General features: G+C 42.5%; 2 protein-coding genes across 6 annotated transcripts; one reads left to right on the top strand and one right to left on the bottom strand.

The window, feature by feature from the left end:
* Window positions 1–6,370: 6,370 nt before the first annotated feature.
* On the top strand, window positions 6,371–43,267 carry LOC139416256 (protein arginine N-methyltransferase 8-B). 3 transcript variants are annotated; one of them, XM_071164713.1, is made up of 10 exons: window positions 6,371–6,454; window positions 8,251–8,484; window positions 10,372–10,527; window positions 20,725–20,788; window positions 27,048–27,190; window positions 27,489–27,576; window positions 29,074–29,189; window positions 36,703–36,853; window positions 41,518–41,639; window positions 43,167–43,267. In XM_071164713.1, the coding sequence occupies exons 1-10, from the start codon at window positions 6,386–6,388 to the stop codon at window positions 43,248–43,250; spliced, it is 1,227 nt and encodes a 408-aa protein (XP_071020814.1). In that variant the 5' UTR covers window positions 6,371–6,385; the 3' UTR covers window positions 43,251–43,267. The 3 variants fall into 3 exon arrangements, with proteins under 3 accessions (XP_071020814.1, XP_071020823.1, XP_071020805.1); XM_071164722.1 differs by having other exon boundaries at window positions 6,374–6,454; window positions 8,260–8,484; XM_071164704.1 differs by having other exon boundaries at window positions 6,386–6,454; window positions 8,263–8,484.
* Window positions 43,268–48,520: 5,253 nt separating this feature from the next.
* Window positions 48,521–77,851, bottom strand: LOC139407230 (calcium release activated channel regulator 2Aa). 3 transcript variants are annotated; one of them, XM_071150832.1, is made up of 18 exons: window positions 77,708–77,851; window positions 71,568–71,853; window positions 67,611–67,722; window positions 67,178–67,379; window positions 65,826–65,972; window positions 64,542–64,632; window positions 64,332–64,427; window positions 63,014–63,201; window positions 62,825–62,896; window positions 62,504–62,552; window positions 62,240–62,328; window positions 61,448–61,805; window positions 58,119–58,248; window positions 52,146–52,227; window positions 51,724–51,838; window positions 51,219–51,320; window positions 50,641–50,717; window positions 48,521–50,095 (listed from the first exon to the last, which is right to left on the bottom strand). In XM_071150832.1, the coding sequence occupies exons 2-18, from the start codon at window positions 71,781–71,783 to the stop codon at window positions 50,008–50,010; spliced, it is 2,214 nt and encodes a 737-aa protein (XP_071006933.1). In that variant the 5' UTR covers window positions 71,784–71,853; window positions 77,708–77,851; the 3' UTR covers window positions 48,521–50,007. The 3 variants fall into 3 exon arrangements, 2 of the variants coding, with proteins under 2 accessions (XP_071006933.1, XP_071006924.1); XM_071150823.1 differs by having other exon boundaries at window positions 64,332–64,632; window positions 77,708–77,842; XR_011634078.1 differs by lacking the exons at window positions 48,521–50,095; window positions 50,641–50,717; window positions 51,219–51,320; window positions 51,724–51,838 and adding an exon at window positions 52,402–52,514 and having other exon boundaries at window positions 52,206–52,227; window positions 77,708–77,842.
* Between the last annotated feature and the right edge of the window lie 66,328 nt (window positions 77,852–144,179).

The following is a 144,179-nucleotide window of genomic DNA, read 5'->3' on the forward strand; positions in this document are numbered from 1 at the left end:
GCAGCCTCAGGATATGTGGTTTCCAGTTTACATAGTCCGATGAAGTTTTTTCAGGGCCGTCAATGTGTCTGCTTGTGGGGGGGAATATACACGATTGTGATTATGATCGAAGAGAATTCTCTTGGTAGATAATGCATTTGATTGTGAGGAATTCTAAGTCAGGTGAACAAAAGGACTTAAGTTCCTGTCTGTTGTTATGATCACACCACGTCTCGTTAATCATAAGGCATACACCCCCGCCCTTCTTCTTACCAGAGAGATGCTTGTTTCTGTCGGCGCGATGCATGAAGAAACCAGGTGGCTGTTCAGACTCAGATAGCGTGTCTTGAGTGAGCCATGTTTCCGTGAAACAAAGAACGTTACAGTCTCGGATGTCTCTCTGGAATGCTACCATGCTTGGATTTCGTCTACCTTGATGTCAAGAGACTGGACATTGGCAAGTAGTATGCTCGAGAGCGGTGCGCGATGTGCCCGTCTACGGAGCCTAACCAGAAGACCGCTCCGTCTGCCGCCTCTTCTACAGCGTCGTTGTTTTGGGTCGCCGGCTGGGATCTGATCCATTGTCCTGGGTGGTAGGCCAAACAGAGGATCCGCTTCGGGAAAGTCGTATTCCTGGTCGTAATGATGGTGAGTTGACGTTGCTCTTATATCCAATAGTTCCTCCCGACTCTATGTAATGAAACCTAAGATTTCCTGGGGTAACAATGTAATAAATAACACGTAAAAAAACAAAATACTGCATAGTTTCCTAGGAACTCGAAGCGAGGCGGCCATCTCTGTTGGCGCCGGAAGTAACTTCCGACTTCAACTGTATCTTTTAATGCAGTCGTCTCGGTTATCATTTGCTTGTTTGTAACAATTCAAAAGACATTGGCAATTTTGTTCTGAAGTTATCAATAAATATCTTGATTCTATATTTAGCGGCTATCTTCTGGGAAGGGCAAAAAAAACATCTAAGGCACACACAGCTGTTCTAGAGTGGTCTGAGGCAGTCCAAATCAAATCAAATCAAATACATTTTTATTTGTCACATACACATGGTTAGCAGATGTTAATGTGAGTGTAGCGAAATGCTTGTGCTTCTAGTTCCGACCATGCAGTAATATCTAACAAGTAATCTAACAATCTCACAACAACTATCTTATTCACACAAGTGTAAAGGAAACTTTGGTAACGATGGTTTTGGGAAGCTGCTCTGACATTTAATGATGCTCCTACAAAGGTTCTAACGATGAACATAGCCTTAAAATGCTTTTGGGAAACCGGGCTCAGATAGCTATGTAGCAAGTAAACAGTAATAGTCTTTACACAGGAATCGTATTTCTCTTTCTTTGCCAGAGGTAGCCTACTCAAGGCTTTACCAATCACTAAGAGTGCTATCTGTATTATTAAGGCCAGGTTTCAATCCATTTCAATTGAATTTCCCGATTGAGACAACATCTGCTGAGTTTTCCCGTGAATGCAAACTCCTTGAACATGGTAACATTGCCTTTAAAAGCTGTATTTCCAACAACCCCTGACCGGATTGAATCCCGGCCTTACACTGGCTGCTATAAATGGCTAGGCAATGCTTGACACCGGAACTAGATAAGTGTTTGCTCTCAGTAAAACTAGCCATCTAGGACATGACAAAACAAAAGCTTGTATGAAAACTTAGCTAGCTACCAAATTAAACTGGATTCTGTGGGCAGGTAAGCATACATGGCTACAATAGCCAGGACAACTATATACTGTAGACTATATGCACGTTTCTTTTGTGAAACTATTACTGTGTGCGAAATGGCCCCTAGCCTCTCTCGGGACTGTTTTCCACTGAGGCATAATAAAACTGGACACTGCGTCCAAGATGTCTGCCTGTTGTTTTCAAGGTCATCTACTTACGTTCGCAATGGAGATTGATTCATGGACTGTCTACAGTGCCTTCGGAAAGTTTTCAGACCCTTGACGTTTTTGACAATTTGTTACGTTACAACCGTATTCTAAAATTGCTTAAATTATTTTTCCTCTTCATCAATCCACACACAACACCACATAATGACAAAGGGAAAACATGTTTTTCAATTTTTTTGCAAATGTATTAAAAATAAACAGAAAAAACTTATTTACATGATATTTCAGACCCTTCGCTATGAGACTCAGGTGCATCATGTTTCCATTGATCATCCTTGAGATGTTTCTACAACTTGATTGGAGTCCACCAGGGGTAAATTCAATTGATTGGACATGATTTGGAAAGGCACACACCTGTCTATATAAGGTCCCACAGTTGACAGTGCATGACAGAGCAAATACCAGGCCATGAGATTGAAGGAATTGTCCGTAGAGCTCCGAGACAGGATTGTGTTGAGGCACAGATCTGGAGAAGGGTACCAAAAATGTCTGCAGCATTGAAGGTCCCCAAGAACCAGGGGCCTCCATTCTTATATGGAAGAAGTTTGAAACCACCAAGACTCTTCCTAGAACTGGCCACCCGGCCAAACTGAGCAATTGGGTGAGAAGGGCCTTGGTCAGGAAGGTGACCAAATACCCAATGGTCACTCTGACAGACTTACAGACTTCCTCTGTGGAGATGGGAGAAACTTCCAGAAGGACAACCATCTCTGCAGCACTCCAGCAATCAGGCCTTTATGGTAGAGTGGCCAGACAGAAGCCACTCCTCAGTAAAAGGCACATGACAGCCCGCTTGGAGTTTGCCAAAAGGCACCTAAAGACTCAGACCATGAGAAACAAGATTATCTGGTCTGATTTGACAAAGAATGAACTCTTCGGCCTGAATGCCAAGCGTCACGTCTGGAGGAAACCTGGCACCATCCCAACGGTGAACCATGGTGGTGTCAGCATCATGCTGTGGGGATGTTTTTCAGCGGCAGGGACTGGGAGACTAGTCAGGATCGAGGGAAAGATGAATGGAGCAAAGTATGATGAAAACCTGTTCCAGTGCGCTCAGGACCTCAGACTGGGGTTCACCTTCCAACAGGACAACGTCCCTAAGCACACAGCCAAGACAACGCAGGAGTGGCTTTGGTACTAGTCTCTGAATGTCCTTGAGTAGCCGAACCAAAGACCAGACTTGAACTAGATCAAACATCTCTAGAGAGAACTGAAAATAGCTGTGCAGCGACGCTCCCCATCCAACCTGACAGAGCTTGAGAGGATTTGCGGAGAAGAATGGGAGAAACTCCCCAAATACAGGTGTGCCAGGCTTGTAGCATCATACCCAAGAAAACTCAAGGCTGTAATTGCTGCCAAAGGTGCTTCAACAAAGTACTCAGTAAAGGGTCTGAATACTAATGTAAATGTGCATTTTTTTACTTTTTTTTAATACATTTCCCAAAATTTCTAAAAACCTGTTTTTGCTTAGTCATTATGGGTTATTGTGTGATGAGGGATTTAAAAAAAAATAATTTAGAATTAAGGCTGTAAAAATGTGGAAAAAGTCAATGGGTCTGAATTCTTGTAGCGCGAGCAGCGACGACGTCATCCAAAAACATGGCAGATATTGGATGAATATAAAATGTTAATATCTTCAGCTATGAGTGATGAAAAAAAGGGCCTCAGCAACAATTATTTGAATAATTAAATGGATTTTTTTTGTGCACAAAGCTGATGACTAAAGTGTCTTATTGGGAATTTTCAAATTTGACTTCTCTATGTGGCCATATATGGAAATAAAAAACATGTCACACCCCAGCCCAATCCCTCAAAGCTGATTAGTCATGGTTTTAGGTAGGTGTGAGATTGAAAGTACATTGGATGTGGGCCATCTACTCTATGGCACATAATCATTCACCTCAAATCACTGCAGACAAACACAACTGTGTTCTATGAGCAACCATTTTGTTTTAGATCATAGCATCTCATAAAAAATGATTTATCACCAAACTCCAAATTAGGTTGCATATCATTATCAGGCCTAAAAAATGTATAGCCTTAGAGCCAGGCCAAAGAAGTGCTGTGTAGGTCAATTCACAGTTCACTGAGCTGGAATGAACTCGCTCACAATCCTCTCTGTTTAAACAGAGTAGACTAAAGCCAGCCTGGGTCAAGCCAGCCAAACAGAGGAAGAACAGAGCAGGTAAAGAAACAGAGCGAGAGAGTGATAGTGAGATGAGAGAGAGGGACGAGAGAGAGGTGAATGACTACATTTGAATCCTCTTTTCAATATCTGTTCAATAGAATGTATGCTTTACTATAGGCCTGCACCTGTTTTGCTTACTCACAAGATAACAAGAATAATGTATTACACTATACAGAATCATCTCAAAATACAAATATTAATAAAATATATAAAAAATGGACACATCTATCTATAGATCTGCAAGGTGCAATCAGTGACTGTATGCCAATTGTTTTTTTGGGGGGGGTTCCACAATCGTTGATGTCGTGCAGCATGTGGATTTGCACAAAATGTCAGTGAGCATTACAGAAATATCCCCCTGCTGTACTCTCCTACACGGGTACTCCCACTCCCTCCTGTGAGAGTGCAATGTTCTGGGACTACCACGCAAATGTGGAATATTTTGGAAATATCTCTAGGGACTAGGGGGAGGTGCTCTAAATTTCAGACTAAAAGTTTCACTGTTAAATGGGAGGGAACACTTCTCCAATCAGAACACCCTGCAGAGGTAACTGTGAGACAACAGCAGGAGTCAATAGACAGCTCTGAGCAGCGTCAGTAAAAAAAGAGGCTAATCATACCAACTCATTGTATTTCATCATTGTCATTCCTTGTTACTTTGCTTTTTTATCAGACGATACGATAGGATATTTTCAGTAGCAGTCGTTTGCTAATGAAAAGGCGGGTATATAGATCAGGGGAAAGCAGACGAGGTAATTGAAGCAATTTCAGCGCATCACTTTTAATGTAGCCTCTTATGGGGAGAATGGAGTACAGCTGACACAATGAGACTGTCTGTCCTCTGCTGAGAACTGTGTTCAGAGAAATAGAGAGTCAGATGGACAAGACACTGATGTAGCAGCAGATCTGAGGAGCAATAAGACTTAAGCCAACGGCGTGTCCACCATTTGAACACAATCTGTCCCCACCAATCTGTTCGATAGTCAAACATTTTTCAAGGACCTCCAGTGTGTGGGTGTGCATGCATAATTGCAGTATCTGGGTGTCAGGGTGTTTGTGCAGGCTTTAGTACACCATTTCTGTACTCAATGCATGGTGTGTGCAGGGGCCGTGAGTGGTTTTGGTGGCAGAGGTAGGTAATTGCCTGAAAAGAAACACAGCTTTTACTCAGTCAAATTGCACACCAAAAAAAAACAGGAAAGCTCAGTCTTGAGCAGCACCACAATATATACTTGCAAAGGAATGGAATAGCTGAATAAAAATGAAAGAAGTAGCTAAATAAAAAATTGACATGGGCAAGCTAAAATTGTCATCCCTTACTTGCAGGGGAGGGGGGGTTTAGGGATGCTGTCTCTTTTAATCTCAGTTGTGGGGAGGGAGAGGGAGCAGGAGAACCTCACTGACTTAACACCTATCCTCTCTCTGAGGGGTTTGAACTCATCTCAAAGGACAGGATCAGCTGAGAAGGTGAAAAACCAAACCCGCGAGCAGCATGCACTGATTTCACATGCGCACTGAGTTGGTGGTGCCTTCTGTTTCAAGTAGCAAGGCTTTGAGCATCCTGTCATATCTTCACATTCAAGCTGAGAGTAAAGTTGAACTTTCCATATGAGGCTGCCTAGCAATTCGACAAAGTGGAAATTAGATCAAGCAAAGCGTGAGCCCTTCTATGTTTTGGAGCTGCCTGCGCTGAAATGGACTCTTCTACAGTAGTTATTGCGTTATTCATAGGCTTAAATAGGCAATGCTTGCAGTATAATCTCGTGGAAAATAAAATGGCATGAACATCTGTAAGGAGTGATCAAGAGTGAGACAACCCAAAGCTTTAAGGAAATAACATGTTGCCTGCTTTTCTCCAAGACATCACAGCAATAGGGACATGGGTCTCTATTTTTAGACACCAATGTTCCGACCATAAATGAACAACTTGCTCCTAAATGTGATCTGATAGTGTGCGTTGCACCTGATCTGGAGTAGCCTACATCGCTGGAGAACATGGAACGCCGTTTACCTTATTCATTTTCCTCAAGGGTTGCAAAGTGATGAGAGGTTTCCGGAAAATTTCCTAGAAAGCGACATGGGAAACATATAACTTTTGCACAATGGAATCCAGAACACTTTTATCTGCTAATAGAGGTCGCTACTCCTGTGAGACTTTGTGTCGTTTTTTTGTCTTTGAAATATAATTTCACAGCAATTGTGTCTGTAAATTACAAGTTGAGGAAAAGTGTGGACAAAAATAACTCCGACTAAATCCTTTCAAAAATAATAATTTCATCCTATCGAGACCAAATCTCCTGGGCTTTTATGGGAATTAAACACTCCTCCCGCTGTATGCTGCTCAGGGGGAAAATGGCGGAGTCTGAGAGCACTGAGGTAGGTGTGCAATCTTCGATTAATTCATAGGCAACGCTTCACAACAACGTGAGTGATGAATAGTCTACTGCGCTGTTACTGTCAGGTTAATTTCTCATTTCAAGCTTGGAAAGCACATTGCGCACAAGTGCATGCTGGTACCTCTGCAATATATGTGTTGGTACGCTTTGGGTCCACGTTATGTGTTGGTACTCTTTGGGTCCACTTTTGTGCAACATAGACTATGCCCTGTAAAATGTCTATACCAATTGGCACGCTCCACTCATACAACATTTTTATCCTAAACATACAGTGACTTCAAACTGTTCATTGACCATTAGTTGAGTTCCGTAAACGTAATTGATTCGTGTGACACTCTGTTTAATAGGAGCTACCCTAATGATAGCCTACTCGTGTCTGCCACTAATTATTTTGGCGTGTTGGTAATCCAGAGAAAGGTTGCACTCGGTCAGTCACAGGTCAATATTCAGAGAAACGTGATTTAAGGCGCAAGCCCGCGTTTATAGCTCGTGCGCTGTCCTTGGTCCTGTAGCAACCTCAAACTGGAACGGCTATTTTGGCTTGCTCCCGGAGTGGACCATCCGGCGAAACCCATAGCCGCGGTTTGTAGGGGTGCTGAGGGTGCTGCAGCACCCCCTGATAAATCACAATAAAAAAACGAATTTATATACATATGAAACATTCCACCAAATTACTGCACTAGGCCTTTATTACTCCCTGCATGAGCAGAGAGAGGAGAACAATTCTCAACAGCAGAGCAGGGAGTTTACTTTAGATGTGGTTAACATGAGAATTGTAGCATTCTATGCTTGTGAGTAAAAGTTTGAGGAACAGAAGATAGGTGGTGAAAAAAAGATGACTGTGGTACCCATATAGTTTTGATACACTTGTTTTTCTTGTCTCTGTCTGTTTTTGCCCATCCTGTTTGTCCATCAGTGAAAGTAATGTTTGTTGCCATGTATCTTCCTGCTTACCCAGTATGTGAATAGAACAGGTTATTCTGTGTGAATGGAGCCAGTGTTTGGAGCTGCCTGTTGCTCCACCCCCTGTTGACAGACCATCCCCATTACTCAGCAAAACAAGGACAAAGACAAAGCTGCACAGTCAGAGTGGCTGCCGAGCACAAGACTGAGGAGAAGGACTGACTATCTTTAACAAGGCCAGATCAATATCACTGATAGCCATGAGAGTGAAATCTAAATCTTAAGATATATGTGCACCAGGGAACAGAAGATGACATGGGTTGAGTTGAATGCTCAAATGAGTTTTCCCCCTTTTTCCTCTCTTGATAATATGTCTGGAAGGGAAGGAAATCCTGGATCCTTTTTCTTCCGCTGAGCTATGGGCTGATCAGACAGGCTTCTGTCTGTACACTCCCAGCAGGCATTACAGGTGACAATCAGAGTTTTACAGGCACACCTTCTGTGTAGAATTCTGCATCTTCTGCTTTCCTCAGACAGACTTACAGACATACATCCTGTCAATACTGTTAGTGTTGTCTCTAGACAAATACGCTTGGTCCACTCACCTCTGCTGCTCCATGGGAAAGCCAATGACTGTTGAAAGAACAAATGAGATAGGAAAATAGCAAAGAATATAAACTGCTGCAAGATCTGTTCTTCCCGCAGATTGGGAGCAGAATGCAGAGTGTTGTGCTAACACAAAATCAATTCATTGGCTTTTACAGTTTTATCATCCATCACCCACTGTTTCTCTGTAGAAGACCTGACTTTTAGAAATCTGCTCCGGCCCCATGATGTCTTTATTGTGTGTTACCATTCTCTAAAAACCCTTAGCAACAGCAGCAGCCACAGCCAATCCGCATCATCCAATCTCAGCGCGTGCAGCCCACCTCGCTGCCCAAGCCTGTGCCCTCTGTCCACCATGTCCCGCGGCCGCTTCATACTCCCCATGCTGCCTCCCTGCCTAGCTGCCCTGGCCGGGGGAAGATGGCCAAGTTCCTCAACCCTGAGGAGATGACCTCCAGGGACTACTACTTTGACTCCTACGCCCACTTTGGAATCCATGAGGTAGGGCTGCCCAGGGGCTGTATGCATCAAGCTTCTCAAACTTAAAGTAGTAATGCTGATCTAGGATCAGCATAAGATTAGACGGGGAGTCTTGATTTTAGATGAGCCCTCATACTATTTTTTATTATTATTAATATCATTATTATTATTGTTATTATTATTAGTATCATTATTATTACTGTAGGTATTAGTATTCTTAGTATCATTATTATTATTAGTAGTAGTAGCAGTAGTATCATTATTATTATTATTATTAGGAGTAGTAGTATTATTCGCATCATTATTATTTTTAATTTTTTTATTATTATTAGAATTATTAGTATCAGTAGTAGTATTATTATTAGTATCATTCTTCTTCTTATTATTAGTATTATCATTCTTCTTATTATTATTAGTATTATTACTATTATTAGTATATTATTATTAGTAGTAGTATCATCATTATTATTATTAGTATCATTAGTTTGTATTATTATTAGTATTATTAGTATCATTATTATTATTAGTAGTAGTATCATAATTATTATTATTATTATTATTAGTAGTAGTAGTAGTAGTATCATTATAATTATTATTATTATTATTATTAGTAGTAGTATTATTAGTATCATTATTTTATTATTATTATTAGTAGTAGTATTATTAAAATTATAATTATTATTAGTATCATTGTTATTATTAGTATCATTATTCTTATTATTATTCTTATTATTAGTATTAGCATAATCATTATTATTATCATTATTATTATTATTAGTAGTATCATTATTATTATTATCAGTATCATTATTATTAGTATCATTATTATTAGTATCATTATTATTATTATTCTACTTTAAGATGCTTTGTAAATATATTCTCAGTTCTTACCAACTGTGTTCTTACATGACTCTATGTAAAGTTAGTTCCACTAAAGGCCAGCCCACATTAGACCACTTCACAGAACTGCAGCTCCTCCCCAGAGATGTACTGTGTTCCAGCTAGTTCCACTAAAGACCAGCCAACCAGCCTAACACTTCAGAGAACTGCAGCTCCTCCCCAGAGATGTATTGTGTTCCAGCTAGTTCCACTATTGACCAGCCAACCAGCCTAACACTTCACAGAACTGCAGCTCCTCCCCAGAGATGTACTGTGTTCCAGCTAGTTCCACTAAAGACCAGCCAACCAGCCTAACATTTCACAGAACTGCAGCTCCTCCCCAGAGATGTACTGTGTTCCAGCTAGTTCCACTAAAGACCAGCCAACCAGCCTAAAACTTCACAGAACTACAGCTCCTCCCCAGAGATGTGCTGTGTTCCAGCTAGTTCCACTAAAGACCAGCCAACCAGCCTAACACTTTACAGAACCGCAGCTCCTCCCCAGAGATGTACTGTGTTCCAGCTAGTTCCACTAAAGACCAGCCAACCAGCCTAACACTTCACAGAACTGCAGCTACTCCCCAGAGATGTCCAACTGTTCCAGGGTATATGGGAGGAGGGTGTCAGAAGGGTAGAGAGCATATTTCAAGTAAGACCTGTGAGATGGGGTTTGTTCTGTGCCATTTTATGAATTCACTAGGTCAGATTGGTTTTTATACTTTCTGCTCTGTGAATGTTCCTGACAGACAGAGAATGGTTGATTTGACTTAAGAGAGATATGCAGTAACCCCCCACTGTTTTTCAATGTGGACCAGTGTGTCTGAAATGGAACGGTGGGATTACATTGACTGGCGGATTCATGTTTAATATACTGTATTTCATCCACTCACACTACACTCAGTCTACGTTCATATTGTCAGGGAAGTTAATATGGCTTTGGTTGAAAAACACCTTTTTTTTCACCTGGATACAGTGTTAGAAGTGGTTTTGACATCTCCCACCCTGACACCAATCATTTGTCACTGAACAGGAGATGCTGAAGGACGAAGTGAGGACGCTGACCTACAGGAACGCCATGTACCACAACAAGCACGCTTTCAAGGACAAGATCGTCCTTGACGTCGGCAGCGGGACCGGCATCCTGTCCATGTTTGCAGCCAAGGCGGGAGCCAAGCACGTGTACGGGGTACGAGAAGCTGTCTCACTCCTTGCTCCCTGTCTGGCTTCGGACTAGAATGTTATCAGGCAAAACCATCATAACCAACAGCGTCAGGAAATGCTGTGAAGCCTAGCCTGACAAGCCGCTTGCTCTCCCCAGACCGTGTGCGTGCGTGCTTCGCGTGAGTGAGTGTGTGTGCGTGCGAGTGTGTGTCTGTGTACTTGCATCGTTACATGTGTATACTATGCATATGTACATATATGTGTTTATGAATGTATGAGTTTGTCACGGTGTAGACTTGGTTTACCTCAGGTGGTTATTTGCTGTCTGCTTGTCAGGCAGGTTGTCTGGATAAGCTCTCTCTATTTTAGAGCTCTCAGGTGCTGAGTTGTGCATTGTGGAGTAGAAGTAATTTCCACTCTAGGCAAATCTGAAAATGCATGCTGGATTTGGGCCAGTAGCTTGTTGACACCCCTGGGGTTCTCATTTAGTACATTGGTCTTGGACAGGATTTTTTGTCCGTTTGTGTAACTGTGTGTGTGCGTGTGCGCATGCGTGTGCGTGCATGTATATATTTATTGTTCTGGCAATAATCACAAAAAAATGTCATTGGGAGGAAGGGTGTTTGACATGCTTTTCACATTTGTATCACAGGTGATATTTTTTGAAAATAATGACAATTGGCATTTTTAGACCTACAGTGCCTTCGGAAAGTATTCAGACCCCTTGACTTTTTCCACATTTTGTTATGTTACAGCCTTATTCTAAAATGTATTAAATCGTTTTTTTCCCACCTCATCAATCTACACACAATACCCAATAATAACAAAGCAAAAACAGGTTTTAGAATTTTTGCTAATTTATTACAAATAAAAAACTGATATTACATTTACATAAATATTCAGACCCTTTACTCAGTACTTTGTTGAAAGACCTTTGGCAGCAATTACAGCCTTGAGTCTTCTTGGGTATGACACTACAAGCTTGGCACACCTTTATTTGGGGAGTTTCTCCCATTCTTCTCTGCAAATCCTCTCAAGCTCCGCCAGGTTGGATGGCGGGCGTTACTGTACAGTTGTTTTCAGGTCTCTCCGAAGATGTTAGATCGGGTTCAAGTACGGGCTCTGGCTGGGCCACTCATGGACATTCAGAGACTTGTCCTAAAGCCAATCCTGTGTTGTCTTTGCTGTGTGCTTAGAACCGTTGTCCTGTTGGAAGGTAAAACTTTGCCCCAGTCTGAGGTCCTGAGCGTTCTTGAGCAGGTTTTTATTGAGGTTCTCTCTGTACTTTGCTTCGTTCATCTTTCCCTCCATCCTGACTAGTCTCCCAGTCCCTACCGCTGAAAAACATCCCCACATCATGATGCTTCCACCACCATGCTTCACCGTAGGGATGGTGCCGGGTTTCCTCCAGACGTGACGCTTGGCATTCAGACTAAATAGTTCAATCTTGGTTTCATCAGACCAGAGAATCTTGTTTCTCAGAGTTTCTTGAGTCTTTAGGTGCCTTCTGGCAAACTCCAAGTTGGCTGTCATGTGCATTTTACTGAGGAATGGTTTCTGTCTGGCCACTCTACGACCATAAAGGCCTGATTGGTGGAGTGCTGCAGAGATTGTTGTCCTTCTGGAAGTTTCTCCCATCTCCACAGAGGAACTCTAGAGCTCTGTCAGAGTGATCAGCGGGTTCTTGGTCACCTCCCTGACCAAGGACCTTCTCCCCAGATTGCTCAGTTTGGCCAGGCGGCCAGCTCTTGGAAGAGTCTTGGTGTTTCCAAACTTCTTCCATATAAGAATGATGGAAGCCACTGTGTTCTTGGGGAGCTTCAATGCTGCAGACATTTACAGTGCCTTGCGAAAGTATTCGGCCCCCTTGAACTTTGCGACCTTTTGCCACATTTCAGGCTTCAAACATAAAGATATAAAACTGTATTTTTTTGTGAAGAATCAACAACAAGTGGGACACAATCATGAAGTGGAACGACATTTATTGGATATTTCAAACTTTTTTAACAAATCCAAAACTGAAATATTGGACGTGCAAAATTATTCAGCCCCCTTAAGTTAATACTTTGTAGCGCCACCTTTTGCTGCGATTACAGCTGTAAGTCGCTTGGGGTATGTCTCTATCAGTTTTGCACATCGAGAGACTGAATTTTTTTCCCATTCCTCCTTGCAAAACAGCTCGAGCTCAGTGAGGTTGGATGGAGAGCATTTGTGAACAGCAGTTTTCAGTTCTTTCCACAGATTCTCGATTGGATTCAGGTCTGGACTTTGACTTGGCCATTCTAACACCTGGATATGTTTATTTTTGAACCATTCCATTGTAGATTTTGCTTTATGTTTTGGATTATTGTCTTGTTGGAAGACAAATCTCCGTCCCAGTCGCAGGTCTTTTGCAGACTCCATCAGGTTTTCTTCCAGAATGGTCCTGTATTTGGCTCCATCCATCTTCCCATCAATTTTAACCATCTTCCCTGTCCCTGCTGAAGAAAAGCAGGCCCAAACCATGATGCTGCCACCACCATGTTTGACAGTGGGGATGGTGTGTTCAGGGTGATGAGCTGTGTTGCTTTTACGCCAAACATAACGTCAACATTGTTGCCAAAAAGTTCAATTTTGGTTTCATCTGACCAGAGCACCTTCTTCCACATGTTTGGTGTGTCTCCCAGGTGGCTTGTGGCAAACACTTTTTATGGATATCTTTAAGAAATGGCTTTCTTGCCACTCTTCCATAAAGGACAGATTTGTGCAATATACAACTGATTGTTGTCCTATGGACAGAGTCTCCCACCTCAGCTGTAGATCTCTGCAGTTCATCCAGAGTGATCATGGGCCTCTTGGCTGCATCTCTGATCAGTCTTCTCCTTGTATGAGCTGAAAGTTTAGAGGGACGGCCAGGTCTTGGTAGATTTGCAGTGGTCTGATACTCCTTCCATTTCAATATTATCGCTTGCACAGTGCTCCTTGGGATGTTTAAAGCTTGGGAAATCTTTTTGTATCCAAATCCGGCTTTAAACTTCTTCACAACAGTATCTCGGACCTGCCTGGTGTGTTCCTTGTTCTTCATGATGCTCTCTGCGCTTTTAATGGACCTCTGAGACTATCACAGGGCAGGTGCATTTATACGGAGACTTGATTACACACAGGTGGATTGTATTTATCATCATTAGTCATTTAGGTCAACATTGGATCATTCTAAAATCCTCACTGAACTTCTGGAGAGAGTTTGCTGCACTGAAAGTAAAGGGGCTGAATAATTTTGCACGCCCAATTTTTCAGTTTTTGATTTGTTAAAAAAGTTTGAAATATCCAATAAATGTCGTTCCACTTCATGATTGTGTCCCACTTGTTGTTGATTCTTCACAAAAAAATACAGTTTTATATCTTTATGTTTGAAGCCTGAAATGTGGCAAAAGGTCGCAAAGTTCAAGGGGGCCGAATACTTTCGCAAGGCACTGTATTGGTACCCTTCCCCAGTACCCTTCCCCAGTAACCTTCCCCAGTCTCGGAGCTCTACGGAACATTCCTTCGACCTCATGGTTTGGTTTTTGCTCTGACATGTTCCGTCAACTGTGGGACCTTATATAGACAGGTGTGTGCCTTTCCGAATCATGTCCAAACAATGGAATTTACCACAGGTGGACTCAAATCAAGACGTAGAAACACCTCAAGGATGATCAATGGAAACAGGATACGCCTGAGCTCAATTTCGAGTCTCATAGCAAAGGATACTGAATACTTATGTAAATAAGGTATTTCTGCTTTTTATTTTTAACACATTTGCAAACATTTCTAAAAACCTGTTTGCGTTTTGTCATTATGTGTTGTTGTGTGTATATTGCTGAGGATTTTTTTCCCAATGTAATCCATTTCAGAATAAGGCTGTAACGTAACAAAATGTGGAAAAAGTCAAGGGATCTGAATACTTTCAGAAGGCACTGTGTATATGCCTCGTGTAAGATCTTATGATCTGTGAACGGTACATTATGCAGACAAAATCTTATTGCCGTTATGTCCCTTATAGTGTGTTCTAACATATGGAGTATGTCTAGTTTATAACCATTTTCACAAATGTATTCAACATTACAAATATGAATATGAATCTCAGAAGTGCCCTTTTCATTATAAGAGCTATTGTTTGGAACAATATGCTGCACAAGTACATCACATTTCCAGAGTGGGCTCTCTGTTAATTCTGAAGGTCTGATACATTTTATGAGCACCATGGTAAATGGATTCAATGGATTTGATCTCATGGATGGTCATTCCTTGCAGGGTTTTTCTTGATCAAAATGGGGCTTACAGTACCTACAGAAAGTACAGTGCCTTGAGAAAGTATTCACACCCCTTGACTTTTTCCACATTTTTTTGTGTAACAGCCAGAATTTACATTTTATTCAATTGAGATTTTGTGTCACTGGCCTGCACACACTACCCCGTAATGTCAAAGTGGAATTATGTTTTTAAACATTTTTGCAAAAAAAATAAGTCAATAACCACTCAATCCCTTTGTTACGGCAAGTCTAAATAAATTCAGGAGTAAACATGTGCATAACAAGTCACATAATAGGTTTTATTGACTCACTCTGTTAACATAATTTTTGAATGACTACCTCATCTCTGTACCCCACACATACAATTTTCTGTAAGGTCCTTCAGTCGAGCAGAGCATTTCAAACACAGATTCAACCTCAAAGACCAGGGAGGTTTTCCAATCCCTCGCAAAGAAGGGCACCTATTGGTAGATGGGTAAAAAATGTAAAAAAGCAGGCATTGAATATCCGTTTGAGCATGGTGAAGTTATTAATTAGACTTTGGATGGTGTATCAATACACCCAGTCACTACAAAGATACAGGCGTCCTTCCTAACTCAGCTGTTGGAGAGGATTTCACCATGAGGCCAATGGTGACTTTAAAGCAGTTAAAGAGTTTAATGGCTGTGATAGGAGATAACTGAGGATGGATCAACAACATTGTAGTTACTCCACAATACTAACATAAATGACAGAATGAAAAGAAGGACGCCTGTACAGAATAAAAATATTCCAAAACATGCATCTTGTTTGCAATAAGGCACTAAAGTAAAAAAAATGAAATTCACTTTATGTTCTGAATACAAAGCAAATCCAACACAACACATCACTGAGTACCACTCTTCATATTTTCAAGCATGGTGGTGGCTGCATCATGTTATGGGTATGCTTGTCATCGGCAAGGACTAGGGAGTTTTTGAGATAAAAATAAATGAAATAGAGCTAAGCACAGGCAAAACCCTAGAAGAAAACATGGTTCAGTCTGCTTCCCAACAAATACTGGGAGATAAATTCACCTTTCCACAGTACAATAACTTTAAACACTAAGCCAAATATGCACTGGAGTTGCTTAGCAAGATGACATTGAATATTCCTGAGTGGCCTTGTTACAGTTTTGACTTTAATCGGTTTGAAAATCTATGGCAAGACTTGAAAATGGCTGTCTAGCAATGATCAATAACCAACTTGACAAAGTTTGAAGAATATTTTAAAGAATAGTGTGCAAATATTGTACAATCCAGGTGTGCAAAGCTCTTAGAGACTTACCCAGAAAGACTGCCAAAGTTATTATAATATTGACTCAGGGGTGTGAATACTTATATAAATGAGATGTTTCTGTATTTCATTTCTATAAAATTGCAAATCATTTTAAAAACATGTTTTCACTTTGTCATTATGGGGGATTGTGTGTAGATGGGTGAGAATTCTTTAAATATTTAATCCATTTTGAATTCAGGCTGTAACACAACAAATGTGGAATAAGTCAACGGGTATGAATACTTTCTGAAGGCACTGTATCTAGGTAAGACAACCACATATCAGCATCAAATATATAGGATACCAACATTCAATTTCAGGTAAATAATTAATAAATAGCATTTTGCAAGAAAATCATTATAATTCATATCTGAAATCTATGAATAAAACGTCTGAGAACAGTGATGTTTTACACAACATGAAGGTACCAGAAGCAATCATTTCTGATGACAAAGCACAAATGTGAAAATTTGGTCGATATAGCGTTTTGGAAATAAACTCTTCAAATGTAAAAAGCATGTCAAACATCCTTCCTCCCAATGAAGTTTCTACGCTGGCGTGGAATCGCCCAGTGGTACAACTAGGCTATGTGCAATTACACTGTGTACAAAATATTAGGAACACCTGCTCTTTCCATGACATAGACTGACCAGATGAAAGTTATCATCCCTTCTCACCTTCACCTTGAATCCACTTCAATCAGTGTAGATGGGGAGAAGACAAGTTAAAGACAATTTTAAACCCCTGAGACAATTGAGACATGCATTGTGTATTTGTTCCATTCAGAGGGTGAATGGGCAAGACAAGAGATTTGAGTACCTCTGAACAGGGTATGGCAGTAGGTGCCAGGCGCACAATGCCTTGTATGTCAGGAATGGTCCACTTCCCAAAGGACATCCAGCCAACTTGACACCACTGTGGGAAGCATTGGAGTCAATGGAACGCATTGGAACGTTTTTGACACCAGAGTACATGCACCTGATGAATTGAGGCTGCTCTGCGGCTGTGTGTGTGTGTGTGTGTGTGTGTGTGTGTGTGTGTGTGTGTGTGTGTGTGTGTGTGTGTGTGTGTGTGTGTGTGGATCATCTGGTCAAATTACTGTTCTTCCAATACCGATACTGTGCAGCACTTAGTTGAACAGTCTGTATGCAGATATGTGCCTGCCTTTAAGCCAACCTTGTGGAATTTATTCCTTAGAGGTAGCTATGTGACAATTGGAGACTGTCTCCAGGGAGAAGGAGCTGTGTGACTGCATGTGGGTGAGAGACAGTTTGATGCCTTCTGGCATCATTGGGAGCTGGGAGGCAATGTGAGGGACATTCAGATCTCTGTGGGTGAGAGCGCCCACTCAGGCATGGCACTGAAGGTAGGTTCTGGATCTGTCACTGTCTTCGGCAAAGGGAGAAATCAGTACCAATTAGTGTGAGCTGACACACACACGCGCGCACACACACACACTCACAGGCTACACATTATCGATGACATTCTCTCCTCTACATGCCATTTTACAGCAGGCCAGGCCTGGGGGAACAGATGTGTGTGGCCAGTGGTGGCAGGCTGGCAGCTGACTGATTACCATGGGCACTGCTACTAATGGGCTGTAGAGGTCCAGCTGTGCCCAGGTTGACAGCTCCAGAACAGCAATGCAAAGAGAAGGCAGGCCACAGCTGGGTCCTTCTACCCCGGCATTACCAGCTTCACCCTGTCCTCTCTGTTTTCCAGAGAATAAATGGGTGGTCTAGAGCATGAATCACCTCGTACAGCTCAGAGATACTTGCAGGGTTGGGGAGTAACTGATTACATGTCTTCGATTACAATTTTTTTTTAATAAATTACATTACCCGCAAAAATATTGTAATCAGATTAGAGATACTTTGAAAAACAAGATGATTACTTCTTGGGTCACTTTTAAATTCAGAAAGGATGTTTGCAAAAAGTACATTATGACAACTTTCTGTTTTCTCAATGACATTCAATTCATAATTGAAAAAAAGGCACAAGTTTAAGTTTGTTCCACCTGAGCGAGTCTGACCACATGTCAGAGATAACTATGATGACACACCGAATGCGTTTGATGGATCCTTTTTGTCTTCTTGTAATGGCTCTTAAGGGGATAGTAATCAAAAAAGTAACTGAAAGTAATTAGATTACATTACTGAGTTTCAGTAATCCAAAGTTACGTTGCTGATAAAAATTTGGACAGGTAACTGTAAGAGATTACATTTAGAAAGTAACCTACCTTACCCTGGATACAAGCCCATAGTGGGAGTTATTTAGCGTACATGGGAGTAGAAGTCTATACCTGCAGAATCCTGACATTTTCAAGGTTTAATATTGATCGCTATATAATTATTATTATTATTTTTCAACCTTATTTAGCCAAGTAAGCTAGTTGAGAACAAGTTCTCATTTACAACTGCGACCTGGCCTAGATAAAGCAAAGCAGTGTGTCACAAACAACAACACAGAGTTACACATGGAGTAAACAAACATACAGTCAATAACACAGTAGAAAAATACTATATACAGAGTGTGCAAATGAGGTAGGATAAGAGAAGTAAGGCAATGAATAGGCCACAGTGGCGAAATAATTACAATATGGAAATTAAACACTGGAGTGATAGATGTGCAGAAGATGAATGTGCAAGTAGAGATAATGGGGTGCAAAGGAGCAAAATAAATATAATAAGTAACAGTATGGGGATGAGGTAGTTAAATGGGATATTTACAGATGGGCTATGTACAGGTGCAGTGATCTGTGAGCTGCTCTGACAGCTGGCGCTTAAAGTTATCGAGGGAGATATGAGTCTCCAGCTTCAGCGATTTTTGCAGTTCGTTCCAGTCATTGGCAGCAGAAAGGTAAGACGGCCAAAGGAGGAATTGGCTTTGGGGGTGACCAGTGAAATATACATGCTGGAGTGTGTGCTACGGGTGGGTGATGCTATGGTGACCAGTGAGCTGTGTCATTTTGTAAATGAAATAGGAGGCCGATTCTAGATTGAATTTTGGATTGGAGATGCTTAATGTGAGTCTGGAAGGAGAGTTTACAGTCTAACCAGACACCTAGGTATTTGTAGTTGTCCACATATTCTAAGTCAGAACCGTCATGAGTAGTGATGCTGGACGGGCGGGCAGGTGTGGGCAGCGATCGGTTGAAGAGCATGCATTTAGTTTTACTTGCATTTAAGAGCAGTTGGAAGCCACGGAAGGAGAGTTGTATGGCATTGAAGCTCGTCTGGAGGTTAGTTAACACAGTGTCCAAAGAGGGGCCAGAAGTGTACAGAACGGTGTCATCTGCGTAGAGGTGGATCAGAGAATCACCACCAGCAAGAGTGACATCCATTGTTACAGAGAAAAGTGTCGGCCCGAGAATTGGGGTTGGCACCCCCATAGAGACTGCCAGAGGTCCGGACAACAGGCCCTCCGATTTGACACACTGAACTCTATCTGAGACGTAGTTGGGCCAGATCAATTAGAAAGGCCTGCTTGCTGAAGTGTTTTAGGGAGCGTTTGACAGTGATGAGGGCTTGTCGTTTGACCGCGGACCCAGTGCGCACGGCATGACTGTGTCCCTGCTTTATTCATGTGAAGGCTTTCAATTGAATTCTCTAAAGTTGATAGAGGAGAGCCTTTATTATATAAAAACTTCTTTATTGTATAAAAACTCCATTTTTGTCAGTTCAATAAATCAATCACATTGGAAGTGCAGTGGGCGCAGTTGGGCGTCCCTGGGGGGCTTCCAGTCTATGTGCCTCGGGCCCCTAAAGTGTGGCCATTGTGAAATCCAGACAGGTCGGCAGAGTACCACTGACATGGGGTGAGCTGCTTTTTTTATGCAGACAGAGATCAAGCTGTGCTAATGTGCTCTGTGTGTGTGTGCTCGTGTCAGTGTGCCTTGTGAGTGTGTCTGTGTTAAAGGGGGAGAGAGAGAGAGAGAGCGAGAGAGAGAGAGAGAGAGAGAGAGAGAGAGAGAGAGAGAGAGAGAGAGAGAGAGAGAGAGAAATAAAAGAGAGAGATATATAGAGAGAGAGAGAGAGAGAGAGAGAGAGAGAGAGAGAGAGAGAGAGAGAGAGAGAAATAAAAGAGAGAGAGAGCGAGAGAGAGAGAGAGAGCGTGAGAGAGAGAGAGAGAGAGAGAGAGAGAGAGAGAGAGAGAGAGAAATAAAAGAGAGAGAGAGAGAGAGAGAGAGAGAGAGAGAGCGAGAGAGAGAGAGAGAGAGAGAGAGAGCGAGAGAAATAAAAGAGAGAGAGAGTGAGTGGGTGAGAGGTTCTTCGGGTCCTGCTTCCATTGGTAGGACTGCGGGCAGGCGACTTGTGAGTAACCTGTACTTGGCCCATTACCTGAAGTACGCAGCTTTGACAGCTGGACACAGGAAAGGACAGACTGATATATTATTTGTTTCTTTAACTTTACTTAAGAGCACTTCAGGTTCTGGTCTCCCAGTGCTAACTACCATCTCAGACCCCACCTGGTTGGACATAGTTAGAGAGTGGCATATCCCACCATTATGATCCAAACATTCTCCACGTGCGATGCACAGTGATAACTTAAGCCTTTTTCAGTCTCGTAATGAGTTCAAGCATCTCTTTACTTTGGTGATCACTGGTTTTAGTGGCAAAACGTTTGAAATTATTTATGTTTTGCTTTTTCCCCAGATTGAATGTTCCAGTATTTCGGAATACTCTGAGAAAATCATCAAGTCTAACCACCTGGACAGTGGTAAGAGCTGAAGATCTTTCTTATTCACTGTGCCTATTCACTATTCTCCGCAGAGATGCAGTACAACAGGGATGTGTGGCAGAGTGTCTGAAAGGGGAGGATAGACCAAGAACATGGGAAGTTGTGTGCGATAGGTTAATTTAAAACATAATATGAAGGTAACCTCTATTCTCACTTATCTGTAGTACGGTCATATTTTATAGGGGAACAACAACACATTCATGGAAAATGGTCACTCAGCTATCAAATCAAATCAAATGTATTTATAAAGCCCTTCTTACGTCAGCTGATGTCACAAAGTGCTGTACAGAAACCCAGCCTAAAACCCCAAACAGCAAGCAATGTAGGTGTAGAAGCACGGTGGCTAGGAAAAACTCCCTAGAAAGGCCAGAACTTAGGAAGAAACCTAGAGAGGAACTAGGCTATGAGGGGTGGCCAGTCCTCTTCTGGCCGTGCCGGGTGAAGACTATAACAGAACATGGCCAAGATGTTCAAATGTTCATAGATGACCAGCAGGGTCAAATAATAATAATCACTGTGGTTATAGAGGGTGCAACAGGTCAGCGCCTCAGGAGTAAATGTCAGTTGGCTTTTCATAGCCGATCATTCAGAGTATCTCTACCACTCCTGGTGTCTCTAGAGAGTTGAAAACAGCAGGTCTGGGACAGGTAGCACGTCCGGTGAACAGGTCAAGGTTCCATAGCCGCAGGCAGAACAGTTGAAAATGGAGCAGCAGCACAACCAGGTGGACTGGGGACAACAAGGAGTCATCAGGTCAGGTAGTCCTGAGGCATGGTCGTAGGGCTCAGGTCCTCCGAGAGACAGAAAGAGAGAAATAAAGAAAGAAAGAAAGAAAGAAAGAAAGAAAGAAAGAGAGAGAGAGAGAGAGAAAAATAATTTGAGAGAACATACTTAAATTCACACAGGACACCGGATAAGACAGGAGAAATACTCCAGATAACAGACTGACCCTAGTCCAATACTGGAGGCTGAGACAGGAGGGGTCGGGAGACACTATGGCCCCGTCCGACAATACCCCCGGACAGGGCCAAACAGGCAGGATATAACCCCACCCACTTTGCCAAAGCACAGCCCACACACCACTAGAGGGATATCTTCAACCACCAACTTACAAGGCCGAGTATAGCCCACAAATATCTCCCCCACAGCTCAAACTCAAGGGGGGGAGCCAACAGCTAACAGCTTAGCCAAGTTGAGATTTAAGCCCTAACAAAATAATAGCAGCATAAACGAAGTGGCACCAGCAAAATAGATCTAAATAAATATGGATGGGGTAATTGAGTGGACCAGCTCATTTGTAACCTCCAGTGTGTTTTGGAAAGCTTTTGGCAAGCCAAGGACAGAGTGCAAACTGGGATCAATCCTGTGGGGGGGGGGGGGGGGGGGGGGGGGGGGGGCTAAGTGTTAATTTCATGCTGACAAATACTTCCTTTCCTGGAGAAACTGTATTCAATAACTTCCATTAGGAGGACAAAAGCGATTGTCGCCAACTCATTTCTGCCAGAGTGAGATTTGTTTTCTTTAACCTCCAGCTGATCTGGTTTACATGAGAACACTAAGGGCTGGCTCTACATAGGGAAAGGTGGCACTGGGATACCATAATATGGTATATGACGTAATGAGTGCTCACCACTAAAAGTCTGAGATCTTTTGTGTTCGTATGTGACAAAATGGCGTCACGGCCCAATAATAGAGTGACACATCGGTAACACTTTACCTAAAGGGGGTATACATAAGACATTCATAACATCTTTATGAAACCAGTCATAACACCTTCGAGTGTGGCAGTATCATTCATTATAATGTGGTGCTTACTGTATGTGTAGACAGGGTGCATAATGACTGGAAAGGGGACTTCAAATGTGAAAAAAAAATCTAATTTCAAGAAGAGGAAACAATATTCCCAGTGCAATAAGGTGCAGTATATTTGAACTTCATTTTGTTTGTCTCGGAGGAGTTTTGCTTCAGAGACCAGTCTTCAAGTCATCATTGTAGCCAAAAAGTCTGATTTGATCTGAATGACAGAAATAGCTTGTTGTGTAAAGAGAATAGAGATGTTTAATCTCTGTGCTGTAGCCAGGGTCACCTAGTTTCCCGTTATACACTAAACTCCTTGCCATCATTGCATTACACAATTTTGGTCTCTACCAGACATCAAATACACTGAGAAAGTCAAAGCGTACCCAAAAGCACTTCAGCCCAACTTGAACAAAAAGGGGACTTGATAATCCTGAAAAAGCTTTCCTAACCACAGGATACTTCAACAGGTGACTATGCCAGCAGCATACCACCCTGTATCCCACTGATGGCTTGCCTCTGAAACAAAGCAGGGTAGGTCCTGGTCAGTCCCTGGATGGGAGACCAGATGCTGCTGTAAATGGTGTTGAAATTCCAATCCCAATCCCAATAAAAAAAAAATCCCCTTGTGCTTATCGTAAAAGTAAGGGTGTCATCCCCGGTGTCCTGGCTAAATTCCCAACCTGGCCACATTATCATCCCCCTCATTCCTAATTGGAATATATCACTCCTCACCTGATAGATGATGTGTAGTGAGCCTTCTGGTGCAAATTGGTTGCCATGCACCACCCAAGTGGGTGCTACACATTGGAGGTGGATGAGGTGTGCTTCCTCCTTAATTTTTCAAAGTGTTTGGGTGTCTCAAAATCGCTATACATGTCCAATTAATTAATTATCCCAGAGAAAAGAAAATGAGCTCTGCATAGATCTGTGTGTATTTAAACAGAAAGGCTTGCATTTCAGTAAGAGGCTTTCATGAGAGAACGATAGAGTCGTTGCTTTGATCAGAGCTAACAAGGTTGTGTTTATGTCATTTGCAAGGACAAGCACACTTACTGTACGGATTCTTTCAGGTAAACGTGAAAAAAGACAGATGGTTCTTTTGCTGTTTGTCAACTGTTGCGATACATTTTGGACAGTGCGCTAGAGTTGTTTGTCTCGGTGTGAGAATGATTTGGGGTGTAGGGTTAGGGTTAGAGGGTAGAGGGTAAGGGTCAGCTGGTATGATTAGAAGGTTTTGGGTAAAGGGTTAGAGCAGAGTTTTCTACACAGCTGATTCTAATGATCAAAGCTTGATGATTAGTTGATTATTTGAATCAGCTGTGTAGTGCTAGGGCAAAAAAACAAAATGTGCACCCCCTGGGGTCCCGAGGACCGAGTTTAGGAAACCCTGGATTAGAGTTATGGTTGGTTCAATTCAGCCAATTCAGGAAGTAAACTTTTTTCTCATTGCCAACAATGAGAAAAAAAATCAGAATTGGAATTTCAGTGTACTTCCTACATTGAAATGGAATTGGGTTAGGTTTAGGGTTAAGGTTTAGGGTTAAGGTTTAGGGTTAAGGGTTAAGGTTTAGGGTTAGGGCTAGGGTTAGGGTTAGAGGGTTAGGGTTTAGAAGAGACCGGTATAGCTCCCCCTGCAGGAGCAATTCACATGGGTGTTCCTGCTGGCCCACTGACCTTCATGTCTTAAAATAGTGATGGACTGCCATTTCTCTTTGCTTATTTGAGCTGTTCTTGCCATAATATGGACTTGGTCTTTTACCAAATAGGGCTATATTCTGCATACCAACCCTACCGTTTCACAACACAACTGATTGGCTGAAACACATTAAGAAGGAAAGAACTTCCACAAATTAACTTTTAACAAGGCACACCTGTTAATTTAAATGCATTCCAGGTGACTACCTCATGACGCTGGTTGAGAGAATGCCAAGAGTGTACAAAGCTGTCATCAAGGCAAAGGGTTGCTACTTTGAAGAATCTCAAATAAAACACTTTTTTGATGACAACATGATTCCATATGTGTTATTTCGTTGTTTTGATGTCTGCATTATTATTCTACAATGCAGAAAATCATGAATGTGATGTGTGATAAATGGCAAAAAAGGGTCATGACACCAAAAAAGTGTCAGTTAGTCAATCGGTCATTCATATAGATGATTTGTTGTGCAGTTTCCCTTACCTTGATCTCAAGCTGCAGCTGTGCTTTTCTGGCCTTGGCCTTCTCTTCCTCCTTCCTGGCTTCCTCCTGAGGCTTCTCCCTTCCCTTACTGGCAGCTTCATTAAATAGTACCCACAAAACACAAGTCTCAACGTCAACAGTGAAGAGGCGACTCCGGGATGCTGGACTTCTAGGCAGAGTTCCTCTGTCCAGTGTCTGTTTTACTTTGCCCATCTTAATCTTTTATTTTTATTGGCCAGTCAGAGATATGGCTTTTTCTTTGCAACTCTGCCTAGAAGGCCAGCATCCTGGAGTCGCCTCTTCACTGTTAACGTTGAAGCTGCCAGTTGAGGGCTTGTGACGCGTCTGTTTCTCAAACTAGACACTAATGTACTTGTCCTCTTGCTCAGTTGTGCGCCGGGGCCTCCCACTCTACTTCTATTCTGGTTAGAGCCAGTTTGCACTGTTCTGTGAAGGAAGTAGTACACAGCGTTGTACGAGATATTCCGTTTCTTGGCAATTTTTCACATGGAATAGCCTTCATTTCTCAGAACAAGAATAGACTGACGAGTTTCAGAAGAAAGGCCTTTGTTTCTGGCCATTTTGAGCGTGTAATCAAACCCAAAAATGCTGATGCTCCAGATATTCAACTAGTCTAAAGAAGGCCAGTTTTATTGCTTCTTTAATCAGTACAACCGTTTTCAGCTGTGCTAACATAATTGTGAAAGGGTTTTCTAATGATCAATTAGCCTTTTAAAATTATAAACTTGGATTAGCTAACACAACGTGCCATTGGAACACAGGAGTGATGGTTGCTGATAATTGGCCTCTGTACACCTATGTAGATATTCCATTAAAAAATCTGCCGTTTCCAGCTATAATAGTCATTTACAACATGTCTACACTGTATTTCCGATCAATTTGATGTTATTTTAAGGGACCAAAAAATTGTTTTTTCTTTCAAAAGCAAAGACATTTCAAAGTGACCCCAAACTTTTGAACGGTAGTGTACTTAATGAGTATATACTGCATACTATATACTATTAGTTAATTTTTGTATACTGTAAACGAACGGTAGGTATCCTTTCAGTTGAGAGTACTAGCGCATGTCTACTGGAAGTTGATGCTGTTGCTATGCAACTTTATGCTAGCTTGTTAGCGTAAGAAATTACTAGCTAGATATCTTACGACTTCATTAGCAATGTCCATTGATAATGCACCACGACTATACCACTTAGCTAAGCTAAGAATGACGTGATTAATCAAATCAATAAATGTTTTCCTCCATCTGTATTTGATATTTCATTATTTGTGTCCGTTCCTATGTTTAACCCTAAATGGCTCATCGGCACGAGATGCACTGTATGTGGCTCGAGACAGACATACCACACACAACTATGTAATAGTTAATATACTGGCAAGTTTGATGTATTAGTATCCACCTAACATTAGGGAGCTATACATACATACAAGCATCTGCTGTAATGATATGCTACGCAGTTTAAGGCTAGTAGTGTAGCTAACAAATAATCAGCCAACATAACATGTAACATAATATATTTGAAAAGCAATTACTTTTTTATTTAATTGCTCAACACTTTCTTAACATTTGTAATAATTAGTTAAAGCAATTAATATTTACATTTTGTATTTACATTTGAAAATTTACATCTGCAAATGTTGCGAAGCCATGTCCATTTTCTTGAAGAATTGCATTATGGGCCCTGAAAGCACAGCAATAGTGTCCACTGCTTGTATATTTCGAAATTTGGCGAATTTAGTATGACATCCGGGAACTTTTGGCATGCTAACTATATCCATACTATGACCAATAGTACTCAATACATTTTTATAAGAACAGTCTAACTTTACACGCATAAAAACTGTGGATGGAAACGTGCTTAATGATTAGAATCTTTCTGTATGAATGTATCTTCCCAGCTAGCAAATCATTTTCTGAGAACCGTGTTTCTTACAGCTTGGGTAGAACATGTGGTTCTTTGCTTATTTTGCATATAACCTTCCCACAACTTTCTGGATTAAAATAAAATAGTAATTGGTAATGTTCTAGGAATGTTCTCCAACTGGTTTGACATTGAGAATGGTCTCAAATTGTTCACAACACTTTAAGAAAGTAAGTTGAGATCCCGACTGAGTTAGAAGCAGAGCCTAAGTGATTGTGTTCTGTGCTGTGGTGTTGACCTCCTATGTACAGTACTCTTCACATAGACCTAATATGATTGGCTCCATGGTAATGGTGTGTTATGGTATGTCTTGCAGTTATCACTATCTTCAGGGGCAAGGTGGAGGAGGTGGAGCTGCCAGTGGAGAAGGTTGACATCATCATCTCAGAGTGGATGGGCTACTGTCTCTTCTACGAGTCCATGCTCAATACCGTCATATTTGCAAGGGACAAGTGGCTGGTAGGCATGTTTGTGTGTGAGTGTGTGTGTGTGTGTGTGTGTGTGTGTGTGTGTGTGTGTGTGTGTGTGTGTGTGTGTGTGTGTGTGTGTGTGTGTGTACATATGTGTGCGTGCACATGCATTAACCAGACATGCTAGCAGAACGAACAACGCTCAAACCTCACAGACTTAACCAGGGATGAAAACCATAACCTGGCTCGATGTTTGGTTCTTCTCACATGCAGCACAGCTGATAAATGACATGTCTTGTGTGCAGGATTGATTGCAGGGTGTTTTTTCCTCCCCATATTTTACACAGAAACCCGGCGGTCTGATGTTTCCCGACCGTGCTGCACTGTATGTGGTGGCCATCGAGGACAGGCAGTACAAGGACTTCAAAATCCACTGTGAGTGTGTTTGTGTGTGTGTATGTTTAGTTGGCCCTGGGCCCTCACATAAGTCCTGCTGCCCGTAACTCGCTCTCTATTCCCAGGGTGGATCTTACCTGGCTTATGTTTCTGCTTCGCTAATAGACCGTGAATGTAGAACAACCATAGCAGCACATGCAAAAAAAAGACACACACACACACACACAGACACACATACACACACACACATTAGTGTTGGTGCATTTGAACTTTTCAAAGGCATAAGTGGTGATTGATCTGATATTACAGGTCAACAAACCTCTCCATCTCTATGCTAGCCCACACTAAAGCTCTCCTGGAGGATTTGGTGGAATTGTTCGTCTTCATTTCAGCACAGAGACCAGAGACAAGAGCCATGGCAGCAGAACAGAGGACAAGAAGCAGAAGCAATACACACACCCATCCCACATACACACCGCCACAACTAGGGAATTACACACCATGAGACAGAGCTCCTTAGGCTTACAGAAACCCAGGCCACATGACTGAGCACTGAAGAGAAGTCCAGCTAGTGCTGTTTCGCTCTCTGCGTGTGCAGAGGGATGTTTTAGGGAAAGGAAAGCTTTGAGAAGAGATAGAAGACGATTGGGGCACATTGTCCATGTTGGTCCCAGTCTGGTTCCAACAAACAGATGCTTATACTATAGATGCCTTTTGGGAAGGGATGGCATGCTGGATCACTTAGTGCTCTAAAATAATGTTCTGTCTTCATGAGAGAAGGGCTGTATTTATTAGGGTATACCATAGCAAAACATTTTGCAACAGAAAATGGAAATTAGCATTTCTTATCGGAGAAAATCAGATAGTGCCTTCCTGTTTCAGTCCATTTTCTTATGTTTAATGCTTAAGGAATATGACCTAGGACTAGACTATTTCAGTTTTAGGGCATGAGAATGCACATCAACAGCTGAGGTGCGACCTGCTCATTATTCCTTCCTCCTCCTATCATTAAACTTAAGTGGTTCCACTTTAATGGGACACAATAGAGATGCTTACACACACACACTATCCTATCTTAAAGATGCACTTCGGGATCTAAAATTATACAAACATTTGACAGTCCATCTTTAAGTACTGTGGCCATGCATAATCTATGATCAGTTAGCCTGAGGAGAAAATATATTAGGGAAGAGAAGGAGAATCTCTCTGTTTACTGCCATGCACTGCACTGCAGTGATGGTTAGCTGGAAAAGTGCAACAGAGTCTAAGGAAGCTGTCTACCCGACCCTATAGAAGGGCAATGAAATACTGTAAATCCGACCTAGTGAGGGATGAATACAACGCCTGTTTCTGAAATGGCCCTCAATTCCCTGTTTAGTCCACTACTTTTGACCAGAGTCCTTGGGCCCTGGTCAACTACATAGGGATTAGGGTGCCATATCGGATAGACACAATGTATTCCTCCCTCTCTAGGGAGGACTTATGTAATATCCCTTCTTCCACAAAGGTGTTCCATAATGAGCTGTGTTTCCACAGGGTGGGAGAATGTGTATGGCTTTGACATGACCTGCATCCGTAACGTGGCCATGAAGGAGCCCCTGGTGGACATAGTGGACCCCAAACATGTGGTCACCAACTCTTGCCTGATCAAGGTCAGATATGTCTTCACTTCACTTACCTGGATTTCTGCATAAATGAGTCCTAAGATTTGATCTGATCTTCATCTTAGTCACAACGATAGACAAACAAAGTGTGCTTAAACTAATAACACACAAACTATTGTATTTTTATTGTCTATGTTGAATACATTAATAACATTAATTAAACATTCACAGTGTAGGTTGGAAAAAATAGGTGAACCCTTGGATTGTCCACCCGGCATCCAGCGAACTGTCGTACAGTCCTGAACAGAACTACAGAGCTCACTCTGCTTCGACCCGGCATCCGGCGAACTGTCGTACAGTCCTGAACAGAACTACAGAGCTCACACTGCTTCCACTCGCTCTGGAAGATGTTACCTTGAAGATAGGCTATCCAGTGTAGTCGATGGTTCTCAGTTGTGATGAGAGTAGTAGAATACGTTGGTTTGAAGAGTAGTAGAATGGTCCCTCTTAAATTCTCTTTTCTAGATACTTTACTTAGGACAGCTAATCAGCCATACCAGTGATTGTTCGGGAGTTGACGTTATTGTCTCTACCTCGTGTTGAGATTTCAAACCATTTTGGACGTGATTTGCAGCTAAAACGTCTCTCTGGTCTGATATGTTCATTCTTAACCCACCGTTTTATGCAGTTCATTCAAAAGTGGCGGTTCGTGAGGCTCAAACGCTCTCTGACCTCACTCAAGGGGCGGTGACTACTCACTTGTACAAAGTTATAGAAACAATTTCCTCTTATAGTTTCTAAGATCACATCCCTCTCTTAAAAAAAACACTTTCATAATTTTTCATATTTCATACACAACGTAAAGGATGGAGACTTCGTACATATAGTGTATTTACTTTTCAAGTTACAGTATCTCCTTAATAACATTTTGAATGACATCACAAAACAACAACCGAAATGACATTATTATTCTTTTGGTCGCCTCTGACCATTCCCCGGCGGGAAACATCTGTGGATAAAAGGCACATTTCTGTGTGAATTTGGAGAGGGAGATAGCTTAAAAGTTCTAATCCTTGATTTACAACAGGGTGTGAACTGTCAACCCCCCACCCTCCCCACGAAGGAGAGGGGTCATCCACTGCAAAGCTGATCCGACCCATCTGGATCCTCACAGGACAGTCATGACACTGTCATAGACACTATTATATGCATATACATACAGTAACAGTCAAACGTTTGGACACATCTACAGTTGAAGTCGGAAGTTTACATACAGATTAGCCAAATACATTTAAACTCAGTTTTCACAATTCCTGATATTTAATCCACGTAAAAATTCCCTGTCACAGGTCAGTTAGGAACACCACTTTATTTTAAGAATGTGATATGTCAGAATAATAATAGAGACAATTATTTATTTCAGCTTTTATTTCTTTCATCACATTCCCAGTGGGCAAGAAGTTGACATACACTCAATTAGTATTTGGTAGCATTGCCTTTAAATTGTTTAATTTGGGTCAAACATTTCTATAGTCTTCCACAAGCTTCCCACAATAAGTCGGGTGAATTTTGGCCCATTACTCCTGACAGTGCTGGTGTAACTGAGTCAGGTTTGTAGGCAGCTCCTTGCTCGCACACACTTTTTCAGTTCTGCCTACAAAGTTTCTATAGGATTGAGATCAGGGCTTTGTGATGGCCACTCCAATTCCTTGACTTTGTTGTCCTTAAGCCATTTTGCCACATCTTTGGCAGTATGCTTGGGGTCATTGTCCATTTGAAAGACCCATTTGCGACCAAGCTTTAACTTCCTGACTGATGTCTTGAGATGTTGCTTCAATATATCCACATAATTTTACATCCTCATGATGCTATCTATATTGTGAAGTGCACCAGTCCCTCCTGCAGAAAAGTACCCCCACAACATGATGCTGCCACCCCCGTGCTTCACGGTTGGGATGGTGTTCTTCAGCTTGCAAGCGTCCCCATTTTTTCTCCAAACATAACGATGGTCATTATGGCCAAAAAGTTATATTTTCGTTTCGTCAGACCAGAGGACATTTCTCCAAAAAGTATGATCTTTGTCCCCATGTGCAGTTGCAAACCGTAGTCTGGCTTTTTTATGGCGGTTTTGGAGCAGTGGCTTCTTCCTTGCTGGTTTCAGGTTATGTCGATATAGGACTCATTTTACTGTGTATATAGATACTTTTGTACCTGTTTTCTCCAGCATCAAGGTCCTTTGCTGTTGTTCTGGGATTCATTTACACTTTTCACACCAAAGTACGTTCATCTCTAGGAGACAGAACGCGTCTCTTTCTTGAGAGGTATGATGGCTGCGTGGTCACATGGTGTTTATACTTGCGTGCTATTGTTTGTACAGATGAACGTGGTACCTTCAGGCGTTTAGAAATTGCTCCCAAGGATGAACCAGACTTGTGGAGGTCTACAATGTTTTTTTCTGAGGTCTTGGCTGATTTCTTTTTATTTTCCCATGATGTCAAGCAAAGAGGCACTGAGTTTGAAGGTAAGCCTTGAAATACATTCACAGTCACCTCCAATTGACTCAAATGATGTCAATTAGCCTATCAGAAGCTTCTATAGCCATGACATAATTTTCTGGAATTTTCCAAGCTGTTTAAAGGTAGAGTCAACTTAGTGTATGTAAACTTCTGACCCACTGGAGTTAAAGACACAGTGAATTATAAGTGAAATAATCTGTCTATTAACAATATTTGGAAAAATTACTTGTGTCATGCGCAAAGTAGATGTCCTAACTGACTTGCCAAAACTATAGTATGTTAACAAGAAATTTGGTTGAAAAACTAGTTTTAATAACTCCAACCTAAGTGTATGTAAACTTCCGAATTCAACTGTACTCATTCAAGGGTTTTTCTTTATTTTTAATATATTCTACATTGTATAATAATAGTGAAGACATCAAAACTATGAAATAACACATATACTCATGTAGTAAGCAAAAAAAGTGTTTAACTAATCCAAATATATTTTAGATATTAGATTCTTCAAAGTAGCCACCCTTTGCCTTGATGACAGCTTTGCACATTCTTGTCATTCTCTCAACCAGCTTCATGAGGAATGCTTTGCCAACAGTCTTGAAGGAGTTCCCACATATGCTGAGCACTTGTTGGCTGCTTTTCCTTCACTCTGCGGTCCAACTCATCTCAAACTATCTCAATTGGGTTGAGGTCGGGTGATTGTGGAGGCCAGGTCATCTGATGCAGCACTCCATCTCTCTCTTTCTTAGACAAATAGCCCTTACACAGCCTGGAGTTGTGTGTTGGGTCATTGTCCTGTTGAAAAACAAATGATAGAACAGATTTCCAACAGTCTAATGTCCATTGCTTGTATGTTTTGGCCCAAGCAAGTCTCTTCTTCTTATTGGTGTCCTAGTAGTGGTTTCTTTGCAGCAATTCAACCATGAAGGCCTGATTCACGTAGTCTCCTCTGAACAGTTGATGTTGAGCTGTGTCTATTACTTGAACTCTGTGAAGCATTTATTTGGGCTGCAATCTGAGGTGCAGTTAACTCTAATGAACTTATCCTCTGCAGCAGAGGTAACTCTGGGTCTTCATTTCCTGTGGGGTCCTCATGAGAGCCAGTTTCATCATAGCTCTTGATGGTTTTTGCGACTGCATTTGAAGAAACGTTCAAGTTTTTTAAATGTTCTGTATTGACTGACCTTCATGTCTTAAAGTAACATTTCTCTTTACTTATTTGAGCTGTTTTTTGTGACTGCACTTGAAGAAAGATTGACTGACCTTTATGTCTTAAAGTAATGATGCACTGTCGCTTATTTGAGCTGTTATTTTCATAATATGGACTTGGTCATTTACCAAATAGGGCTATCTTCTGCATACCAACCCTACATTGTCACAACACAACAGATTGGCTGAAACGCATTATGAAGGAAAGAAATTCCACAAATGAACTTTTAACAAGACACACCTGTTAATCTGTACATCTGCACATCTACCATTCCAGTGTTTAAATTGCTATATTGTAATTACTTCGCCACCATGACCTATTTATTGCCTTAACTCCCTAATCTTACCTCATTTACACTCACTGTATATAGACTTTTTGTTATATTTTGTTCTACTGTATTATTGACTATGTTTTGTTTATTCCATGTGTAACTCTGTGTTGTTGTATGTGTCGAATTGCTATGCTTTATCTTGGCCAGGTCGCAGTTGCAAATGAGAACTTCTTAACTAGCCTACCTGGTTAAATAAAGGTGATGAAAAAAATGAAATGCATTCCAGGTGACTACCTCATGAAGCAGGTTGAGAGAATGCCAGGAGTGTGCAAAGCTGTCATCAAGGCAAAGGGTAGCTACTTAAAGAATCTCAAATATAAAATCATTTGGCTTTGTTGAACAGTTTTTTGGTTACTACACGATTCCATATGTGTTTTTTCATAGTTTTGATGTCCTCACTATTATTCTACAATGTAGAAAATAGTAAAATTAGTAGGTGTGTTCAAACATTTGACTGGAATTGTATTTATATTCCGGACTGACATGGTTCGTTCTGATATTTTTGTATTTGTGTGTATTGTTAGATATTACTGCACTGTTGGAGCTAGAAACATAAACATTTCACTGCACCTGCGATAACATCTACAAAATTTGTGAACCCGACCAATAAAATGTGATTTGATTTGTATATGTGGGTAGGATTTGTTGAGGCCCCGCAGTGTTAAAGCCTACAGTTTAATCAGAAAGCACTGACTCAGCGTTGTCTCTGGGCTCATGCAGAGTGGGATTTACATAACCATCTACCCCTCAGAATAAATAAAAAAACATGACTTTAAAAACATAAACTCATTCAACATTAACCTATTAAAAAACATTCTGTATCAATGAGGTTTGCAGTAGGCTATAGGCTGAATACATTATAATTGCATATTGGCTACACTTGAATTGCCCTGCCAATGTTATTAACCTCACACCAATTTTAAAAGTATATTTCAATACGTGATGTACTGGTAATAGATCATTTGTTGTATTACTTCTTGTGAGGCATAAATGTAAATCATTAGCGTATTTTTTTATTTTAGTGGTGACTGATGGTGCCTATATGTGATGGTCAGTCTCAGCGGATGGAAAGTGGGAGGGAGATGGAGTGTGTGTGAGAGTGAGAAGCCCCTTAAATTGAAATTGAAAGAGAGCAGCTGATAGGCTGCCTCTCACCGTCCCTCAGCTCTTCCTCCCTCTGACTGACCACAAAAGGGACACCGTCTTCCATCTGATGGCGAAGTTCGAGGAACACGTTATTTCTGACTCACGCACAAATTCATGTTGTTACTCGTATGACCAGGGAACGTGAAATCCTCCTCGATATTGGAAAGACACATGTCGCTAATAACAACGCAAGTCTATCGATACACTTTGTAACGCGAGTGGATGGGGAGCGCGTTTTATATCTTATAAAAGTGTTGAATAAAGTGACAGTGTTGAATACAATCTTAAACATGAAGTCAATCATAAAAACAGCAGATATTGCTGACCTCGTTGACAGTCTCTCTCTAGTTATGGTTTTTAAAGTTTCGAAATCAAATCTCACACGTTAGAGTCGACTATCAACTTCGCTGTGGGCTCGTGGAAGCTGCAGACAAAGTGATTTGATCTCATTGGTCAGCCGTAGACTATTTGCACTTGATTTGCTCTCCGGGCCCGCCGGGTAGGCGGAGTTTGTACCTTCAGACATTAAATTGTTGAAAATGGGAACACTTCGAGTACCTGGCTCGCAAGGCAGCTGAATCAAGTACAAATACAATAACAAATGGTGCTTTTTGTTTGGTGATTGACTGACTAGGAAAGCCATGGAGATCGCGATCGAACGGTTGGTGATCACTGGGTTACAGTAAAGGGACAGTAAACAATCCACATACCAATCACAATTCAGAGTTGTATGACCTCAGCTGTAACTAGACCATATGTTACCGTAACGTGATCCTTCACATGCTGGCCATCCTTCACTACTAGGTACAGGGATTGTTCCATGCATGATGCTATGCAACTATTCCCATGTCTAGACCGCTAATTGTGTAGTTTGTCCGAGGTGCCCTTCTTATCTCGTTTATTGATTGGATTGTTCTGCCCTTTTCTCAGTTCAGATGTTACATAACTAAAATGTGTTTCTATTGTTCTAAAGCCATTCGACTGTAATAAGAGGAAGCAGGGAAATAATCTTTGAAACAGTCAGTGTTTTATATTCAAGATTTTGACACTGGTGCCTTATTTGTCCTTCGCGCCTGTAAAATGAAACCCCTTTGAAAATAACAACCCACTCACAAGCTGTTGCATGTCTTCTAAATGGATTACAGGATGAATCGTGTCATTAATCTTGTACACAGACAGTGTGCAAAAAGGAGTTTAGGCTGTTAAAAAGATGAAATGAGTGCCTCATGTTCAGAACTTTACCTTTACTGTGAGTGAGATAGAGAGAGCTGAATTTAATTGTTGTCCTGCACTATAAAAATATGACTTTCAGGAGTTTGTGGTGCATGACCAAAATAAACCGTTTTTACTCTTATGGAAGCTGGGATTTGTTAGGGAAAAATAGCAGGGGAGCGACTTTGTATTGCGCACTTTTGTTGTTTGTTTTTTTACTGCTGATCGCGCAATACATAAAAGTTATTTTTCCACTGCAACTATGTGGGTCTCACCAGAACAGAGAGCTGTGTTCCACTACCATATGCTCTCCTCTCTCTCCTCTCACTGCAGAATCACGAGGCATCAGATACCCTGTTAAAATGTGGGATATGAACCAGGGGAGGTCTATAAAGGAGCAGGACACCAGTACAACAGTACCCTGACAATAGTTACTGCCTTGGTTCTCCAGCCAAATGACCCCATCTTCTCCTCGTTCTCCCCCCTATAGTGGGGTTTCCTTGGCTGGTCCCTCTGGGGGGAGGGGGTACTGGGGTTTGGTTTCAGCTGCGTGAACCTTGAACCCAAAGGGAGAGGTTGGAGCAGAGTAGCAGAAAGCAGAGGCTTCAACCTTGACAGAGAGAATAAGGGACTCGGGATAATACAGGACACAGTGCTCAGAGGCACCGCCACATAGATCATATGACACGCATATAAGACCTGCACCTGGACACACTCACACCTCTCATCTCCTTACAATACTTACTGTAAGACTTGACCAGCCTCCCATGGCACACTGCTTAATGGCCACCCACAGAGGAAGAGTTAGGCCTACCGATGTAGAATCTTAATTTGACCTGTATTTTCGCAGCAAAACAAATCCTGCAGCAACATAATTTTGCTTGATCAGTGGTTAGGCTATTAGCTGGTCCAAATGAGGGTACATGAAAAGTGGAAGACTGTTTATATAACTGTGATTAGTACGGGTTTTCAGTGAATTTATGTAAGTCACAAAATTCTCAGCAACAAAAGAGTGATAAAAATATAATCCTACATCTGTACATGTACATGTACAGAACCCCAATCACTATGGATTCTGTATGTGATAAGCATTAACAATGCTAGATGTAGATGTAACAGAGCAGTGTGGTTATTCTCTCTCTTCAACAGGAGGTGGATATCTACACAGTGAAGACTGAGGACTTGTCCTTCACTTCAGCCTTCTGCCTTCAGATCCAGAGGAACGACTACATCCATGCCCTGGTCACCTACTTCAACATTGAGTTCACCAAGTGTCACAAGAAAACTGGCTTCTCCACCGGTATGTCCTCAACTCTCTTTCTCTTCTCAGTCTTGTTCTCTCTCTCTCTCTCTCTCTGATTTTTCACACAGGCTTCTATAATATATTATGAACTGGGTGCTTTGATCCCTGAACGCTGATTGGTTGAAAGCCGTGGTATATCAGACCGTATACCATGGGTATGACAAAACATTTTTTTTAATGCTCTAATTACGTTGGTAACCAGTTTATAATAGCAATAAGGCACCTCAGGGGTTTGTGGTATATGGCCAATATACCACGGCTAAGGGCTGTATCCAGGCACTCCGCGTTGCGTCGTACATAAGAACAGCCCTTAGCCGTGGTATATTGGCCATATACCACAACCCTTCAGGCCTTATTGCTTAAGTATACTACGGTATAAATACTATAGTATTTACTGTACTGCTTTTGCTGATTTTACTGTAGTATTCATTGTAGTGGTTTTGCGGACGAGAGTCAGCAAAAACACTACAGCGAATACTGTAGTTTTACCGTAGTATACTGTATTTTTTACAGTTAACTATAGTAGAAATACTATAGTAAAAGAACTGTAGTAAATACTATAGTAATTAATATAGTGTTGTTGTGGATTATAGTATACTGTAGTATTTACTGTAGAGTTTTTGTTTAATTATCTTTGACATAGAAGTGGAGTCTTTCTCCTTGAGGAAATGTACTGGAGAAATACTAAAATACAAATTGTTCACAACTTGTAGGTAGGTAATTCTGGGGTCTGAATGGATAGTTCAGCACTCCACTATTTTCTATAACCTGTATGGAACACAATATGATCTATACTTGGCATGTATGTTTCTCACTTATGGGTGGCACAAACTGAGATATGGGGAAGGGCAAAGGGCAGGGTACTGTATATGCAAATTAAATACTGAAGTATTTACAATAGTTAAACTGTAGTGTTTTTGCAGACTGTTGTGTTTTTGCGGACATTACTGTAGTATTTACAGTAATGTATTTACAGTGTTTTTACAGTAATATTTACAGTGTTTTTTGTGTGAATAATGCTGTAGTTTTTACTATGGTATTCTACAACATTCTATAGTAAATACTATACATGATCAAGGGATACTACAGTGTGTAGTGCATTATTCTACAGTATACAATAGAATTCTATAGTAAGTACTGTAGTATTTTTTTCATGTGGGAGGCCAAGCTCCCTGTGTGTAACAGTGATAACGCCAAGTAAAACTGAAATGATAACTTAAAAACACACAATATAAATATTCATTAACAAACTCATCCTCCCTGTGGGTTCCATCCCATATATACTAGGCGGTGCCAGAGGAAAGCCCCAAAAATGGTCAAAGACTCCAGTCGCCCAAGTCATAGACTATTCTCTCTGCTACCGCATGGCACGCGAGAGAGGAACCAGGCTATGAGGGGTGGCCAGTCCTCTTCTGGCTGTGCCGGGTGGAGATTATAACAGAACATGGCCAAGATGTTCAAATGTTCATAAATGACCAGCATGGTCAAATTATAATAGGTCTGGGACAGGTAGCACGTCCGGTGAACAGGTCAGGATTCCATAGCCGCAGGCAGAACAGTTGAAACTGGAGCAGCAGCACGGCCAGGTGGACTGGGGACAGCAAGGAGTCTGCTGACTGCTGAACAAGGAGTCATAAGACTGCTGAACAATTAATCAAATGGCCACCCGGACTATTACATTGACCCCCCCTTTGTTTTTTACACTACTGATACTCGCTGTTTATTATCTATGCATAGTTACTTCACCCCTACCTACATGTACAAATTACCTCGACTAACCTGTACCATTGACTTGGTACCCTGTGTATATAACCTCGTTATTGTTATTTTGTTGTGTTACTTTTTTATATTTTTTTACTTTAGTACCAGAGCGCCAACTCTTTCTTGAACTGCACTGTTGGTTAAGGGCTTGTAAGTAAGCATTTCACGGTATTCGGCGCACGTGACAAATAAAGTTTGATTTGTTTTGATTCATTAGCACTCTTTGTACTGTAGTACTAGCATCTCTCCAGTTCACTGTGTCGTTATCAGACCAGCTCCTGACAGACCCAGGGTTTCATCCTTTTAATTGGCAGCAGCAGCAGCAGATTACAGGCTAGGAGAGTCCTGTTGCTCCCTGCCCACCATCCTCCCATCCTCCCTGTGGGTTCCATCCCGATCTGTATTCACAGACAAAGACCCTCCTTTAATGAGCTCTTTGATGAGTCAGAAAGGCCTGGAGTACAACAGCAAACACTGATACCACTGGAAATTAGAAGACCTTTGAGTCCCCAGTTGATTTGCATGATCCAGAGAAGTTGTGTTATGAGCTGAGTTCATTCGGCAAGAATCGTGTTTGGATTTGTCAGTGAGCGACCTCTAGTGGTGGTATGACGTAATCGCTCCTATGTGATTATATGCATAATGTCTACAGTAGTTCGCCTTCATCAGAGTTTGTGATGCAAATAGGAGACTTTAAACTGTGATTTTCTGTGGCTTGCATTATGCAGAGGCAGTGGCTAGATGACCATGTGTTGTCACTCTTAAAAGTGGACAATGTCTTACTTTTGACCTCCAATCATATACAGCTCTTCCAGCTCTTCTTATATTGATTTGAGCCTGTCCATCAAACCAAATCCCCTGAGCCAATGCTAAACCCGGCTAGCCTCACTCAACCTCTGATACACATCTAAATGCGCACATGGAGGCCTAAGTCCTCTATGGCCATTGATTTCCTATATTCTCCTGTAGGACAGGTATTTCTAGTTTCAAGTTTATTCGCCACGTGCACAGGATACAGCAGGTGTAAAACAGTACAGTAAAATTCTTACTTGAGAGATCTTTCCCAACATTGCAGTGATTATATAGATAATAGAGCAACACAAGAAGTACAATATATTGAAGAAACACGAGAATGCAAATATATACAGGTATCTTATTCAATGTACAGGGGTACTGGAGTGGTTGAGGTGGGTTTATACTGTACATAAAACGTGACTGGTAGTAGGATATACTATACATGTAAACATGGATGAAAAGTGACTGGTAGTAGGAATATACTGTATAAATACTTATGGTAATACACTAATGGTAATATATACAGCACATGGAAAAAGAGCACACAGAGATACTCGGACATATGCTGTATGCTGCTGGAAAATATCACCCATTGAACCATCATAACAAACACAGCCTTATCTATTCCGTTCAGGTTCCCACTGAGTACAGCTTTCATAATCTGTGTGTTTATGCAGCATGATCAGCAACTCAATTTATCCATGAGCCCTCAAACGGCATGCCTTTAAAGTCTGGGGTACAAAGTTATCCCAGGACAGCCGGCTGAAATTCGATTAAAGTTGTATTGACCTTTGAGCCTTGGCCAAGCGGTAGTTTAACAGCGCAGGCACAGGTGGGCGTACGTTGTTTTGGGCGGGGGTATTGGCTATCAGCAGTATGCAGCTGGAGTGAAGCTGAGACACACAAATACAAACACACGCATGCGCGCATATCGTTTATAGACCCATACAAACACACATGTACAGTCAGGTTCAAAATGATTGGCACCGTTGATAAAGTTGAGCAAAATAATATTACAAATACTTAGCTATATTTTAGGCTCCAACATTTTTTATTATTATATTATTTTAGAATACAATTGATCAGAGAAAAAGATTTTGTTTAACAAGTCATATTTTATTTTCTCAAAAAGATAGGGGTCAAAATGATTGGCACCCCTGTTTTCAATGCATTCCAATACCTCACCTTGCGAGGATAACCGCACTGAGGCATTTTCTAAAATGTTTTATGAGGAGAACACATTGGGAGGGATCTTAGATCATTCCTCCATACAGATCCTCGATATCCTTCATCTGCTCTTATGGACTTCCCTCTTCAATTCAAACATCAGGTTTTCAATGGGGTTCAAGTCCGGAAACTGAGATGGCAATAGTAAAATGTTGATTTTGGGGTCAATTAACCATTTCTTTGTGGATTTTGATGTGTGCTTGGGGTCATTGTCTTGCTGGAAGATCCACATGAGCATATACACACAAGCACACATACTGTACACATGCACAAACACACACACACTTCAACTAGCAGAATGCATGTGGGCGAGGTAGTGGGAGAATGGAGATTGACAAGGACAAACGTCAGTAGGGAGGGTCAAGTCAATCAATTCCTCTTATCTGTCTATTATATCAATGTCATTTGATACCCTGATTTGAACCAGAATTTTAGCATGACCGATCCTCAGTGCTGTATCTACGCTTGTAAATAGCATGATGATCATATAGTGAATCACGTATATTCACAGTCAGAACCATGGGTAACATTTTTTCAGAACCAAGAGATTAAAAAAACGAAAAGAAAAAAACGTTGTCTAATGTTACAAAAGTTGTGTCTTCGTGACTAATAAGTGCATCAGAGGTCCAATGTCAAAGGTGAAAAGTTAAATTTATGTTAGTTTTTGTTGGGGGGCAAAACTTTGGCTAATGATTGTTTTGGTTTTAAGGGTCAGGGGTCATGTCCACTCTAAGAGCCAAATGAACTCTGCGCACTTCACTTGAGTTTCTGAACAAATCTCCCATTGACAATAATGCATTATTTATGTGAAAATATGAATTAAACATTCAGATCTGAAGTTCAGATTTGGCCCTAACTGCAAGCCTGTCTTCCTACAGCCCCTGATGCTCCGTTCACACACTGGAAACAGACAGTCTTCTACCTGGAGGACTACCTGACCGTAAAGAGGGGCGAGGAGATCATTGGCAGTATTAACATGAAGCCCAACGAGAAGAACATAGTGAGTGTTCTGGAATCTATGACCAGTAAAAAGTCATTCAATTTGAGACACTTGTAGGGGCGGTTTCCAGTCTTGGACTAAAAAACAAGGTTCAATGGAGAATCTGCATTGAAAATGCTTTGTAGTGCAGGAATAGTTTTAATAGTGTTCGGTAAACTGCCCCATCTAAGGACCAGAGTCCTGGGGCCTCATTTATCAACCGTGCATACATTTCATACTAAATTCTGGCATATATGAGCATTACATCCCCGCCTAGAAATTGCCCTCTATTTACCTTTTATGGTAGCAGAAACGTCATAATTTACTGTATGATTTGGAAATGTTGGAACTGGGCCATGACCGTTTCGAAAAGAAACACAACGGCAAATTTTATGACATTTCTGTAAAGGTGTGAATAGAACGTTTTAATATTTTGCAGTGACTTTGTCAAACGAAAAATGCATGCTCCCAATAGCAAGTGCCAAACACTGGCCGCACATTCTGCAAGATTGATTGTCTATTCGAACGATTGTAAAGTAAATGCTACAGCCCACACTTCTATGCAAAATAAAAATTGTTCTTCAATAACTTGTTGATCAATAGATGATTGTATTTCTCCTGCCATGGTATAGGCTTTGAGATGAAATAGGCTATGATTTCACGCTCCTATCACACACCAATACTGTAGCCTACCCATACTGTCAAATAGTTTAAATAGGGTACCAGTCTATTTACTTTCAAGCATGCTTGGCTGTTGAATGAGTGAAGGATGAATGGCAGCCTAATATGTGTTGTGTAGCGAGAATAAACAGGTCATGTCAGAAAAGGAGATGTCCTGCAATGTGATTATGATTTAGTCCTATTTAATAAAATATGAAGAAACATAAGGCTACCTACATGCTGCTGTGTGATCTCCTTACCAACGGCAAATGCATCATTACGTTTGAATGTTCTTATTAGCCTACCAGTGTGCGTAAAACACAATTCCCCCCAATACAGTTGTCCAACCATTAGAAGTTATGTGTACGCATGGTCTGAGCTGTACGTGGAGATGCACACTTTTCCCATCAAGTTCAAAATGTATAAATACTAACCTTTGCGGGAAGACTGGCGCATGCAAGGTCGAGTTTATTTCGTGCACACGCACCTTTGATAAATGAGGCCCCTGGCCCCTACCTACTGTATGATAACTACAGACACAGGTAGAGGTCATACATACATTTGTACTTGTCTAACAAAATAAAGTCATAAGGTCAAATCAAGTCATTTCAGGCAGGCGAGGCATTTAAACCAACATTATATGGCTAGAAAGAAACCCAATTCCACTACTACCTCTCCACAATAGACTGCTTGTTTGACTTCAATCATCATCTTTTTGATAGAGGTCAAAGGAGAGAGAGCACTAATCACTCCCAGACCAAACAGCAGATGAGGATAGCAACAGCGTCAGTGCCCCACTCCTGATTGAACACTCACTTAGATTTCGCTCTCTTTTATTCCCCTGGTGAATTACCTCTCTCTCTCTCTCTCTCTCTCTCTCACACACAGCGTGACTTGGACTTCACCTTTGAGCTGGATTTCAAAGGACAGATATGCGAGGCAGCCATCTCCCACGACTACAAGATGCGCTAGCTAGGTGTCCAATAGGGAGAAGCCGGCGCGCTATGCCGCGCCTGCAGCCCCACAAATACACAGAGGGAAAGAAGAGGCACTCCTCTCGACAACAGACAATAATGAGGATGGGATGGAGGGAGGAGAGGGAGTGCATTGGAGGGATCAGAGAGGGTGGGATGGAGGGAGGAGAGAAGTTCGGATAGAGGTTGGAGATGAAGGGATGAGAGAGGGTGGGATGCAGGAATCAGAGAGGAGATAGAGAGAATAGATGAAGGGATGTGAGAGGATGGATGGAGAGAAATGGAGGGATAGGCTAGATCAGAGGAGGCAGGTTATGATGAGAGGAGCTCATCAGTACAGGGATGACACTCCAAGCAATATCAACATGCTTACATTGACACCTCTAACTGGCACATTACTGTTAGGCCAAATGTTCAGAGGACAACTTTGAATGTAACACCTTATGAATGCAAGAATGTTCTAGTCATTATGAATGTTATTGATTGATCTATACTGCATGTGAGAGGTGGCAACCAATGTTATCTTCTACAGCAAGTTTGGAGCCCATATGATCAATTACTGTATTTTTCAGGAACTTCACATTTATATTGCATATAATGATAATATATATATATCCTACAGTCAGTAGTTATGATTTTTCTTCAAATAGGCTTTTTAAATGACCCAATTTTGCATGTTTTTTAATCATCTTCATATCTGGTAAAAGTACAGTAATTGAATATATCAGAAATTCAGTACTGCATACTGTATTGTGTAAGGATGTGAATATATATATACACTGCTCAAAAAAGGGAACACTAAAATAACACATCCTAGATCTGAATGAATGAAATATTCTTATTAAATACTTTTTTCTTTACATAGTTGAATGTGCTGACAATATCACACAAACATTTTCAATGGAAATCAAATTTATCAACCCATGGAGGTCTGGATTTGGAGTCACACTCAAAATTAAAGTGGAAAACCACACTACAGGCTGATCCAACTTTGATGTAATGTCCTTAAAACAAGTCAAAATGAGGCTCAGCAGTGTGTGTGGCCTCCACGTGCCTGTATGACCTCCCTACAACGCCTGGGCATGCTCCTGATGAGGTGGCGGATGGTCTCCTGAGGGATCTCCTCCCAGACCTGGACTAAAGCATCCGCCAACTCCTGGACAGTCTGTGGTGCAACGTGGCGTTGTTGGATGGAGCGAGACATGATGTCCCAGATGTGCTCAATTGGATTCAGGTCTGGGGAACGGGCCAGTCCATAGCATCAATGCCTTCCTCTTGCAGGAACTGCTGACACACTCCAGCCACATGAGGTCTAGCATTGTCTTGCATTAGGAGGAACCCATGGCCAACTGCTCCAGCATATGGTCTCACAAGGGGTCTGCGGATCTCATCTCGGTACCTAATGGCAGTCAGGCTACATCTGGCGAGCACATGGAGGGCTGTGCGGCCCCCCAAAGAAATGCCACCCCACACCATGACTGACCCACCGCCAAACCGGTCATGCTGGAGGATGCTGCAGGCAGCAGAACGTTCTCCACGGCGTCTCCAGATTCTGTCACGTACTCAGTGTGAACCTGCTTTCATCTGTGAAGAGCACAAGGCGCCAGTGGCGAATTTGCCAATCTTGGTGTTCTCTGAAAAATGCCAAACGTCCTGCATGGTGTTGGGCTGTATAAGCACAACCCTCACCTGTGGACGTCGGGCCCTCATACCACCCTCATGGAGTGTGTTTCTGACCGTTTGAGCAGACACATGCACATTTGTGGCCTGCTGGAGGTCATTTTGCAGGGCTCTGGCAGTGCTCCTCCTGCTCCTCCTTGCACAAAGGCGGAGGTATCGGTCCTGCTGCTGGGTTGTTGCCCTCCTACGGCCTCCTCCACGTCTCCTGATGTACTGGCCTGTCTCCTGGTAGCGCCTCCATGCTCTGGACATTACGCTGACAGACACAGCAAACCTTCTTGCCACAGCTCGCATTGATGTGCCATCCTGGATGAGCTGCACTACCTGAGCCACTTGTGTGGGTTGTAGACTCCGTCTCATGCTACCACTAGAGTGAAAGCACCGCCAGCATTCAAAAGTGAACAAAACATCAGCCAGGAAGCATAGGAACTGAGAAGTGGTCTGTGGTCACCACCTGCAGAACCACTCCATTATTGAGGGTGTCTTGCTAATTGCCTATAATTTCCACCCGTTGTCAATTCCATTCGCACAACAGCATGTGAAATGTATTGTCAATCAGTGTTGCTTCCTAAGTGGACAGTTTGATTTCACAGAAGTGTGATTGACTTGGAGTTGCATTGTGTTGTTTAAGTGTTCCCTTTATTTTTTTGAGCAGTGTATATAAAATGTGTATTTGCAGTGGTACTGTAGCTTTTCAGGTGGGTGCAAAATAACAGTATGAGAGCTCACATTTGCACAGCTTGCACTCCAAAGTGGTGGTCTGTGGTTTCTGTTAGAGCTGTGATGTCAACATTGTAATCAGTATAGACCGGGGCCCTTGTCTAGATGCCTGCAAAAGCTCCTGGCTACAAAGCCTACATCTCTATAGTGCTGTATTTATCATACTATACACAGTGGGGCAAAAACGTATTTAGTCAGCCACCAATTGTGCAAGTTCTCCCACTTAAAAAGATGAGAGGCCTGTAATTTTCATCATAGGTACACTTCAACTATGACAAACAAAATGAGGAAAAAAAATCCAGAAAATCACATTGTAGGGTTTTTAATGAATTTATTTGCAAATGATGGTGGAAAATAAGTATTTGGTCAATAACAAAAGTTTATCTCAATACTTTGTTATATACCCTTTGTTGGCAAAGACAGAGGTCAAATGTTTTCTGTAAGTCTTCACAAGGTTTTCACACACTGTTGCTGGTATTGTGGCCCATTCCTCCATGCAGATCTCCTCTATATCAGTGATGTTTTGGGGATGTTGCTGGGCAACACGGACTTTCAACTCCCTCCAAAGATTTTCTATGGGGTTGAGATCTAGAGACTGGCTAGGCCACTCCAGGACCTTGAAATGCTTCTTACGAAGCCACTCCTTCGTTGCCCGGACGGTGTGTTTGGGATCATTGTCATGCTGAAAGACCCAGCCACGTTTCATCTTCAATGCCCTTGCTGATGGTAGGCTTTGTTACTTTGGTCCCAGCTCCCTGCAGGTCATTCACTAGGTCCCCCCGTGTGGTTCTGGGATTTTTGCTCACCGTTCTTGTGATCATTTTGACCCCACGGGGTGAGATCTTGCGTGGAGTCCCAGATCGAGGGAGATTATCAGTGATCTTGTATGTCTTCCCTTTCCTAATAATTGGTCCCACAGTTGATTTCTTCAAACCAAGCTGTCTTCCCAGCCTGGTGCAGGTCTACAATTTTGTTTCTGGTGTCCTTTGAAAGCTCTTTGGTCTTGGCCATAGTGGAGTTTGGAGTGTGACTGTTCGTGGTCGTGGACAGGTGTCTTTTATACTGATAACAAGTTCAAACAGGTGCCATTAATACAGAGGACAGAGGAGCCTCTTAAAGAAGAAGTTACAGGTCTGTGAGAGCCAGAAATCTTGCTTGTTTGTAGGTGACCAAATACTTATTTTCCACCATCATTTGCAAATAAATTCATTAAAAATCCTACAAATGTGATTTTCTGGATTATTTTCCTCATTTTGTCTGTCATAGTTGAAGTGTACCTATGATGAACATTATAGGCCTCTCATCTTTTTAAGTGGGAGAACTTGCACAATTGGTGGCTGACTAAATACTTTTTTGCCCCACTGTAATTAGGTAATCACAATTTTCAACAATAACCATGATCTCTTAAATTCTGTAAAATGGTTGATATGGAGACACTGAAGCCACACCAGGGGAAGATCTTAATTCCATAATTCTCATGTCTTCTTGCCTCGCCTCCTCAAAACCCATTGGATGAGAAAGCCAGAGGTCCCGTCCCTCTGACCAGCTCCACTGGGTTTTGAGATGCAGACGAGGAGAGAGGACGCGAGGATTATGCAATTGAGATCGCTCCCAGCATTCAGTGGGTGGGGCCTCACATCGTTACCATTATTTCCTCTGGCTCCACTGATCTCGGCTCTGCGACTGGCCTGTCCTCAGAGCCTCGCAGATCTCATCAGTTAGTCCCGTCCTTAGAATAGTAGCAAAGTGTTCATTCTGGCCTCTCTGCTCGGCACGTCAGTTGACAGCAGCTCCTTCCCTTGACCTGTGCTCTTACTAAGGTCGTCTCCAAGGCAACAACTGGAGGTGTCCTCCAGTCCAACTGTAGTACTGTTACACCAGAGGTGTCAAACTCTTTCCACAGAGGGCCGAGTGTCTGCAGGTTTTTGGTTTTTCCGTTCAATTAAGACCTAGACAACCAGGTGAGGGGAGTTCTCTACTAACTAGTGACCTTAATTCATCCCTCAAATAGAAAAGGTGGAGCGAAAACCGGCAGACGTCCGTGGAATGAGTTTGACACGTGCGTTTACACCATTCTTCCTTTACGCAGACAAGATCCTCACTCCCAGTCCCCTCGCTCTCCCATGCCTTTCTGTGAAGCTCATCAGCACAGCACTTATGACTGTTCAGAAGATATAGGACATGCCATGTTTGAATAGACCAGTGGCCAGTAATGAGTCACATTTGATGGATGTACAATCTGTTCAGTAAAGTGTCCGACTATGTTCAGTTTCATGTTGAGCGCTTACTTGTGAGAGCATAGATTTGTATAGTATTCTATTGTAGACGCTGTGCTATACACACAGTAGATGAATAATAAACTAAACCTGTAGATTAACAAGTTGATACTGGATCAAAAGCAAAAGTAGTTAGTCTTTCTAACTTCAATAGAATCCATTTAATCATTTTCAGTAGCATGCACTGTTGTCTTTGGAATTAAGTCAGTGATTTAAGCTAACTTTAAGGTTTGGCCTTTAGCAGATCTAACACGACTAGTGTTATTCCAGTTTACCCCTCATGGCATTCAGTTGGTTATTTACACCAAGTACTAAAACAACATGGTTGCCCATTTCATGTCAGCTACTGAAATTGTGCTGTGTGTGTTAATTTGGTATGACAATTCTGAGTTGAAAAATAGTTCTATTCAAGCTTTGTATTGTATTGTTAAATTTTACCTCCCGTCATGTAACAGTTAAATAAAAGTTATCGCTCAAGATCAACATTGTCCACTAGGTGGCATCTGAAATTCAAGTTTCACAATTGCATCCACTTTCCTACTTCAAGGAAGTGGTGTTTTAATTTGTTAGATTATTTCATTTAAAAGATCACTGAAATATACAATATCTGTTTATTATTCAGAGAAACCATACAACATTTTTTCTATTTACATTTTCACATACATTATTGTGCAAGAACACAGGCCCAGTAGCGTGGCGCAAATGCAACTGAATTGGTTCATTTAGAGTAGTCATGGCGCTATGGCACACTGTCAAATACATAAGGAATACTCTATACCGGAGGGCTCCAAATTACAATCTCAGTATCCTTCAACATCACAGAACATACATACAGTACAGTACGTATCTAAAGATACCTCCAGTCTCTCATACGCATCTATCGGTACTTTACAGGTACAGTGAAGGCATACATTGCAATGTGTTAGATTTCAAATGGAACATTTGTTCAAGGATACTTGGCACAATATACATTCTTATAGAATTATTAGAAGAACTGTTTTAGTGCACCCACAAACAAATACTTCTAAGAGAAGGCAAATCTCTTGGCAAAACTAAGCAAACTACAGTACAACAGAACTCATTCATAGAAATAACACTGTGCCAATTACATAAAAAAGCAAAATAGTGGTGACGGTTTATATGCAAACGCTTTGAGAGAGGTATAGTATGTCAGAGCTTTACTACCTTCCACTGTCAATGCAAAGTGTAAAACAAACATTTGTGTAAAAGGAGAAGCTGCCAATTAGACTTTCTAGACACGTACAGATGTAGGATCTTCACTTGATCACTGCTGTTGCTGAGAATTTCTGTGCCCCAGAATTGACAGATTCACTAAAAACTCACATTATATTAACAGTATTGCACTTTTCATGTAGCCTAATCATGTAGCCTAATCTAGCAACATTACGTCGGCAGAAAAGTTAATGGACTAAACGTTCAAATCCTGTTGCTGCAGGATTATTGTGCTGCGACAATACTGGTCAAATAGGATCCCACATCTGTAGTTGACTACTGGTAAATCGTCCCGACATTACATATACAACACAGTAAACCTTATTACATTTGAGGGATAGGCTAATCTATTCATCAAATTGATCTGAGATGATCTGACAAATGTTATAACCCTTCTCTACTATTGGAAAATGTTAAATTGGTCCTGAACGAAATTCAGATTTCACGAAACCTAACCCAACTATTAACAAGGTTTACTTTTATTTTTTCAGTACATTTGTCAGACAGTGTAAACTGTACTGAATTAAATATAAAAGTAGTATAGTTACTGGTTTTGACTTAGCTAGTTGAAAATACATTTTCATTAAAAATAAGTTGTCATTAGGAAAATCTATATTTTATTATTGTAGTGCAAGACTCTTTTTAAAAATGTCATTATCCATGTATGGCAGTGTCAGCACCTACCCTGGCCCTTTCATCGTGTGAAATGCTAAGACATGTTTATTTTTTATTTTTTTACCCCCTCAAAGACGTGTTTTTTTTTTAAAACCACAGATTCAAGAAACAGGTGTTCACCATCACCTTGTGTGTTGAGAAGATAGAAGCTAGCTAGTAGCCTTCTTGTTGCTAGCAGCAGGACCTCTTCTTATGTGAAGAGCCGTTTACCAGTTGGACCGTCTTCTCTTTCTCTCTGTCCTCCTGCTCTTTCAGAATTCTATGGGACACAGAAGAGATTTTACTCAAACATTAGCCAAAGTCACATACTGTAGGTTAATTGTTTATTACTGAGTGTGAGAACCCAACATAAATTACAGTGCAATAGACTTGACTAAAGAAATGTCACAACATTAGATTCCGATACTATTATTGAAGTTGGGAGCATTAACTGCTAGGATAAAGTTGTTTATTATGTGTGTATTTAGGAATGATACGGATTGGTCATTGTTTGCCTTTCTTTCCCTGTACTTGTTAATATCAACACAGAGTTTTTTGTACCTCCAGACACACCAACACATTTGGCCTAAAGTGAGTGTCAGATTTCACTGCAAACCACATAAAGCCTAGCTTGGATGAAGCCCAAGCAGAGACAGTTATTACATTTTTGGCCTGACAGTGTTTTAAGCTTGCTTTCCCTTCGTATAGCCTTGCTAATGGCCAACATTGAAATGACAAACAGTCGTGTTAAGACGTGGAAGTGGTAAGACGTATGTCCTGTTAAAACGCTGGGCAGAATCCCACACAGCGCTCAACTTAACTCACCTTGCCAAATGTACCAGAGAGTGTACAACGTTTTGTCCAGAGCAAGCACTGCACTCATAGAAAATCAACTGGCAGTCCTGCAAAGGAGATTTCATAACTGTCATTAGCAAATGAAAGACCGGGAAGTCAATGGGATGTACAGTAGAGTGCTCTGATTGGAACTGGCTGTAGTAGGTCGATCATGCTCTCCTCTTCCACACAGCCTCCTACTCAGGCCTGTTTAGTAACATTAAAGGTAATCATTGTCTGGACTAACGGCCATTGGCGCAAAATGAAAAATAAGAGCTGCTCGACTGATCTAAGGCACTTAGCAATTATCTATCACCATAGAAACTACAGACCCAAAGGGGAAAAAAATGGAATATACAAATATACAAAATTATTGAGGGATGATAGAAGTCAAAAAACAACTCCTAGATCTTTAAGGCCCACACACACACATTGTTAAAAAAAAATTAAAAAACGAATTGTGTTGCTTTTTCTTATTCAGTGAGAAGATGGCCTACTACTTTGTGGCTGTGGGCACTGAGAAGCCTGTGGGTTGAAGACAACGCCCAGGGAATTGCCGATAGACAGACCTTGGCCAATTTTTCGCCTACTCTCGTCTGAACCTCCCGCTCGCTCTCCTTGTCCGTTTTATTTCCCAGCAGCATGATGGGAATATCCTCGCCGGCCCCCTCCTGTTAAGAGAGATGGAGATGTTGGGCACTGATGCACTCCATTAGGGCTAGAACCTCAGCGGTCTCTTTCAGATACCCAGTGGGTGAGCAGCATTCAGCGTTGCAGGTTTTTAACATCAGTGTTACACTGAGAAAGGTCACGGACAAATAACGGTAGTACATGACACACAATCCGTAACGATAATGAATGGTAACTTGTATCGTGCCGCTTTACAAATATCCAGTAAGAATTACAATAATTAGTGCATTTGATCTGATATTGTATATAAAATGTTCTGTAAGCCTACATTGAATGTGCTATTGAGCAGAAGGAGGCTCTCCGTATGATCTACATTTCTCTGAGCTTGTATGTGTCGGCCTGCTATTTCAGAGGTGAGCAGTGAAGTGCTTGGGCTCGTCTTACCTGTACACTGGTCAGCCACTGTCTCACCGCAGTGAAGCTCTGCTCATCAGTGATGTCATACATGACTACCACACCGTCAGCCTTGCGGAAGAACTGCTTGGTGATGCTGCGATACCTGAAGGGGTGGTGAAGGAAAACTGAGAACTCCCCCATTTGTACCTTATCCTCAAGCATAACAAAATAATTATGGAATTTGATCTTATACTAAAAATGTTGTCTCATTAGATACTATTTTCAAGTGTCATGTGCAACATGGTCTCATTAGAAAATACTGTAAAAAAAAAGAAAAAGCACTGCAGTAATATTTCACTTCACTGACATCAGCAATGTGCCATACAGCATAACTGCATGTAGCAAAACAAAAGCTGCTGAGGTAAAAAGTTGAATGTGTTTAAATTCACTTATTATGGTCAAGCTCCCACCTCTCCTGTCCTGCTGTATCCCACATCTGCAGCGCCACCTGGCTGTTGTCCACCGTTATCGTTTTCACACTGTAGTCTATGCCTGTTGATGCAGGATGGACAAGATAATATTCCTCTGATTTAAGTCATCCAAGTAATTTACTAGATTTTTCCTTCCAATTATATTTTTTCTTGTCATTTTCTGTCAGTATTATTTGTAGAAGTGCTGGGTTTGTAGCAAAATAGAAAAGGTTGAACAATGATGAAAGGAACCAACAATTGATTTCCGGGCAAACTCTGGTAGAACAAGGAACTTCAAAAGGATATGTCCTTCTCTGAGTTTTTGAAATGTTACTCCCATCGATGGTTGCAATCAACAATATTTGTCCCCTGTGCTCAAATAGAAAAGGAGAAACATGTTTTTTTGTCAATGATTGCATCAATGAGAGTTGAGAGTATATTGCCCATTGTTCTAGAGCAGGGGTGTCAAAGTCAAATGGACGGAGGGCCAAATAAAAAAATCAGCTACAAGACGAGGGCCGGACTGTTCGAATGTTCATTGAAAAATTTTTAAATGACGCATATAGTCTAGTGAACCTAATTGAACCTACTGAAAACCTAACAAATATATTACAATATGATCAGATAAATAAAGCAATATTTTCTTATGGCTCTGTCAGTAATCTTTAATTTTCAACAGACACAAAAGACAAATTTCCTTTATATAAATATCCCCATAACATGAACATTAAATGAAAGAAACCGGTATTCAAGGCACCATCAGTAGACTATATTTTCTATTTTAGCAAAAGTGGGCTAAATTTACTTCAAAGAAAAAACAATAATAGCAATTTTCTATCATCCACTCAACTGAAATATTTTTAAAATATAATTGGATTGAAATACAAAAAAATAAAGTGCAAAAATCTATTAATCAAAAACAACACTTTGTTTAAGGAGAAGTAACATGCAGTGAAAACAAATATTAAATTTTAACTTTTAAACTTGAACTGAGTAAAAACTCTAAATATGTGATTGCACAGTAATGTTCACTTGTTTGAGGTTGAGGGTGATACTTGGTGGTGTCCCATCTTTTCCACAAGTTCATCAATGTTCGGGGTAAGGCTCTGAGCTGAAGAAATCCTCAGAATTGAGTGGAGGTGTTCAGCAGTAAGTCGACTTCTGTGTGATGTTTTGTTCAGGTTCATCAAAGAAAACAGTTGTTCACACAGGTATGTGCTGCCAAACATAGACAACGTTTGAGCAGCCTGGATGCGCAGCTGGGGCATTGTGCCGGGGAGGAAACGGGCGAACTCCGCAGCACCCACTGCCGCATATTTTGCCCTCAGTGCATCATTGCATTGGAGGTCAATCAACTCCATTTGGAGGTTTGGTGGTGAGCTTTCCACGTCAACAGCAAATGGGTTACCGAGCAGTTCCAACCTGCTTTTTTGTGCTTCAAAGTCAGCAAATCGGCGTCGAAAGTCAGCGGCAAGCATACCTATTTTATCAGCCAACTGTGTGCTCGGGAACGCACTGGTAGAGAGCTTCTCTTTCATGGTCTGGCAGCTGGGAAAGTGGCTCAAATTTTCTTTCCGCATCTGCGTCTCCCACAGAGTCAGTTTGGTTTTAAATGCCTTCACTGTACTGTACATATCAGAGATGACACGATCCCGACCCTGCAGCTGCAAGTTTATTGCATTCAGATGACTCGTAATGTCACACAGAAAAGCCATTTCACACAGAAACATTTCGTCTCGGAGTTGTGTTGTGTCTTTCCCTTTGCTGTCCAAGAACAGACAAATCTCCTCACGAAGCTCGAAACATCTTTGAAGCACCTTTCCCTGGCTTAGCCATCGCACCTCTGTGTGATAAGGCAAATCACCATGCTCCGTTTCTAACTCCGTCAGAAATGCCTTGAACTGGCGGTGATTCAAACCTTTGGCTCTGATAAAGTTAACTGTGCGCGTGATGATGCTCATTACATGCTCCATTTTCAAGGCTTTACCGCACAACGCTTCCTGGTGTATGATACAATGATAAGCTGTCAGCTCACCTGTCGCGTTTTCCTCTTGCATCTTTTCCCGTATCTTCGCCACCAGTCCGCTCCTGTGTCCACACATCGCAGGTGCTCCGTCGGTTGTCAAACCCACGAGTTTTTCCCAAGGCAGCTCCATCTCATTTACACATCTTGACACCTCTTCATACAAATCATGCCCCGTAGTTGTGCCATGCATAGGACGTAAAGCCAAAAACTCCTCTGTCACGCTTAGGTTGGAGTCCACTCCGCGGATGAAAATTGACAACTGGGCAATGTCAGAAATGTCGGTGCTCTCATCCACAGCCAAGGAATATGCAATAAAATCTTTTCCCTTTTTCACAAGCTGCTCTTTTAGATTGATGGACAACTGGTCTACTCTCTCGGCAATGGTGTTTCTGCTCAGACTCACATTTAAAAAGAGTTGCCTTTTTTCTGGGCAAACTTCGTCACAAACTTTAATCATGCAGTTTTTGATGAAATCCCCCTCCGTAAATGGCCGGGCTGATTTAGCGATCTCTTCTGCCAAAATAAAACTGGCCTTGACAGCAGCCTGGCCTTGTGATTTGGCTTTTTTGAACAGAGCCTGTCGAGATTTGAGGCCTCGTTTTAATTCCTCTGCCTTTTGTAGCCTTTGTTCCATGTCCATATTCTTGTTTTTGTCCGCGTGTTTCGTTTCATAATGTCGTCTCAGATTATACTCTTTCAGTACCGCCACACTTTCTCCACACAGAAGACACACAGGTTTTCCAGCTACCTTCGTGAACATATACTCCGACTCCCACCTTGTTTGAAACCCCCGGTTCTCAGTATCCACCTTCCGTTTTGCCATTTTTGATGGGTATCTGAAAGTTAATTTTACTGTGATGCTGACGACTGCTGTGCCAATAAATATTGAAATGAAGCAGCCTACTGCTCGGTGCGTCACCTTTGCATTGTGGGAAATGTAGTATTGGTGCGTGTAAAAGATCTGCGGGCTGCCGGCTTGCTGCGGGCCGGTTCTAATAATAAATCAAGATCATCCCAGGGGCCGTAAAAAACCTTCTTGCGGGCCGGATGTGGCCCGCGGGCCTTGACTCTGACATATGTGTTCTAGAGGGACCATACAATTCAAAATCCATCTGACTCTCTCCTAAAAATGACTATTTTCAGAATCAAATCATTTTTGTGTGCTTCCAAACAGGGTCTAAATAGAGAGGAGATTAGAGTTCTGGAGCTGTTCGTACTAGGATTCTGAATAATTCAGTATTCTCGCAGTCAGTCAAAGAACAAACTAGGTTTGGGTGTGTAAAAATCTACTGTACAACAGAAAGGCCAATTGGAAGTATCCAGTTATGGCCAGTGGTTCTTAACCTTGTTGGAGGTACTGAACCCCACCAGTTTCATATGCGCATTCACCGAACCCTTCTTAATTGGAAAACTAAAATATGATTTTTCAAATTCAAAACATAGGTATATATTTTACTGGTGCACAAAATGAACCGTGCATCAACATCACTGTGTTCAAAGAACAAAATCATCAAAACATGATTTTCACACAAAAACATAATAATGAATATTTACTGCAAATCAGGGTGACTTCTGCTGTTGCCTTTCAGAGACCAGTTCAGAAATGCGCGGCTTCACCTTGGCAAGTGCCACTCATGTCATTTTCACAACAAAGTCTGTTCCTTTTCTTTGTTTTTATGTCCAGCATCCTCGAAAAGGATTGCTCGCAAAGATATGTTGTAACAAACGGCATGAACATCTCCAGAGCTTTCTTAGCAATAACAGGGTACTACCATTTGTTGATTTCATCGAGGTATCTGTTGTCTCAACACTAAACGTGAATGGCTGTCTCACCCATGCTGGATATTACTCTCTTGCAGGGAAGTATCCGTCGAGAGACTTTGCAAGCTCATCTAAGTGCGTGGCAATTGCTTGCTTCAGTTCCGCGGGTACAGAAATGTCTCCGATTCCAGATACATCTTCGATCTTACTTACACAGTCGTCCAGCAGGGGAAAGTTTGCGAAGTTATCGTTCTCTGTTCGTCGTTTCCATAACGGTAGCTTTTTTTGAAAAGCCTTCCGGTTTTCCTCCGCTTCGATGATGTTGACTCCACCGCCCTGCATCTTTTGATTGAGATGATTGAGAGCTGCGAAGATATCAGCCATGTACGCTAAAATGAGAATGAACTCAGAATTTTTGAAGCAATCTGCATGACAATGTTGGTGCTCTTGCAAAAACAGGGCTAATTCCACACGCACGGCAAAAACACGATTCAGCACCGGTCCCAGGGTTAACTACCGAACGTTAGAATGGTACAGAAGTACCTCGAATTCAGAGCCCATTTCTTTACACAGCTCACTGAAGATGCGGTGCCTCAGAGCACTAGTTCGCACATAGTTCACGCATTCCACTACAATTTGTAATACTTCTACCAGTTTTGGAGGCAAGGTTTTTGTTGCCAACGCATGTCTGTGCAGAATACAATGCGTAACCATGATGTGTGGTGCATCGGCTTTCACTAGCGCACCAAAACCAGACTTTCTTCCCAGCATGACTGGAGCTCTGTCCGAACAAACTGCCGAAACCATATCCCACGAAAGATTGTTTTTGAAGAAGTCATCCACAAGTTTTTTCACATCGGCTGCCTTAGTTGTTGTTGTAAGAGGCTTACAAAATAAAATCTTCCTTTATCACGTCGTCTTTCACATAGCGCACGAATACAGCAAACTGGCTTAGATTGGAAACGTCTGTGTTCTCGTCGAGTTGAAGGCTGAAATTTGCCAGGCTTGAAATCAGATCTACAACTACTTGAGCCAAGATGTCTTTGCTCACGTCCTCTATTCTGTCGCTGATGGTGTCATTTGAAAGAGGAATTTGGGATAATTTAACTTCAGCCTCTTTTCCCAGCATGATATTCGCCATCTTCAACACAGCTGGTTTTATGAGTGTTTCATCAATGGTGTGTGGTTTGCCCTGCTTTGCGATCAGGTAAGCAACTTCGTACGATGCTGTGAGGATCGGTTTGTTGATGGGTACAAAGCCGAGAACAGGCAGAGTAGCATTTTCATCGAATCTGGCTCTCTTCACCTTGAATTCAGCAAGCGTTGTGTTCTTGTATTTTCCATCTCCATGCAGCTTAAGGAAGTGTTCTCTTAGTTTTGCCGGTGCTAGACTAGAATTGCTCAACTTGGCATTGCAAATCATGCAGTTAGGACGCTGACTCCCATCACGTTCCGTTATACATGTGAATCCATATTGTACATATTCGTCCGACCACTTTCTTTTTTTACTCGACATAGTAAGTATGAAGGGATTCAAATATTAAGAACGAAATCACAAGACGTACCATCACGACAGTCACAAGTCAACTACTGAGCGCACCAAATTCCCTGCAGCACAGATAGGCCAAGCGATGTAGCGTGATCACCTGCAGCCAATGATGGCCAAGCGGGGCGTGTCATCACGAATCATATGAGTCGGATGTGTGTCTTGACCTCCGCCGAACCCCTGAGACTGACTCACCGAACCCCTGGGGTTCGATCGAACCCAGGTTAAGAACCACTGAGTTATGGTCTGTGTCACTGCAAGTCAGTCAATACAACAGTACCACAATATGGTTTATCCGCTTAGGCTGTTGCCTATGTAGTGCAAAATCAACAACAGTTGGCCTTCCACAGTGTAAGCAATCAGCATTTAAAAGAGCTTAATGAGCAAAGCCAGTATGAGGTGTGAGAGGGAGGGTGAGGTCAGCCAGCCACATGTCTGTGGGCTCAGCTCTGCCCTGCCCTGGGTCATGTTGATTATAACCACACCGTATCAAAACAGTTTGCAACATAAAACTAGAGATTCTTATTCTTAAGTCCAGGTAGTTCCTCCCGGGTTTTCGTCCGCTTTGTTCCGTTGGTGCCTAATGAAAATCCTGCTCTGCTGTAGAAAAGGAACCCTGGAGAGGCCAGCCACTACTCACCCACGGTGGCAGAGGTGCCTGGGTAGAAGCAGTCGTCACAGAACCTCATGAGGAGGGAGGTCTTCCCCACGCTAGAGTTCCCTACCAGCACGATCTTAAACAGGCGGTCTGGGGGTGGTGCTGCAACCTCCTGGAAACAACACAGAGAGATAAAGCAGAGGGAAGAGGTCATTCTAGAAGTTTCATTGCATTTTGCCATACTCCCTTTTGTGCTTAGGTTAACTTTTCCTCAAGTAATAAGCAAGATATTTCAGATTGCGGCTATCCAAGTCGACATATGCTGGGAGGGTATACTAAAACGATGACATTTCATAGGACACCAGAAACAAAATTGTAGACCTGCACCAGGCTGGGAAGACTGAATCTGCAATAGGTAAGCAGCTTGATTTGAAGAAATCAACTGTGGGAGCAATTATTAGGAAATGGAAGACATACAAGACCACTGATAATCTCCCTCGATCTGGGGCTCCACGTAAGATCTCACCCCGTGGGGTCAAAATAATCACAAGAACGGTGAGCAAAAATCCCAGAACCACACGGGGGGACCTAGTGAATGACCTGCAGAGAGCTGGGACCAAAGTAACAAAGCCTACCATCAGTAACACACTACGCCGCCAGGGACTCAAATCCTGCAGTGCCAGACGTGTCCCCCTGCTTAAGCCAGTACATGTCCAGGCCCGTCTGAAGTTTGCTAGAGAGCATTTGGATGATCCAGAAGAAGATTGGGAGAATGTCATATGGTCAGATGAAACCAAAATATAACTTTTTGGTAAAAACTCAACTCGTCGTGTTTGGAGGACAAAGAATGCTGAGTTGCATCCAAAGAACACCATACCTACTGTAAAGCATGGGGTGGAAACATCATGCTTTGGGGCCGTTTTTCTGCAAAGGGACCAGGACGACTGATCCGTGTAAAGGAAAGAATGAATGGGGCCATGTATCGTGAGATTTTGAGTGAACCTCCTTCCATCAGCAAGGGCATTGAAGATGAAACGTGGCTGGGTCTTTCAGCATGACAATGATCCCAAACACACCGCCCAGGCAACGAAGGAGTGGCTTCGTAAGAAGCATTTCAAGGTCCTGGAGTGGCCTAGCCAGTCTCCAGATCTCAACCCCATAGAAAATCTTTGGAGGGAGTTGAAAGTCCATGTTGCCCAGCAACAGCCCCAAAACATCACTGCTCTAGAGGAGATCTGCATGGAGGAATGGGCCAAAATACCAGCAACAGTGTGTGAAAACCTTGTGAAGACTTACAGAAAACGTTTGACCTCTGTCATTGCCAACAAAGGGTATTTAACAAAGTATTGAGATAAGTATTTGGTCAATAACCATAATATCTTCCACCATAATTTGCAAATAAATTCATAAAAAATCCTACAATCTGATTTTCTGTTTTTTTTCCTCTCTCATTTTCTCTGTCATAGTTGAAGTGTACCTATGATGAACATTACAGGCCTCTCATCTTTTTAAGTGGGAGAACTTGCACAATTGGTGGCTGACTAAATACTTTTTTGCCCCACTGTATACATGTTAGCCTCATTCTAAAATGTATTCAATTAATGGTTTTCCTCAATCTACACATAATACCCTATAACGACAAAACAAAAACAGGTTATTCAAAATTTTAGCAAATTTATAAAAAATGGAAAACAGAAATATCTTGTTTACATAAGTATTCAGATCCTTTGCTATGAGACTCAAAATTGAGCTCTGGTGCATCCTGTTTCCATTGATCATCCTTGATATGTTTCTACAACTTGATTGGAGTCCACCTGTGGTCAATTCAATTGATTGGACATGATTTGGAAAGGCACATACCCGTCTCTATAAGGTCCCACAGTTGACAGTGCATATCAGAGCAAAAACAAAGCCATGAGGTCAAAGGAATTGTCCGTAGAGCTCCGAGACAGGATTGTGTCGAGGCACAGATCTGGGGAAGGGTCTAAAAAAAAACATCTGCAGCATTAAACACATTCTTAAATGGAAGTTTGGAACCACCAAGACCCTTCCTAGAGCTGGCCACCCGGCCAAACTTTGCAATTAGGGGAGAAGGGCCTAGGTCAGGGAGGTGACCAAGAACCCGATGGTCACTGACAGAGCTCCAGAGGTCCTCTGTGGAGATGGGATAACCTTCCAGAAGGACAATCATCTCTGCAGCACTCCACCAATCAGGTCTTTATGGTAGAGTTTCCAGACGGAAGCCATTCCTCAGTAAAAGGCACATAACAGCCCGCATGGAGTTTGCCAAAAGGCACCTAAAGGACTCTGACCATGAGAAACGAAATTCTCTGGTCTGATGAAACCACGATTGAACTCTTTGGTCGGAATGCCAAGTGTCACATCTGGAAGAAGCCTGGCACCATCCCTAAAGTGAAGCATGGTGGCAGCATCATGCTGTGGTAAGGTTTTTCAGCGTCAGGGACTGGGAGACCAGTCAGGATCGAGGGGAAGATGAACGGAGCAAATTACAGAGAACCTTGATGAAGTCCTGATCGCTCTGGAGTAGGTTCTCAGACTGGGGTGAAGGTTCACCTTCCAACAGAATAACGACTCTAAGCACACAGCCAAGACAACGCAGGAGTGGCTTCGGGAGCTTGAGAGGATCTGCGGAGAATGGGAGACACGCCCCAAATACAGTTGAGCCAAGTTTGTAGCGTCAAGAAGACTCTAGGCTGTAATCGCTGGCAATTGTGCTTCAACAAAGTACTGAGTAAAGGGTCTGAATATTTATGTAAATGTGATTTAAGTTTAGCAAAAATGTCTGAATACCCCATAATGACAAAGCAAAAACAGGTTTTGTGTGTAGATTTTTTTTTTTTTGGGGGGGGGGGGGCGGACAATTTAATCCATTTTAGAATAAGGCTAACTTAACAAAATGTGGAAAAAGTCAAGGGGTCTGAATACTTTCCAAATGCACTGTATATAGAGTAAGTTCCTAGATGACATTAAATCATGACCTCCTGAAACATTCATTCAACACAAGTAGCTAAACCTGTTGCCAGGGTAACTGTGGGGTCAAGTCACTCAAAGTGAAAAACCCAACCCTGTGACCGCTGTTCTATCTCAGGTCTGCTCAGACAGAAAAACAGGACTTTGAAAACACATTGTGCTGTACATCCACCTTCACCCCTCTCTATACGGGGTCAGGAGAACCAACAAAAACACACTGACCTACAAACAACCCAGAAGGACTGAAGAGGAAGGCAAGGTTCTTTTAAAGGGAAGATTACTAGGCCAACTGACACCTTCTCATTGTCTATTGATCAGAGTAAAAACAAAGCCTGTCCACATTATGACCAATCAACCTCGTCTCTGAGCATAAGTCTTACGTTCACCACAGTCTCCTTGCCGACAGGCTGGCCCCTGGGGGATGTAGGCGTCTCTGACTCTCTGGTGTCAGCTGGCTGCTGCTCCCTAGTCGGAAGAGAACTTGGAGGATATATTGAGTTCATCTGCAGCTCTATGTGTTCTTCCTCCTCCCCGTCTTCCTCCGCCTCCTCGCTCCACTCACAGAGCTGGGCATGGTAGTCATCCTGCAAGAGCTGGGGTAGGTGATCCTCCTCTATGGAGATTATCCTCTGTAGGGGTATGTGGGGGGGTTTGGAGGCTACCACATCCTCCAGGCTGTAGCCATTCACTCCCCCCGGGCTCTTCTTCTTAGAGTGGGGGAGCCCTACCTCTTCCTCACTGGAGAGACAGGGATGAGATGGTAATTGGAGGGACAAATGTGAATTGGCTGACAATTGCTTTTTTTTTTGGAACATAAAGGTATGGCTGTAGAATGTGAAGCGACTCGCATATTTATATAAGCATTTGCATATTCAGAACAATGTAAATACAGTACGGACATGTTCTGCACAGAGTTACAACTGCAGCCCTATTGAACAGCTTTCTGTCCTACATTTGCATTCTGTGTCACGTGCTTTGTTCTACTTTGAGTAATGCCATCTACTTAGAAAATATGAATCATTCACCATTAATAACTACTCAAGCTACAGTCAGTCATACTGAAGTGTGTATTGTAGGTGAATTGAACATTAGTATAAATTAAGGCCTCCACAACTGAATCAGACAGTATTCACTCAATTTGTATTAAAAGCATTTCAGAGCAAACGGTGTACCATTTAAAGGCCTTTTTGTCAAAGGGATTCAGAGTATTTGATCCAGGCCTCGGGTTCCGAGCAGGATTTTCAACAGTATTCCTCAGTTTCTGCAAAACAAATGTAAAATCTACAGTTTGATTGCAATTGGATTTGATTAAAAAAATTTTTTTAGGTTCCATGCTTTTTCCAGGAATCACATTTTTAGGATTGGATCTATCAAACAGAGCAGACAGACATGGGATTTCACAAATGGACAATGAAAAAATGCATGCGAATACTTACTTGATACGAGGACATATCTCGTTCATCTCGTAAGTGTTTGTTCATTTCCCTGGAGACAATATAACAAGGAATGGGTTCATTGCAAAAAATAAACGTTTTCTAAGAACAAGTGAGAAAGCGCTTTGAGGAGTTTGCCTGAGGTCAATGCTATATGCTTTGCTATCTACTCGATGGATGCGTGGCCTTGGTTTGTAGTGAAAATGACATTGTACACTATTGTACAGTATGCTATTTGCTCATTGATTTGGAGAACAGTGACCCCTGGACTGATATAACCCATTGCCTCTCTCCTAGTGTGCGTCTGTCTGTCTCCACTCTTACCTCAGCAAGTCAAGTTGTTTCAGCAGGCTTGCTCGCTCTCTCTGCAATCCCTCTGTGACCTGGTACATTTCCCTGTGTTGGAAAACAAATCCACATATTCGTGTACTGTGGACTCACAAGGAGACCCAATCAGGATCCCAGACAGTCAGCTAGCCGACCAGACAGCCAGCCACAAACAAGCAGACTTACCTCTCCCTCTCATTGTGCAGGCGTGACGACTGCTCCTGCAGGAGGCCCAGCTGCTCCTGGGCCAGGCTCAGCTCCTGACTGGTGTGCTCCAGCTCTTGGGCCAGATCCTCATTGGTCTGCTTCAGCTTCACATTCTCCACCTTGGTCACGTGCTGCTCGCTGTGAAGCTCCCGACACTGACACTCCAACTGGGGGAGGGGGACACAGGGGATAGGGGCCACAGTCATACAGAGGAGAATGGCAGAGGGGACAACACACAAAAACACTACGGCCAAAAGCAGACGCCCTACAAAACGCACTTTCATCTGATCATATGCAGCTTTTAAAACACAATTTCCCAGACACTACTATGCAGTAACAATCATAGCCTGATCGTCCTTAGCAATCAGTCTCTATTGTGTGATTGCTACGATACACCGAGCATTGATGAATGGAAAAGATGAAACAAGTGATATCTGCCAGCCTGGTCTGACCCACACGCATCCATTAAATCCAGGGGCTGTGTGAAGACACTCATAAGGCTGCTGTCTTGACTGTAGCCTCAAACACTACTATCATTCTACATATATAAGCCAAAGTGCTCCAACAGGAGATCTAAAACAATAGATGTTTTAAATTGAGCGACACTGCGATGAGGCTAGCCAGCATAGGGTCTGGATGCCTCCTTTACAGACTGTGTTGGCAGCATAGAAATAGAATCTCTAGAACAGACATTCCCATTAAAGTCAATGTTCTGCCATTCTATTTCCATGGTCGGCAGAGAGGAACATGAAATGTGAATTACAGATATGAGACAGTTAAGAGGCGCTCAGGTACCTCAGAGAAAGCCTTGGTGACTTGGGTACAGTAGGAACTAAGGCCTTATTCCCCTTTGTAAAGCAAATGAAGAAGTACTGGTAAGACTAATTGTTGCCAATTAGTTTACTCCAGTTAGGGGAGATAGGGGAAAATAATACAGTGGAAATGATGCAGACAATTACATTGATGAAAGCCACAATCTAATATTAAAGCTAATCTCCACCCCTAAAAAAATTAAAAATGAGACTAATTTCCAATGGACAAATTAGTCTTAAAAGCTTTAGCGGTGTTCTGTTTGTGAGAGTGTGATGGTTACACATGATCCTCTCTGAGTTTCCATTAAAGAATATGCTGCAGACAGACACTCAGCAACAACTCTTAGAGTCTACTAATAATAACACCTGGTGACAAGTCGGTCACCAAAATTAGATTTAAAATCTAAAATAATACGTTTTGCACAGTGCAAATCTACCCATCAGCCTGTGATCATCAAGGACTCATCATTCGTGTCCTGACTCACCCGCCTCTGTTTCTGGAAGATCTGCTCCAGCTCCCGCTCCTTACTGGAGAGCTGATGCTCTAGGTCCTGGCTCCTAGACAGGAAGCGCTCAGAGTCCTGCAGGGGGGGGGGAGAGAGAGAGAGCGGGAGGGAGAACAAGAGAGCAAGAGGATCTTCCCCAAAACTGAGGTTACTAACAAGGCGTATGCAGTGGGAGATCTCTTCCTTTACCTGCAGGAGGATCCTGTCCTTCTCATTTTTGATTTGCTGCTCCATTTCTTCATATAAGCGCTGGATCTCGTCGTCATGTGTTGCTGCTTTTCTGTTCGGATGTAGAATTCTTGTTAATGCTAATAAAGCATTTTCCACTAGCTTTGGCAGCACACAAGAAAATGGGCCACTCAAGTGTTATCAAATGTTTAGTTAAGCTTTCAGTCTGCCATTTCAAATCATACAGTAGGTCAACTGTAAGCTGGTATGACGCATTCCAAACAGGCATAGCAACAAATAACAGGTTCAGATGAGTACCAGAAAGAAATAAATGCACTTATTTGCAGTGTAGTTCACACCTGAAAACCAAAAAGGATAACTATAATTACTTAACCATTCAAGGCCTGACCACTCCGGCCAGCTTAAAAACATTTTTTTGAAATCCCTGCGTCTCTACAGCTCTGAATAGAGCAAGAAAGACGGTCACGAGTTTTGAAACAGCTGCAGTGTGAGCCACCTGTCATAAAACCCAACCATAGCAGCCTCATCCAACATTTGCATTCCTTTCACTTAGAAACGGCCTCAAAAACAGGTTGTTGTTCAGCTATGGGTAACTATGTAATGCACCACTATGGTACAAAAGCTAAGCTGTGCTCAGTTGAAACATGACAAAATAAACCAGTAGGTAGAGATTGTCAAGTAGTATTCCTTTGAGTAAAATTGCTATGATCATTGTCTGTCACAATTTGGAGAAAGTGAGAGTTTTGGGAGCACATTCACAAGCACTTAATATTGCTTTGGAGCTGGGAGGTTAGGCACATCCCAACAGTGGACTAAAAGTGTTTCACCCACACTGTAAAACTTTAACACTTCTCCCTTCCCAAGGCAGCACTAGCTCTTAATGTGTGGAATTTAGCAGGCTTAACTAAGGACTACAAATATGTCAGTCAGAAAAAGTTATACTTTTAGTAATAAACTTTTTTTTTTTAAAGGGGGAGAAAAACACAGAAAAAACATGCCTGGGGACAATCATTCTATATATGCCCTAATGCAAAAAAGGTTTAAATGACATTCATATCGTAGCAAGCATATACAGCAAGCTACTTTGCCATGTGTTACTCCTGCAGAGGTTATCTGTAAAGGAACATTGAGCTAGCCTGGTCTCAGATCTGTTTGTATCATGTAGCCAATGAATATTTGAGTTGGCAAGACAGCACAAACAGATCTGGGACCAGGCTACAGTGAGCTACTAATTTCTTAAATTCTACATAGGTATCAATACCTGAAGAATGGCGATATTTCTACCTTTTAAGGGCGCTCTCCATCTCCCTCTTCTCCTGGTTGGCCTCTTTGATCTGGAAGGTGACCCTGGCCAGGAACTCCTCAAAGTTGGACAGGAGATGCGGCTCATCTCTTCTCAGCTGGGCCCACAGACTACGCACCTCACCAGGGCTGATGGGAAGGGGGTCAGAACAAAGATTAGTCTGAATGACAAGATCTGGAATACAGTCTGTACTCAGGTTTCTGTGTAGAACAACTGTACTGAGGTACTTCTTGGTGTGGGGGAAAGAAAAAAAATACTTTAAGTTGAATTATACTTTTAGGTCAAAGTGAACAATGTTGGCAGGCAGGCAGTGGGTAGCTGTGGGCTGCCTGCAGTAGTGCTGACTTGCAAAATTGACATTTGGTCAAGATGATCTTAGCCTAGAAAATCCCATTTCCTATTAGTTGAAAATAGTGCTATTTTGATACAACAGTTTAAACACAATCTTTGTCTGTGCCATGGTCTTCACGTCAGTGTTCAGATAATGACTGGAATCATTTATTTACGTAATTTATTGGCAGGGCAATATGTGGAAAGACCAATTGAGAAAATGATCTCATACAATGCATGTTTGATGGATCTCTGTTCATAGAAATTTGGACTGATTGATAAGACTCCTATACAAATATGGAAACTTTCCGATCCTCACAGTAGAGTTACATGCCGTGTCAACTTCAGGAAAACACACCGGAGGTTGAAGCAAATCTGATGTAAATTGTCAGCATTCCTTTCTGGTTCTAACCCAGGTTTGCAGACTGTCAATAGGATGTACTTATCAAGTTGACATCCTCACCTACTACCGTTTACTTTTATTGAGCCACATTTGTTTGCTAAAGGTGAGTCTAGTCATGCATTAAACGAGGCCCGGCTCTCTCGTTTCTCTCCTCTGAATGCCTGGAGTTCAAACGGCCAAAAGCACTGGTGCCAACACCCACCAATGTCTGGAATACATCCATAGACATGAACGTCAGTGACGATAATGATTTGTTCAAGGTTAAATAACCCAACTCAATTTAGACAAACTTTTCCAATGTGAGGTTTTTTGGGTAGACGACAGTGACCTCAGGTATTTCATCTGTTTTCTACTTAAACATGTCTGTAGACTTTATGCTTGTTCGTTAAGCTTATAGAATGAGAAATATCAAAGCAAGCATGATTGAAACAGATTGGCTAACACTACTTTGGAGCGGCAATTTAGCGCTTTTTGTTTTGCACAGCTGACTTCAATCAATCTAATCCTTCTAAAGGAATAGACTGGTCATTTGAGAGCATTATTGAGGGTTGGACAAAGATTCACATAGTATGGACGTCACAGACAAAAACAAACACTCACTCCTCAAAGACGTTGCTGGCGCCCAAGCTCTCCATGAGCATGCAGAAGTGCCTCTCTTCCTCGTCCTCGCTGCCCATCAGCCTCTCCTCCCACTGGGTCTGGTAAAGGGAGTCTGGGGGGCCCTGGTTGGCTTCCTTGGCAATGGGGCTGGCCTCCCCCATCCCTTCTGTTACAGAGATCCTTCGGCCAAACAGGAATTCACCTGGAGAAATAAGAGTCCAGGAGATGATTTATAACACCCTTTACTCCCTCTCTTTCTATGTATCTGTACCTACTCAGAGCTGCATAATCTGCTTGCACTAGCACAGTTCATGTTATTATGAAGAAAGGGAAGATGCATCAAATCAAACTACATCACTTTTTCAAAACAAATCACTGAACATCCAACATACATTGGACAGTAGAAAGCGAGAAGAGGACATAATCAACGTACTGAACCCTGAGGAGAACTCCTGCAGGGTGAGGTATCCGTTGCCGTCAGAATCCAGGGTGTCGAAGACATTCTCCAGCTCCTCTGCACTAAGGGGCAGCTGTCCATGGAGCCGCTGCGGAGCAGGACACGCAACACAAATCAGGTGCCATGGACACAACTGGGGACCTGAAGGACTCAAGAGTCTTTACGTTAAAACGGACACCGTAATTGGGGGGAGAACATGCTCATAGTAACAGAATAAATGGAATTGTATCAAACTCAAAAAAACACACGGCTTCCATGCGTTTCACGCAATTCCATTCACTCAATTCCAGACGTTATTGCGAGCCATTATCCCTCAGAAGCCTCCTGTACCAACAATACAGTACGGTACAACAGCTGCCAGCCAAGCACAAAAACCTGGGAACACACTCAACAGTATCATCAGCATCAGAAGAGACGGTCATGTGCCCAAGTACAGGAGAGCAGATGTTCTTCCTGTTCATAAAGTGTATAATTTGCATTCACACAACCGATGTAACGTGAGTTCATGACAAAGGAACCGTTAACTAGGACAGGCTGCTCCATAAAACGTTTATATTGATAAACTTGAGACATTCATTCGTTCAGATTAAACTCAAAACATTATAGAAATGAACATTTCTGCCCAAAGTCAAAAACAAACAGTCAGCATTCGCCCAAACTGCCATTTACACGACAAGGCCAAGCAGTGTGTGAAAGCAAACAGACTATGAAACCCTGAAAATAAGCAGTAAAGACCACAACGATGCAGAAAAGCCAAAGCCGCTGCCTCACCTCTGTGAGCTGGGCATGTCTATGTTTACAGCGAAATCACTTGTGAAATTTGTGGTAGGAACTCCTTGTTAAACTCTCTTATCTGTGCTGAACACATCCCTTATGTCAGCAGACAGAGATCACAGCCGGAGACACCACTGCCACCCTAATGGTCACGGTGCGAGAAACATCGTAAGGCTGTTTGTGCAATCAGCAGAAACAGTAATGCTGGCAGTCGCTAGAAAACATTCATGAAATGTATTTTTTTAATTTAAAAAATGGATGTGTTCATAACTTTTCCAAATGACTTTTTTTATCCACTTTGCCCTTTTGGATAAACATGGTAAGCCTAATCAGGCATCGTAAATACCCGACTACATCTAAAACCAACTTGCATATGGCAGAGAAATACATTTCTACACAGGTCGTATGAGGATAGACCAGCAGAAATGCATTTCAGTTGCATAACACATTCACGCAGACAATTGTAATGTATTATACAGGAGTGCACACAGTTATGCACTGCCGTTATTACAACAACAAAATGTTTGGGCCTGAATTCATTACTTTCACAACTCATAAATGAACACGGGGAGTTGGTATAGGGACATTTTTTGTATATCTCCATTAACATCGGATCAAAGGGATCTATTCTATTGAGACTCTCGTCACGGCGTGGGCTCACAAGTGCTCGATCAAAGGAATACTCTGCCCATCGATGAATATGTAAGAAGCGTTCGGATCTGCACAGTCACGCAAATGAAGTTGCTGTATGACAAAGCACGGCTCTGTGTGGCTCTTTGCTGCCTGTACGTCTCGTGGGTTCCGGTCACTCTTTCACATGCTCTCCTGAATAAGATAGATACAGGCTACGTCCTCAGAATCATCTCTAATGAGCACGCCACAGAGATATAAAAGTGTCCCATTTAATTCTATGGAGCAAACGCAGGCCCTGTCCTCCACATGCAGCCTTGTGAAATGACCGGATTGTTGTCTCCAAATCTAACAAAGGGTCTATGGAGGATTTGTTGCAGTTGTTAGGTTTGGCATTATTTAGCATAATGACTCCTTCCCTTTTTCCAGATTTTATTACATTACAGCCTTATTCTAATATTGATTTGTATCAATCTACATACAATACCCCATATTAACAAAGCAAAATCAGGTTTAGAAATGTCTGGTAATTTGTATATATTTTTTTAATGAAAAATTCACAAGTATTCAGACCGTTTACTCAGTACTTTGTTGAATCACCTTTGGCAGCGATTACAACCTCAAGTCTTCTTGGGTATGACTCTACAAGCTTGGCACACCTGTATTTGGGGAGTTTCTCGCATTCTTCTCTGCAGATACGCTCAAGCTCTGTCAGGTTGGATGGGGAGTTTCACTGCACAGCTATTTTCAGGTCTCTCCAGAGATGTTTGATTGTGGTCAAGTACGGGCTCTGGCTGGGCCACTCAAGGACATTCAGAGACTTGTCCCTAAGCCACTCTTGCGTTGTCTTGGCTGTGTGCTTACGGTCGTTGTTCTGTTGGAAGGTGAACCTTCGCCCCAGGCTAAGGTCCTGAGAGCTCTGGAGCAGGTTTTCAAAGATCTCTGTACTTTGCTGTATTCATCTTTCCCTCGATCATGTCTGCCAGTCCCTGCCACTGAAAAACATCCCCACAGCATGATGCTGCCACCACCATGGTTCACCGTAAGGATGGTGTCAGGTTTCCTCCAGACGTGACGCTTGGCATTCAGGCCAAAGAGTTCAATCTTGGTTTCATCAGACCAGAGAATCTTGTTTCTCATGGTCTCAGAGTCTGTAGGTGCCTTTTGGAAAATTCCAAACGGGCTGTCATGCGCCTTTTACTGAGGATTGGGTTCCGTCTCACCACTCTACCAAAAAGGCCTGATTTGTGGTTGTGCTGCAGAGATGGTTGTCCTTCTGGAAGGTTCTCCCATCTCCACAGATGAACTCTGGAGCTCTGTCAGAGTGACCAATGGGTTCCCAGTCACCTCCCTGACCCAGGCCCTTCTACCCAGATTTGGCCAGGCGGCCAGATCTAGGAAGAGAGCAGGGGTTTCAAACTTCTTCCATTTAAGAATGATGGAGAGCACTGTATTCTTGAGGACTGTCAATGCTGCAGAAATGTGTTGGTACCCTTCCCAAAAACTGACACAATCAACAATGTGAGCTCTACGGACAATTCCTTCAACCTCATGACTTGGTTTTTGCTGTGACATGCACTGTCAACTGTGGGACCTTATATAGACAGGTGTGTGCCTTTCCAAATCATGTCCAATCAATTGAATTTACCACAGGTGGCCTCCAATCAAGTTGTAGGAACATCAAGGATGATCAATGGAAACAGGATGCACCTGAGCTCAATTTCATAGCAAAAGGTCTGAATACTTATGTATTTCTGTATTTCTGTATATATTTTTTTTTAAATGAATTTGCTAACATTTCTAAAAACCTGTTTTCGCTTTGTCATTATGGTGTATTGTGTGTAGATTGCTGAGGATTTTAAAAATAATAAATTTTAGGATAAGGCTGTAAAAGAACATTTGGAGAAAGGTCAAGGGGTCTGAATCCTTTCCGAAAGCACTGTATGCTATTGTCAACAGCAGTCATTCAGATGCCCTGACAAAAGCCTAAATTACAACAATTAGCTATGGGAGCTGGTGCATAGGTTAGGATGCATCCACAGAGTAATCCACAGAGTACCATGTATTCTCTATCAGAGTAGGTCAAAGGAAACAATTATGCTAGGACTAGGCTGGGCCAATTCTTACTGGTTTCTCAGGGTAAAGAGGCTAACAGGAAAGATGAATTATTCTTCTGAATTAAGCATCCAGTCCACAGGTGGGAAAAGCCTCAAATGGTACAGAATGCAACTCCAACAAAACCACCACAACTCATGATTGATTCTTGCTCTGAAGGATCAAAACACAGTTAAAAAAACAACTACAACAACTTGCACTGTCAATCAATATCAAAAGTCAATCATTTGAAATGTGCTACTCTGAAATAATGACAAAAGTAACATCTAGGGTATACATGACTAGGTAACTAATATATACACAGTACTAAGGATGGGAACATGCATAATGCTGGCGTAGACTAAAATCCTCAATAACTCCCATGGGACGGTTTGGTCACACTCAGTGAGCCCCATAGACAGTAGGTGATCTCACCTGCATGTCCCGGTGGGTGATGAAGCCTTTGTCCTCGATGTCACAGATCTGGAAGAAGTCCTGGGTCTTTTCCAGCATGGTGCTGTGTCCTGTAGATCTCTCGTTGCCTCCAGCCTCACAGTCCTTCCAGTCACACTCGGCCGGGATCTGGTCCCAGTCTCTGTGCCGAGGAGCACTCCTGGATCTCACTTTGGGGGTACTGGTGAAAGCTGCCATGGCGTGTGTGGTGTGGCTCCTCTCGCTCCCTCTCCCCCTACTCCTTCACATGGGTCAGGTGTAGTCAGGTCTAGACAGGGGTTGAGAAAAGAGACCCAGAGTAGAGACGCAGGTTCAGGCTGCAGCACAGAGGCTCTCAGCAGCGATGTCACCGCTTGTCATCTCTTAGCAACCGCCTCTTTAATTAGTCGATGAAGCCCAGGCTCTGAGCGAGAGAGAAAAGGTAAAATGGATCCCTTCAAAATAACCCCGTCTCTGAATGATGGAGTGTGACATGTCAGACTATGGTCTTTCTTCACATAGCATTTTATGTTGTTCATTTTGTGGTGATAACCTAGGTCTTAATACAATATAATGACTTGTAGTCTAATACCGCAGCCAACTAAAAAAAAAAACGTACAGTACAACAAGCCTAGAAGGAGCGATGCAAAATTCATAGCTCACAAGCAAGGAGAGAGTTAGCCTGCTTTGAACACATCAACAAAGAACGGTGCTAAAGAGAAGTGCCCATAAACAGTTTAGACAAACAGATCCAATTTAGGCAGACTACTGGGACAAAGAGGAGCACCGAGTGTGTAACTAGATATTAGGCCCATCTTCGAAAAACCCACAAAGTAAAATTCACAGAGCAGATGTCAGAAGTCCCAAGTTCGAACTTAGTTCCCTCCCCCTATCAGTGGGAAGTAGCATGTTCTCTATCAGAGTAGTTCAAAGGAAACTATGCTAGCACTAGGCTGGGCCGATTCTTACTGGTTTCTCAGGGTAAAGAGGCTAACAGGAAAGAGACATTATTTTGAATTAAGCATCCAGTCCACAGGGGCAAAAGCCTCAAATGGTACAGAATCCTACAATTCTTACAACACAGTATCATGCAATGCATCAACATAGGAGACTGTTGACCTCTCAATCCAACAAGGTTGACTGTGTTGTGCGTCCACAAAAGACCACAGTACTACTGTTCTCTAGGTACGGCACACATTGTGGCCACAGCACGCACGAGTGAATGGATTAATGATCGGCGACAAGTTGAGAGCCGGAGGAGTACTTTGGCCTGTCTGGAAGGGCCGTGCATGGAAATATTGACTGGTAAAGGCACACGACGGTTAGGTCTATATGGGCTCCTGTGTGCACTGGTATGGAAGACTGCCTTAAAGGGGCTGACCCCCTCCTGTAGGCTGCAGGCTGAGTCACTGCAGGGCAGGCAGAGAACAGACAGCGCACCGCCACACATACACACACTTCAGACTGTCTGCAGCTGGAATACATGTGCTCACTATTCCTCCTCATGCTCCAACTAGCTTAATGTCTGATGCTCCACATCAACATTTTTGGATGGTTATTTTGTTGACAAAAAAAAACTGCTCACTCCAAAGTAAGACAAAACTTTGTAGCCTAAACCTTGAAAGCCGAACCGGAAGATTCTGAACACTATTAAATATAGAATATGAAATACTTTTTTATTGTGCATTGCTCTGAAGTTGACACTTTTCTTTTGCACAGGACCAGTAATCCTATCATTTTTAATCGCGTGACAACACGACTATCATGAATAGACATGCTCAGTTTATGATCTCGACCGAGAATCTCATCATCCTGGATGCATCTCGACCCACAGGGATCAGACAATATTTGACACGGAAGTTGAAAACTTGAGATCTTATGTAGTGGTCTCATAACAATCCACATGGCATGATGACACGTCGCCAACTCAAACACATAGGCTATTTACAATGCAATGAATGACAAATAGTACACCCTCTTGAATAGAATAAGAGACCGTGCATCTTAGCTAGGAGTCTATGACCTACAATGTAGGCTAATGAGAGAAGTAGAACAGAGTAGAATATGCCTTGTGCAGTTTCCATAACAATTGAATTTCAAACAGTCTAAGCTAAATGTTGCTGTAAGCTATTGGCTTGTTTCAATGGTCAACTTAGGAAAATAACCTGCTGTACTACTTTGCATACAGTTAGCTAACTTATCTTCCAAGTTGCTGCATCAAACCAGAAGTAATTCAGGGAGGCAACATAGGGCCTTCAATGTATGACATTATTTGATTAAGCGAGATACTAAAATAGACAACACTAAATCAATATAGGAAGAAAAAACTGTGTAAAGTCAGACATTCATTAAAGTAAAAAAAAAACAACAACAACAATGCACTAAGTTCAACAGAAAATTGTGGTTGCCTACAAATAGGCTGCCTATGAAAGTGACTCACCCCCGGAGCAGAACTGTTACTGGGCTACCTCTGAAGCGCTCAGACTCTGTGCTGCCAGTCTCACTACTCTACATCCTTTATTTGAACTACACTGCTCAAAAAAATAAAGGGAACACTTAAACAACACAATGTAACTCCCAAGTCAATCACACTTCTGTGAAATCAAACTGTTTACTTAGGAAGCAACACTGATTGACAATAAATTTCACATGCTGTTGTGCAAATGGAATAGACAACAGGTGGAAATTATACGCAATTAGCAAGACACCCCCAATAAAGGAGTGACTCTGCAGGTGGTGACCACAGACCACTTCTCAGTTCCTATGCTTCCTGGCTGATGTTTTGGTCACTTTTGAATGCTGTGGTGGTGCTTTCACTCTAGTGGTAGCATGAGACGGTGTCTACAACCCACACAAGTGGCTCAGGTAGTGCAGCTCATCCAGGATGGCACATCAATGAGAGCTGTGGCAAGAAGGTTTGCTGTGTCTGTCAGCGTAGTATCCAGAGCATGGAGGCGCTACCAGGAGACAGGCCAGTACATCAGGAGACGTGGAGGAGGCCGTAGGAGGGCAACAACCCAGTAGCAGGACCGCTACCTCCACCTTTGTGCAAGGAGGAGCAGGAGGAGCACTGCCAGAGCCCTGCAAAATGACCTCCAGCAGGCCACAAATGTGCATGTGTCTGCTCAAACAGTCAGAAACAGACTCCATGAGGGTGGTATGAGGGCCCGATGTCTACAGGTGGGGGTTGTGCTTACAGCCCAACACCGTGCAGGACGTTTGGCATTTGCCAGAGAACACCAAGATTGGAAAATTCGCCACTGGCGCCCTGTGCTCTTCACAGATGAAAGCAGGTTCACACTGAGCACATGTGACAGACGTGACAGAGTCTGTAGACGCCGTGGAGAACGTTCTGCTACATGCAACATTCTCCAGCATGACCGGTTTGACGGTGGGTCAGTCATGGTGTGGGGTGGCATTTCTTTGGGGGGCCGCACAGCCCTCCATGTGCTCGCCAGAGGTAGCCTGACTGCCGTTAGGTACCGAGATGAGATACTCAGACCCCTTGTGAGACCATATGCTGGTGCGGTTGGCCCTGGGTTCCTCCTAATGCAAGACAATGCTAGACCTCATGTGGCTGGAGTGTGTCAGCAGTTCCTGCAAGAGGAAGGCATTGATGCTATGGACTGGCCCGTTCCCCAGACCTGAATCCAATTGAGCACATCTGGGACATCATGTCTCGCTCCATCCACCAACGCCACGTTGCACCACAGACTGTCCAGGAATTGGCGGATGCTTTAGTCCAGGTCTGGGAGGAGATCCCTCAGTAGACCATCCGCCACCTCATCAGGAGCATGCCCAGGCGTTGTAGGGAGGTCATACAGGCACGTGGAGGCCACACACACTACTGAGCCTCATTTTGACTTTTTAAGGACATTACATCAAAGTTGGATCAGCCTGTAGTGTGGTTTTCCACTATAATTTTGAGTGTGACTCCAAATCCAGACCTCCATGGGTTGATAAATTTGATTTCCATTGATCCTTTTTGTGTGATTTTGTTGTCACCACATTCAACTATGTAAAGAAAAAAGTATTTAATACGAATATTTCATTCATTCAGATCTAGGATGTTTTAATTTAAATGTTCCCTTAATTTTTTTGAGCAGTGTATGGACAAGAGCCATTTGCCCTAAAAGAATACAACTTATCCTGGGTGTGCTGGTCCACCAGCAGGTCAAAGTCATACTGGAGCTTATGACCACAGGTAAAGTTATTGAAGAGTACCTGAATGAACAGTCGGCAACCCCTTTTGACCACTTCACTAGGTTAAGCCTAATCCGCAAGTGTTTGGATGTTGAAGTGCAACAAAATAGCAAGAGGGAGCCAACCAACCTTTACAAGCGAAAAAAAAGTTACGAAGCAAACTTTTTTGTAAGACAATTACTGGATTGTGGAAACAGGATAAATGTGTAAATATGATGTATCAGCCTCCAGTATTTATGCTGCAGTAGTTTATGTGTCGGGGGGCTAGGGTCAGTTTGTTATATCTGGAGTACTTCTCCTGTCCTATTCGGTATCCTGTGTGAATCTAAGTGTGCATTCTCTAATTCTCTCCTTCTCTCTTTCTCTCTCTCTCTCTCGGAGGACCTGAGCCCTAGGACCATGCCCCAGGAATACCTGACATGATGACTCCTTGCTGTCCCCAGTCCACCTGACCGTGCTGCTGCTCCAGTTTAAACTGTTCTGCGTTATTATTATTGGACCATGCTGGTCATTTATGAACATTTGAACATCTTGGCCATGTTCTGTTATAATCTCCACCCGGCACAGCCAGAAGAGGACTGGCCACCCCACATAGCCTGGTTCCTCTCTTGGTTTCTTCCTAGGTTTTGGCCTTTCTAGGGAGTTTTTCCTAGCCACCATGCTTCTACACCTGCATTGCTTGCTGTTTGGGGTTTTAGGCTGGGTTTCTGTACAGCACTTTGAGATATCAGCTGATGTACGAAGGGCTATATAAATAAATTTGATTTGATTCATTATTTCGCCTCCTACCACCCCAATTCATCCATCAAAGTTTGAAAAGTGCAGAATGGGTATATTGTCATTTGACAATTACTTTTCACTATGACATAAGTAACTAGGTCAATGTGTGGTAACTAAACCACTTCCTTTCTTGATATGTGATCTAATCTTTGTTCTTGGGACTGTACAAACAAACGCTGGCCTGCCTATAAGGCCGTGTCAGTCAGTGGTTTCAGCACATCCGACCTGGTCATAGGTTTTTCAAGTTTACCCAGTCAGATAACTGGCAATTGAAAGTCACTTCCTGGTTCTCAGTTTAACCATCATGGATAGTGAAAAATTATACAATTCCAATGTGGTGTAGTGCAATTGTCTAACAGGTCTGCAATGTAATATTGTGATGCAATGGCAAACCAGTGTTGCAGGTCATCATAAAAGTAATGACTGGATGAAAAATGTGGTTCTGATCTGCATTTTTTAAAGATGTAGTAGACTAACCTTTTTAGTGAACTTTAGTGATAACCCATTCCTGTACAAAATCAATCAACAATATCCTGGCTGGCACAGTGCCCAGCACACCCTATGAGACAGATGCCAAAATCACTGAATATTAAGTTTACTTATTTGACCTCTAACAGGTCATCAAACCAGAAGCGTGTTCATTACGCCGATTTTGTTCGGGCAAATGATTACGCCTAGACCCCACCGCATGTGAACTTCCAGTTCACAACATGTAAAAAATATATTTTTAATTATGCCACTTTTAAAACAACTGGGAACTCGGAAATCTCGACTTCCTACTTGGATGTCGAAATAAATGAACTCCGACTGTGAAAAATATTTTGAACGGTCATCCAACTCGGAATTGCAAGTCGGGAAACTCTGGCATCTTTCTAGTTACGACTTTCCGAACTGAAGATCACTGACGTAATAAATTGGCCTTTTTGTTGTTGTTGTTTAAGTTATCAGTTGTATTGAAAGCACCAACAATAAATCTAATTGAGTGATCCTTCTCAAACTGTTAACGTTACCCGCCACTTGAACCAGAATCTATGAGGAGAACGTATCCCGTAAACCCAGATTCTGGTTCCCCCGTCACTGCAGATAGTTGTCCAGTCCAACTAGCTAGCTAAAGTAGGCTACTTTCTAAAATAGTAAGCGAAAGTAAAGTAATACATTACCATGTGTTACTGGAAGGCACTAAAGACAGTCAAACGTGTCTCTGTCACAACTTCAACAAGCTGCATTTCCTCTGTTTACAACATAACTGGAGGAATTTCACAGACCTGCCTGCGGGGAGGGACTCCAAGTCGATTCGCGTCTGTAGATATAGGGTAATTCCATGGCAACAATGTGACTCGGATTATTTAAATTGAAATGTTATTTCAAACTAAAAAAAAATAAATAATTGCAGTTAAACGAACCACATCTATGCACAATGACTACTTTTAACAATTTCCACTGAACATTTGTACAAAAAAACTTTACTTTAAGAACAATGCTGATGCAAAGTAACAGTGAGTGTTCGTGCCATCATTCTGTTACCAAAATGTATCTGCACTGTTATTCAAGGTTATGTGTTGTAAACTTTTCAGTGGAAAGTAGGGTTTGTTTTTATGTCCAATAAAGCAATTTTTTAATCTCAATATCAAATAATTTCTGGGTAACAATTACATACCTTCCTGTGATTGTTTTAAATTAAAATGGTCAAAAAGCCCCCCCCCAAAAAAAGTTTCTTAGCAAAGAGCAATTTATCAAGCAAGAATTTTGCTAGGACTGTTTGGGAGTGGACTGAGTGGGGAGAGGAAAACTGAAAACTAGCTGTAATTGGCAGAGTGGTTTAGAACTCTTTCTTATTGGTCTATTCTAATTCACAAGGCTTGCCAAAACTCCATCACACCATAACAGGCTCAAATTTCAGGTGTTCGTTTCAAACAGCTCTTTATTATAATTTTCACAATTTCAGTATTATTCCAACCTCAGTGTAATATATATATATATATATATATTAAAGGCCCAGTGCAGTCCAGTTAAACTTTGCAATCATTGGTTTTTGTTTGACACATTTTAAAGTGAAAAATCTGAGTCTCAATGTCACCCTCATGGAATTGAACATGGAATTGAACATGGAATTGCCCTATAGTAAACTTTATAAGTGCCATATTTGACTACCTGGTTTTTCAGGTGGGATTATCTGTCTAGAACAGGAATGCCACTCTTTTCCCACATCCTGAGCAAAACAGGTGATTTATCTAATTGCATTCTGAACAGAAGATCATGATTAGTTGATTATTCATGATTAGTTGATTATTAGTGTCCGGTGTGTTAGCCCGGGGCCTGGGAAAAGCGAGACACCAGTGAAGCCCCTAAGGACTGGAGCTGCCCATCCCTGGTCCCAAACAAATCCGGTGCAGCAGCTGGACTTTCTCAAATCATATTATGCATATATATGCAGTGTACACTATCCAGAGAAGAAGAAGAAGAAATGAATGAAAATGTGTTTTTTGACATCATAATCAGACCATGACCTCCATGATCTGTATGCCTCAAATTTGCAGCTGAATCCCATTCACAGCTGGCAACTAATTACAGAGGCTGATTAATTAACAGAGCGCTATGACAACCCTGACACTTTTCCTCTTCAAAGCCATAGATACCTTTGAAATGCTTATTGACATGGGCAATAATTTATGCTCACTTACTCTTCTCCCCAGACGAGACAAGCATTATAAATGAAATGGTCACTATGTTGATGAATAAAACAATAATAAGTTGTTGTATAGACATTTAGGCCTACTCCATCTCCAAATAAGGAGAACATTCAATAACCCGAACATTCTTGGAAAGAGTTTCCTGGCTTTTGTCCATTCGACAAAAGCTTATGTCCTCTTGGCTTGCAATGATGCTCCATATGAGATGCTGATGCTTATATTAAGATGCCAACAAGTTGTGCCAAATGAAACAACACCTCAAATTGATGGAACTTAATCAATGTATAGACATTGGTCTAGTAGTGAGAACATGACAGAATAGCGAACTAAGATACTCATAATGAACAAGGTGGGTTGTAATGTCACACTCAATGTGTTTTTGTTATTTTTTTACAGAATGTTACAGTATTTGTATGGTGACTGTACTCAGCAGATCAGAGGTATGAGTTGTAATGCCGGCAATGTTCAGATGAGGGCATTAGAGGAGCATGTACAGTACCATACAGCCTGTATAAAATGTATGTACACTAGAGCTTTCGAGAATTAAGTACAGAACAGTATGGTAAAGGCCTTTGTGAATAGGAAACAGAGACGTTATGCATCTTTGATTCGAGGCATTGTTTTTTGAAAACTGAGGTTTGTGCCGAGCATCTGGAAACTGCATTCGTTTTTAATGTGGAAGAACATATATTCATCAAAACAGAATTATACCCTCTTAAGTTAACTGGACCAAGTCTTTCATAGCCTTTAGTGAGAATTCATTTGTATTTGAGAGAATCAAAGACCAATAAATCAGAGTAGATAATGGTTTCATGGTTCATGATGGCTATGAAACTGTATCTATAGACATTTCTAAATAGGTCAAACTTGGCATTCAGTAGCAGTATTACTTGCAGGCAATTAGCCAGGCTTGGCAACTGTATATACTCTGACAAAATAACTCATTTAATTTACAGTAACACTGGCATGTATCCATAAACAACTTTTGATTACATTTGAACTTTTGACGGTTGATCGTTATTTAAAATGTGAATGTTCATCAACTTGCCAAAAGTGCTGTTTTATATGTGGCTGTTTCACAGATATAATCCAATAAATGCTGCATGGATTAGTCTTGTGCCGGTGGGGTCTCCACTTCAGGCAAGCAGCCTGATGCTATAAAAATGTGTCTGCTCCATCTCACAGCAGCCAAGCAGGTGTAAAAATACTCTCTCCAGCCATGTCTGTCACTGGACTAGACTAGGCCTCCAGAATGTTCCACATATTTTGTGATGATTAAGGCCCCAGAGAGCTTTGAACATCTTCTGAAATGTTGTTGAGTCTGGTGCTGCTGACAGATACAGGTGGGATTCCAAATTAGATTCTAAAGCCAGATGCATGTAAGGAGTTTTGAACCAAAAATATTGCCATTGCAAGAAAGTACACAGACAACTATTTTAGGATGCACAGCACTGATGAAGGTTGTGATGGTGACTGCACTAGAAGCTAGGCTACAGGTCTCCTCTATATCTTGCTTACACAATTGATGGCTGTGAAGAGCACCAGTTTCCACTGTCTTCCAAGGGCTCAAGGTTTACAGCTTTGACTCATCCAGCCCTAACACTTCGGGAGGAACTCAGGAGACTGAAGAGAGGAACGGGAAGCTCTAGAAGTCATCTGAAGCTTACCAAAGAAAGGCACTACTAGACCCCTGGGAGCCATCTCACTGAGTGGAGAGGAAAAGCAGACCGCAGGAAGAGAGTGACAACGCTGCCAGGTCAGGGTCACACCGCACGGGTGTAAAGGGCGTGGAAGGACTGACATCCCACTTGGAGTCTCCCTCTGTCTCGCTGAGAATGAGAGGGGCAGTGGCCAGGGTCTTAGGACCAACCATGGTATCCCTGTTTCCGGAGAGGATACAGGAGAAGAGCCCACTTCTCTTTCAATCTGCTACATCACAAAAGAGAAAGACAACAATATAAACAATGTGTAAAGAGCAACCCATGCCTAATTGTTTTAGTGTACCACTGCAGTCTCTGCACTGCGAATAAATAGTCTGGTCATGAAAGGCTAGTCATGGCTCACATCAACTCCATCATTCGGGAAACCCTAGACCCACTTCAATTCGCATACCGCCCCAACTACCCTATGTACAGCTTACGGTCGGGTGCAGAGCAGTTGCCATACCAGGCGGTGATGCAACCAGTCAGGATGCTCTCGATGGTGCAGCTGTAGAACTTTTTGAGGATCTGGAGACTCTTGCCAAATCTTTTCAGTCTCTTGAGGGGGAAAAGGTGTTGTCATGCCACTTTCTTGGTGTGTTTGGACCATGATAGTTTGTTGATAATGTGGACACCAAGGAACTTGAAACTCTCGACCCGCTCCACTACAGCCCTGGTACTGTAGCTACTAACGCACCTACTCATTCAAGGGTTTTTCTTTATTTAAACTTATTTTCTACATTGTAGAATAATAGTGAAGACATCAAAACTATCAAAACTGTCAATGTGTTTATGAAATATTTGAAATATGAGGAATCATTTGCTTGTTACCACCCCTAGGTGGCAATCTTTAGCAGTGATAATCATGGTGGCAGAATTTTCCGTTGAGCACCTGACAATGGCTTCCATGCCCTAACTCTGACGTTACCCTGCAAGAGTGTCATTTTTATTTTCTTGCATTTATAGTTGAGCAAAATGTTTGACTTAAAGTGAATTAAATAAATATATTAAGTGAATAAATCTACACTAAACAAAATGCAACAAGTTATAGTTCATGTAAGGAAATGAGTCAATTGAAATAAATTCATTACTCCTAAAATATGGATTTCACATGACTGGGAATACAGATATGCATCTGTTGGTCAAATATACCTTCACAAAATGTCACGCCCTGATCTGTTACTCCTGTTCTTGTGCTTGTCTCCACCCCCCTCCAGGTGTCGCCGATCTTCCCCATTATCCCCTGGGTACCTATACCTGTTTTCCGTCTGTCTGTTTGTCAAGTCAACCAGTGGTTTGTCTCAGCTCCTGCTTTTCCCCAGTCTCTCTTTTTCCTCGCCCTCCTGGTTTTAACCCTTGCCTGCCCTGTCTCTGAGCCTGCCTTGCCCCACCTCTGAATTACCGATCTCTGCCTAACCTGAGCCTGCCTGCCGTCCTGTACTTTTGCCCCACTACTCTGGATTATCGACCCCTGCCTGCCTTGAGCTGTCGTTTGCCTGCCCCTGTTGCTGTAATAAACATTGTTACTTCGACATAGTCTGAATATGGCTCTTACCTTCAAACCTGATTTAAAAAAGGTAGGGGCGTAGATCAGAAAACCAGTCAGTATCTGGTGTGACCACCTTTTGCCTCATGCAGAGTGACACATCTCCTTCACGTAGAGTTGATCATGCTGTTGACTGTGGCCTGTGGAATGTTGTCCAACTCCAGATTTTTATCGTTTTACTTCTGACTTGTGTGATTAACCATGTGACAATGATTTTGACAAAGGAAAATGTTATTGAAATTAACCTGTTCCACAAAAATGCACATCTAAAATGTTTTTATTAATAATACCTGGCACACAGATCGGTAGAAATGGTAGGATAAATTGTATGCTTCCCCATACTTGAAACTCATGAACCACCTATGGCTTTTAAATATAACACCATCAAAAAATATGTGAACGCGCTTGAGGTCCCTTGAGAAAACGTGCCTGCCTATGGAAATCAAAGGCCCGTCCCACTGATTAGTTCTGGTGCCTGCCCTGCGTAGATGTTGTAGACCCTCCACAAGCCAGCACCACTTTGGCACTCAACGAACAGGCAGTATTTCTGGTGGGCGGAGACTGTAATGTAGAGAGACTTAAAGCCGTTCTACCTCACTTTTACCAATACGTCACAGGTTCATTATGTGTGCTGAAACTTTGATTCTACCCACAGAAATACATACGAGGCCCTCCCTCGTCCTCACTTTGGCGAATCTGACCATGACTCTATTTTCTCCTGCTTCCTGTTCACTTCAATACGGAAGTGGTCTGATGAAGCAGACACAAGGCTACAAGACTGTTTTGCTAGTACAGACTGGGATATGTTCTGGGTTTCATCCGAATGCATTGAGGAGTTTACCACAGTCACAGGCTTCATCAATAAGTACGTAGACTACGTTGTTCCCATTGTGACTATATGAACGTATCCAAACCATAGATTACAAACACTCTCCGCACTAGACTAAAGGCTAGAGCTACCACTTACAAGGAGCAGGGAGCGGACATGGACGCATACAAGAAAGCCAGCTACAACCGACAAGACTTCAAACATGCAAAAGGACAATATAGGAGAAAGGTGTAATCCTATTACACCAGCTCCAATGCTTGACATATGTGGCAGGGCTTGCAGACAATAATGGATTACAATGGTAAACCCAGCCGTGAGATGCCCAGTGATGCAGAACTCCCAAACAAGCTAAATGCCTTTTATGCTCTCTTCGAGGAATACAACACTGAGTCTTGTGTGAAAGTCCCTGTTGTGTAGCCCTTTACAGGTTGAAAATTGCAGATTTGGACACTAAGCGCCTACATTGGAACGCCGTGGCTGTACAGTAACATGCTATACATGACGCTAGAGCTCTGGTGAGGCCTGTCCCCTCCAAGCTCATTGCCAAGTTTGGGACCCTGGGACTGAACACATCCATCTGCAACTGGATCCTGGACTTCCTGACTGGCCGGCCCCAGGTGGTGATGGTAGGCAACACCTCTGCCACGCTGACCCTCAACACGGGGGCCTCTCAGGGGTGTGTGCTTGGCCCCCTCCTGTACTCCCTCTTCATCCATGACTGCGTGGCCATGCACGACTCCAACACCATCATCAAGTTTGCTGTCGACCCGACGGTGGTAGGCCTGATTACTAACAGTGATGAGACAGCCTACAGGGAGGAGGTCAGAGACTTAGCAGTGTGGTGCCAAGACAACAGCTGATCTTGGACTACAGGAGAAGAAGGGGAGAGCACACCCCCCCATCTAAATCGACCGGGGATGCAGTGGAGCTGGTCGAGAGCTTCAAGTTCCTTGGCATCCACATCACTAAGGACATAGTTCACACACACCCGCAGTCTTGAAAAGGGCATGACAGTTTCTCTTACGCCTCAGGAGGCTGAAAAGATTTGACATGGGTCCTCAGATCCTCAAAAAGTTATAGAACTGCACCATCCAGAGCATATTGACTGGCTGCATTACTGCTGGGTATGGCGAATTCACCACCCTGCACTCCAGAGGGTGGTGTGGACAGCCCAGTACATCATTGGGGCTGAGCTCCCTGCCATCCAGGACCCCTATATGGCAAAATGCTAGACTCCAGCCACCCACGCCATAGACTGTTCACTCTACTATCGTCTGGAGCATCGGCTCTCGGACCAACAGGCTCCAAGACAGCTTCTACTCCCAAGCCATAAAATTGGTAAATAGCCATAAGACTGCTAAATAGTTAATTAAATGGTTACCCGGACTATCTGCACTGACCCTATCTTGCATTGACTTTACGCACACTCACAAGACTATATACAGTATACACTCTATATACACACACACACACACACACACACACACACACACACACACACATTCAGATACACCACACACATAACGCACAAGCGCATATCATAGCTATACATTGACCTGGTACTGGTACTCTCTGTATTTAGCTCCACATTGATCTGGTACTGGTACTCTCTGTATTTAGCTCCACATTGATCTGGTACTGGTACTCCCTGTATTTAGCTCCACATTGACCTGGTACTGGTACTCTCTGTATTTAGCTCCACATTGATCTGGTACTGGTACTCTCTGTATTTAGCTCCATATTGATCTGGTACTGGTACTCCCTGTATTTAGCTCCACATTGACCTGGTACTGGTACTCTCTGTATTTAGCTCCACATTGATCTGGTACTGGTACTGGTACTCTCTGTATTTAGCTCCATATTGATCTGGTACTGGTACTCCCTGTATTTAGCTCCACATTGACCTGGTACTGGTACTCTCTGTATTTAGCTCAACATTAATATGGTACTGGTACTCTCTGTATTTAGCTCCACATTGATCTGGTACTGGTACTCTCTGTATTTAGCTCCATATTGATCTGGTACTGGTACTCCCTGTATTTAGCTCCACATTGACCTGGTACTGGTACTCTCTGTATTTAGCTCAACATTAATATGGTACTGGTACTCTCTGTGTTTAGCTCCACATTGATATGGTACTGGTACTCTCTGTATTTAGCTCCACATTGATCTGGTACTGGTACTCCCTGTATTTAGCTCCACATTGATCTGGTACTCTCTGTATTTAGCTCCACATTGATCTGGTACTCTCTGTATTTAGCTCCACATTGATCTGGTACTCTCTGTATTTAGCTCCATTCTTATGTATTTGATTTCTCTTGTGTTACTATTTTTATTTTTTAAATTATTTTTTTAACTCTGTATTGTTGGGAAGGCTCATAAGCAAGCATTTCATGGTAAGGTCTACACTAGTTCTATTCGGCGCATAGATTTGATTATCCCAGGATGCGGTCATGGTTGGCCTGCAATCATTCGGCAACCTGGCTCGTAACCGTAGCCAAATTAAAGTTTAGGGCTGCATGCAGAGTAAGGTGCTTTCCTCGCTGCTATTGCCTCTTATCGCACAAAGCTTTATTGTACAAGACAAGCTATTACACGCACCATTTTCAGCCTGGCTGCAGATACGATGTGGAAGGCCAACGTTGCCAGATAACTTTGTGATAAGGTAGCAAAACTGCCCAGCGTTACCAATCCAGCCATTTAGCCTGGATTCGATCAAGATTAGCGTACTAAAATTACAGCTAATTGATTAGCCAGGCGCCTACTGTAGGGTACGTTGTCCTGTATTTCTGCTCACCCTTACAGTACATGAATGAGCATCAGGGATTTCCATCGCCTCTTGAAACTGGACCTACGCCATTAGACATGATTGCATGTAAGCACCAGTCCCCATAGGCCTATCCCTTGAGAACATGTGTTTTCCATTGCTTAGTGAGTTCCACCATACAGTACAGCATTTTGGACTCTAGCTTTCCAGTGTCTCATATGCCTCCATAGCGCTCCTCTCTCTCTGTATTTACAGACTAATTTCAGCACCTGACTAGTAGCACATTGCATGCTTTGTGTATTGAGTATCTAATCTAGCGTGAATCAACCACATTAGCTCTGTTGCGTTACTTTCATTTAGTAGAGTGGCAATTGGTGAGCTGAACATTTGAGATTTATGTTGGTTTATATAGAAATTCCAGTTTCCAACATATTTCATTCTAATTAAGAGTTGGGGTGATCTGAAGGAGAAAATGGTGGTTAAGGGAATACTGCAAAGTGTTCCTCGTGTCAGAAGAGAACATTTAAGCCATGCACAACTGTTTTTCCAGTTGGTCGCTAAGTGTGCCATACTGCAGTTTCAAACATCTGTCTGAGTTCCTGCAATCCCTTTAATTTCAGCCCCAATGATAACCTATGCAAGTGAAAACATTATCTTTTTATATTTTATTTGGCCCAGCCTCTCAAAAAACCCTTTAAACAACCCACAGGAGTCAAAACCTCATACTCAAAGGAGGAAAAAAAGCAACTTTTCTGGCCCGCACAGTTTAAAGGTAAATGTTGTATGTAGAAATGAATTGTTATTTCAATCATGTAACGGCCCTGTTTTAAGATGAACATTTTAAGGATTTGGTTAAACCGAACTAAACGTAGCTAATGATTTTGTATGTGCACCAAAAACATGACTAGAGAAAGTGAACTGTAGCTCCCCTCCCTTATAAAGAACAATTCACGCTCTAACTTTGTGAATACATGTTTCCCAGACCAGTGCCTCCCTCACTGTCCTCCTGCGCCTACATTAAAATACAACCAGAAAATCCTCAAGAGGAACAAGAACCATTGGAATTTCACATTTAAAATGCCAGTCATTTTTTTGTTAGTTCTGCATTTTTCCCACCTCGGATTTGGATACGTAAACACACTACACTAAAGCATTATAGCATGGTAAGATGTGTGGCTAATTCTTTTCTAACAGTTTTCTAAGAATTCTTAAGCCTTGTCTCAAGGCGTTATTTGGTACGCCAAATAAAAATGTGATTCACATTTTCAAACAGTCCATTTAGAGTAGCCTCGTTTCACTGCCCAAAATAAAATTAAATCATCTGGTGTTCAGAAAAATAACAACACAATGTCAAATACAGGTAGCCTAGTCAAATAATTAACATCCAATCACATTAACCGTTACTCTCTCGCAGGAATTCCACTATGTAGCCAAACGTAGCTGCTGCTCATTCCGTTTGCTCGAAAATGTATAAATGGTTCAGAAAAAGTAAGGCCTGCGTCCATGGAGACACATACCAGCTCTACACCTGCACCTATCGACAACGGTTGTTCTGCTTCCACGAGCACATCCAATGCTAGCATCAGTAATTCTACAGTTGTTGTTAGCCCAGCTAGCATGGACACTGACAGTTGTGAATCTGACGCAGCCGACAGACAGGGATGTTGGACGATCGAAGAGGCGCACATATGATGAGAACTACATTGATATGGGGTTCACTTATATTGGGAGTAGTGCCTTGCCTCAGCCACAGTGTGTGATATGTGCAAAAGTACTATCTCACAACTCGATGAAGCCTTCACTCTTGCGCAGACATTTAGAAACAAAACCTGCCAATTTGAAAATAAGCCACGGGCCTTTTTTGAGCAAGAATTAAGACGACTTTTGAGTAGTACAAAAGTAACAGATACCATTAATTAAAAGGGGCTAGAAGCATCTTATATGGTGAGCTACCGGGTGGCTAGGACAGGCCAGCCCCATACAATTGTGGAGGACTGAATTTTTCCTGCTGCAGCAGATATGGCTCGGACAATGCTAGGGGAAAGGCCAAAATAAAACTATACAGACAATGCCTTCATCAAACAACACTGTTTCATGACGCATCAGTGACATGGCGACCTCGTAGGAGATGTTTTGAAGCAACTACTGCTTCGCATACAAGCCAGTGTTACACTATGCGTTACAGTTGGATGAGTCTACAGATGTGGCAGGCCTGACACTGCTCCTGGTATTTGTCTGTTATGTTTATGGGGGGTCAATTAAGGAAGACATCCTCTTATGCAAACCACTGGAAACCAGGACAACAGGAGAGGATATTTTTAAAGTACTGGACAGCTTTGTGACATCAAATGGACTTGTGGTCAAGATGTGTTGGTATCTGTACTGATGGCGCAAAAACCATGACAGGGAGTGGAGTGGTAACGCATGTGCAAGCATTTGCTCCCGACGCCATTTGGGTACACTGTTGCATCCACCGTGAGGCTATTGCTGCCAAGGGAATGCCTGACAGCTTGAAAGACGTTTCGGACAATGCATTGAAAATGGTCAACTTTGTTAAAGCAAGCCACCTGAATTCTAGTGTATTTTCTGCATTATGCAATGACATGGGCAGTGACCATTTAAGAGTTTTACAACATACAGAAGTGCGCTGGTTATCAAGGGGCAAAGTATTGACACGTTTAAAAAAATTGAGAGATGAGCTTAAAGTTTTCTTTACTGACCATAATTTTCACTTGACTGACCGCTTGCATGACTACGAGTTTCGCACACGACTGGCCTATCTGGGTGATGTTTTTTTCTCAGCTGTATGATCTGAATCTAGGATTACAGGGACTCTGTCACGTTCTGACCTTTATTTCCTTTGTTTTGTCGTTATTTAGTATGGTCAGGGTATGAGTTGGGGTGGGCAGTCTATGTTTGTTTTTCTATGATTTTGGGATTTCTATGTTTCGGCCTAGTATGGTTCTCTGGTATGAGGAGGCAGCACCGCGGCGTGGATGGAAGCCCGAGAGTCAGCCCCAAAAAATTATTGGGGGGGAACACAGAAAGTGTGGCGAAGCCAGGTAGGAGACCTGTGCCAACTTCCTGTGCTTTACCGGAGGGCGAGAGAGACCGGGCAGGCACCGTGTTATGCTGTGGAGCGCACGGTGTCCCCAGTGCGGGTGCATAGCCCGGTGCGGTACATACCAGCTCCTCGCATCGGCCGGGCTAGAGTGGGCATCGAGCCAGGTGCCATGAAGCCGGCTCTACGCATCTGGTCTCCAGTGCGTCTCCTTGGGCCGGCATACATGGCACCAACCTTACGCATGGTGTCCCCGGTTCACCAGCACAGCCCAGTGCGGGCTATTCCACCTCGCCGCACTGGCAGGGCGACCGGGAGCATTCAACCAGGTAAGGTTGGGCAGGCTCGGTGCTCAAGAGCTCCAGTGCGCCTGCATGGTCCGGTCTATCCAGTACCACCTCCACGCACCAGCCCTCCGGTGACAGGCCCCGCACCAGGCTGTCTCTCCGTCTCATCCCTACAGAGCTCCTCCGTCCAGCACTGCCAGAGCTTCCGCCCCTCAGTCCAGAGGCGCCAGAGCCCCTCAGTCCAGAGGCGCCAGAGCCCCTCAATCCAGAGGCGCCAGAGCCCCTCAGAGCCCCGCTGCCGGAGCCTCCCGCCTGTCCTGCGCTGCTGGGTGCCTCCCGCCTGTCCGGCGCTGCCGGAGTCATCCTTCACCCCGGCGCTGCCGGAATCTCCCGTCCATTCGGGACACATTTCTAGGGTCCCCAGTCCGAGGGCTGCGGCGAGGGTCGCCGTGTTTAGGATGCCATGGAGGCGGACAATGAGGCGGAGAAAGACTGTGTTGAAGTGGGGTCCACGTCCCGCGCCAGAGCCGCCACCGCGGACAGACGCCCACCCAGACCCTCCCCTATAGGTTCAGGTTTTGCGGCTGGAGTCTGCACCTTTGGGGGGGGGGGTACTGTCACGTTCTGACCTTTATTTATTTTGTTTTGTTGTTATTTAGTATGGTCAGGGCGTGAGTTGGGGTGGGCAGTCTATGTTTGTTTTTCTATGATTTTGGGATTTCTATGTTTCGGCCTAGTATGGTTCTCAATCAGAGGCAGGTGTCATTAGTTGTCTCTGATTGAGAATCATACTTAGGTAGCCTGGGTTTCACTGTTTGTTTGTGGGTGATTGTCTATTTTAGTTGCTTGTGTCAGCACAGTTCTCATTATAGCTTCACGGTCGTTATTCGTTTATTGTTTTGTATAGTTTGTATTCAGTGTTCAGTGCTTTTCTTTTATTAAAAAATCACCATGAACACATACGACGCTGCATTTTGGTCCGCTCCTTACGCCGATCGTGACAGACTCTCTGCAACTATATTCAATGTGCGGGACAAAATTGAGGCTACGATTAAGAAGTTGGAGCTCTTGTCTGTCTGCATTTACAAGGACAACACATAGGTCTTTCCATCATTGTATGTCAAATAATGTCAAATGTGATATAGCGAAGCACCTGAGTGAGCTGGGTGCGCAATTATGCAGGTACTTTCCTGAAACGGACGACACAAACAACTGGATTCGTTATCCCTTTCATTCCCTGCCTCCAGTACACTTACTGATATCTGAACAAGACAGCCTCTTCGAAAGTGCAACAAGCGGTTCTGTGAAAATTTAATCAGAAGCCACTGCCAGGGCTCCCGAGTGGCGCAGTGGTCTAAGGCACTGCATCGTAGTGCTAGCTATGCCGCTAGACCTGGTTTGAGTCCAGGCTCTGTCGTAGTCGGCCGCGACTGGGAGACCATTGGGGCGGCGCACAATTGGGCCATGGTCGTCCGGGTTAGGGGAGGGTTTGGCCGGCAGGGATGTTCTTGTCCCATCGCACACTAGCAACTCCTGTGGCGGGCCGGGCGCAATGTACGCTGACACGGTTGCCCGGTATACAGTGTTTCCTCCGACACATTGGTGTGGCTGGCTTCCGGGTTCCAGGCATTGTGTCAAGAAGCAGTGCGACTTGGCTGTGTGGTGTTTCGGAGGACGCACGGCTCTCGACCGTCGCCTCTCCCGAGTCCGTATGGGAGTTGCAGGACAAGACTGTAACTACCAATTGGATACCACGAAATTAGGGAGAAAAGGGGGCATAAAAAAATAAAAGAAGCGACTGCCAGATTTCTGTATAGAGCTGCACTCACAGAATCCTGCCTTCGCGCTGTTAAGACACTGATGCCCTTTGCAACCTTGTACCTTTGTGAGAGTGGATTCTTATCCCTCACTACCATGACAACTAAATACAGGTGCAGACTGTGTGTGGAAAACTGTTAAGACAGACTCTCTCCAATACAACCCAACATTGCAGAGTTATGTGCATCTTTTCAAGCACACCCTTCTCATTAACCTGCGGGGAGTTATTCACAATTTCTGATTAACAAATTAGGTTTTATATGTAAGATGGCAAGATAAAGAGCAAAATGATTGATTATAATTATGTTATTATTTGTGGCATGGTTTTATAATAGCTCTTTGTCACTTCCCACAAGCCGGGGTGTGACAAACTCACACTCATTCTTATATTTAATAAATTAATCGTAGAGTGTGTGTGTGTCAGGCTTACAACGATGGTAAAAAAACTTGAGTGTGGTGCTAGAGGGGGTAGGCAGCTGGAGGTTGAATGTTTGAAGGGGTACAGGACTATAAAAAGTTTGAGAACCACTGAACACTGATTGAAGTGGGCTCCCGAGTGGCGCAGCGGTCTAAGGCACTGAATCTAAGTGTTAAATCAAGTTTATTTGTCACGTGCGCCGAATACAACAAGGTGTAGATCTTACAGTGAAATGCTTACTTACAGGTTCTAACCAATAGTGCGAAAAAAAAGGTATGTGTGTGTGTGTGTGTGTGTGTGTGTGTGTGTGTGTGTGTAGGTAAGTAAAGAAATAAAACAACAGTAAAAATACATTTGAAAATAAGAGTAGCATGGCTATATACAGACACCGGTTATTCAGGCTTATTGAGGTAGTATGTACATGTAGGTATGGTTAAAGTGACTGTGCATATATGATGAACAGAGAGTAGCAGTCGCGTAAAAGGAGGGGTTGGCAGGAGGTGGGACACAATGCAGATAGCCCATTTAGCCAATGTGCGGGATTACTGGTTGGTCGGGCCAATTGAGGTAGTATGTACATGTAGGTATGGTTAACTTTTTATGGCTGCAGGGGCAGTATTGAGTAGCTGTCACGCCCTGGTCTTTATATTTTGTGTTTTCTTTATTATTTTGGTCAGGCCAGGGTGTGACATGGGTTTATTTTTGTGGTGTGTTTTGTCTTGGGGTTTTCATAGGTATTGGGATTGTGGCTTAGTGAGGTTCTCTAGCAAAGTCTATGGCTGTCTGAATTGGTTCTCAATCAGAGGCAGGTGATTATCGTTGTCTCTGATTGGGAACCATATTTAGTCAGCCATATTCTTTGAGTGTTTGGTGGGTGATTGTTCCTGTCTCTGTGTTTGTTTGCACCAGATAGGCTGTATAGGTTTTCACGTTACGTTTGTTGTTTTTGTATTGTTCGTTTTTTCGTGTTCATTAAACATGTTTCAAGAATACCACGCTGCATTTTGGTCCGACTCTACTTCACCCCAAGAAAACTGTAACAGTAGCTTGGATGAAAGGTGCCCATATCAAATGGCCTGCTCCTCAGTCATAGTTGCTAATATTTGCATATTATTATTATTATTGGATAGAAAACACTCTGACGTTTCTAAAACTGTTTGAATGATGTCTGTGAGTATATTGGCAGGCAAAATCCTGAGTTGAAATCAAAACAGGAAGTCAGAAATCTGAGCTTGTATGTATTCACCAGAGTCCCCAATGAAATCCCCTTGAAATATGAATGATGTTGCACTGCCTAGGGGTTCCACTAGTTGTCAACCATCAATATAAATTATAATGAGGCTTCTATGTTGTTGTGGGAGTGAATGAGAGCAGAATATATCAGATGTCCATCAAGCAGCCATTTTGTGATCACACTTTTTCCTCATGGTAGTCACTTGCGTTCCATGGCTCACGAAAACAAGAAGGAATACTCCGGTTGGAACTTTATTGAAGCTATATGTTAAAAACATCCTAATGATTGATTCTGTACGTAGTTTGAAATGTTTCTTTGACTGGTAATATCACTTTTTGACGTTTTTGTCCGATATAACGCTGATCAGAACTATATTATCATCTACATTTATGATGAGTATTTCTGTTGAATGATGTGGCTATGCAAAATCACTTGATGTTTTTGGAACTAGTGAATCTAACGCGCCAATGTAAACTCAGATTTTTTTTATTTAAATATGAACTTTATCAAACAAAACATTAATGTATTGTGTAACATGAAGTCCTATGAGTGTCATCTGATGAAGATAATTCAAGGTTAGTGATTCATTTTCTCTTTATTTCTGGTTTTTGTGAATGCTATATTTTGCTGGAAAATGGCCGTGCTTATTGTGGTTTGGTGGAGACCTAACATAATCGTTTGTAGTGCTTTCATTGAAAAGCCTATTTGAAATCGGACACTTTGGTGGGATTAACAACGAGAATAGCTTTAAAATGATATAAGACATGTATGTTTTAGGAATTGTAATTATGAGAAATTGGCACCCTCTATTTTCACTGGTAGTTGTCATATTGATCCCGGTATCGGGATTGCAGCCATAACAGGTTAAAGTGACGATGCATATAAGATAAACAGCAGCGTAAAATAGTGGTTGGGGGGGCACACAATGCATATAGTGCGGGTAACCATTGGTTACCTGTTCAGAAGTCTTATGGCTTGGGGGTAAAAACTGTTGAGAAGCCTTTTGTCCTAGACTTGGCACTCCGGTACCGCTTGCCATGCGGTGGTAGAGAGAACAGTCTATGACTGGGGTGGCTGGGGTCTTTTTTAGGGCCTTCCTCTGACACCGCCTGGTGTAGAGGTCCTGGATGGCAGGCGGCTTTGCCCCAGTGATGTATTGGGCCGTACGCACTACCCTCTGAAGTGCCTTGCGGTCAGACGCCGAGCAATTGCCGTACCAGGCAGTGATGCAACCAGTCAGGATGCTCTCGATGCTGCAGCTGTAGAACCTTTTGAGGATCTCAGGACCCATGCCAAATCTTTTTATTTTCCTGAAGGGGAATAGGCTTTGTCGTGCCCTCTTAACGACTGTCTTGGTGTGTTTGGACCATTCTAGTTTGTTGTTGATGTGGACACCAAGGAATTTGAAGCTCTCAACCTGCTCCACTACAGCCCCGTCAATGAGAATGGGGCTGTGCTCGGTGCTCCTTTTCCTGTAGTCCACAATCATCTCTTTAGTCTTGGTTACGTTGAGGGATAGGTTGTTATTCTGGCACCACCCGGCCAGGTCTCTGACCTCCTCCCTATAGGCTGTCTCGCCGTTGTCGGGGAACAGGCCTACCACTGTTGTGCCGTCTGCAAACTTAATGATGGTGTTGGACTCGTGCCTGGCCATGCAGTCATGGGTGAACAGGGAGTACAGGAGGGGACTGAGCACACACCCCTGGGGAGCTCCAGTGTTGAGGATCAGTGTGGTAGATGTGTTGCTACTTACCCTCACCACCTGGGGGTGACCCGTCAGGAAGTCCAGGATCCAGTTGCAGAGGGAGGTGTATAGTCCCAGGTTCCTTAGCTTAGAGATGAGCTTTGAGGGTACTATGGTATTGAATGCTGAGCTGTGGAATAGCGTTCTCACATAGGTGTTCCTTTTGTCCAGTTGGGAAAGGGCATTGTGGAGTGCAATAGAGATTGCATCATCTGTGGATCTGTTTGGGCGGTATGCAAATTAGGGTGGGTCTAGGGTTTCTGGGATAATGGTGTTGATGTGAGTCATTACCAGCACCATAGTCAAAGCACGTCCTGGCTACAGACGTGAGTGCTACGGGTCTGTAGTCATTTAGGCAGGTTGCCTTTGTGTTCTTGGGCACAGGGACTATGGTGGTCTGCTTTAAGCATGTTGTTATTAGACTCAATCAGGGACATGTTCACAATGTCAGTGAAGATACCTACTAGTTGGTCAGCACATGCCCGGAGCACACGTCTTGGTTATCCATCTGGCACCGCAGCCTTGTGTATGTTGACCTGTTCATAAACGTCTTACTCTCGTCTGCTACGGAGAGCGTGATCACACAGTCATCCAGAACAGCTGATGCTCTCATGCATGCCTCAGTGTTGCTTGCCTCGAAGCAAGAATAGAAGTGATTTAGCTCGTCTGGTAGGCTCGTGTCACTGAGCAAGCTCGCAGCTGTGCTTCCCTTTGTAGTCTGTAATAGTTTGCAAGCCCTGCCACATCTGACGAGCGTCGGAGCCGGTGTAGTATGATTCAATCTTAGCCCTGTATTGACGCTTTGCCTGTTTGATGTTTCGTCGCAGGGCATTGCGGGATTTCTTATAAGCTTCCGGGTTACAGTCCCGCACCTTGAATGCGGCAGCTCTACTCTTTAGCTCATTGCGAATGTTGCCTGTAATCCATGGCTTCTGGTTGAGGTATGGCCGTACAGTCACTGTGGGGACGCTGTCCTCAATGCACTTATTGATAAAGCCAGTGACTGATGTAGTGTATTCCTCAATGTCATCGGAAGAATCCCGGAACATGTTCCAGTCTGTGATAGCAAAACAGTCCTCTAGTTTAGCATCTGCTTCATCTGACCATTTTTTTTATAGACCGAGTCACTGGTGCTTCCTGCTTACATTTTTGCTTGTAAGCAGGAATCAGGCGGATAGAGTTGTGGTCAGATTTACCAAATGGAGGGCGAGGGAGAGCTTTGTACGCGTCTCTGTGTGTGGAGTACTGGTGATCTAGATTTTTCTTCCCACTGGTTGCACATTTAACATGTTGATAGAGATTAGAGGCATCAATACAAACACCCTGGTTCACAACTGTGATTGGGAGTCCCATAGGGTGGCGCACAATTGGCCCAGCATCGTCCGGGTTTGGCTGGTGTAGGCTGTCATTGTAAATAAGAATTTGTTCTTAACTGACTTGCCTAGTTAAATAAATAAAAGTGGATTTTACAAGTGACATCAATAATAATCAGGGATCATAGCTTTCACTTGGATTCACCTGGTCAGTCTATGTCATGGAAAGAGCATGTTTTGTAAAGTCAGTGTATTTCCATAGGTTGTCAGTTTTTATTCTCAACTGGTCCCTTGCCCAGTTTTGTGCGAAAAGGTGAGAGTGTTTGATGAGGTGGAGGGATAGAGGGAGGGATCATGGAGTAGGGGTGGAGGGATGAGATCACAGGTTTTCCTATGTAAAAAGACATCTGATAGGTCCCCCCTGTAGAGGGCTGTATAAGTTGTAGTGACTAATAAATAAAACAGACACTTGGTTTGGAAAGTGTCAAATGTTTATTGGCAGTAAAGCCAGCATTAAATGTGTCATATATATATATATATATATATATATATATATATATATATATATAATGTATGTGTGTGTTTTCTGAATAAATTACAGGCATGATATTACGTCCCAAAAAATGATAAGGATGAGTGTTACTGTATGTGGATGCATGTGAGGATGAGCGGCTGTATAATATTGAGTGCTTTATAGTTTTTACTATATTCTCATTGATAAGATATTCTTGTCTGGTTGACATGGGTCACCTGTGTACTTTTGTTAGTTTGTCTCTTTATTATTTTGTCAACGGTTCGAGACAACTGCTTTTATGTCCCTGCTACATTTCAAGATGTACAGTCCAACGTTAAACAAGGAAATTCCAGGCCCACTATATTCTTTACAGGCCCAGCCATAAATAATTGATTGATTTATGAGATTGATAGCGAGCCAGATGAAATAGTCCTGTTCCGTCTCGCAGGTCATACAGACTTTATATGTTATTTTAATTATATTCTGCCTCAGCTCTTTACGCCGTCTGAATGGGTTATATTTCCCATTTGACTGGTTAGAAGGACTTCCTAGGTCAGTGGATTCAAGTCGTTGTTAAATGCATTTTCAACTTCAAAGGGTATCTCAACGTTTTTTTACTCAGCACATAAAAGTGTTTTTTTTTTTCCTTCTTAGAATCTTTTCATTGGCACGAGGGCACTTGTTCATCTTTTTATCAGACCCGGTTGAATGACTTTACATAGTCAGGTAAAATTCACGGCCTAAACTCACAACTCAACTATTCAGTCTTGTATGTTGTATTTTTGTATAATATTTTTATTTTCATCTCTTGATCCATATCATGCATTCCTCATGGGCGGCAGGGTGTTAGTGGTTAGAGCGTTGGACTAGTAACCGAAAGGTTGCAAGTTCAAATCCCCAAGCTGACAAGGTACAAATCTGTCATTCTTCCCCTGCACAGGCAGTTAACCCACTGTTCCTAGGACATCATTGAAAATAAGAATTTGTTCTTAACTGACTTGCCTAGTTAAATAAAATAAAAAATGTTATGCTCACAAAGTGTCAGTACATTTTACAGTCAGAAATTTCAATGTTGGAAAAATGGTAACGGTATATCAGGCTAAAAAGAATGGAACTTATACATTTGCTTTATATTCTTGGTATAGGCTACTACTATATTGTTTGATAAATTAACAGTGGATTTTCACTATAAACACTGTTGAAAAGCAGGAAAAAAGCTCCACCTAAAGATACAACTTTTTAAAATATATTTAATGTACTGTACTGTAGGCATCTGTTGAAGCAAAAGGCACTTGTGCAACATTCTCAATTTGTATCATTTTTTAAAATCTCATTAAAATCCATGTAATGTCTTCACTTATTGTAACTTGTAACATATTTCATTTAATTGCAACATATTAAATTAGATTTGAAGAACTAATCTGTTAGTCAACCTCTTGGTGCTATATGAACAACCTGAACCTGATGTCTCAATGCTTCCATATCAATCTACTACCTTTCCGTCTCATAATTTTGGAGATATCTTACACCAATGTGCCGTCATTATCCCTGTTTCCATTATCTAACATTCCAGCCATTACATTGATTTATGGAGAAAAGGTGCACCAGAAACAATAGCCAACGTCATTTTATAGATTCTGTTATCTGTCTGAATGTAGAGGCCGTGATTAGAATAGTCACTTGTGAATGACATATATTTGTGCACTTCTGACATGGAAATACTTTTATTGACAACTATAATGTTTGATCTCTCATAATTGAGATACTGCTGTACTCTGGCATTGTCTGCTTGTTGAATTGACTAGGATTTTGAATATTCTCAGTTTAGTAGGTCTGCAGACAGTATCCGACTCCCACACAGTCCCCTCAATGACATACAGTTTGCCAGGATATAAAGGATGTCAGAGTGGCAAACATAAGAAACTCATATTCATTGGTGTGTGTGTGTGTGTGTGTGTGTGTGTGTGTGTGTGTGTGTGTGTGTGTGTGTGTGTGTGTGTGTGTGTGTGTGTGAGAGAAACTGAATATTCTTAAAATCAAGGATAGATGACGAGCCCGAGGAGGAGGATATACGGCTCCCTCAGGAACAGGCCCCAAAACAAGTGATCTGCGTGAAGAGTAGGTGGAGATAGAGAGGGCGGGCTGAGTCAGAGAAAATCAAATAAACTCCCACACCCCTCAATTCTGCTAGCAAACATGCAGTCTTTGGACAATAAAATTGACTAGTTATTGGGAAGATTAAACTACCAACAGGATATTAAAAACTGTAACATCATGGCTGAACGACGACAATATCAACATACAGCTTGCTGGCTGGTTATACAATGTACCGGCAGGATAGAACAGCGCCGTCTGGTAAGACAAGGGGCGGAGGTCTTTGTATTTTTGTAAACAACAGCTGGTGCACGATATCTAAGGAAGTCTCTAGTTATTGCTTGCCTGTGTTAGAGTTTCTTATGATAAGCTGCAGACCACATTACCTACCGAGAGAGTTTTCATCTATATTCTTTGTAGTTGTTTACATACCACCACAGTCAGAGGCTGGCACTAAGATAGAATTGAATGAGCTGTATTCCGCCATGAGCAAACAAGAAAACGCCCACCCAGAGGCGGCGCTCCTAGTAGCCTGGGACTTTAATGCAGGGAAACTTAAATCAGATTTACCAAATTTCTATCAACATGTTAAATGTGCAACCAGAGGGAAAATAACTCTGGACCATCTATACTCCACACACAGAGATGCATACAAAGCTCTCCCTCGCCCTCCATTTGGAAAATCTGACCATAATTCCATCCTCCTGATTCCTGCTAACAAGCAAAAATTAAAGCAGGAAGCACAAGTGACTAGATAAAAAAAAAAAGTGGTCATGCTAAGCAACAGGACTCTTTTGCTATCACAGACTAGAATATGTTCCGGGATTCCTCCAAGGGCATTGAGGAGTACACCACATCTGTCATTGGCTTTGTCAATAAGTGCATCGATGACGTCGTCCCCAAAGTGACCGTACGTACATACCCCAACCAGAAGCCATGGATTACAGGCAGCATCCGCACTGAACTAAAGAGTAGAGCTGCCGCTTTCAAGGAGCGGGACTCTAACCCGGAAGTTTATAAGAAATCCCGCTATGCCGTCCAACGAACCATCAAACAAGTAAAGCGTCAATACCACACCAAGTCATACTACACCGACTCTGACAGTCGTCGGATGTGGCAGGGCCTGCAAACCATTACAGACTACAAAGGGAAGCACAGCCGAGAGCTGTCTAGTGACACAAGCCTACAGGACAAGCTAAACTACTTCTATGCTCGCTTCGAGGCAAATAACACTGAAACATGCATGAGAGCACCAGCTGTACTGGAAGACTGTGTGATCACGCTCTCCGCAGCCGATGTGAGTAAGATCTTTTAGCAGGTCAACATTCACAAGGCCGCAGGGCTAGACGGATTACCAGGATGTGTACTGCGACATGCGCTGACCAACTAGCATGTGTCTTCACTGACATTTTCCACCTCTCCCTGTCCGAGTCTGTAATACCAACATGTTTTAAGCAGACCACCATAGTGCCTGTGCCCAAGAACACTAAGGTAACCTGCCTAAATAACTACCAAATCGTAGCACTCACGTCTGTAGTCATGAAGTGCTTTGAAAGGCTGGTCATGGCTCACATCAACACCATCATCCCAGAATCCCTAGACCTACTCCAATTTGCATACCGCCCCAACGGATCCACAGATGATGCTGTCTCTATTGCACTCCACACTACCCTCTCCCACCTGGACAAAAGGAACACCCATGTGAGAATGTTATTCATTGACTACAGCTCAGCGTTCAACACCATAGTGCCCTCAAAGCTCATCAATAAGCTAAGGACCCTGGGATTATACACATCCCTCTGCAACTGGATCCTGGACTTCCTGATGGGCCTCCCCCAGGTGGTAAAGGTAGGTAACAACACATCTGCCATGCTGATCCTCAAAGGGAACTCAGGAGTTTGTGCTCAGCCCCCTCCTGATCAAGACTAAGGAGGTGATTGTGGACTACAGGAAAAAGAGGACCGAGCATGCCCCATTCTCGTCGACGGGGCTGCAGTGGAGCAGGCTGAGAGCTTCAAGTTCCTTGGTGTCCACATCTCCAACAAACTAACATGGTCCAAGCACACCATGACAGTCGTGAAGCAGGCACGACAAAACCTATCCCCCCCCCCCCCCCCCCCCCCCCCAGAAGACTGAAAAGATTTGGCATGGGTCCTCAGATACTCAAAAGGTTCTACAGCTGCGCCATCGAGAGCATACTGACTGGTTGCATCACTGCCTGGTATGGCAACTGCTCGGCCTCCGACCGCAAGGCACTACAGAGGGTAGTGCGAACTGCCCAGTACATCACTGGGGCCAAGCTTCCTGCCATCCAGGACCTCTATACCAGGCAGTGTTAGAGGAAGGCCCTAAAAGACTCCAGCCACCATAGTCATAGACTGTTTACTCTGCTACTGCATGGCAAGCGGTACAGAAACGTCAAGTCCAGGTCCAAGAGGCTTCTAAACAGCTTCTACCCACAAGCCATAAGACTCCTGAACATCCAGAGTACTCGCATTGCCCCCCTCCTCTCTTCCCTCTCCACACCACTGCCATTGTCTGTTGTCATCTATGCATAGTCACTTTAATGAACTCTACCTACATGTACATACTACCTCAACTAACCGGTGCCTCCGCACATTGACTCGGCACCCCCCTGTATACAGTTGAAGTTGGAAGTTTACAAACACATAGGTTGGAGTCATTAAAACTCATTTTCCAATCACTTTCCAACTATAGTTTTGGCAAGTCAGTTAGGACATATACTTTGTGCATGACACAAGAAATTTTTCCAACAATTGTTTACAGACAAGTGAAATAATCTATAATTCCCTGTATCACAATTCCAGTTGGTCAGAAGTTTACATACACTAAATTGACTGTGCCTTAAACAGCTTGGAAAATTCCAGAAAATGATGTCATGGATTTAGAAGCTTCTGATAGGCTAATTGACATAATTTGAATCAATTTGAGGTGTAACTGTGGATGTATTTCAAGGCCTACCTTCAATCTCAGTGCCTCTTTGCTTGACATCATGGAAAAATCAAAAGAAATCAGTCAAGACCTCAGAATTCTTTTTGTAGACCTCCACAAGTCTGGTTCATCCTTGGGAGCTATTTCCAAACGCCTGAAGGTACCACGTTCATCTGTACAAACAGTAGTACGCAAGTATGAACACCATGGGACCACGCAGCCATCATACTGCTCAGGAAGGAGACACATTCTGTCTCCTAGAGATTAACTTACTTTGGTGCGAAAAGTGCAAATCAATACCAGAACAACAGCAAAGGACCTTGTGAAGATGCTGGAGGAAACAGGTGCAAAAGTATCTATTTCCACAGTAAAACGAGTCCTATATCGACATAACCTGAAAGGCCGCTCAGCAGGGAAGTAGCCCCTCCTCCAAAACCATCATAAAAAGGCCAGACTACGGTTTGCAACTGCACGTGGGGACAAAGATCGTACTTTTGGAGAAATGTCCTCTGATCTGATGAAACAAAAATGGAACTGTTTGGCCATAATGACCATCGTTATGTTTGGAGGAAATAGGGGGAGGCTTGCAAGCCGAAGAACACCATCCCAACCGTGAAGCACAGGGGTGGCAGCATCTTGTTGTGGGGGTGCTTTGCTGCAGGATGGACTGGTGCACTTCACAAAATAGAGGGCATCATAAGGAAGGGAAATGATGTGGGTATATTGAAGTAACATCTCAAGACATCAGTCAGGAAGATAAAGCTTGGTCGCAAATGGGTCTTCCAAATGGACAATGACCCCAAGCATACTTCCAAAGTTGTGGCAAAATGGCTTAAGGACAACAAAGTCAAGGTATTGGAGTGGCCAACACAAAGCCCTGACCTCAATCCTATAGAAAAGTTGTGGGCAGAACTGAAAAAGCATGTGTGAGCAGGGCGGCCTACAAACATGACTCAGTTACACCAGCTCTGTCAGGAGGAATGGGTCAAAATTCACCCAACTTATTGTGGGAATCTTGTGGAAGGCTATCGAAACGTTTGACCCAAGTTAAACAATTGAAAGGCTACCAAATACTAATTGAGTGTATGTAAACTTCTTATTTTTTACCCCTTTTATCTCCGCAAAGTCTTGTCTCATCACTGCAACTCCCGTACGGACTCGGGAGAGACAAAGATCAAGAGCCACGCGTCCCCCAAAACACAACCCAACCAAGCCACACTGCTTCTTGACACAATGCACATCCAACCCAGAAGCCAGCCGCACCAATGTCGGAGGAAACACTGTACACTTGGTCAGCATGCACTGAACCCAGCCCGCCACAGGAGTCACTAGTGCTCGATGAGACAAGGATCTCCCTGCCGGCCAAACCATTCCTAACCCAGACAACGCTGGGCCAATTGTGCGCTGCCCCTTGGGCCTCCCAGTCACGGCCTGCTGTGACAGAGACTGGGCTCAAACCCAATGTGATGCAGTGCCTTAGACCACTGCGCCACCCGGGAGGCCTGAGTTTATGTAAACTTCTGACCCACTGGGAATGTGATGAAACAATTAAAAGCTGAAAAAAATGATTCTCTCTACTATTATTCTGTCATTTCAAATTCTTAAAATAAAGTGTTGATCCTAACTGACCTAAGACAGGGAATATTTACTTGGATTAAATGTCAGGAATTGTGAAAAACTGAGTTCAAATGTATTTGGCTAAGGTGTATGTAAACTTCCGACTTATTTTTTACTGCTGCTCTTTAATTACTTGTTACTTTTATCTCTTATTCTTATTATTTTTTTGAAACTGCACTGTCGGTTAGGGGCTCGTATGTAAGCATTTCACTGTAAGGTGAAATGTATTCACCTTGTATTCATGTGATGAGTAACATTTGATTTGAGATTAAGAAATAAATGTAGCTATGTTTCCTTCTTACACATCTTGAGGTTGTGTTTTTTCTTGTAGTCAGCAGTTTGCCAGCGTCTCTATGTGCACTACAGTTGACCTGTTAAACCAACTAAGATCTGACAACCTCCGTCTTTAGTAGAGTGTGGTTGATTACAGCTTTAAGCTTATATTTTGGTATTCAACAGATAGAAATTAAAGTGCATGTGGATTTATGTTCTGTCAAGGTCTCAGGTCTGCTTCGGTCTGCTTGAGAGGCCACAGAACAACATGAACTGATTTGAAATTGAGCTTTATTTCAATACACTTAAATGAAGACTGTGTAAGAATCAACAACACAATAAAAAAACTTTCTGTCCCATATTCGTACTGGTTATTTTTAGTTATAGCCACATAATCCTCAGATTCAAAGGATAAGTATATTGGAGATCAAACTGCTTTCTTGCTCTGTAAATAATTCCTGCTGTTGCTCTCGAACATCGTAGAACAAGTGACGCATTTTTTTTAACCAATTACAAGTGTTTCAGTTTTTGTAACGAACTGGACTCTTTCTTTGCCTCATAATTATTTTCACAATTGAACAGAGGAATAGTAACTGCTGTTGATGGAATCAATGCAGTGTAAGAGCACAAATGTTATGAAAGCATAATTTGAAACTCTGGACTTACGCAGCCTAATTAACTGGGTTCTGAAAATTCTGATTTAACCTCTGTTTCAATTTTCCTCATTAGGAAATGCGACTGAGAGCGAGATATGGGTTTTGGAGGCGTGCTTTGATGTGGGTGTCTCGTGTGTGTGTGTGTGTGTGTGTGTGTGTGTGTGTGTTCGAATGTGGGAAGCGTTTGTACTTTCATTCTGTCAAAAATAGTACACATTTACAGTCACTCTTCTAGATAACTTGAAACAGTCTAACCAGGTTGTGTTTGGAAGTAGCCTAGAATACTTCTTTCACCAACTAGCTTCAGCCAGGCCGGTGTGCGATCGTGGCAAAATTGGTTTGACTTTGAGGCTAGTTAGGGACCGGCAATACATGACAATCACACAATAGTTATGTAATTAAATGCTTTTAATATTTGTACATTAATATCTACAATTTAAAGTTGTTTTTAAGTTTTTAAGCCATTGAAATTTGGAGCTATTGACGTTTAAAAAATATTGTCCCATGTACATTGTAATTTACTGATGGTAATAAATGAGCGCATTGGGATATAAAAGGTCAGACCAAATCAAACATGGGCATAACGATTGGGTTGCGTGCAGCTGCTCTCTGAATTGTGGGCATGTGGGCAAGATTGAAATAAACCCAACCCAAGGAACACTCTTATGGTATCCTTCATTCCGTGACATACATTTTTTTCCTAATGATCTCACAAATAGTTGGACGAGATTGACTTTTTCACTCTGTAGTCGATTCTGAAACTAGATTCCACTACCATTCCTCTGACACATTGCCAGTTTTCTACCAGATAAATTGTTTATTGCCTTCAGTTGCTCTTTAAGTCCTGTGGCTCTTTCTGGTGGAGGGGCCACAGACGACACTTATCCTCCGCACAGGGTTTCAGTCAGCTTGCTCCATGGGGGCCTCTCTGTCTGTCTCCTTCTCGACTCTCTCCACACCAGGTGTTTACTTTCTCAATGGCAGTAATTTCTTAGTTTAAATCTGACAGTTACTATTGGCAATTGACTATGAGACTTATAGTAATAACAATTGCATTTATCAGTCATACTGTATGTGGGTTGTAGGGAGGGTGAAACACTAAAGAAGTGACACAAGGAGGGGGGATCACGTGATCCTTGAACGAGATGGTCGCATAAACTAAGAGCTCCGCACAAGTAGTTTCCAATTCCTAATCTTACCTCCACTCCAAGTTCAAACTCATTTAGCTTTAGTAAGAAAAAGTCATGGCGGCTACAAAAGGCGACACTACAGGTGACATTTTTACCCGGACTCGAGCATTAGCAATGGAAAAAGCCTCCAAGAAGAAGCTAGCTTCAGAAAAAGCCAGCGCCATTAGCCAGAAGCAAGAGGACCCGCTCCCCCCCGAGGCCCAACGAATGCCAACCACGCACTCTGTCGAAGACATCCTTTCTGAGTTGAGACCCCAACGTACAGAACTAAACACTAAATTAGATGCCATTAACTCTCAGCTCAGTGCGATAGGGGGCAAGGTGACAATCCTGGAAAACGCTTTGCCTGACATCAACAACAAGATGTCCAGGCGCCCCGCGTTTATGGTTGAGGCAGAGGGGCGAATCCTATCCATAGAAAACTTTTTGACAGATGCCATGGAAACAATAGCATATGCTAAAAAGAAAATAGAGCATCTGGAAGAGAAAACAGAGGACCTGGAAAACAGGGGGCGAAGGAATAATTGTGTTCTATTCAATCTGGGCAAAAAAGAAGAGGGAAACATGCCACTGATCCGCTACCTGCAAGACCAACTTCCCGAGTGGCTCCTGTCCACCGACAGGCCCATAGAACTCGAGAGAGCCCACCGAGCACCAGCAGCCAGACAACCACCGCGCCCAATCACCATACGTTTCCTGAGATTCACCGAAAAGGAACGAGTCCTACAGGCGGCGAAAAACAACACCATCACAGTGGGAAACGCCAAACTCACTTTACACCAGGACCTGTCAGCTGGAATACGCCGAGAGTTTGACGAAGTGAAGAAATACTCAATTGACCGAGGCATCTTGAGGTGATTCAAATACCCAAACGAGCTCAGGATTCCTCGCCAAGGAGCCTTGCGACACTTCAAAACTCCCGAAGAGGCAAAACGTTTTGGAAAGACAATCCTGGTCAATGAGAAACGGACCAATGACTAAATGCGATTAATGCTATTACTTAAGGCGGTAAGACAACATATAGCCGATATCCAAAGACCCACCCGCCCCGCTAAATGTCATTATAGCCGTCCAATTTATATTTATTTTCCTTAGCTGAGAGGGATAGGCTCTATAGCCTAACCTAGGCCTACTAATGTTTCAGCCTACTTTTATTTCCCTGTTTTTTTGTTGCTATTATTACTTGGGGTTCCCTATGTCCCTTGGGGGAGGTATATGTAGGCTGGGCTATTGATTTTATTTTCCCTCCTCTTTTAGTGTGGTCTGGGTGTGGGCTACTGTGTCATTTACTCAATGTGGGGCGGAGAGGAAGAGGCATTTCTTTGGTGGGGAGAGGGAGACGTTGTGCGTTGCTAACTGTTCCCGTTGTTTTTTTTTTCGGAACACAGAATTGAGACTGAGCGGGGGGGTAATAGATCCAACGGGATCTGTCGAGTTGTTTGGGAACTCGGCTGGGGTGTTCAGAGATTATTATTTTATGTACACCATTTATTTTCCTTTTATGTGAACTCAGCTGTAACTACTATCCACCTTTAACCCAGCGATGACTTGCACTAAAGTTTGATTACTGTTCGATGACGATGACTAGCACCTTAAATATATTGACATGGAACTGCCATGGTCTAGGGCATGCAATAAAACAAAAAAAGATACTATGTGCTCTAAAAAAGGAAAAAGCAGACATCGCGCTATTACAAGAGACACACCTCTGTGATGCTGAACATGCCAAACTCTGTAGAGCTTGGGTGGGACAGGAGTATTTCTCATCTTTCAAATAGATAGTAGAGGCACAGCCATACTTATCCATAAAAATGTTCCATTCATAATTGACAAAAACATATCTGATCCGGAGGGGAGATTTATTTTCATAACTGGGTCACTATATGGTCAACCAATTACTATTTTAAATATATACGCCCCTAACACAGATACTCCTGCCTTCATGTCAAAAATGATAACCCTGTTCAATGAGCATTGTGTTTCCTTTGGCGTGGTGGCCGGAGATTTTAATTGTACCCTTAACCCAACCCTAGACAAATCATCTCAAGTCCCCACCACAAATCCTAGATCTGCAAAGATGTTGAACTCTCTTACTAAAGAGATGGGACTGATTTTTTATTTTTTTATTTCACCTTTATTTAACCAGGTAGGCAAGTTGAGAACAAGTTCTCATTTACAATTGCGACCTGGCCAAGATAAAGCAAAGCAGTTCGACACATACAACGACACAGAGTTACACATGGAGTAAAACAAACATACAGTCAATAATACAGTATAAACAAGTCTATATGATGGATATCTGGAGAGAGACTAATAGCTCATCTATGGACTATACATACTACTCTAATGTCGATAACACCTACTCCCATATAGATTACATTTTTATCCCAAAGAGATTCATAAATTCAGCCACATACAGTGCCTTGCGAAAGTATTCGGCCCCCTTGAACTTTGCGACCTTTTGCCACATTTCAGGCTTCAAACATAAAGATATAAAACTGTATTTTTTTGTGAAGAATCAACAACAAGTGGGACACAATCATGAAGTGGAACGACATTTATTGGATATTTCAAACTTTTTTAACAAATCAAAAACTGAAAAATTGGGCGTGCAAAATTATTCAGCCCCCTTAAGTTAATACTTTGTAGCGCCACCTTTTGCTGCGATTACAGCTGTAAGTCGCTTGGGGTATGTCTCTATCAGTTTTGCACATCGAGAGACTGAATTTTTTTTCCCATTCCTCCTTGCAAAACAGCTCGAGCTCAGTGAGGTTGGATGGAGAGCATTTGTGAACAGCAGTTTTCAGTTCTTTCCACAGATTCTCGATTGGATTCAGGTCTGGACTTTGACTTGGCCATTCTAACACCTGGATATGTTTATTTTTGAACCATTCCATTGTAGATTTTGCTTTATGTTTTGGATCATTGTCTTGTTGGAAGACAAATCTCCGTCCCAGTCTCAGGTCTTTTGCAGACTCCATCAGGTTTTCTTCCAGAATGGTCCTGTATTTGGCTCCATCCATCTTCCCATCAATTTTAACCATCTTCCCTGTCCCTGCTGAAGAAAAGCAGGCCCAAACCATGATGCTGCCACCACCATGTTTGACAGTGGGGATGGTGTGTTCAGCTGTGTTGCTTTTACGCCAAACATAACGTTTTGCATTGTTGCCAAAAAGTTCAATTTTGGTTTCATCTGACCAGAGCACCTTCTTCCACATGTTTGGTGTGTCTCCCAGGTGGCTTGTGGCAAACTTTAAACGACACTTTTTATGGATATCTTTAAGAAATGGCTTTCTTCTTGCCACTCTTCCATAAAGGCCAGATTTGTGCAATATACGACTGATTGTTGTCCTATGGACAGAGTCTCCCACCTCAGCTGTAGATCTCTGCAGTTCATCCAGAGTGATCATGGGCCTCTTGGCTGCATCTCTGATCAGTCTTCTCCTTGTATGAGCTGAAAGTTTAGAGGGACGGCCAGGTCTTGGTAGATTTGCAGTGGTCTGATACTCCTTCCATTTCAATATTACCGCTTGCACAGTGCTCCTTGGGATGTTTAAAGCTTGGGAAATATTTTTGTATCCAAATCCGGCTTTAAACTTCTTCACAACAGTATCTCGGACCTGCCTGGTGTGTTCCTTGTTCTTCATGATGCTCTCTGCGCTTTTAACGGACCTCTGAGACTATCACAGTGCAGGTGCATTTATACGGAGACTTGATTACACACAGGTGGATTGTATTTATCATCATTAGTCATTTAGGTCAACATTGGATCATTCAGAGATCCTCACTGAACTTCTGGAGAGAGTTTGCTGCACTGAAAGTAAAGGGGCTGAATAATTTTGCACGCCCAATTTTTCAGTTTTTGATTTGTTAAAAAAGTTTGAAATATCCAATAAATGTCGTTCCACTTCATGATTGTGTCCCACTTGTTGTTGATTCTTCACAAAAAAATACAGTTTTATATCTTTATGTTTGAAGCCTGAAATGTGGCAAAAGGTCGCAAAGTTCAAGGGGAGCGAATACTTTCGCAAGGCACTGTACAGGGAAGATGGATTGTGCTGTTGAATTGTATACAAGATTATTTGGTATGCTGTTGAATTATAGATTATATGGTATCATGCTAAATACAGTGCCTTCAGAAGGTATTCTCACCGCTTAACTTTTTCCCCATTTGGTTGTGATACAGACTGAATTTAAAATGGATTAAATTTAAGATTCTGTGTCACTGGTCTATACACAATTGTGTTTTTAGAAATTAAACTTTTAGAAATGTTTACAAATGATAAAAGATGAAAAGCTGAAATGTATTGAATAAATAAGCATTCAACCCCTTTGTTATGACAAGCCTAAATAAGTTCAGGAGTAAAAATGTGCTTAACAAGTCACATAATAAGTTGCATGGATCACTCTGTGTGCAGTAATAGTGTTTAACATGATTCTTGAATGACTACCTCATCTCTGTACACCACACATACAATTATCTGTAATCTCCCTCAGTCGAGCAGTGAATTTCAAACACAGATTCAACCAAAGACCAGAGAGGTTTTCCAATGTCTCGCAAAGAAGGGCACCTATTGGTAGATGGGTAAAAAAAAGCAGACATTGAATATTTCTTTGAGCATAGTGAAGTTATTAATTACGTTTTGGATCGTGTATCAATACACCCAGTCACTACAAAGATACAGGCGTCCTCCTAACTCAGTTGCCGTAGAGGAAGGAAACCGCTCAGGGATTTCACCATGAGGCCAATGGTGACTTTAAACAGTTACAGAGTTAATGGCTGTGACAGAAGAAAACAGAGGATGGATCAACAACATTGCAGTTACTCCACAATAGTAACCAAATTGACAGAGTGAAAAGAAGGAAACATGTACAGAATAAAAATATTATGTTTGCAACATTGCATGAGGCTTGGTGCTCATGAAATTAGTAGGCTATCAAACAAATACTCAAACAGGCACCAAAAGCAAGATCTGTCTTATTTATGTAGATATATATGGATGATTTATAAAGCCAGGCACATTAAACGGTTAGGCTATTGATTATAGACCTAATTAAGTTGGGGTTTCTTCTCTACTAAAGTAATACTAAAAGAAATATGGCAAAGAAATGTAATTTTTGTCCTGAATACCAAGTGTTACGTTTGGGGTCAAATCCAATACAGCACATTACTGAATGCATCATGTTATGGGTATGCTTGTAATTGTTAAGGACTGAGGAGTTTTTCAGGATAGAAAATAATTGGAATGGAGTTTAGCACAGGCAAAATCCTAGAGGAAAAACTGGTTCCGTCTGCTTTCCACCTGACACTGGAAGACGAATTCATCTTTCAGCATTCTGGCTGTAACACAACAAAATGTGGAATAAGTCAAGGGTTATGAATACTTTCTGAAGGAACTGTGAGTAGGGGTAAAAGTGACTAGTCTTTCAGGATATATAATAAACAGAGAAGCAGCAGAGTATGTATAATGTGTCTATGTATGAGTGTGTGGCGTCAATATACATGTTTGTGTGTGTGTGAGAGTACGTATGTAGTGTGTGTGTGTGCGTGTGTGTTGGAGTGTCAGTGTAGTATGTGTGAGTGTGTGGGTAGAGTCTAGTGAGTGTGCATAGAGCCAGTGCAAAACAAGATAGATAATAAATGGGGTCAATGTAAATTATCTGGTAGCCATTTGATTAACTGTTCAGCAGTCTTATGGCTTGGGAGTAGAAGCTTTTCAGATGCCTTTTGGTCACGGTACCCCTTGCTGTGCGCATTGAGTGCATCACTGGTACTTCCTGTTTGAGTTTTTGTTTATAAACAGTTATCAGGAGGATAGAGTTATGGCCCAATTTGCCAAATGGAGGGCAGGGGAGAGCTTTGTATGGGTCTCTGTGTGTGGAATAAATTTGATCTAGAGTTTTTTTCCCCTAAAATTGGACAGGTGAGATGCTCGTAGAAATGAGGTAAAACGGATTTCAGTTTTTCTGCATTAAAATCACAGATCTTCTTGGCTTTCCTGTGACACCGGGTGCTGTAGATGTCCTGGAGGGCAGGCAGTGTGCCCCCGATGGTGCGTTGGGCTGACTGCACCACCCTCTGGAGAGCCCTGCGGGTGCGGCGGGTGCAATTGCCTTACCTGGAATTGATACAGCCCGACAGGATGCTCTCAATGGTGCATCTGTAGAAGTTTGTGAGAGTATTAGGGGCCAAGACAACATTCTTCAGTCTCCTGAGGTTGACGAGGCGCTTTTGCGCATTTTTCACCACACTGTCGGTCACGGTTAGATCTTTCCTGGGGGACACCTCCCAGAACTACTAATATCCCGACAACAGGTTTAGGCTATATGTGGACATTGTACAAACATCACCCAGCTTGAGTGTAGAGACATTTATCAACAAAAAAGTAAGTTTGTGTTAGAAAGACGAAATATGTTATGCTATAAATATCATATCGATGTGCTTATAAAGACAGTAACTATGCCTACACTTAAAAATAAGTTATGTGTAGAGTACAACTGCAAGTGTCTAACCAGAACTGGCATTGTATTTGTTATTTTTTGGCATTCTATTTGTCTATCTAAGGATTTGGCTGTCTAACCACACACTGACATGGATAGCTCTCTGGGTGAGGTTCTGTCTTCAAGTCTCCAGTGGGTGATAAAATCCCTTCCATCTACTATATGTAATGTATTACAGGTTATGGACAGGTGCAGTCAGGTGGCAGGAGAGGAGAAATGCATGACACTCCATCCTGAATATGACAGAGTTTGCCTCAACCCATGGGTCCAGCAGGCAGAGTTCAATAACAACAGGTAGATGTGAGATGCAGGAGGATGGCACTCTTCTCATACCACTCTGTAGGCTACTGACCAAGGAGGAAGCTTTGTATTGGCCAGTAGCCTGCAGAGTAATATGAGAAGAGAGCAATTGCTGAACTTATGTAGATATTCTAAATAAGGTGTTTTGATAACTTTCAAGTGTGACAGTTCCATGTAGAACAAACCATACTTCACATAATACTGTAGAAGCAGTGTTCTGCTAATTTAACAATGTGCAAATGGTATACCTCCCTGTATGGCAGGGTTCCACAACTTCATTTGGACCCCCAAGTTTACTGAGCAAAAAATATCCACCAGGTTTTAGCATGTGATTGAAATAAAATATAATCACTCAATAAACGTATAGCGAGAAAAATAACTTTCTCTACTTTGGAAGTCATTTATATGCTGATAGAGGAACTGTAACTACAGAATAGATTCAAGCTGGTGATGCTGACGCTGTTACTGTGCAACCAGCTGGTTACGTTGCTGAATGCTTGTTGTTTTACTATTTGCTGCCAGAGACATAGCTATCTTCGTAGTAGACAATTACCCCCCACAAAGTCAAAATTGGCAAAATTCATGAAAACAAAAATGTGCCTTTTGGTTTTAATTTAAGGTTAGGGTTAGGCATAAGGCCAGCAGTATGGTTAAGTTTAGGTTAGGTTTAAAATCACATTTTAAGAAGAGAAATTGTAGAAATAAGAGGGGTTCATAGTCCTGAGCGATTAACCAAAATGTCCGTTATTTTCCATTGTTTAACAACTAATTGACCAATGTCGGTTAAATTATTTGAAATCCATTTAATTCAGTTATTTTTCCTGCAAGGTCAAAGCACAGTTTCTCTAGAGATAAATCTGATCCAGCCTGAACTGTGCGATGTAGTAGAGAGTTTCCAACAGGCCAATATTCTCAATATAGTTTACGGCACAAAACATGGTAATTAACAACAATGATCATAATCCATTGCACATCTACTTGTCTGGTATGTGTTTCTTTCAGGGCCGGCCTGCTCTTTAGGCAGGATTAGGCGGCAGATTGACGAGGGCAGCATTTTCCATGCTAAATTAACCAAATCACATTTCATTGGTTGCATACACATATTTAGCAGATGTTATTGCGGGTGTAGAGAAATACTTGTTTTCCTACTGTAGCTCCAACAATGAAGTAATATCTAACAATACACACAAATCTAAAAGTAAAGTATGGAAATAAGAAATATAGAAATATTAGGAAGAGCAATGTCGGCGTCTGGAGTATAAATATATAAAATATATATACAGTATATGTGTGTGATGCATAGACATTATGGACAGTATATGGATAGAATATGTAGTATATCTGAAGAATAGTTAGAATAGAATAGTATATGTACATCAATAATTGAATAGGATGGCCTTGACTACAAAACAGTATATAAATATGAAATGGGTAAAACATGATTAAATTGACCAGTGTTCCACGTCTATGTACATAGAGAAGCAGCCTCTAAGGTGCAGGGATGTGTAACCGGGTGGTAGCTAGTGACAGCGACTAAGTTCTGGGTACTGGGTCGATGATCAGTAGTTTTAACTTTGTATCTGTAGATTTTTTAAGAGCTGATCATAGCGGAGGGAAAAAATACTTTTGCATTTCCCGCTGTGTTAACACATTGCAAATATTACTCTTCCTAATAAAGGTTGGTAGCTGATATTCAGATCTTAAATAGCCAAATTGGTTAGTCACAGAAGTCAGGACTGATAAGGCCAATGCAATGGCCTGTTTTACAAACGGTAGACCTACCACATAGATGGGCATTCCTCAAATGTAATTTCAGGCGACACTGTAGGCCAGGGATGGGCAACTCCAGTCTTCTGGGGCCTGATTGGTGTCACTCTTTTACCCCAGCCCCAGCTAAAACATCTGACACCAATAATCAACTAATCATGATCTTCAGTTTAGAATGCAATTAGTTTCAGCTGTAATTGCCCATCCCTGTTGTAGGCTATAACTCAGTAAGCACGGACCAATGCTGATGCCTTTTGGACATATTTTTTTTCTCCTTCAGTGACAGGGGACAGAGCTTGGTGTGGGAAGCGGGAATGCAGCAGGAGGAGAGTGAGAAATATGACTCAAGTTGCAAACTGAGTAAACATTGACATACCCTTATAGAAGGTAAAGTACAAACCCAAAGCAGTCTGCGCATCAATACCGGTGTATAGTAAAATACAGTATACCGCCCAGCCCCAACGTGATCTAATTCGTATGATATTGTACACTGCTATTCCAGTAATAATGTAACCTAATGTAATGTAGTATACAGTATAATACTAAACGGAGGGAAACAAAGATACGTACCAACTCCTACGAATTGGGTAGGTTGCAAGGATAGCCCTTTAAAAAATAGAAGCTTGTGAGTGAGTGGCTAAGCAGTTTAATGATGGTGGCAATAGGAAATGCTGTTGTAGTGGTTATATGCTTTTTGGTCAAATACACCCACCAGGTGGTCAATGGAGATGCATTTATTGGGCAATTCAACTCTGGTTGCTTGGTTTGGTCTGCAAACACATGGGGATCATTTATTGCTGCCCGTTTCAAAGTGAAATCCTGCCGCTGCACAGGCCTGTTAAATGAAGAGTAACAGACAGTAAATAAGAGAAAAGGGTCTGTGGAAAATACAACCTTGAGTTGCACACTGAGATGTATCTTTTCACTTCCATGATCCAAGTTCTAAAAATACTATCTGCCTCCTGTTTAACAATCAATAGCAAAGATATCAAGGGTATCAGACAGAAGTTTAAAGGGTGCTTTGGGTCTAAATGTTTACTGTTTGGCTTGATATAGGCTAGTTTCCATGACAGTAGTGTTCAATATAGTTCTGTATGGAAAGACACCCTCTAAAAAAAATTGATGTTGGATCTTAAATTACTTTATGGTTGGTGTTACAATTCACTCACAATAGTTGTGCATGTCCCAAGTTCATAGATGTTCAATACTTTTTTTATATTGTCATTGACCTTCACGATTGTGAAGATGATTAATGAACTTCTTACTTTTCTTCCTTGTGGCAAACTATTGATGCCATTTAATTTTACTGGTAAATTCCCCTTGGAGATATCAAATGTTAGCTGGATTCACAATAGGTTTGGTATCAGGCTGAAAGCTAACAGAATGAGAGTGTGGTGAGAGCCATATCGCCCTCTGGGGAGGGCGGGGCTTCAGATCAGGTACACAGCTTCTTTTCCAGCCGTCTTCAACTGATTCTTTCCATTCCGGCCCACAGTCGCCACCTCTGCCAAAACACCATCTTTTTCACATAGTGCAGACTTACTGCACAGAGACTACTGATCACATAGCATCCTCAGAGACCTTCTGTCTGTTGAAGGACAAAGTGTCTATGCATTTAATGGTGGGCGGTGTTAGCTATCTGTATAGTGCTTATTAGTTGGTAGTAGCCCTTCCTGGATGCTGTTTGAATGTATAGGCAATGTGTCTGTCCACACATATTACTGTGCCATGTAATGGGTAGCCACAAACTGCTCTCTCAACCACAATGATGCCCTGCCTTAGGTAGCGAGACCACCCACCGGTACGCTGAGTGAGCATTGCTGTCTTTATGGTTGGCTTAGCTTGTAAAAAAAAAAGCTGACCTCACAAGACAGGCAGACAACCGCAATCAGGCCAACACTGTGTTTTGGTTGGTTAGGGCTCATGAAGGCCAAGACATCAGTCAGACAACAGCTTGAGAAAGCTCCCTGTGATAGGGTTCCAAACTAAATGGGAGGTGACCTAACCCAAGGCCAAACGGCTTAGAGGTTGATGTACAGGGCGGCATTATGAGGGTAGACAGGGCGATTTCAACACCCTGTTTTCTGTTGAAAGATGTGAGCGTGCATCATATTCTCGTTGGATATGTCAGACATGGATTATTGGGAGAATGGAGATTTATCTTGCTGGCTATAAATCAAAAGCCAGCTCATCCAGGAGATAAAGACATTGTAAAAATGAAATGCACTGAACAAGTGTTTTGTAAGCATGCAGTCACGTATGTACTGTAACTATGCCTCATACTCCAGAAATGGATTTGATATACACTATGATTTATATATCTTATCAGCCTCAGCAGTCCATGATGTCACTCTGCGGGAATTTCCTTCACGCCAGTCATTAAGTACGTTTGTCCTACTGAGAACTTTAAAGATCATTTAGAACAATTGGATCTATTAACTTTTGGCTTCGGATGGTAACTGTAAACGTCCACCAATATGCTATAACTCACATGGTTTTCTGGATGAGTTTTGTGAAAGCAGTCTGCAGTTTTATAGAGGAGAGAACCGTACTGAATACTACTCTGTTCTTACTGTGCCTTGGAGACACTTCTAATGCTATCACAGGCCATGTGAGGTAGTTTGTTGGAGGTAGTAATGTGGTGATACTGTCGGTATTCCAGAGGGTGGCACAATTTTACCTCTTAGAATCAATGGCTTCTCTACATTGGAAACACAGTAACAGCGAGAGAGTGGTATTCTTGTGGGTTTGTCACGGGAAGAATTACAGTATATTTTCATATCAACTTTATTTGTCTTGTTTTTTTCACAGCAGGTAATGTGGTAGCAGTTACCCTTAAATAACTGTGGGTTGGTTGGTCTCTGCACCTTTTAGTGCCGTTTATATCTTTCATGATAAAAGCTCTGAATATACTGTCATTAGATCTGTTAATAAAAGGCTTTAAATGGAGTTGCTGTTGTCTGAGGAGTATAGTTATTGGCAGACCAGACATGAATATTAGGAATATAAAAGGGTCTGCCTTCATGCCATGTGAGAGCCCATTCAGGTACTGCTGCTCTTACATGGAGTTACATTAGTTTCGTAAGTTTACTTCACTTTAGATCATCTGAGATTTCAAATCAATTCTGTATACTTGATTTGATTTGAGCTCTAGACATCGGGCTTCTCACTACCATAATGCAAAAATGAATATGCCACATTCCAAAGAAACCTGGGTATAGCTAGAGGTTAGGTTTAAAATAACATTTTAAGACGATACATTGCAGAAATGGGCGGGGTTTATAACTTTGGCTGTGGTAACTAATGACAACCCTTCCTCATATCAAGCAATGGGACAGCACTGACCATCAAGCCATGAAACGTCCCTCTTGGAGGATGCATGTACTCAAACACTTGGCTGCTGTTAAAACGGCCAACTCAGTCAGCTGATTCTAGCCATCCCTTCTGGTTAGTTTTAGTCGGGCATCCTAGTCTCCCATCCAGAGAACCCCCACTTTTCTTAGTGTCTTATTGGCCAAGGTCACGCCAAATCCTTATCACCACATGTCGATCAGACTACCAGTGACCTTCACGGGACTTCAGTTTCAGTTGGTCTAACATGCTGTGTGGTCAGAAATGTGCTTTCACCATTCTGATGAGCAGTTCCACAGTTTTCCCTCCTACTGAACTTTTACTCCTGTGGGCTGAATCTCTTTATGTCTGATTGTGTGTGCATCTAAACGTAAGTGCCTTGAGATCTGTGTACTATTATGTGGAGCTAAGTTTTGTGGTCTATTGTATGTAATGTGTGTGTTGAGCTTGTTAGCTAGCTCCTGCACCCGCTAGTGTTAGCACTATCTTTAGCATTTTGCATTGGAATACATGAGCATTTTAGCATGACTGTTAGGGATTAGCTGTTGATTAGCGATGCTAATTTATGGAGCCATCTAGACAATCGTAAAAACAAAATCAGTAACTCATATGGATACTCTGCCCTGCATTCTGCTGAGCAAACACTTCTCCTTTCCCAGCTAGCAATGAGGAATCACCCCAGAAGCGGCCCTCTTCCGGGAAGCCAGAACTGACTGAATCGGCCTGGAATCTGGTGTCATACTCAGCCCGAATCAAAATGACTGACCAGAATCGGCCCATGTACATCTGGCAGTTTCAGTCTACCGGAATTCAGCCGATTTTGCTGGAATCCCCCCAGAAGTGGCCTGATGCAAATGTAAATACATGTATACAAAATTACCCGATTTAGTCATTTGAAATATTATTATTATTCATTTTCTACACACAAATTATATACATCCACAAAAAAACATTTTGTGTCGGAGGAAACACCATACACCTGGTGAACATGTCAGCGTGCATGCGCCTGGCCCGCCACAGAAGTCGCTACAGCGAGATGGGACAAGGACATCCCAGCCGGCCAAACCCTCCCCTAACTCGGACCACGCTCGGCCAATTGTGTGCCGTCTCATGGGTCTCCCGGTTGAAGCCGCTGCGCCACTCGGGAGGCCCCATCCACAAAGTTTTTAATGCTTATCAATTGCCTTGCACAAAGTATCAAAATACTACACTGGACTCTTAAAGATTTTAATATAAATGCTAATTGTATTTTTTGATCACGGAAACAATGAGAATATATGGAAAAATAAATAATGAAATGTTAATTATATAAAGCACCCCGTGTAACCATCTGCCAGAGTGTAGCCCCAATCGGCCCGAGCTCCAATTAATACATTTGGGCCAGATAACTCTCACCGGAATCGTCCCGAGCCCCAAGTAATACATTTGGGCCAGATAACTCTCACCGGAATTGGCCCGAGCTCAATCCCTGCATCCTAGCCATAAGTAATACTACACATGACGTCGGCCGAGTCTGACTCACAGCCGAGTGCCCCGACTCTCAGCCGGAATCGGCCCAGATCCACTGTGCTAGCTGGGTTGGCTTCAAACAAGCTGTCAGCAGTAATGGAAAAAGTACTAAATTGTCATACTTGAGTAAAAGTAAAGATACCTTAATAGAAAAATACTCAAGTGAAAGTCACCCGGTAAAATACTACTTGAGTAAAAGTATTGGTTTAAAATATACTTCAGTATCAAAAGTAAATGGAATTGCTCAAATTTACTTAAGTATCAAAAGTAAAAGTATAAACCATTTCAAATTCCTTATATTAAGCAAACTAGATAGCACAATTCTATTTTTTTTATTTACTGGCAGATAGTCAGGGGCACACTAACACTCAGAAATAATTTACAAAAAGCATTTGTGTTTCGTGAGTCTGCCAGCTCAGCGGTAGTACGGGATGACCATGGATGTTCTCTTGATAAGTGTGTGAAATGGGCCATTTTCCTTTCAAAATGTAATGAGTACTTTTGGGTGTATGGAGTAAAAAGTACATTATTTTCTTCAGGAATGTATTGAAGTAAAAGTAATAGTTGTACTTTAGAGTATTTTTACTTAAGTACTTTGCACCACTGGCTGTCAGTAGGTGTATGTCATGAAGAGCTTAGCCTATGTGGAGTCGCCCTAGTTTTCAGTGATACAGTATTATGAAACTAACTTCCCTTTCCCCTGAAAACGGAAGTGGGAACTCCCCTCAGACTTCTTTCTACGCCTGCTAAATTAGGTTAACTTTTTAAATTATTATTACGCAGCCTGTATATTAATATGCTTCCATTGACAAAGATGTGTCTGTTTTCAAAACACTGATTCAGGTGTGCCACGATATCTGTGATGTTGCATTAACCCTTTACACTTATGGGAATTTGTCTATATGGATAAATGAAACGTTTTATTTTATTTTTTACAGAAGAAATATGAAAAGCATAAGCATGGTAGCAATTGAAAGGGAACAGTTGGGAGATTATGGGAAAAATTATTAGACCAAAGTTGTGGACAACAACTTCACCTGACACAAGACGGAATCCAAACATTAAACTGTTGATTTTATGTGCATTTTTCATTTACTGTTTTCAATGCATTTGATACTAACGAAATTTAAAAAATACTCTGGATACATTTATACATTTAATAAATTTAACGTAATAAGACTATTTCTGGAAAATGTGGGGTAGGTGCAACATAAGACAAACACACGAGAAGGGTTTGAGTGAGAGGACTAGGTGGTGTCTCCAAGTGGCTTCACCCCTCTCCAAAGTGTGCAAAGTTCCTAAGCAATGTCAATGCATTTTTATGACTCAAAGAAGAGTCTTCAACTACAAGGTACTTTTTTGTGCTTTCCTAACTGTGCAGTTGAGGAATTAGAACAAGCACACTTGTAGTTGTTTTGTTTGGAACACAATCCTGCATCCCAGCCATCACACAATATGTTGTTGTTTATGCAATCCAAAATCAGTCTGGGTCAGGTGGGTATCATTTGAAAGCTTGTTCCATTGACAACATGACTAGCTAAGTAATAAAATACGATATTACACAATGAAAGGAGTCATGAGTGCATTTAGGTGTATGTCCTGTGGCAATTTTCTTTCACAATAGACAAACATGGCTCATTCTGTTCAGAACAACGCAGGGTATAACGCCATGTCATCTTGTAACTGTACATCAAACTTAATGACCATAAATGTTGACACTGTATATGACATGCGTGTTAGGATATGGAAATGTGAAGTGCACATTTGGATTCACAGGCGTTTGGCTTGACACCAAAGCTGTGGTATTTAATATTATCCTCAACGTCTCATCTTCTAAAATACATAGTTTGAAATTTACAGCATTTCCCTCAATGTCAAGAGTTGCCCATTTAACAGGAGAGATGGGGGCAACTTCTTGTTGCGGAGGTGCTCAAGTTCAGAACGCCTTTCAGTCAAAACCCGTGAAGCGCAGAGCCAGAGCTCTAGGCTATAGCATGTTACTGTACTGTGCAGCCACTGCATTCCAATGTAGCCGTTTATCAGTAACCCAAATCTGCCATTTTCAACCCGTATGTGTACATACGGGTACAAGTGCAAAGGCCTACATATAGGGATCAAACTGTTAATACATTTGCGCAAAAAATCTCCCAGGAGTTTCACGAGGTTAACCGTGTCTCAAAAGGGCATTATACACCACTCAGAAGCAGTGGCAGCAATGACATTGGCAAACAAATCAACCAAAACAATCTGTCTTCCTAGCTCAATTATCTAGTTTTAGCAATTGTAAATGAAGTGAATTTGGTACTGTAACCGAGTTACTGTATCACAGTCATCTGTTGCCAATTGAGTCGCCATAATGTTCTATGCTATAGGTTTCACCTGCAGTTTTGCTGATGCATTCCTGCTGATGCATTCAATCAACCGCTCCAGAGTAGAGAATGAAATGAGGCATTTTAGTATTCTTTTTTTATTTTATTCAACATTTATTTAACTAGGCAAGTCAGTTTTAAGAACAAATTCTTATTTACAATGACGGCCTACCCCGGCCAAACCCGGACAACGCTGGGCCAATTGGGCGCCGCCCTATGGGACTCCCAATCACGGCGGGTTGTGATACAGCCTGGAATAAAACCAGGGTCTGACCGCTGCGCCACTCTGGAGCCCTAAAACATACATCTGACCTTGAAATGGTATAAATAGAGTAAATGTAATGGCTGTACTTGGGAAACTCAAAAAAATATGTCAGACTAAATGAGCAGAGTACACAACCTCTCAAGTAATCGCCTTACATTAATTCATTTTTAATCCATGATGGATGACATGATCTTGAACAACATTTCTGGTCCTGAAGTTGTGTTAAAGGCAGAGATGTTCTGTAAATGTTCTCTCTGTGTATTAATTGGGGATGGGATCGATTAAATTCTTAACTCAATAAAACAACAACCTTTTGAATGTAATTTTTACGACGTGCCCCATAAAAAGACATACCGTCGTAACCTACAAGGGTTTCACGTTTGTTGTTATTGTGGTTGTTAACCGGTGTCTGTATGTAGCCTCGCTACTGTATATAGCCTGTCTTTTTACTGTTGTTTTATTTCTTTACTTACCTATTGTTCACCTAATACCTTTTTTGCACTATTGGTTAGAGCCTGTAAGTAAGCATTTCACTGTAAATACCTGTTGTATTTGGCGCACTTGACAAATAAACTTTGATTTGATTTGTCGTGGCAGTGTCTACAGTCAGTGGCTCCATTTTTAGCCAGCAAAGTGGGAGATCTCTAATCAATGCAAAATGGAATACAAATGACATAATACAGTTTGTTAAATGAGAAGGAGTAGGATACAACGACGTGCAATCATCAGGTAGGACGGGAAGCGGAGCAAAATAGCCTTAATAAGCCTAGGTTGGCTAAAAATAGCCTTAATAAGCCTAGGTTGGCTAAAAATAGCCTTAATAAGCCTAGGTTGGCTAAAAATAGCCTTAATAAGCCTAGGTTGGCTAAAAATAGCCTTAATAAGCCTAGGTTGGCTAAAAATAGCCTTAATAAGCCTAGGTTGGCTAAAAATAGCCTTAATAAGCCTAGGTTGGCTAAAAATAGCCTTAATAAGCCTAGGTTGCTAGCTAGCTAACTGGCTAACAGCTAGGTATCTTATTTAGCTAGCTATCGTCAAGACAGGCACTACCAGATGGGATGATAACCTTTGGAATCTACTGGCTTGTCTAACTAGCGTGAGTCTGTATGGCTACTTTTCTTCTCCTTTGGTGAGGTTTACCAGTGGTTGGCATCCAATATATGGAATTACCGCTCCCAACTGAACTACAGTATAAATCCATTACACTTTGTGATACAACATGGGGAAACGGAAAAAATAACTATAGTTTTAATTACCCTATCAACTAACCCTACACTCATTAAAACCTTATGTCACTAATTAAAACCTTATGTCACTACTTTAAACCTATCTCATCCTACCCCAGGCCACTGACCTGAGAGGACAGGACACTACCACTCAACACACCCTGTAACTCTTCTGAAGTCAAATCTCGTACCCCCAAGTACTTCTCTGCAGCTGCCACCACAACATCTATTTTCTGTGACTAACGTTCCGTCTCTGCGGTACAGTTGATAAACATTGCTAAGAAGCTAACCTTACTGAAACGTATCACTCATTGGCTTATCCCTCTGTCATAGCAGAGATCTAATATTCCCAGGGTTCCTCTCAGAATCTCTTACCCTTGATCCTCCCTCTACCTTCTTCACGGCCTCAGCATGCGGCATCTTCTGCACTACTCTGACCCTGGCCACCTCAACCTGCCTCTCTGACCCTGGCCACCTCAACCTGCCTCTCTGACCCTGGCCACCTCACCCTGCCTCTCTGACCCTGGCCACCTCAACCTGCCTCTCTGACCCTGCCTCTCTGACCCTGGCCACCTCAACCTGCCTCTCTGACCCTGCCTCTCTGACCCTGGCCACCTCAACCTGCCTCTCTGACCCTGGCCACCTCAACCTGCCTCTCTGACCCTGGCCACCTCACCCTGCCTCTCTGACCCTGGCCACCTCACCCTGCCTCTCTGACCCTGGCCACCTCACCCTGCCTCTCTGACCCTGGCCACCTCACCCTGCCTCTCTGACCCTGGCCACCTCACCCTGCCTCTCTGACCCTGGCCACCTCACCCTGCCTCTCTGACCCTGGCCACCTCACCCTGCCTCTCTGACACTGGCCACCTCAACCTGCCTCTCTGACCCTGGCCACCTCACCCTGCCTCTCTCTCAGTTGACACACACAACTTTTCCTACCGAAACTAAACATGATTCTGTCCCATGTCCTCCTGCACATTTCTCAAATCTTGGATTCTCCCTTGTACATACTGCTGTGACATGCCCATAAACATGACACCTGTAAGACTGCAGTGGATTCAGCACAAAAGCTCTAACAGCATAACTCATATATCCTAACATTACTTTATCAGGTAAATCCTCTGAATCAAGCTCAAAGAACAGACTCTGTTTTCACCACCACAAGTCTACTTCTGATAAGCTTCCCAGTAAAGCATCGAAAACAATCAAGCAAATCAGAGTGCTAAAAATGGCCCATATTAACTTATGTAGCCTAAGAAACGAGGTTCATAACGTCCACTTGCTTGTAACAGATGACATTCATATTCTGACTATCTCTAAAACTCACTTGGATAATACCTTTGATACAGTGGTAGCAATATGTGGTTATAACATCTACAGAAAAGAGATGCTAACGGGGACGGTGTTGCGGTCTATATTCAGAACCACATTAATGTAAAACTTAAAGAGGATCTCACATTGACTAGTTACCGGTACCACCTGCATATAGCCTTGTTATTCTTATTTTACTGAGTTATTTTACTTTAGTTAATTAAGTAAATAATTTCTTAACTCTATTTCTTGAAATAGTTGGTTAAGGGCTTTTAAGTAAGCATTTCACTGTAAGGACTACACCTGTTGTATTCAGCGCATTTGACAAATACAATTTGATGTTAAATACTGTTGAAGTAATATGGCTACAGGTTCATCTGCCTCACCTACATCCTCTTTTTGTTGGAAGCTGCTATAGACCAAGTGCTAACAGTTAGTATCTGCATAATATGTGTGAAATGCTTGATAATGTATGTGATATCAACAGAGAAGTATATTTTCTGGGTGATTTTAAATATTTACTGGCTTTCATCAAGCTGTCTACTCAAGAAAACTTCAAACTAACCAGTGCCTGCAACCTGGTTCAGGCTGTCAGTCAACCTACCATGGTAGTTACAAACAGCCCAGGAATGTGTAACGTCTGCTTCCAACTCGTATTCTCAAACACCTAGATCCCCTGAACGCAGCTCACTTTCCTGCCCATTTTCCAGCTCACACTCTCAAACGCATAAATCCCCTGAACGCAGCAGATCCCAATCACCTGAATTCTGATCACCTGTTTACACACCTGTATGTCATTTACACACACTATTTAGTTACGTTCTTTGGACCCCATCATTGTGAGGTATTGTTTGTTTTGGTAGACATTCTATTCGGAGCTCTGTTTATTTCCATATTAGTCCTCCCGTGAATTGTAGTTTTTAGCCATCCTCACTAACAACACCTTTTTGTCTTCCCTGCCTGTGCTTTTGACGATCAGATTTCCTGTCATCAACCGCTTGCCTGAGCTCCCGGACTACATTATTAGCCTTTTCCCTGCCTGTAATGTTACCTTTTTGGAGTCCCTGTGTATGACCTTCTGCCTGTCCCTGGACCCAGCTACCTGCCTCCTCCTGTGGTCCTAATAAACACCTGCTGCGCCCTGTGCTTGAAACCAGCACTCTGTCTCCCATCGAACTCATTACAGAATGAAATCATCAACATGTATTGATCATATCTTTACTAATGCTGCAGAAATGTGCTTTAAAGCAGCATCCAAATCCATAGGATGCAGTGATCAAATATAGTAGCCATATCTAGGAAAACCAACGTTCCAAAGGCTGGGCCTAATAGTGTTTAAGAGGTCATACAATAAGTTTTGTAGTGATTCTTATGTTGATGATGTAAGTAATATTTGCTTGTCTGTGGTGTGTAATGAAGAGCAACCAGACACTACACTTGACACTAATGAAATTGCTTATTCCAGTTACTAATAAGCATGCACTCATAATAGGACTGTAAAAACTGTCAAATCCCCTTGGATTTATGAGGAATTTAAAAATGGTATGGTTGAGTGTGATGAGGCAAACGGTATGGCAAATAAGCCTGGCAGCCCATTGTCAAACATACTGCAAATTGAGAAATCATGTGACTAAACTAAAGAAAAAGAACTATACTATGAAATAAAAATAAATTATATAAAGAATGATAGTAAAAAGCTTTGGAGCACCTTAAATTACATTTTGGGAAAAAAGGCAAACTCAGCTCCATCATTCATTGAATCAGATGGCTCATTCATCACAAAACCCACTGATATTGCCAACTACTCAAATTATTTTTTCATTGGCAAGATTAGCAAACTTAGGCATGACATGCCAGCAACAAACACTGACACTACACATCCAAGTATTTCTGACCAAATTTTGAAAGATTAACTTAACTTTTTTATTTCTGTAAAGTGAGTGTGGAAAATGCGAAAAAAAATGTTATCTATCAACAATGACAAGCCACCGGGGTCTGACAACCTAGATGGAAAATGACTGAGGATAATAGCGGACGATATTGCCACTCTATTTGCCATATCAATTTAAGCCTACTAGAAAGTGTGTGCCCTCAGGGCTAGAAAGAAGCAAAGGTCATTCCACTACCCAAGAATAGTAAAGCCCCCTTTACTGGCTCAAATAACCGACCAATCAGCCTGTTACCAACCCTAAGTAAACTTCTGGAAAAAATTGTGTTTGACCAGATACAATGCTGTTTTACAGTTAACACATTGACAACAGACTTTCAGCACGTTTATAGGGAAGGACAATCAACAAGCACAGCACCAACAGTAATTACTGATGATTGGCTGAGAGAAATTGATGGTAAAAAGATTGTAGGGGCTGTTTTTTTAGACTTCAGTGCGGCTTTTGACATTATCGATCATAGTCTGCTGCTGGAAAAACTTGTGCTATGGCTTTACACCGACCTGCTATATTGTGGATAAAAAGTTACTTAATGAATAATGTGGAAATTGAGAAAGGTGTGGTGACTAAACTGCTTGGAGTAACCTTGGATTGTAAATTGTCGAAACATATTGATACAACAGTAGCGAAGATGGGGAGAAGTCTGTCCATAATAAAGCGCTGCTCTGCCTTAACAACACTATCAACAAGGCAGGTCCTATAGGCCCTACAGTGGTGACAGTACCCCCCCCCCCCCCCCCCCCCCCCCCCCCCCCCCAAAGGTGCGGACTCCGGCTGCAAAACCTGAAACAAATGGGGAGGGTGGGGGGGGGGGTGATTAGTGTCGGTTGGGGCTCTGGTGCAGGTCGTAGCCCCCACTCAGCTCGCGGATCCGCCAGCATCGGGGGCGGCTCTGGTGCGGGCCGAGGAACCCCGCTCATCCCGTGGATCCAGCCATGGTCCCGGGCTAAACACTGTGCCTGGACTGGACCTCGGTATCAAGGAAGACTCCTGCCATGGAGCGGGACTGGACATCAGTGCAGAGGAAGGCTCCTGCCATGGAGCAGGACTGGACGGCGTATCTGGACTGAGCACCGGCGCAGGAGAAGGCTCCGGCCATGGAGCTGGACCGGACACCGTACCTGGACTGGGCATCGGCACAGGGGAAGGCTCCCACCATTTAGCGGGACTGGACGCTGTGCCTGGACTGGGCACCAACGCAGAAGAAGACTCTGGCCTTGGAGCTGGACTGGACGCCGTGCTTAGACTGGGCATTGGCGCAGGGGAAGGCTCCTGCCATGGAGCTGGAGGTTCCGGACCGTGGACCGTCTCTGGAGGTTCCGGACCGTGGACCGTCTCTGGAGGTTCCGGACCGTGGACCGTCGCTGGAGGCTCCGGACTGGGGAGGCGCATTGGAGGCCCGATGCGTGGGGCCGGTACAAGTGGCACCGGACTGGTGACACACACCTCAGTGCGAGGAGCAGGCACAGGACGCACCGGACTGGGAAGGCGCACTGGAGGCCTTGTGCGTGGAACCGGCACAGGGAGAGTGCGAGGAGTAGGCACAGGACGTACCGGACTGGGGACACGCACTTCAGGGAGAGTGCGAGGAGGAGGCGCATGACGTACCGGACTGGAGAGGTGCACTTGAGGCCAGACGTGTGGAACCGGCACAGGTTGCACCAGACTGCTAACCGGATCCTCTGGTCGGATGTTGAGCAGAACACACTTGCACAACATCTCTCTCATTTCTCTCTCCCAACTTCGCCATTGCCTCTGACAGTCTCTGGCTCTTCCCTCTGCTCAGCCGCCAGCTCCATGTGCCCCCCCCAATGAAACGTGGGGTTGTCCTTGGGCTTTCTGTAGCCGCGAACCCTGTCGTCGTCGCTGTCCTCCATAATCTTCTTCCGTCTGTCGCCAAGGAAGGGTTTCGCATCGCCCCATCACTTCTTCCCATGTCCAGGAATCCTTCCCTCTTTGGGCACGCTGCTTGGTCCTGGTTTGATGGGATATTCTGTCATGTTAATCGCAATATTTATTCAACCAAGCTGCAGCGCGATAAGGTTTCCACATATTATTTATTAGAAACACACAAAACAACAAAGAAAGAACGAAACAAACAACGAACCATAACAAAGAGGTGTAAAATACACTAACTCAAAACAATATCTTAAAAATAAGATATTTTATAAATGTAGGCTAATGAAGTCGGCTAATGAAGAAAACAAATTGTTGCTTACTGGAACACCCAAAGTCATCCAATTGTTTATAATAGGATTTGAAGAAATAGCCTACCTGTGTGTTGTCAACTATTTCAGCACCGTTTCGCGCTGCTCTGAGACAAACAAGACTACTTAACCCTCCTGTTGTGTTCGGGTTGAATTGGACTTATTTACAAGTTTTCTCTCTGAAAAATGTAGTTAATCTGATTGTCATAAGGTTCCATGACTTTGTCCACACAGGGTATCTGAACACACAAAATACATTTTGATGATTTTCATAAAATGTTGGGTTTTATTTAACTTTTCTACACATGTGGTGTTCCCGGTCAAAAATGACTGGTCGTGAGAAATGGATGGGTGAGACTGCAATTAGTGTATAAAATTGAGTTCAGGTACATGCCCATTCATCAGATGGACACACTCCCAGACCCCCACATGCATGTGTGTTTGAGCACAGACACACACACCTCACTCCCCTTCTTGGCTTCAATGGCAACCCCCACGGGAACCTTTCCCCAATAGAATCTTTCCCCCACGAGAACCACACCTGTTGGAATTCTCACAAACAATCGCAACATTGTTTCAATAATATCTAGAATTGTTCTCGCAGCTCTGGTATATAAAGCTTTTTCGAGGCCTTGCTCACAATTCATTCTGTGGCAGCACAATGACCAAACGATATACTGTATATGAGGCTCTTGATCATATATTTGATCATGACACTGGTGAGGAAGAGAGAAGCCAGGAACCTGACAGTGAAGATGCATTAGAGGAGGAAGTGTCAGAGGTTGAAGACAACACAGAATATGATCCAGACCAAGAGACAACCGATGTGGAACGATCCAGTGATGAGGAAGAGGGCCCTGCTGAGGTTGTTGTTACATTCTCACCTCATTTGGCCGCCTTTCGTTCCAGTTCTCTGCTGCCTGTGACTGCAACGAATTGCAAAAATCGATGAAGTTGGAGACTTTTATCTCCCTCACCAACTTCAAACATCTGCTATCTGAGCAGCTAACCAATAGCTGCAGCTGTACATAGTCTATCGGTAAATAGCCCACCCATTTTTACCTACCTCATCCCCATACTGTTTTTATTTATTTTATTTTCTGCTCTTTTGCACACCAGTATCTCTACCTGTACATGACCATCTGATCATTTATCACTCCAGTGTTAATCTGCAAAATTGTAATTATTTGCCTACCTCCTCATGCCTTTTGCACACAATGTATATAGACTCTCCTTTTTTCTACTGTATTATTGACTTGTTAATTGTTTACTCCATGTGTAACTCTGTGTTGTCTGTTCACACTGCTATGCTTTATCTTGGCCAGGTCGCAGTTGCAAATGAGAACTTGTTCTCAACTAGCCTACCTGGTTAAATAAAGGTGAAATAAAAAAAATAAAAAAATTCTGGTCAAAGAATGGGAATTTGTCCTGGTCTTCATCCCCACCTGAAAGGAGAGGTCGGCTGTCGGCTGAAAATTTTATCAGGATGACCCCAGGGCCAATGAGATGACATAAAATCCTGTCACTATTTAAAATTTGAAACAGTTTCAAAACAAATGTCTTTGTTAAACTTTGACACAAAATAGTCTGTGATAAATAGCACTATGTTTCATCTGAGAATTTGTTATAGTCAAAATAATACATACATCATGCTTTTTTTACTCAAAAACAAGTTGTGTGAGCTCAGGTCAATGAGGCCTACAGGCCATAAATAGCAAATAGTAGTTCAAAACTTGTTATGTTCACAAGAACTTAAGTTGATAAAAAGATCTAACACAACATTAGGCGATAATATATGTATCATTATGGATTTCTAATCAGCTATAATGGGCGGTCCTTTTGGACCGGGAACACAGAATTAATTAACATGAAACAAACACAACAGGCGGGTTAATAAACATATACATAAAAAAAAAAATAATAATATTCAATAATATATTTGTACTATTGTAAAGTGTAGCCTAAAGGCCAAAATGGGCAAACTTGAAATGTATTCGATGCTTAAGTACTCTAAAACTACACTTGTGAAAAACAAAATGCCTCCAGCTGTCCATCACTACTGTAAATGTGGCGGCAGGTAGCCTAGTGGTTAGAGTGTTGGACTAGTAACCGAAAGGTTGCAAGATTGATTCCCCGAGCTGACAAGGTAAAAATCTGCCGTTCTGCCCCTGAACAAGGCAGTTAACCCACTGTTCCTAGGCTGTCATTGAAATAGGAATGTGTTCTTAACTGACTTGCCTAGTTAAATAAAGGTCAAATAAAAAAATAAAAAAAATAAAAACACAGAATATCTAATGCATTCTGAGGCAGCCCACAAGGTGTGCTGCAGTATAATGCAACTGTAGTTCAGTAGTGTGGTCCTGTGTCACAAAGAGGGACTAAGGAAAATTACAATTGGCTCAGAACAGGGCAGTACGGCTGGCCCTTAAAAGTACATGGAGAACCAACATGAATTATATGCATGTCAATCTCTCATGGTTCAAATTGGAAGAGAGAACTTCATCACTATTTGTTTTTGTAAGAAGTGTTGACAAGTTGAAAGTACCGAGCTGTCTGTTTAAACTACTAGCACACAGCTCGGTCACCCATGTATACACCACAAAACATGCCACCAGAGTCTCTTCACAATCCCCAAGTCCAGAACAGACAATGGGAGTACAGTACTTCATAGAGCCATGACTACATGGAACTCAAATCTACATCAGGTAACTGATGCAAGCAGTAGATTTAGATTTTTTTTGTTGGTAAAAATACACCTTATGGACAGCAGGGTAGATGTCCTAACCGTAGATGTCCAAAGTAGATGTCCTAACTGACTTGCCAAAACTATAGTTTGTTAACAAGAAATTTGTGTAGTGGAGTGGAAAAATGAGTTTTAATGACTCCAACCTAAGTGTATGTAAACTTCCGACTTCAGCTGTGTGTAGTGGTGTAATAATGTCATATGATGTACTGTTTTATCTTTTGTTTCATATGTTATTTAAGTGCCTTAATGTGTTTGGACCCCAGGAAGAGTAGATGCTGCCTTGGCGTAAGCTAATGAGGATCCCTAATAAATACAAATACCACTCTCCCCACCGGGTCTGCGTCGCACCAAACGGCAGGGCACTCCTTTCAATTGTCCACTTTACCTTAACGCAAAGCAAGATACATATCTTTCCTCAAGTTGCATCGCACAGAGCGCCTGCTCCCACTGATCTGAAGAAACACAGACAAACATCACAAGTCCACGTCGGGTTACCTTCACCGACACAACACCACCCACCATCCTTTCCACCCAACCTGAAACCACCCATGGATCAGCCTGGTTCCACCCTCTTCAAAAAATCTCACTCCCACTGGGCCAAATGTACACTGCATGACCAAAAGTATGTGGACACCTGCTTGTCGATAAATTCCATTCCAAAATCATGGCCGTTAATATGGAGTTGGTCCCACCTTTGCTATAACAGCCTCCACTCATTTGGGAAGGCTTTCCACTAGATTTTGGAACATTGCTGAGAGGACTTGCTACCATTCAGCCATGAGCATTAGTGAGGTCGGGCACTGGTGTTGGGCGATTAGGTGTTCCAATTCCTCCTGAAGGTGTTCGGTTTGGGTTGAAGTCAGGGCTCTGTGCAGGTCAGTCAACTCTTACGCACCGATCTCAACAAACCATTTCTGTTCTGACCTTGCTTTGTGCACGGGGGCGTTGTCATGCTGAAACAGGAAAGGGCCATAAAGTTGTAAGCACAGAATTGTCTAGAATGTCATTCTTCTGGCATCCGCCAAAACCAGATTTGTCCGTCGGGCTGCCAGATGGTGAAGCATGATTCATCACTCCAGAGAACGCGTTTCCATTAGTCCAGAGTCCAGTGATAGTGAGCTTTACACCACTCCAGCCAACACTTGGCATTGCACATGGTGATTGTAGGCTTGTGTGCGGTTGCTTGGCCATGGAAACCCATTTCATGAAGCTCTCGATGAACAGTTCTTAACTAACCTCTTTCCCTCTAATCCTCCTCCCTTAACCAATTACCCGACTCGTGAAAATATTCAACTTTTCCAAGTAGAAATCTCTTTTTAGCCTCCTTGAAGGACATGCTAAGCCCTGTACTCCCTCCACTTCCAATTTAAGCTCCTATCATCCATCAACTGGGTGAGGCCACTAAACTTCGTATGGCTACTCTCTCTCTTTCCCTCTCGTGCCAAACTCATAGGCCCCTGCCCATCACACTGCTGCAAGCAAGTAGCACCATCTTTTTATTTAACCTTTATTTAACTAGGCAAGTCAATTAAGAACACATTCTTATTTACAATGATGGCCTACCAGGACAAACCCTAACCCGGACGACGCTGGGCCAATTGTGCGCCACCCTATGGGATTCCCAATCACGTCCGGTTGTGATACAGCCCGGAATCGAACCAGGGTCTGTAGTGACGCCTCTAGCACTGAGATGCAGTGCCTTAGACCGCTGCGCCACTCGGAGGAGAAAAGGAGGAGATAAGAATCCCAGCAGGAAATTAATGGAGAAATATACAACACTCCGCCCAGCAGACTGTCGACCAATCCTGTTCATGTTGTCATGCTGTGTCATGCGATTGCTAAAATAATCCTCACGCAATCCCTTCTAAAAATCAGAGTTTGCTCTCACGAGCTAGTTGATACTAGGAAACTTGAAAATGTCCGACTTACTAACTGGTTGTAGTTATACACAGAACACGTTCAACGAATTAGCAAGTAAAAAATGTCAGAGTTTCCTAGTTCCGACTAGCATGTGAACGTGGCACGAGTCGAGAAACCTGCCTGTTTTCCTCGAAAGTAAATGTGACAATTTCAAAGCTATACGATATTACAGAGGACAAGTTATTTATCTAAAATCCTATAAAATATTTGTAATGTTGAGCTTCTTGTTCACATAATTCGTGCTCATGTTATTTATTTTTTCTAGCGCACAATTGACTCCCATTGATTCTTTGAAGGAGGGCAACACTCACAGTGGGCATTAATAGGATTCCAACTGAGTTTCCCCATCTCCTCAAAAATATCTCTGGTGGCACCCAAGTCTTCTTCTTCTTTGGTATCATGGCATTCACACATTTTGTTTGTGCATGCCACCACCTACTGTTGCGGTAGTGTGTAGTTGATCTCGTTACATTTTGTGATACAACACAATTGTACCACCAACTAACCCTACACCCATATGGCACTACTTCATAAAATATTTAAATCACCAGCCCATTCCACGATTTTGACCCTAACTGATTATACACCAGGCTGATAGCCTGGGGTGGAAGGGAATCTTACTGAAGCACAAAATCGTATCACTGTGTCTTGGCCTAGGCCTACTACTCACCTTTGACCTATCATCCTTTACTCTCTTCACTGCCTCAGCATACTGTTCTACTCTGACCCTGGTAACCTCAGCCTGTCTCTCTCGCCCTGGGCGCTTCTGTTCCCCAGCAACATGGGCACCCTCACAACAGTTTTTCCCACCGATACTACACATTCCTTTTTCCTCATGCCCTCCTGCGCACTTCTCACATCTCGGGAATCTCCCTCCTACACACTGCTGCAACATGACCATAAGCTTGGCATCTGAAACAACTTAGTGGATTCAGCAGAAAAGCTCTCACGGGATAACTGACATATCCTAACATGACTTTTAAAGTTACTTTGTAAAGACTCTTCTTCTAAACTCAAAAAGACAGACAGTGTCTTCTCAGCTTCACCACCCTCGCCACCAGGTCTGCTGTCCACCAAACGGCTGACGTCACAGACACAGGGAATCTTACATTTCAGTTGCTCCACCTCAACACCTACATGTAACGCCACCGCATTAATCACTCCTTACAAAGGTGCCCTGCTCCGGAGGGCAAAGCAAGTCACAGGTCTTGTCCCGAGGTGCGTGACGCAAAAAGCCTGCTCCCTTTTGAACGGAAGTCCACTTCAAGCTACCTTCCCTGATTTTAACCAACCCAAATGATTTTCTACCCAGCTTGAGACTACATATGGATTAGCCAAAAGGCAGGGATCCACTTTTTCCAAAAATGTCACTCCCACTGGGCCCAAATCATCCTTTCCATGACCATCGACGAGGCTCCGACTCTGAGGTCTTTACCACACCTGCCACGACAAGTAATTCATCCTCACTCTAGTAAGTTTATATTTCTTAGCCATCAGAGACAACAGAATACGGTTTGTACTTGGTGCCATTCTTCCTCAACAAACAACATCCCACTTGGCTCTTCTCCTTCTTCCTCACTGTCCATAACCACATGTATCCGTTCACCCCGCTCATGCCGCACCTTCATCCGCTGTACTGCTTGCAGAACATGCACTGATGGCCTTTTGTTGGCAAAAAATGGCATGCTATCATTTGAATAGTGAAATGATTTCAAATGCCCATCCCTGGTATTAATCATGCTGAGTGATGTTAGTACAGGGAACACTGTATGGAACTGCATTTAAACAGGCTCTAGTCTTGGCAGAATAAGTACAAACTCCACATGGAAATAAATCGCAAGTTAAGGTCAGTTATTGGAGCTGGCGCAGGAGTAATTCTGGACTCGATCAGCAGAAATCTGACTCTACCAAAGTGTTATTTGAAAAGCCACCATGACTTCTCTTGGACGTGAGCAGGGTTCTGTATTGGAATGGACTGATGTTGAACCAACCTGCAACAGTAGTGTGGTTTTGCCTTTACCTTGTCAAGCATTCCTTGGATTCCTCGGAAATGGACTCAATGTACTCTGAGGCAGCACGCTTTATTGTTCTAATTTGTCTTTGTCACTGGTAACACTAACTGGACTGGTCCATTCATTCTCTGATTGGCTTTGGATCCTTATTTTCTCTCATATGATCCCATGAGACCCTCATACTAATGTTCAGGGCAACCATGATATTCCAAAGAGCATGTACTGTCTGTCTATCTTGAAAGCCAAATATCTGATAAACGTAAGTATATAACATCCTTATCCTTCTGGATTTTTATTTATTTCGAGAGCGTTTTGTAGCTCGCCCGGTGGATATAACCTAGCCTGTGAGTCGACATCCAAGCTGTATTATGTGTGGTCTCTCAGACTCTGTCAGTGACCACATTCAAGCACTTACGCCTAAGTGTTCGCAGGTGGACGGCCTTGAGGCATTATCTACATTTGTATTTGTCAATGATACCACTACACCTGTTAAACTTGCCATGAAACCCACCAGGCCTGGTACTCTGCACGTCACAAGTAGTGTTTCCTTCCTGCCTTCGCATCACCATACATTCAGATGTCCCACGTAGCAAAACTTCAAAACAGTCTGTGGTGTTGCTGATATTAAATTCCTCTCCTTCGTCTTGCTTTTCTACCTCAGTCATGGTAATGACTGCACTGATTAAATGAAGAAAAGTGACCGTTTTAAAAACAAATGCTCTTTGTGCTGGAGCTTGGAGAGCTGAGGCCATCTTGGTGGTGTTCCAGTACACCATATGTTTCCAGCCTTTTGTGTTCAGTTTTATAAAATGAATGCTGTCGAAAAAGATAAGACCCATCAAGCAGACTGAATAATCATGAATCAAGTGTCCTCCTCTCTAAGGTAGAAATGTGCGCACCACATGGTCCCATAAATTGGTCCTACATTTCTACCTTAGAGAGGAGGACACTTGATTCATGATTATTCAGTCTGCTTGATGGGTCTTATCTTTTTCGACAGCATTCATTTTATAAAACTGAACACAAAAGGCTGGAGAGGCATTGGGTGACCTTACCTTTCTTCTGTTTCCCAATCCCTTTCTCTCAGCAAGAACAGGACAGCTGCCTCCCAAAAATGTTGTGCGATTCATTGTTATTTCTTGAATGCTGTTTGTGTGCTTTGTCTTATTAGGGGGCAATTTTGTTTGTCATTCTGAATTTAAGTTATTTGGCAAAAGCCTTATCTTTCATTTAGCAAGGAATGCTCACATATACTCACAATAATTTGGTACTAAATCCTTGATTTAGTTTTGTTTCGTGGCAATATGTTAGCCATGGTTCTTTCGGTTTTGAGTAATTCACAGTGGTGACACAATGCAAACACCTCCATGATCATGCTTTATGTCTGTATGGTATTATTATCTTTTGCCAGCCTTCATTTTGTTTCTACTGTTCCTACTGTTGTACCCTTGTGATGTCATTTTAAATACTTTTTCTATGGGATGTGATGAGTGCTGATACACAGATGCGAACCGTGACTATAGGACATAGGCCTTCAGAGGTACCAAAAATCTTCCAATATGTTGTATCAAACTCGAAAATCAAGAAAAGAGCAGAAAACATAGCATCACTCAATGCACCCGAAATTGTCTTCTGTAGTCGAACCATTCGAGATCTAGTGAATGTTTTTTGATTACGTTATGAATTAATCAAACAGGCCTGGCTGCGCTTCGGGCTGCCCACACACAGGGGCAGTATTGGCATGGGCACATGACACACAGCAGCATAAAATAATACACTGTTTACACAACCTATCGCAGCCTAACACCACTAGCACACTAGTAAGTTTTAAGTTCCTCGGCGTACACATCACAGACAAACTGAATTGGTCCACCCACACAGACAGCATCGTGAAGAAGGCGCAGCAGCGCCTCTTCAACCTCAGGGGGCTGAAGAAATTTGGCTTGTCACCAAAAGCACTCACAAACTTCTACAGATGTACAATCGAGAGCATCCTGTCGGGCTGTATCACCTCCTGGTACGGCAACTGCTCCGCCCACAACCGTAAGGCTCTCCAGAGGGTAGTGAGGTCTGCACAACGCATCACCGGGGGCAAACTACCTGCCCTCCAGGACACCTACACCACCTGATGTCACAGGAAGGCCATAAAGATCATCAAGGACAACAACCACCCGAGCCACTGCCTATTCACCCCGCTATCATCCAGAAGGCGAGGTCAGTACAGGTGCATCAAAGCAGGGACCGAGAGACTGAAAAACAGCTTCTATCTCAAGGCCATCAGACTGTTAAACAGCCACCACTAACATTGAGTGGCTGCTGCCAACACACTGACTCAACTCCAGCCACTTTAATGATGGGAATTGATGTAAAATATACAGTGCCTTGCGAAAGTATTCGGCCCCCTTGAACTTTGCAAACTTTTGCCACATTTCAGGCTTCAAACATAAAGATATAAAACTGTATTTTTTTTGTGAAGAATCAACAACAAGTGGGACACAATCATGAAGTGGAACGAGATTTATTGGATATTTAAAACTTTTTTAACAAAAACTGAAAAATTGGGCGTGCAAAATTATTCAGCCCCTTTACTTTCAGTGCAGCAAACTCTCTCCAGAAGTTCAGTGAGGATCTCTGAATGATCCAATGTTGACCTAAATGACTAATGATGATAAATACAATCCACCTGTGTGTAATCAAGTCTCTGTATAAATGCACCTGCACTGTGATAGTCTCAGAGGTCCGTTAAAAGCGCAGAGAGCATCATGAAGAACAAGGAACACACCAGGCAGGTCCGAGATACTGTTGTGAAAGTATTCGGCCCCCTTGAACTTTGCGACCTTTTGCCACATTTCAGGCTTCAAACATAAAGATATAAAACTGTATTTTTTTTGTGAAGAATCAACAACAAGTGGGACACAATCATGAAGTGGAACGACATTTTTTGGATATTTCAAACCTTTTTAACAAATCAAAAACTGAAAAATTGGGCGTGCAAAATTATTCAGCCCCCTTAAGTTAATACTTTGTAGCGCCACCTTTTGCTGCGATTACAGCTGTAAGTCGCTTGGGGTATGTCTCTATCAGTTTTGCACATCGAGAGACTGACATTTTTTCCCATTCCTCCTTGCAAAACAGCTCGAGCTCAGTGAGGTTGGATGGAGAGCATTTGTGAACAGCAGTTTTCAGTTCTTTCCACAGATTCTCGATTGGATTCAGGTCTGGACTTGGCCATTCTAACACCTGGATATGTTTATTTTTGAACCATTCCATTGTAGATGTTGCTTTATGTTTTGGATCATTGTCTTGTTGGAAGACAAATCTCCGTCCCAGTCTCAGGTCTTTTGCAGACTCCATCAGGTTTTCTTCCAGAATGGTCCTGTATTTGGCTCCATCCATCTTCCCATCAATTTTAACCATCTTCCCTGTCCCTGCCGAAGAAAAGCAGGTCCAAACCATGTTGCTGCCACCACCATGTTTGACAGTGGGGATGGTGTGTTCAAGGATGAATAAACTTTGTTAAAAACACTAGTTAGAACTGGGCGGACCACCCACTGTATTTTTGGTTAGTTAGTTAGCTGTTGTTAAAGTAGGCTAGTCTAGCTTAGGGGTGTTTTTGCATATTTGTTTCTTTCCTTGGGTCCAGCTCAGCCCCTTTTCCTGCTCCCCCCATTACCGTGTGTTTATCAAATAAATCTTGAGTTTAACGGTAGATTTCAGTTGTCCTGGTTATTACGTTCACACTTTTACTTTGTCACAATTATAATTTGCATGAGTTATGTTACGCGTCTCATTACCATCCCCCCTAGACTGTCGGGCCAAAAGGGATTCGTAACATAAGTGGAGCCTCATCCGGGATTTGTCTTTACTGACACCCATGTCGCTCATGTAGATTGTTGATAGTGGTATAGTTCAGTGTTGAGCGTCATAGCTGAAGTAGCATTAGTGTTTGCTGTTTTCATTGGCTCTTGTGAAGTAGTGTAAGATGGCTACTTTTGATTTGAAGTCCTTTTTGGATAACCCTTCGTGGGAGGTTTTTGATAAATGTCGTAGAGTTGACTTAATGACCGTGGCTGACCATTATTCAGTATCGATTCCACAGAATGTAGTTAAGTCGGAGGTTAAAAAGCTGGTGTTAAATGTATTGTTGGAAGAGCAAGTGCTTGTGTTAACGCTGCCTGAGCATACTACCCCTATAGGGGATGTTGCTGCTCCTGTAAGCCCATTTGGTGTCTGATAATGAGGGCGAGGCTAAAACACCAGCCACATTGTCCCATTTTGTTCCACTCTCCCCACTGTCAAACGGTGATGCCAGGAGGGATGTCCGTTTAGCACAGTTACAACTAGAGGTGGAAGAGAGAGCCCAAATTAGGCGAGAGACTCTCCAGTTGGAGATGTGTAAAATTGAGGCAGAAAGAGAACGAGAACAGAGGCAGATGACGTTTAAAATGCGCCAGATGGAACTGGAGGCAGAGACAGCGAGGCTAGCCTTCGTTCCTGCTGTCACTGTTAGTGAGTCGTCCTCACCAGCTGTGTCCTCAAACACGTTTGACATTAGTAGGCAGATTGCCTTAGTACCTTTGTTCAGAGAGTCGGAGGTTGACTCCTATTTTTGTGTATTTGAGCGTATAGCCATAGCATTGAAGTGGCCTGAAGAGGTATGGTGTCTATTACTTCAGTGTAAATTAACTGGTAAAGCCCAAGAGGTTTTGTCAGCGCTACCTCTGGAGGACAGTTTGAATTATGAAGTGGTCAAAGCTACTGTTCTTCGTGCCTATGAGCTTGTGCCTGAGGCATACCGACAGAGATTTAGGTCTCATAGAAAGTCTTCTAGTAAGACTTATGTGGAATTTGCTAGAGACAAGGGAAATCTGTTTGATAAATGGCATGCTGCTAGTAAGGTAACTGATTTCAACTCTCTCCGGGAGTTAATCTTGTTGGAAGAGTTTAAAAATTGCTTACCCGAACGCATTGTAGTTTACCTAAACGAACAGAAAGTATCCTCCCTGGCAGAAGCGTCTGTGTTGGCAGACGAGTTTGTGTTGACGCACAAGAGTGTGTTTTCGGCTCAAACTGAGAGTAGAACCACTGAGTTTCCTACCTTTAGCCCTAGTCGGCCAGCAGTAGTATATCAAGCACGGCAGAAGAATGAGCGTTCCTGTTTCTAACAGGTGCCTCAGGGTAACTGTAGTTTGAAAGTCTCAGTCCCCGACCGCAGTTATGAACCATTCATTTCCAAGGGGTTTGTGTCCCTAACGAATGACGGGAGCGTCTCAGCGTCCGGTTAAAATCCTTAGAGATACTGGTGCGGCGCAGTCGTTTATATTGTCTGATGTGTTGCCCTTATCTGACGATACATACTGTGGTTCCAGTGTGTTAGTGCAGGGTATTGAAATGGGTTTTGTCCCCGTGCCGTTGCACTTTGTGAAAGTACACTCTGAGTTAATCAGTGGAATATTCAGAGTGGGGGTACGTCCTAAGTTGCCAGTGAAAGGTGTGACCTTTATAATGGGTAACGATATTGCCGGAGGAAAGGTAGTACCCGTATTGGAAGTATTGGATAAAAGTGACCACTCTCTCTCGAATGAGTTGGCACAGAGTTATCCACATGTGTTCCCCGCTTGTGCTGTCACTCGTGCTCAGGCACTACAAGAGGGTGACGTGATAGATTTGTCGAACACTGTTCTGTTCAAAGAGGATGATCAAGAGGATGGATTGTGTGATACCTCTGAGAAGCTGATCACCTCTGACAAACAGCCCAGGAAAGAATTAAAGAACGTTGAACTTATTGCTGATGCAATACAGTTACCAGTCACTCGTGAGCAGCTGATTGCTAACCAAAAGGTTGACAACAAACTTGCTAAATGTTTTACTAGTGTTGTCTCATTGGAAGAGGTGAAGATGTGGCTTACTTCATTGATGGGATTTCCATTTACGCATGAGGAGATTACCATGTTGACGCGGGTGGAGATTGGAATGCTGTTTACCAAATAGTGATTCCTACAGCCTTTCGACAAAATGTGTTATCCCTTGCTCATGATCACCAGTGGTCTGGTCATTTAGGAATTACAAAGACGTATGATCGGATCCTTCGACATTTCTTTTGGCCGGGTTTAAAACAAGATGTGGCTCAGTTCTGTCGGACATGCCACACCTGTCAGATAACAGGAAAACCAAATCAGGTTATTCCTCCCGCTCCTCTTTGTCCAATACCTGTCATAGGTGAACCATTCGAGCATGTGGTGGTTGATTGTGTCAGACCGTTACCGAAGACAAAATCGGGTAACCAGTTTTTGTTAACGATAATGTGTATGGCTACAAGATACCCCGAGGCTGTTCCTCTGAGAAGGATTACAGCTCCGATAGTGAGTAAAGCCTTAATAAAATTCTTCACGACATTTGGGTTACCTAAGGTGGTACAAAGCGATCAAGGTACCAATTTCCTATCCAAGCTCTTCAAGCAGGTGTTGAAATCCTTATCAATTACGCACCGTGTGTCAAGCGCCTATCACCCAGAGTCTCAGGGTGCGCTTGAAAGATGGCATCAGACACTGAAGTCTATGCTACGTAAATATTGTTTGGAATCTGAGAAAGATTGGGATGAGGGAGTTCCTCTAGTTTTGTTTGCTGCTCGTGAAACTGTGCAGGAGTCCCTAGGTTTCAGCCCGGCTGAACTAGTGTTTGGTCACACAGTGAGAGGACCAATGAAAGTCCTTAACCTCTTGGAACTCCCCATACCGGATCCGGTATCAGGAATACAGACTCAAGCTCATTACCATAACGCAACGTTAACTATTCATGAAAATCGCAAATGAAATGAAATAAATATGCCATCTCGCAAGCTTAGCCTTTTGTAAACAAAACTGTCATCTCAGATTTTCAAAATATGCTTCTCAACCATAGGAAAACAATAATTTGTGTAACAGTAGCTAGCAAACAAAGGATTTAGCGTTAGCATTAGCGTTAGCATCCAGCACGCAACATTTCAACAAAAACATAAAAGCCTTCAAATAAAATCATTTACCTTTGAAGAACTTCTGATGTTTTCAATGAGGATACTCTCAGTTGGATAGCAGATGCTCAGTTTTTCCAAAAAGATTCTTTTTGTATTAGAAATAGCTCCGTTTTATACATCACATTTGGCTACCAAAAAAAAACCGAAAATTCAGTCCTCAAAACGCGAACTTTTTTCCAAATTAACTCCATAATATCGACTGAAAACATGGCAAACGCTGTTTAGAATCAATCATCAAGGTGTTTTTCACATATCTCTTCATTGATACATCGTTCTTGGACACATGCTTTCTCCCCTGAATCAAATGGTAAAGTGGAAGCAGCTGGCAATTGCGCACCGAATTCGACGCAGGACACCAGGCGGACACTTGGAAAATGTAGTCTCTTATGGTCAATCTTCCAATGATATGCCTACAAATACGTCACAATGCTGCTAAGACCTTGGGCGAACGACAGAAAGTGTAGGCTCATTCCTTGCGCAATCACAGCCATATAAGGAGACAATGGAAAACAGAGCTTCAGAAATTCTGCTAATTCCTGGGTGATGCATCATCTTGGTTTCGCCTGTAGAATGAGTTCTGGGGTACTTACAGACAAAATCTTTGCAGATTCTGAAACTTCAGAGTGTTTCTTTCCAAAACGGTCAAGAATATGCATAGTCGAGCATCTTTTCGTGACAAAATATCGCGCTTAAAACGGGAACGTTTTTTATCCAAAAATGAAATAGCGCCCCCAGAGATCCAACAGGTTAAAGAACAGTTCTTGTCCCAAGAGTTGTGTACCAGAGATGAGAATGTGTTGGACTATGTTAGTCGCTTTCGTGAGCGCCTACACCAAGCTTGTGCTCTTGCAAAGGAAGCTCTGTCTTCCTCACAGAGGAGCATGAAAAGACACTATGATAAAGAGGCTGTTTCTCGTCCACTACAGCCAGGTGATCAAGTACTGGTGTTATTACCTGTTCCAGGATCTTCACTGTCAGCTCGTTTCTCTGGTCCTTATTTGATTGAAAAGAAAATAAGTGAAACTGACTATGTGCTTCAAACTCCTGATAGACAACGCCAATCTCGTGTGTGTCACATTAACATGTTGAAAGCATACCACACCCGACCCATCACACAGTTAGATAGTTCAAAAACTGAGGAAGGTACTGCAGTCTCCTCTGCTACTACTGCTATCATAGTGGACTGTCATATTGATGATGATGATGGATTGGAGTTGCGCAATACTCAACAGCAGTGTGTTAGATTGCCCAACTCAGAAATGCTGCTGTCTATCCAGTCAGGTCTGGTTCATTTAACGGATGGACAGGCCAATGATATTGTGAGGCTACTACACAGTTTTCCATGTCTCTTTAATGACGTTCCTACTCGCACAAATGTGTTGGAACATGACATTAATGTTGGAAATGCTACACCTATCAAGCAACACCCATATCGTATCAACGCTTCCAAGAGGAAGATAATGAGGGATGAGGTGAAATATTTGTTGGAGAATGACCTGGCTACGCCAAGTTCCAGCCCTTGGAGTTCTCATTGCATTCTGGTTCCTAAACCTGATGGTACGTCCAGGTTATGTACGGATTATCGAAAGGTAAATTCTGTCACAATGCCAGATTCGTTCCCGTTACCCAGACTGGACGACTGTATCGACACTATTGGTGCTGCTAAGTATGTAACTAAGTTGGACCTCTTAAAAGGTTACTGGCAGGTTTCGTTAACTTCACGTGCTTCTGAGATTTCTGCCTTTGTGACCCCAGACAACTTCCTACAGTACTCAGTCATGGCTTTTGGGATGCGAAATGCACCAGCCACTTTCCAACGACTGGTTAACTCCGTATTAGCTGGCGTTCCTAATTGTAGTGCATACCTTGATGACCTAGTGATTTATTCGTCTGAGTGGTCAGATCATGTTGACTCGCTAAGGGTAGTATGTGAACGGTTGGCAGCTGCTTCTCTAACCCTGAACTTGGCAAAGTGTGTGTTTGGGAAGGCTACTGTTACCTATCTCGGTAAAGAGGTTGACCATGGACAGGTGCGCCCTGTTGATGCCAAGGTCTTGGCTATAACTGCATTCCCTGCACCTACCACCAGTCGAGAGCTACGGCGCTTTTTAGGGATGGTTGGCTACTACCGTAGCTTCTGTAAAAATTTCTCTGCGGTAGTTGCTCCATTGACCGATTTGCTTAGTCCGGCTAGACCATTTGTGTGGTCCCCTGAATGTAAGAGCGCTTTTGAATCTGCGAAAGCACTCTTATGTAGTACCCCTGTACTTGCTGCTCCGGATTTTGAACAACCGTTCAAGCTTGAGGTAGATGCTAGTGCCAGAGGTGCTGGTGCTGTTCTACTGCAGCAGGACAAGAGTGGAGTAGATCATCCTGTTTGTTATTTTTCACGTAAATTTAATAAATGTCAAACAAACTATGCGACAATAGAACAAGAAGCTCTTGCTTTGTTGTTGGCTCTGCAATACTTTGAAGTATACATTGGTT

Source organism: Oncorhynchus clarkii, chromosome 1 (genome assembly GCF_045791955.1).
Source record: "Oncorhynchus clarkii lewisi isolate Uvic-CL-2024 chromosome 1, UVic_Ocla_1.0, whole genome shotgun sequence".
In the NCBI taxonomy this organism is placed as follows: domain Eukaryota; kingdom Metazoa; phylum Chordata; class Actinopteri; order Salmoniformes; family Salmonidae; genus Oncorhynchus; species Oncorhynchus clarkii.

Excerpts from the sequence above, each read along its gene's own strand:
- LOC139407230 (XM_071150823.1), bottom strand. The coding sequence starts at position 71,783 with ATGGCAGCTTTCACCAGTACCCCCAAAGTGAGATCCAGGAGTGCTCCT. Across the intron at positions 62,329-62,503 it reads GAGATATGTCCTCGTATCAA|AAACTGAGGAATACTGTTGA; the intron begins GTAAGTATTCGC and ends TTTGTTTTGCAG. Across the intron at positions 50,096-50,640 it reads TCTCTGGTACATTTGGCAAG|AATTCTGAAAGAGCAGGAGG; the intron begins GTGAGTTAAGTT and ends TGTGTCCCATAG.
- LOC139416256 (XM_071164713.1), top strand. The coding sequence starts at position 6,386 with ATGGGAATTAAACACTCCTCCCGCTGTATGCTGCTCAGGGGGAAAATG. Across the intron at positions 6,455-8,250 it reads CGGAGTCTGAGAGCACTGAG|CAACAGCAGCAGCCACAGCC; the intron begins GTAGGTGTGCAA and ends AAAAACCCTTAG. Across the intron at positions 20,789-27,047 it reads GTCTAACCACCTGGACAGTG|TTATCACTATCTTCAGGGGC; the intron begins GTAAGAGCTGAA and ends TATGTCTTGCAG.